The 144,179-nt window shown below is 43.3% G+C and overlaps 1 protein-coding gene across 2 annotated transcripts; it reads left to right on the forward strand.

Moving 5' to 3' along the window:
* Positions 1-44,978: 44,978 nt before the first annotated feature.
* On the forward strand, positions 44,979-115,516 carry Rnf152 (ring finger protein 152). 2 transcript variants are annotated; one of them, XM_071602695.1, is made up of 3 exons: positions 44,979-45,248; positions 50,755-50,850; positions 107,254-115,516. In XM_071602695.1, the coding sequence occupies exon 3, from the start codon at positions 107,385-107,387 to the stop codon at positions 107,994-107,996; it is 612 nt and encodes a 203-aa protein (XP_071458796.1). In that variant the 5' UTR covers positions 44,979-45,248; positions 50,755-50,850; positions 107,254-107,384; the 3' UTR covers positions 107,997-115,516. The 2 variants fall into 2 exon arrangements, with proteins under 2 accessions (XP_071458796.1, XP_071458795.1); XM_071602694.1 differs by lacking the exon at positions 50,755-50,850.
* The last annotated feature ends 28,663 nt before the right edge of the window (positions 115,517-144,179 follow it).

The raw sequence follows: 144,179 nt of genomic DNA on the forward strand, positions 1-144,179 counted from the left end.
ACATGATTAGGTATCCCTGCAAGTTTAGCGCATGCACCCCTCATGGCTTAAACCAATCAGTTCAAATGTATCCACCACTTGAACTAACCAATCACCCTTACCCAACTTGTTCCTGCCAGTGAATGTGCTAATCAATGTTAAGTTATTGTTAAGAATTATTGTTTGGGGCTGGGGATGTGGCTCAAGCGGTAGCGCGCTTGCCTGGCATGCATGCGGCCCGGGTTCGATCCTCAGCACCACATACAAAGATGTTGTGTCCGCCGAAAACTAAAAAATAAATATTAAAAAAATTCTCCCTCTCTCTCTCTCTCTCTCTCTCTCTCTTAAAAAAAAAAAAGAATTATTGTTTGATTTTCCTGAAATGATTTGCTGTGTAATGTTGTGACGCATAGAGTATCCCCCAAAAACCTATAAATCCTCTCTGAACTAAGGCTCAGGTCTCACTCCTCAGGACCGCTGTGAGTCCAGGTTCAAGCCTGCAATAAAGACTCTTGTGTGATTGCATCAGATTCGGCTCCTGGAGGTCTATTGGGGTCCCACGAATCTGGCATTACAAGGCCTGGGTGTTGGTGTACTGTTTAAACTCCCCAGATGATTATGCAGCAGTGTGGAGAGCCTACTGTTATCGAAAGCTCAGTCCTTGTCCCTGATGCCAATCCAGTAATAAGGACACGGTTTTGAGAAAAGGGAAAAAAAAGGTTTATTGAGAAAAACACAAGAGACTCCTATCCCAGAGGCTGTGATTCTGCCCATCAGCAGGAACAGGGAGCCTTTAAAGAAGAGACTCAAAAGCTACATTCCACGTGTTCAGTCTGGAGTTGTAATTCACTTGCTAATTTGGGAGATAGTCATTTCTGAGATCTTCTAGTACATCCCGGAAGTCTGATTTACTCTGTTCCTGTGGTGGGTGTGTGCTCAAGGACAGATAACTCTGCCTAGGATGGGGAAGAAAAAGGTAACCCTGTTTCCCCTGAGATTAGGGAGGGGGAGAAATTAGGGAGGAGCAGGGAGAGAGGAAGAAAAGTGGCAGAGAGGCCAGGGCTATAGTCAAAGCATAAAGTGGACCAAAGTTAAACTACCACCTCGGGTTTTCAGAGGCTGCTCCAATCCACCAACTAGTCTAGCTAAGCTTCTGAGTTGCAGTGCATGCTCTGTAAACTGCATGAGCATGTTTTCCGAATCCTGCTGGAGAAACAGGAAACCAAGCCAGTGCTCCAGTTTGTAAAGCTCAAGTGGGGCCCCCTGAGGGCAGTAGACAGATTCTTTCCCTAGGGGCTGTGGAAACTGTTGGCCACACATTTCTAAACTAGGAAGTACTTTTTCTTTTTGGTAGCACTGGGGATTGAACCCAGGGGCATTCTACCCCTGTGCTACAGCCTCAGACCTTTTTTAATTTTGAGAGAAGGTCTTGCTGAGTTGTCCAGGGTGACCTCTAACTTGCAATACTCCTGCCTCAGCTTCCCAAGTCCCTGGGATTGATTATGGGTATGTGCCACTGCACCCAACATGAGGTAATGACTTTTTAAAATCCGCTATTCATTGTTTTTGTAGCTTTGAAATGGATTTCTACCATTCTGTGGAAGCTTCATATTTGCTCACTAAGATCCACAGGCATATTCCGATTATGCACTCTGACCGGGTTTAGTATGATGTCTTCCTCCTGGAATGAGCCTTGGGAAAGTCTGAGAGCAGTGCTTCTCACAGCACGTACAAAGCATAGATGTCCATTGAAAAAGGAAATCTGCATTTAGCTAACCCTGAGGGATATTGCATACTGCCCTTCTCCCAGTGATTCAGGATACACATTAACATTTTAAAGGTTCTAAGAAATCCTACACTAATTAAATCAGCAGTTGGCAGGAATTCCCTTTTTCTGCCCCCCCTTTCCTCCTCCTCTCTCTTTTTATTCTTCCTTTCAGGTAATAGCCACTATCATCCTGCAGAATTAGTGCTCCGTGGAATACCTTTCGAGCAATGCTATATTAAAGGATTTTATCTTCAATTTTTTTTTTGGGATGGGGGAGTAGGGAAATAAGTCTCCAATTAACTGAGAGAATAAATGAAAAAATGCTTCATGCTACAGCATTTTTGAAGCTTCTAAGCTTGATTTAGGAGGTATGGCCGGGTAGAGGCAGGAGATGGGTCCTTTCACATTCTTCGCCATCTCTGTATTGGTCCACGTTCCATGATACTGTGATATCTACGCCCTTTTCTGCCTTTGGACCATGAGATGCTGAGGGGCATGAGCGTTTGGCACATGGTAGACAGTGGACATGCAATGAATGTTTGCTGGATGAATGAAAAAACAAACCATGTTTCTGCTGTAGTGGGTTGTTATAGCAGTACCCCTCCACCATCCTAGATTTCTATGTCCTGCTACTGAACGTATGTCACTCATTCTAACAGATTTTCGTATACCAAGAGGCCTGATTGACAACAAAAGAATTATTCTTTGCTGATGATAAGTCATAAACTTAGTTCCCACTAGAGAATCTGAGGAGAGGCTAGGCAGGCCTCTGTGCTCTCTGTCCCAGTTGCCTTTCATTTGGATCCCAAGAAAGCTGGCTGATTACAAATTAGATATATCCCTGAACAGGGCCTGATGGTACTTCTTTCTATATCATATCTTGTCAGCTTAGAATATTTCTGAAACATGTCTCTCCTAATTTTATAGGATGCTGTACTAACATTTCAACAGCATAACGTTTTCAGTGTATTACTGAAATTACTTTCATCTCCTACTTTGTTTGGGTGACAAATGGTTCGCAAGATTTTAAATCTCATGAAACAGTAATGTTAGGATGGCAGCAATCTTATGCAAAATTCATAAGTATTGTCTGGAAAGAAACTAGCCAGTAGCAATGAGGACCTAAAGAAATGCTGTCACGAGTATTGTCATCCTGCAGGTGATTATTACAAAATCAACATCTTGATGCTTTTGACACTTGCCCCAATCATTAGTTGCTCTGAGTTAATGAGTCACTATGCATTCACTGAGGGTTCCATGAAAACCAAAGCCATGCACAAGAGCGTAACAGTGTCTACTTGATGCTTTGAATATAACCCTTGCTGCTCTGTCACTGCAACTGATTTTTAAAATGGACATGTTTCTTTCTCTTCCTCTCTCTCTGCCTCTCCCTAATCTCTCCCCTCCCTAATCTCAGGGGAAACAGGATTATCTTTCTTCCCCATTTTAGGCAAATTTATCTGTCCTTGAGTACACACCCACCACAGGAAGAAAGTAACCCAGACTTTGGGGATAGTACCAGAAGATGTCAGAAATGACTATTTCCCAAATTAGCAAGTGAATTCACAACTCCAACAGAGAACATGTGGAATGTAGCCTTTGAGTCACCACTTAAAAAACCCCTGTTCTCCAGGATGGGCCAAATCACAGCCTTTGGGACTGGAGTCTCCTGTGTTTCCCCTTTGCTAGCAAAGCAATAAACCTTCTTTTTCCTTTTTCTCAAACTGTGATATTTTATTTTATTCATTCATTCTCTCAGTTAATCGGATTGGCATCGTTATTGGTTTGGCATCGGGGACAAGGACTGAGCTTTCAGCAACAAGAGGATAAAATAACAGGCAAAATAGTTCTTGCCCTTGGAGAGTTTCCAATCTAGTTAGAAGACTCCATATAAATAGAAGCAATAAATATACAGAAAAGCATCTTTGCTACATGGTTGAGGCTAAATGATACATTTGTGCTTCTGGCCTGTAAACTGGGAGATGGGTTAATTGGGGAAGATGGAAAAGATAAGGCATTTAAAAATTATTTTTATTAAATTTTTTTTCAACCCCTAGCCTCTTGGGAAGAGCTTGACTTGGGCAGCCACCATTTTAAAACATATCTTCCCTCTTAGAGCAGGAGTCACCTCAAGGTCACTCTGATTCAGCCTGTTCTAGACTCCACCAATACTCCATCATCAGGCAAAGAAACCCCAGACACTCCATCAACATACAAAGAAAATCTTATCTGGGACTGAAATCCTGAAAAAAACCTAGTTCCTTATGAAGATACCATAAGGACCCTTCCCTAACAACCCTCTAGCAATGGCCTATATGACCTATATCTACCCTAGGCTGTAAGCAGAGGGTCTCAGTCTCCGCCAGGACCCCTTCCACCTGTGTGTGTGACTGTGAGCCACCTGTCCTTTCTATGTCCTTCATTTCCTTCTTTCCTTACACCTCAGTGTATGAGCTCCATCTCCAGCCCTCAAAAGATAAGTTCTAAAAGATGAATTGTGGCACTTATGGTAAGAGAAATAAATCTAAGGGGATAGGAATCAAACACACGAAGGAATAATAGATCTATTAAGTAAATTACTTACAATAGCACTTAGATATCAAGATTTTCTTTAAGTGTTATTTTTTTTAAAATTTGCCACGTACCTTTGCTTTTGAGGCGGGAATATAAGAGATGGGTGTTTAGGGTCTTAAGAATGTGATACCCAGTGCTGTCATTGTTGATGTCCAAAGGGGAATGAAAAACACCTAGCTGGAAGGATTAAAATAATTTAAGATCAAAGGTTCTATCCTATGAGCTAAGAGGGAGGATAAAAACCCTGGGCCCCCAGGCAGCCATAGGCAGCCCAAACCTGCATTTCTTTCTCAAACTCACACGGGAAGTAAATATTTTTCTTCAGGCCCAGGATTTAATGCACCAGAACTAGGAGGCAGTTTAAAGTCTATAACAAGGAAATTGAATGAGAGAACCCCTAACCCTTTCAGGACGTTGATGGCTTTCTAAATTCAGTCTGAAGGTGAAACTCTTAAAGGAGAGAGCAGTGCTTGCTCTGCCCTGTGGCGGTTGAGATGTCTACAGTCCTTGCGTCTGGGAGGGAGTTTGATGTCTGAGTGAACAAAATCTTGGCAAACACCAAGAGGTGAGCCTGGCATGAGGCATGGAGGGGTGGTAAGAAAGGAAGAAACAGGAGAGAGGAAGAAAAAAGTCTTCCTACCTACATTTTTTTTTGAGGGGGTGAGGGAATATGCAATATTATTTATGACTTAAGACATTCTACTTGCATCCTGATGTCCTCACTGAAGGGAAAGCGAAGAACAAGAGACAGGTAAGCAAGAAACGAAAGACGGAGACCAGGCAGAGATACACACCAGAGACACACAGGAGAGTTTATCTGTCAGAGCTGACACATAAAGGCCGGCTCTCTATGGGACAGAGGCCAAACAGGCTTGAGTTCTGGGACTTTTATGGGGGAGGCTCAGGAATGGGGGGGAGGTCCTAATTGTGGGTGATTAAGGGATGGGTTGGTATGAGGGAGTGGTGAGCCTTTCTCAGAAAGGCCCTTGGGTGGGGAAAGTTTCACTTTTTCCTTAAAATGGCAGCTATTACTTAAGATGGCCTTTCAGATGGTAAGCAAGGACCTTATACTCACCATTCCATTCCATGAAGAAGCCCCAGGGGTAAATCCAAGAAGGACTTGTAAACTATGAGTGCAAGCCAGAGAGGCTAAAACAAAGGCTATGCAGTTCTCAGTTAAAAAAAAAAATGTTGGAATCAGAGCTAGAGTAAAATAAAGGAAAGGGGGAGGGAAGGATAGGATAACATGACCAATCAAGCCCAGCATAGTGATGCACGTCTGTAATCCCAACAGCTCAGGAGGGTGAGGCAGGAGGTTGTGAGTTCAAAGCCAGCCCGGCAACTTAGCAGGACGGTGTCGCTAAATAAAATATAAAAAAGGGCTGGGGATGTGACCCAGTGGTCAAGCGCCTCTGGGTTCAATCACTGGCACCAAAAACAAAAAGAACCAAACAAATATAAATTAATAGTGGAGCAAAAGGAAGCCAAGTAGAGTGGAGGAGGGTGGGGAAGGACAGGAGGGAAGAGGGGAGGAAAGCAGAAGTTGATTTCCATGCACTATGAGTTTATCAGGATGAACCCAGCCACTCTGCATAACTATTAAGCTCCAATAAAAAAAAATGTTGGAATCAGAATAAGAAAAGAATCATTGGCTGCTGCTGGATCATTGTCTGGAGGAGATTGGAGAGAGCAGATTATTGAGAGTCTGTCTTTTTTTTTTTTTCCTTTGAGGGTGATCCCAAAAGTCACTGAAAACAGGACAGAGTGATACTTAAGAATTCCAAGCCTCTTCTTAGTGTCCAGCCTACTAAGTCCTTCATCAAGGCTAAGGTTAATTCAGATCTTGGGACCACCTTAATCCTTCCCCAGAGTTCTCTTTGAACAGCCTCAACGCTGGCCCATCTTCCTCCTTTGAAGGGTTAGTCTGAGGATTAAAGGGGATAATATTTCTAAAGCACTTCATGCCATTCCTGGCTGTAAAAGAGAAAGAGGAAGCACTGTGGGTTTTTGCAGGCTGTGAAGAAGGGAGGCCTGATGAAGAAGGGGCGGGAATGGGGTGGGGGTCCAGCCAAGACATGGCACTTGGAGTTCAACATGCAGCTAAAAGTGGAGAGATTGTTTCATGTGGTTCATAAGCTAAAAATGAAAGTTTGTCTTTCACCAAATGCTACTAAATGGAAAAGAGAAAGCTATGAAAGTGTCTTCACAGGACGTCCCAGCATGCTCAAGGTGACAGGTTTCACAAGTGCGCATACCTTCTGGTGTACTTTCTGTAGGGCACCACAGGGTGTATAAATGGGAACCCAGGGTCTGGGTTGTAGCTCAGAGCTAGAATTCTTGCCCAGAATGTGTGACTCCCTGAGTTTGATTCCCAGAACTGCAAACTGTTGTTGGGAAGAGATGGAGTGGGGTGAAGATTAAACATGGAGACTCACAGGAAGAGGTGGTGCTAAACTTGCAATTGCTTCTGGCTGGTGCCTTCTGGGGATCCAGGGATGCAGTTCTCTCAGTGGATAAGCCCAGAGGAACAGCCTCCAGATCTCTTTTGACTTTGTGGGGCAATGGGCTTGGATTCTTGCTCCTCCATTAAGCAAATTATTTAGTCATTCGGAGATCACTTACCTTTTCTCAGAAATCTGGAGCGATTAACCTGTCCTACAAAAGAGTTTTTCTAATTTTGTTTTCACTTTTTATTATGAAAAATTTCAAACATTTCAAAGTGAACCAGAAGAGTATATTTAATGAACCCCCAAGTATTCAGGACCCTGCTTAACACCAACTACCTTAAGCAGACTTTTTTTTTTCTATTTTGTCCATCATCCTCCATACCACACTATTGTAAATCACAGGCATAGTGTCATTTAATCCATTAGTAGTTCAGCATGAATTCTAAAAGGTCTTTTTTTTTAACACTATTGCCATAATAGTTTTATTACTATCACACTAAAAATTTTGATCAGTAATTCCATGATGTCAGGTAACAGCCATGCAGTCAGTGTTCAAATTTCCCCAAAGGCTTCATAATATTTCTAACAGTTGATTCAAATTAGGAGTAAAATAAAGTCCATACTTTGCAAGTGATTGATTATTTCTTGGGGCTTTTTTAGCCATAAACTTTCTCCCTCCTTCTCATTTTATCTACTTGCTACTTCTTTTCTTTTATTGAGGTAAATTCCCTTGACATGTATAATTTTTCTTGTACTGTTGCCCACATCAAGGTGTTTTAAAATACAGGTTTTATTATTATTCAGGTGTGGGGAGGCCAACAGGTTAGGAGACCTCTGCCTCTAAACACTGCCCCTCATAGTTCCCAGGAGGAAGGGGTCCTGCCACACCACTCGCGCCACTCTGGGGTGGTCAGGGAGCTACAGGGAAGCACAGGGTCAATCAGGAGGCAGAGAGAGCATGAGGAACTGTTGTGGTTTCCAAGGGAAAGGCCGGGCAGAGTAAGCAAGTGTAGGATGGGCTACTTGGAATAATTTCACTGGACTATGTGTCCCTAGTGGTTGATACCTGACCCTGGGTGGTTAAGGTAGGAAAAGCGAAGTATTTATCACTGAGCTACATTCTCATCTCTGCTGTATTTCCTATAAATTGGGGATAAAATATTGATTGAATTCAAATTCTATTTTCTGTGACCTCCATCACAAAGAACATAATATCACATCTTTTTTCTTGTTATGCTAGCAGCCATTGTGAACAATGAATAGATTCATCATTGACATGGGGAATCATAAAAGAGTGACACTCTGTCCTTCCTTGTTTATTTATTAGCCCCATAATTTTTTTTTTTCTGTAAAGAGAAATGTCTCCTTAACTAATATTTGTTAACCCAGAGAGGTTGTCTGTGCAGGAAAGCTAGGTTAAATGCTTGACGCTTCTTTTATTCACTTTTCTCAAAAAAAATGAAGTGTTGATATGTGTCTTCTGTGAAAGTAAACAGTGAGTTTGTTCCATCGGTTTAAACATATTTAGTTTGTTTCAATCAATAACAGTTATTATTCTTGTCAAAGCTGAGATTGTCCCATTTTTTGGCCATTGGGAACTCTTCAGTTTGGCTCTTGTCTCATTTAGCTACAACACTGATGGTGACTGGTAGCCTGTGTTTGGGGATGAGGAGGGTTCCAGGCTTATGTCAAATGTTTCCCACCCAAACCTGGAATCAGCCATGTCTCCAAGTGGTCCTGGGTCCTGTTCCTTTTAATGGAAGACGTGTTTGGCCCATAGGCACATCATTACGGAAGCTCACTGCCTCCATATTGGTCATTGTTTCCAGGTCTTCTCAACGGATGGAGCAAGAAATACCTGCACGAAGGATAGGTTAACATGACTCTTGCCTCTTAGGTCTCTTTCCAGCACAGGTTTCCCTTGTCAGTTTTTCTGCTTGGCTCAGGCATACTTTTTGAATTTGGTTGTTGAGTTCAGACTGACACTTCCAACTCAGATTCTCAAATGCTCAGGTGTTTTTCTTAGCTTTGTCAGTAATACCTTTGCATCACTTTTTTTTTTTTTTCCATGCAGTGCTGGGGATGGAACCCAGGGCCTTTCACATGCTCGGCAAGCACTCTACTGCTGAGACACATTCCTAGCCCTGCATCATGTTTTTTTAAAATGCTGAAAATTTTGGTTCCCAGCTCAATCAACATGTTTATTCATTTGCTTTGTCTCAAAATATACAGACAACAATCCTGGAATAATAATTGCAACACTACTGCCAACAGGATGGTAGCTGAAAACAGTTTAATTTTTAATCGGTCTTTTGTCCTTGGGTTCTACTTCACGAAAGGCTGTTCATTTAAATTTTGTGTTTAGGACTCACCAACGTAATCCCTCTCTGTGAGCCACTTTGCCAGCTTGATTCTCCACTAACTAGCTCAATCATTGGCTTTATTTTGCTTTAGATTTTTAAGGATTATTTGTTTTTTTAAAACTTGTTATATCATCAAGGTGTGTTCAGAGAAATCTCCTTTCTATCTCAGTCTTCTCCCCCTGTCCTCCACTCTCATTATCTTATGGGTTTTTCTCTAAACCCCTGCCCCCCACTTTTAGTGTGAGCAGATCTTCATCCCCCCACTTCTAAGATAAAGATAAAATTAAAAAATAAAATAAAAAATAAAAAGTGCTTTCTCTACAATTACTGTATCCTAAAGAACAACTAACTTGCAGAAATATTTAAAATATAAAATACAAGTCCACAGTATTTAAAAATCATTCCTAAATCCTTAGAAATTTGGAAATCCAGAAGTTTATTTTAAGTTTCAGAGAAATCATTCAGGAAAAAAAAAAAAAAAAAAAGATCGGATCCTAACACATATCCGGCTCCAAGAATTTCAGATAAGGCATTCTGAACCCATGGTACAAAAATCATTTATCAGCAAGTTAGTCACCTTCTTTCTTCCCAATACTTTCTTTTAGCATTTAAAAAAAAGGATTCTGACTAGACTATACTGCTCAGCCTCCCATGTTAGCATATCCAGGTAAATAATATGATCCTCATAATCTGATTTGGATGAGAATGAGAAATCCATGGGTTTTTCTTGTTCAAACAATGTCTTGTGTGGGGTCCCAAGACTTGGTCCTAGGAGCAAAGATTTCCAGTTTCAGCCTTATTCATTTGAAAACTTAAAATAATTATGAAGCAGATACATTTTAAAGAAAAATCTGGAGGCTAAGGTTTTAGCTCAGAGGTAGAGTGCTTGCCTAGCACATGTGAGGCACTGGGTTTGAGCCTCAGCACCGCATAAAAATAAATAAATAAAATAAAGGTATTGTGTTCATACACAACTAAAAATATCTAAAAAATAAAAAGAAGTTTAAAGGAAAACCCATGTTTTCACAGAAACCTCAGACTTTGTTGACTTTTTCTGTGTTTTAGTGTCATAGAATTTCAGATGGAAAGACCCTCCTCGGTTGTTGCTGGTAAGCATCTTCCAGAAAATCTGGACTCACTATGACTTGAATAAGAATCCTAACTTTCCCTGTTGCTTTTATGAGGAAGCCTTACACTTATGGTGCTCATAGCAGGCAGGTATGAACTATAATTATAATACTTCTTACTCTATTGCCAAGTATTTTTCAGAATCATTACATCATAAGTTTTATTGAAGAGGTAGCTTAGGCCAAACTTTTTCACAATTAAGAAAACGGAGTCTTTTTGGTCTGAGAGATTGTACACTGTTCTAATAATTGCTGCTTCTCCTTGTGGCAGGATTATGTGTCCTTGTCCCTTTGACAGAGCCATTGAACATCATTTGGACAACAGACTGTGGGTGGAGATGACATGGACCACTTATGGGAAGAGGTTTGAAGAGCCAGTCTCTTGTTTTTCTAAGTGCTCTTGTCCCTCTGCTATAGACTGGGCAGATCTTTCCTTGGCCTGGGTCTGAGAGTGAGGCCCATGTGGTGCAGAGCCAGGGTTTCCCTGCAGGGGATGTATGATGGGAGTGAGACATAAGTCACGGAGGTTTGGGGGTTGCTTGTTACCTTAGCACAACCTGATTTACTGACTGATACCCTTGTAGGGTCATGTACTGAGTTAGTCACCTTTTGATACTATGACCAAACTACCTGACAAGAATAACTCAGAGGAGGAAGTTTGTGCTCATGGTTCCGAAGGCTCAGTTGTGTTCGGCTGACCCCATTGCTGTGGGCGCAAGGTGGGGTAAAACATGATGGGGGAAACAGTGGCAGAGGGAAGCTTCATGTCAGCAGGGAAGCCAAGGGTGGCAGAGGTGAGGTGGGGGGGATGACAGTTGTAGTCCAAGGCCATGTCCTGCATGACTGACTTCCTCCAGCCACACCCCACCTGCCTTCTGTGACCACCTAATAGTACATTCAAAATTATTCATCTATCAAATGGATTAATCCACTAATGAGGTTCCAGCTCTCATAATCCAGTCTTTTCGCCTCTGAACATCACTACATGGCCTAACACATGAGCTCTCTGGAGACATTTTTAGATCTAAACCATAACATGTAGCCAACCAGTGTCCAGATGAGTCCCCCAAGTTTTTACTGAGAGTACTTAACCATTTGGGTTTCCTATTGCTCACTTTCCTTGCCCATTCTATTTTTTTTAAATAACTAAAGACACCTAATTAATATTCATGAAGTTCTTTGAGATCCTATGGCAAATATTAAATACCTTTAGGTACAGCGAGTTGAAGTATTATAAATATTCTCACCGTCAAACAGGGAGTGGAAAGAGAGTGACTGAGAGGTTTGTAATCTAGGAAGTAGAAGAAAGATGAAAATGAGACAAGAGGTACATCATGATGGATGAATTTGTTGCATATTTTAATTTTCCTTGCTCTGATCAGGCAGGGAGGACTTTTGAAAGAAAGGTGTTTTCATCAATCTTTTTCATTTTTTTTAACCAAAATAAGAAAATGGGAAAGATCCATTTAAAAAAAAAAAGAAAAGAAAAAAAGAAAAGAAAACAAAAACAAAAATCCAAACCACTCCCAGGATGGATGGAATTTTCACAAGTTTAGACTGGGCACAGCATCGTTTTGTTCTTTTTTTTTTTTTCCGGGTGTTAGAGGAGTACCAGGGATTGAACTCAGGGGCACTCAACCACAGAGCCACATCTCCAGCCCTATTTTGTATTTTATTTAGAGACAGGGTCTCACTGAGTTGCTTAGCACCTTGTTTTTTTGCTGAGGCTGGCTTTGAACTCGTGATCCTCCTATCTCAGCCTCCTTAGCTGCTGGGATTACGGTGTGTGCCACCATATTTTTGTTATTTAAATGCTTATTTGAATAAATTTCAGTTTAAAGGTTGAAGGACACCCTTCCCCTCTTTCTTCTTCTTTTTCTTTCATTGTCTTAAAAGAAAACTGCTAAGGCCAAGCTACCATGCCATACCCAAGTCCATATAAGAGAGTCTTACAGAGGCCTTCGAAGTATAGGAGTGACAAAACTTGGCCTCACTGCTGAATTCTGTATCTTCATGAACTACATAGCAGTGAGGGTCCAGCCTGTTTATTCTAATATCTGTGAATCTTGGGGGAAATCAATTAAGCAGAGGAAATGATATGATAATTGGGAATTCTGCTTAATGTCCTCTGTTATCAAAGAGATCTTGAGTCAATGTGTCACATACCAGGAACATTTTGCTTCTACTTTGTATTAATAAATTGCCTCAGTTAAAAAAAAATGTTGTATATATGTACCAGGATAAAATAAACATTTATTGAGTGCCTACTGTGTGCCAGACTTTCTAATACTCATTGCCAAACTAAGCAGTTTGGAATAACTTCACATTTGGCATAAGATTCCAAATCATCTTGGACCCAACTCATAATTACACAATAAGGAAAGAGATTGGAATAAACTCTTGAAAAGCATCAATTTGGCTTGGCTTTAAAGGTCTGAATTAAAAGTGTGAATTGAGAAGGCAAGAAAAACCCAAGAAGTAGCATCCAAATGAAAGAGGATCAAAGTGGGCACGAGGTGGGGGCTTCTGGACTTTTGGAAACCTTTAGATGATTTATCCACTTTGGGGCAGCTGAGAGACCAGCATCAGAGATGCAAATCCACCGGCTGAATTCACTGACTCACCCTGAGAATTTTTATTACCAGGTAAAACATGCATTTCTTTTGAAGGATGATTACAGTACAGTGACTATGAGTCACATTCTAAATGATGTGGAAGCTCCCAATAATGCAGAAAAAAATTTTTTTTAAGAACATGGAACATGTATATTTCCACTCACCACCAGCATCCCTCTTCATTCTCTAGTTCTGACATAACTTTAGGGAGTAATATCCTCGATTCTCTCCTAGTGTTGATATGAATTTGGTTCTTTCGTCACCTATAATTTGAGGACAGGAAAGTATGCTCTCCCATCAGCTTTTTCTCAGCTCGTAGATGTTTGAACAAGTATGAGAGAAATAAGTTCTGGCAAGCAATAACTTGCAACTGCAGCTGTTTCTATTGTTTGGGGATAAAAGAAAACATCCTAAATTCAGTCCACCCCAGGGAGAAGCCTATTGGCTGCTGTCAAGGGAGGCAGGATCAAGGAGCAAACACCAGCTCTGCCCAGCCTCATCTGCTTTTTTCCTTCCCCACAATGGGATGGGGCTGTTTCTGGCAATGATTTTGCTCCCAAGGCACTGGAGACAGGAGGGCATTTTGGGCTAGAGCCAAAGCAGGTAGGTCTCACACATTATTATTACAGGATCATTCGGGGAAGGGGCTAGGAAAGGAAAGATGAGAGAGAGAGAGAGAGAGAGAGAGAGAGAGAGAGAGAGAGAGAGGGAGAACGCAAGCGCGCTTTAATAGGAACAGGTTCTGGTCACATACCTATAAGCAGGCTTAGATGGTTTGCATATTGCTGAGATTTGGAGTGGGATAAGATCAGTCAAAACTCATGCGATTCAAGAAGTGGTAATGGAAAGTTCTTGATAAATGATTTAGAATTCCATTAAGGCCAAGAGGAAACAGTTTGGGGACCAAAAAAAAAAAAAAAAAAACGAATCACAAGAAAAAATTCTGCCACTTTCAGGTAAAAAGATGTCAATTTGTGATGATCTCACAACCCCCCTGGCCCCGTGCACCAATGCATGCATTCTTCCTGTATTAGTTATTGGTTACAATGAGGCAAATTACCACACAATGCAGCAGCTTTGTAACAATAAAAACAAAAGCAAAAACAACGCAACAAAATAAACATCTGCTATTTGACACAGGTTCTGAGGGCTGGGATCCAGAAGTGGCTTGGCTGGTGGTCCTGGATCCAGGTGTCCGAGGAAGTTGAGGTTTGCCCTTAGGCCAGCCAGGGCCACTGTCATCTGGGGCTTGACTGGGCAGGAGGATGTGCTTTAAGCTCACTTACTCGCATTGCTGCTCTGAGCTAGCTTCCCCTGTTCTTCTGGTCTTCCTGTGGGCACCTCCTCAGGCTGCTGGAGGGTCTCAGAGAGCGGCAGCCAGCTTTCCTAAAAGAGGCTGATCCACATGGTTACTTCTGTCAAAGTACAACCCACACTCAAGGGAGGGAAATTAGTCTGTGCCTTCTGGTGGTAGGAGGAGCAAAGAATTCATGGTCATACTTTTAAATGACTGCAGTAACGACTACAGGAAAACTACTCTGTCACTTTGTGGCAAAAGCTATTTTTGGTTATTTAACATGAACGATTGTTCATTTACTGTCCCTAATTTAACCTGAGGCCATCTCTCTTTGCTTATATAACAGCAAAGCCAGACCTCCTTGCAGGCAAGAGGGAACAAGAAAAGAGTGAGTGTGAGTGTGTCTGGCATTTAAAAGAAATTGCATTGGGCATGTTGGAGCACATTGTAATCCCAGGTACTTGGGAAGCTGAGGCAGGAGGATCGAAAGTTTCAAGGCCAGCCTGTGCAACATGGCGAGACCCTGTATCAAAATAAAAATAAAAAGGGCTGGGATGTAGCTTAGTGGTAGAGTGCTTGCCTAGCATGCACTGGCTTGTCCCTTGCTTTGATCCCCAGTATTGCAAAAAAGAAAGCAATTGGCATTTCCCAGTGGACTTACCTAAGCATGGCCCCACAGACCTGCTACATCAGAGCCATAGCACACCCACTCTGTGTGCCTAGATGTCCCTGAGTGCTGTTGTGGCTGACCCTGATTGTTCTCTTATACCCTTGATCAATGATAGCACCTATTCTGTGTTTCCATGTACTTTCTGGGACCAGAAAACTGGAAAGAAGGCTTGGCTACTACACAAGAAGTGTTACGTTCAGAGCTAAACAAAAATAAATAAATTAATTAAAGTATTTGAAAAAGGCACAATTATCTGATAAATAAGGATGGATGAGACCTGTGGTTGAGCTGTATGCAGAACCTTCAAAATAAGTCCAGGGCAGTTGGGCGTGGAAATATGCTGCCCACAGCCCTCAGACCTCACTATTATCCTGTAGGTGGCCCATTTCCAGTTGTCGGCTTCTGCATCTCTTTGTTTGAGGGCTCTGTCTAGAAGCTGAACCTGACCTGCCATTGCATATCATGTTCTTCATGGAAACCCTCAACTAACAGCTAACTAACTAATGGGAGTAGGTAAATTCCCAGCTCCCTCCTCTCTGGGGAGATAACTCAGAGGCACCATGCTCTACCCCAGCTTCTCAGAGTTCCCAGAAGAACTGTGCTCCAGTTGCTTCTGGTAATGGCTGACAACACACTTCATTTCCTTCAGTTCTCTGCTCCCATATAGTGCTTCCTTGAACCACTTCTCAAATAAACTGCTGTATCTGAACAGATCCTTGAGACAGGCTTTGCTTCTTAGGGAACCAAAATTAGGACAGTGGACGACATGACATCTGTCTTCAGCGTTAGGCTATATGCCTTGTAGAAGAATTATTTGATTTATTGTTCAAAGGGGAGACTTTGAGCCATCATATAATTGTTATTAGGGGCTGGGTTTTAGTTTAGGATAAGGAAGATTTCTGTAAAACTCTAGATGCCTAGAAGTGGAATGTGCTGCCTTGGGAGGTAATAAATTCAACGTTTTGCAGGGCAGGGTTTGTACCAAATATGTGTGATTGATATGTAGCTTAAACTAAATGACCTCCAATGACAGAGGTGGGTCCTTGAAGTTCCTAGCAATCCATTTGCATGATCAGACATTTCTATAATTTGCAGATTTGCAATTGATTAAGGCCGCTGCCTATTTTCACTCCAACTTCATTTTATTCTGCAAATCTTTTGAAAACAATTTATCAGATTCTGGAGTTTGTGGGTGACACCTGTGTAGTGCTGCTGGAAATGAATGCAACCTTGTGTGACATTGCATGTTTTTATGCATCCAGACACATGGGATTGATTTTAGCACATCTGACACATCTTGTCCTGACAGCACAATGGTTCCAGGTGAAACATCAGGCAAAAGTGCCACCCATGCAACACAATAGCGGGAACAAACAAATAATGTGGGCAAAAATAAGCTCCAGGGACAAACTTGTACACTGAGAGTAATTTGCTTACAAGACTATGTTGCTGTAGACATCTGATAATAATTATAAAAGTATAATTTGCTTTTTTTGGGTTTTTAAATTGTAGATTAATTTTAGATTTTTTTTCATGATTCTGAACTGATCAAATGTTTAAATGATAGGAAGGAAGTGTCTTAGTGAAAAACCAAAGCTTAAATGAAAAGGAAATGGTTGTAGTATTTCTCATCTTTAAAAAATTTATATAGACTGTTTAGGATTCTCATTAGAAATACATATTCATTTTTGCATCTAATTTTGCATTTATAATTTGCACTTATAATGTATCTTCTTTGTTTCTCTTAGTTAAAGGGACTCTCATACAGGCATCACCATCTCTCTGAGATTCTTTTCAATTCAGAGATTCTAAGTCACAGATTTCTTTTTCTTCTAAAGATCTGCATAGTAACTATGTTCTTTACGTATCGCATGAAGAATAATTTGTAAGTCAGGTGTAGTGGTGCAGCAATTTGGGAGTTCGAGGAAGGAGGATTGCAAGTTGGAGGCCAGTCAGGGTAATATAGTAAGAACCTGTCTCAAATTTAAAAATAAAATAAAAAGGGCCTGGGGATGTAGCTCAGTGGTAGAGCACCCTGAGTCCCTGAGTTCAATCACCTGTAATGAAAAAAAAAAAAAAAAAAAAAAAAGGCCCAAACAAAAAAATTCCACAGCCACCCTTATTTATTTACACATTGTCTGTGGCTGGTTACCTTCATGTTACAACTGCAGAGTTGGTATGACAGACCCAATGGCCTGTAAAGCCTCAAATATTTACTCTCTGGCCTTCTGTAGAAAAAGTTTGCCAACCCCTAGTCAGGAGGAAATCTTTAGGCTTGGCAGGTCTCTGTGGGAGTTTGTAACAAGGTTATGTAAAGGGAGAAAATCCTTTTTCTATTGAAAAAAAAAAAAAAGCAGAAATCTTAATTCCATGTGGAACTCAATGAGACTTCTTTTGCTCTCGTTAGAGGAATTTAAACAGTTTTAAACATTTGGTAGTGAAAGCTGTGACTCTTTGCTGTATCCAGGTCAGGCTGTGAGCCGTGACTAGGGCAGTGAGGCTTTCATGACTGCAGTTAGGATGGCAAAGGCAGACCCTCAGCAGCCAGGCCCAGGCCTAACCTGCAGGCTGACGCCCTCCAGCCAGGCCACCTTACGCTGCTCCTCTCCTAGCTGTGGGTTCAGAACACCTGAGCTCAGCTCCCCTACCCATCTTTCCAGCATCAGCATCCAACGCTCCCTCTCCTAGCTGGTGCACGTGTGCACATCTGTGCTCTCCACAGGCACACCCACACACGTGCTGGGCTTGGGCTGCACTAATCTCCGAGCTGTCTCCTGTATCTTTGCCTCACTTGTTCCAGAGATCTGGTTGTGGAGAACCATAAACCAGATTAGTTTTCTCTTCCCTTGGAGCATGTTTGGGAAATGTGCCCCTTTATTTCAGGCTCCTATTTCTGAACTTTTGTTCTCCATGCCTTTGGATGGGTAAGATAAAATCCAAAGGGTCCAATTAGTGGGCCACTGGTACTTGGGCCTGCTGAACTATGTTTTTAATACTTCAAGGAAAATCCTAAATTCACTGAAGAGCTAGAGTCTACAACTATAGGGAAGTTTCCTACTCTTTTTCAAAATATGTTTTTATTAGTGCATTATAGTTTATAAATAGAGTTGATTTTTTTAGATTGTATGTTTTTATATTTAAAATATTTTGTATGGGGTCCCTTTTGACATAACCATACATGCATGCAACACAGTTTGCTCCATTCCAGTCCCCAGTACTCCTTTGCTCCCTCCCTCTTTTCGTTCCTCTACACATCTTCTATTTATTTATTTTAATTGGTGCTTTATAGACATACATGCAGGTGGAATTCACTGTGATATATTCATATATTCACATAGCTTAGTTTGGTCATTTTCATTTCACAGTTCCTCCCTTTTCCTGACCTTCCTCCCTCCCCCTTGACCTTTTTCCCCCTACTCCATTGATGTCCCTTCTATTTTCATGATACCCCCCCACTTTTTTTCCTACTCTTTTTTTTAAAACCAAGACCTAAATAAAGCTTTCTTTCTTTCTTAAGTCATCATCAACCACAACTACATTGTAACCTTTGTCAAAGTAATGTTAGCATTTCATTCTTTGAGTGGCTACTGAAGCCCCTGAGAGTGGCTGACATGTGAAGGCAGCCACTGTGCTCATTGTAAAAAAGAATGAATGAGCTGGACTTGGTGGTGCATGCACATAATCCCAGCTATTCAAGAAGCTGAGGCAGAAGGATTGCACGTTCAAGGCCAGCCTGATAAAATTAGTGGGACCCTGTTTCAAAATAAAAATTTTTAAAAAGGTCTTGGGCCATAGCTTAGTGGTAGAGTGCTTTCCTAGCATGAGCAAGGCCATGGATTTACCCCTCCCCCCCAACTACTGCAAAATAAACAAATAGAATAAAACAAAATAAAATAAAGAATGGCATTATGGCCGTGGAGGAGCACATGGTAGAAAGGTGAGCTGTTGTTTGGATGGCTACGTGACATTTTGTGGCATATTAGATGACACTGCCATGTGTGGCTATTTCTTTTAGATAATTTGTTGGCAGTCATTGCATTCCTGTCTTCCAGCATGGAGCTGCCATGTTGCTCGACTCTCCAGTGCACAGGCCAACCCACCATGGGAGCCAGCCTGAGCCGGTGCTCAGAGCATGGGTTTTAAGGACACATTCTCAGATTTGATTCCCAACTTCAGCATTTACTATTTTATTGTCTCTGCAAAAGTTCCTTAAAGCACTTCCAAACCTCCATTTCCTCATCCTTACCATGGGGAGAAGTACCCCGCATTGTAGGTTCAGGAGCAGTAGATGAGCTTAGGTGTGACCCTTCGTAAAATGACAGGGGCTGAATAAGGATGCTTTTTATGGTAGGTTCCTGTGGTTATCTCTGAATCTTCATTGGGGATTTACATCACTGTAAACTACTTTAGAATGGAATGGCTTTTGATGCTGTTAGGTCTGAATGTCACTGTATTAGTTTCCCAGGGATGATGTAATAAAGGATCACAACTTGGGTGACTTAACAGAAATTATTCTCTCACAATCCCGGAAGCTGAGAAGTCCAAAATCAAGGTGTTGACAGAGCCACACTCCCTCTGAAGGCCCTGGAGAAGGGTCCTTCCCTGCCTCTTCTGGTTTCTGGTGATCACCAGCAGTCTTGGCTGGCAGGGACACCATTCCTATCTCTACTTCTGTCATCACATGGCCTTCTTTGCTCTGTGTGTCTCTGTCCAAATTCCCTTCTTCTTATAAGCACATCAGTCACTGGATTAGAGCCCGCCCTCTACTGCATGACCTCATCTTAACTTGACTACATCTGCAAAGGCACTATTTCCAAATAAAGTCACATTCTCAGGCACATAGAGTTGGAACTGGAACATATCTTTCTGGGACACATAATTCAATTCACAAGGGTGACCATGAACATAGTTTGGGGTGCTGACAGGGAGAAGGTTTTCTCCAGCAACCTGACCTAGACAAGTGTTCAAGCATCTTTTGTCCTTTTCTTTTCACCTGCAAAATGAGGAGATTGGGTAAGGTGCTTGCTCAGATCGTTTAGCCTCATTGGGCAGTTTTATATCTCAAATTCCAGATTCATGGAGCCCGAATTCATGGGGTTTTCCTGCAGTTGAGCCTGACATAACTAAGGAGGTCCTCATCTTGGCCTTTGGCGATGGGATTGATCAGAGCTCACTTGCTGAGCTACCTGCTCTGTATCCCAGGGACAGCTTCCCGGCAGCAGCCTTCATGTGCTGGGCCCCCTTTCTCACATCAAAATTTATTCCCTATTTCTTTCATTCCTAAGCTACTGACATTAAAATTGATTTCTGTCTTTACAAAACCTGCTTCTCTTTGAGTAGATTGCTTTCGGATCCAGTTTCATTTCAATCTCTGTTTTTGAATACTGTTAAATACTAGGATAAAACACACAGCATTTTTTTTTTCTTTTTTCCCCCCAAATAGGAACGCCCACACAGGGCCTCTGGATGTGTTTGCATTCCTCTCAGGTCTTCAGAGGCCCAACTCTTCCAGTGGGACCCCAGATGTCCTTGTGGTTCATTGGCTAAAAATGGACCTAGAGATTTATATCTCATATGAGCTTAGAAAAAGGAGAAAATACTTTAGTCTGGCAAATACTCCATAAAGTAAAATATTTGTTTTATACTTATAAAGTAATTGAACACATTTTATAGCCTGGTAGAACCCCTAGGCTCTCCCTAGAGCTTTGTTGTTAAATAACTTTTAAATCCCAAAGCTACTGGAGTCTTAGAAGTTGTAGTTTTTATTATGAATGATGTCATTACCTAGGAAATAACCACCTGAATCCCATTCTTTGTAAGGATTGTATTGAATACACCACAAAAGTGTAGATTCTTCTGTATATATGCATTGAACAATCTAAACTTGTCAAATTGGTTTTGCATATTTTGAAAAATAACCAAATCAAATGACATTGCTGTATAAATACTTCTAATATCTGTACTCTGAGAACTATATTTTGCCTTTCTACTAAATTTTGCAAGTGTGACTTAATATGATAATTGTCAAAATAGAAATCCAGATTTTTTATGGAGTATAATAAAGTGCTTTGGTATTCTGTAATGAATAAAACTCATAACTGCTTAATTTCTTGATTTGTTAGGAAAGGGTTTAAAAAGGTAAAATTCAGTATGGTTCTTATTAATTTAACACTGACTATGAATTAGTAGCATGTGAATTAAAGAGATTTAAATTTGTGACTTTATTTTTTAAAAATTTGCTTAAGTATATTCATTTTTTCCTCCTCTGGTTACATCCAAGGTGTCTCAGATATCACTCTAAAGATCTTTATTTCCAGGACATAATTTTTCCCCCAGTACTGGGGATTGTACTCAGGGTCACACTGTAGCTGAGCTATATCCCCAATTCTTTTTATTTTTTATTTTGAGACAGGGTCTTGCTAAATTGTGAAGGCTGGCCTGGAACTTGTTATCCTTCTGTCTCAGCCTCCCGAGTAGCTTGGGACTCTGTGTGTGTACCTCTGACACAGGGGCATAAGTTTTGAAGACAAGCTAGTTCTGACATCACCTCTGATGAGGTTATTTTAATCCCAGGTGAGTGGCTTGCTCCACAGCAATCTGCTTCCTCACAGCAGCTGGAAAGTGGAACAGTGTGAGTAAAGAACTTGAACCTTGGACATAGACTCAAGTTCAAATGCTATTTCCACAGCGTGTTAGCATGTCCTGGCCCTTCCTTCATTTCCCCAGCCTCAGGTTCCTCATCTGTAAAATGAGCCCAACTTCACAGGTGAGTTAATGGGATTGAATGAAATAAAGCAGGGGCAGTGCATTTTAAGGCACTGTAGAAATGTTAGTGGGATTAGCTAGTTGCAGGCCTTACTCTCTTACCCCAAGCAGTGTCTGGCATTCATAATGAGCTTATAGGAAACATTTGTGGAACAAAATTGAAATCACCATTTTATGTGCTGGTGGTTTGTGGAGGTGGAAAAGAAATGGACTTCATTTTGTTCTGTGGAATAGTTGATTTGGATGACATGATTTCCGAGAGCTTTTAGGTTTATTTCTAGATGAACCTACATGGTATAATAAAGTGTATTTGGTCTTGGCCCCTGGTTATTGGGACAGAGCTCCTAAAACTCTCAGAATTTACCTAACGAGGTGACTTTTGATCAGTCCCTAAAGAGCTTCAGAATGTAGGCCCAGTGACCAGAGGTTCAAGCCTTGATTAGAAAGTTGAACCTCTCAGTTCCATCCTGGGACCTCCAAGGACGGGAGAGAGGCTAGAGATTGAGTTCAATCACCAATCGACAATGATTTAATCAATCATACCTACATAATGAAACTTTTAAAATCTCCAAGCAATGAAGGGTATGGTGGCACACACCTGTAATCCTAGCTAGTCAGGGGACCAAGTCAAAAGAATAGCAAGTTTGAGGCTAGAGTGGGCAACTTAGTAATACTCTGACTCAAAATAAAAAGAGCCGAGGATGTAATTTGGTGGTAGAGCATTTATCTAGCATGCATGTGGCCCTGGGTTCAGTCTACCCTATTGCCAAGGAGAAAAATCCACAAACAGCAAGAATTGAAAATGATTCCAAGTCAGCGAATTCATCTGCATGCTGAGCTGGTAGTGCACCCCAAGACCACAGGGACAGAGGCTTCTGTGCTCCAGACCCTTTCAGACCTCACCCTGGATACTTCTTCATCTGGCTGTTTATTTGTACCCTTTGTAATAAGCTATAATTGTAAGCATAGCCTTTTCCTGAGTTCTGGGCATCCTTATACCAATCATCAAACCCAAAAGGGGGTCCATGTGGGAATCCCCCCAAATTTGTTGCTAGGGTGGAGAGAAGGGTGAGTAGCTTGGGCACCTCCTTTGCCACTGATATCTGAAGGGAGGCAGTCATTCAGTGCTGAACCCTTCAACCTGTGAAGGCTGATGGAGTTCTGTGCAGTTAATGTCACAATTAAATTGAATTGTTGGATACCCAGTTGGTGTTGGAGAATTAGAGAATCTGAGAGCCTATTGTTCTTTTATTTTGTGTGTGTGTGTGTGTGTCTGTGTGTGTGTGTGTGTGTGTGTGGTACTGGGACTGAACTCAGAAGTGCTCTACATCACCAGCCCTTTTTATTTTTGAGACAGGGTCTCACTAAATTGGCAAGGCTGGCCTTGAACTTGTGATCCTCCTGTTTTAGCCTCCTGAGTCACTGGAATTACAGGCATGCACCACTGTGCCAGGTTATTGTGTTTGTTTCTGATAAGTTTTGCAACTGAACATATTAAGGCTGGTGCCAGGGGGTAGTGGTGTTTCTTACCAGGGTCTCTACAGTGTGTGTGCATATAGACGAGGTGGGGGTGGGGTGAGCTGTCCTTCTCTGAATTGCTGTTATCAGGTGGGCATTTCAGGGAGAGACTTTGGTGGCCCGAGTGAGCAACTATCGGCCAAGAGTCATCAAAATAAGGAGGTTGATTACCACACCTAGGGCATCCTTGAACTGCCAAAGGGAAGCTGTGTGTGAGACACTTCCCATGACCACAGTCATGTCCTGCTTCAAGTACAGATCCTCAGACGTGTTGAAAACACCGTCCAATCCAGACTGAAAATATACCCCCCCAACACCAGATTTTTTCATTCACTGCACATCTTTTTTTTGAAGTAGGTAAGAAAGCCTATAAACAACACATAAGTAATATAGTTCATCTTTGTTATAATATCGTTAGGATTAATCTTCCAATGAACTTCCAAGTCCTCAAAAATCATCATCTACTCCTGAGCTTCCTATTTTCAATTTTGAAATGTTCTCTCACCGACCGTTTCCTTCATGTGCAGAACCTATGAAGCAAAATTAATTTCCCTACCTCTTTCAGGGGTGTCTGCTCAGCCCTGTTAAGTTGGAAGCTAGAGCACACATGTTAGAACGCTCCATGAGAACTAAAAATGTTTTCCAGCTCGCAAATTGCTTTTTGTTTATTTAATTGTGTCTTTCACGGACTATATATTCAGCATTTGCCTCTGGGGTCTTTTCTACATTAACAATTCAAAAGCCACTGACCTATAATCATATTAAAATTCCCATTTTACCTCCAGTTCACCCATAATAGAACCCTCTTACATGACTTGAGCAGAAGCCTGGTGACTTGATAATCTTGTATCTACAAATATTAGAGCATCAGGGTGTCACCAGGGATTGTAAAATCAAATTGTGGGCCATATTGTTATTGAAAATGCTGTCATTATCATAAAATGACAAGACATTCTAAGTGTCATTGTGGATCTAGCCATCACCTGATTGCCTGATCGGTTGGTTTTCCTTCCGTCAGGGCTGCTGAGCCTTCCAAAAGGTAAGAAGGAAAACAGCTCTTAGAGATGCTGCTTCCAGGATCCTGCAGGAGGTGAATGGATGGCGAGTGCCTCAGTGATTGAATCAAGAGCCCTTTCCACAGTGACCTGAGAGGAGGGGAATGCCTTCCTTCAGCAGCCTGTCCTGTCAAAAGTAGGCTAAGCTTGGGACACGTGAGGTGTTGGCTGAAATTTGCTTCTCCATGTAAACTTTGTCCTTATTAATCTTTGAGGTTAGCCTCTTGGCTCGTTTCCAAGTGGAAAACTGAACATGTTTGTTTAAGACAATAATGACGCTGACTGTCTGCCAGGCTTTGATTATCCAAACAAGTTCTAATGTCCTGTTAATGACAGTGTGATCTAAATTTCATTATTCAGTGTTATTAAGAGTTGTTCTATGAGGGGGAAAAAAAAAAAGGGAGACAAGTTTAAAGCTGAAGTTACACAGGGCCATTTGGTCACTCTCTATGTGGCTTTTTAGACTTTTCAACAATAATTGGTCTTGATTTTTGTACAATTATTTAGATTACCATGTGATTAAGCCAATTTAGTCATTATGACTGCTGACGGGCTGGACTATGTGGCTGTATATTTGTTTTGGCCGTGTTAGGACAAATGAGGCTGTGTTTTCAGGATGCATAGCTAGCTTATTAAGTGGAATGATCTCAGTGGACACAAACAGGACATGGGGTTATTTATTTTTCCCTTTGTGGCTTTGGATCTCTGTTCCTGACCCAAGATAGCACCTGGGCAGGTCTCATTACTTGTGAATGGCTTTCACTTCTGAGGACTCTTAACTTTCAGGAGTTCAAATGTCTCCTCTAGTCCCGATCAGAACTGGTCTCCCATGCCATCCGGAAGGTCTTCCTTCCCACCAGCTCATTAAACGTTTTTGACAGATATATATCTCACCACCCAGGTATACTCCCATGTAGAAACTGTACTTCTCATGATCAGAAAGCTCTTCAGAGACAAACTTTATTCCTGGAAGTTCTTTAGTTGACTAGGCGAGAAAGACTATGGAGCCGGGTGTGGTGGCCCACACCTGTGATCTCAGAGGCTCGGGAGGCTGAAGCAAGAGGATCATGGGTTCAAAGCCAGCCTCAGCAACAGGGAGGTGCTAAGCAACTCAGTGAGACCCTGTCTCTAAATAAAATACAAAATAGGGCTGGGGATGTGGCTCAGTGGTTGAGTGCCCCTGAGTTCAATCCCCAGTACAAAAAAAAAAAATAAGACTATGGAAGGTAAGTGGGAAAGAGCAGCCCATAGTGCGCTTCTAGCCTGCTGGTTTTCACTCCAGGGGTAGGGGTCTGTGTGTCTGCCTCGTGCACATGGTGAGATGACCCTGGTGTCCACAGGTGGTTCCCATTTGCCAGAGACAGAATCAGGGCCATCTCTCTCCCCTCCATACCCCAACTTATGAGAGTGTGGTCTCTGTAATGTGGAGAGGAGTCCTGAGCTCTGTGCTGTCTCTGTTTAATTTGTTTATATTTTCATTTAACTACTCTGATGAGAACATTAAATCAATGTGGATGATTTTTGAAAAATGTAATCTAGAAAATTCAATTATTTCGTGTCTGGAAGGGTTTTGAAGATTAAAGTGCTGTGTAAAATGGGTAAGTATTTAGCATTAAAATTAAATACACACTTTCTCCATGCAATTAAATTGTCAAGAGTTTGTATAACTCCTCAAAACACATTTTGTGTTATTTTTTGTTTCATCTTCTCCTAATTCCTCTAGGCAGAATTAGAAACTGCTGTCTTCTGTTACTCTTATAGCTTTTCCCTCATACTTTTCTTGTAGCTAGATTCAATTTGATTTGACTAAGTTTCAAATAACATTTATAAAATGTCACTGTGTACTAGGTACTGTGCTAGGCTCTGAGGAACACAAGGTCCAATAGTACCTTCTCTCAACCTTCTGGAATCTGCACACGTGGATCCTCTAGTGCACATTAACTTCACTCCAGTTAGTTCCTGGGAGGAACAGCATTCCAAGAGGCCAGTGGGGAGGGAATGCCTGTCATTGTCCCAGGGATTGAGGAGTACAAAGCACAATGACTATGGTTATGCTGAATTACAGCAAAATGGCGTCCTTCCCTTTTTGTAAGGTTTCAAATATTAGGAAAAAAAAAAATTCAAATCTTTGAGAAAGTGTCCTTCTTCCAAGGAAGAGGCACAGCAGAAAACTGCGGTAGCAAAATTTTCCTTTCAGCAGCTCTGCCCTTGAACTTGGTGAGCACAGCTCTGCCAGTTGGAGCCATCTCTTAGGTGTTCCTGCTGCCCAAGTTTCCAACGAGGGTGCCCGGTGAGCAGACTTCCCGTCAAGCAGTTCTCTTCACTTGCTAAGAACTCTGACTTGTTGACTAACGAGCTGATCCTGAGTATTAAACAGGTGGTATTCAGGGGCAGAAGCTAAGAGACAGCACTTATGATTATACTGTCATTGCAAAAGAATTAGAGAATCAAGATTTTGACCGGTAACTTTGGGAGTGTTAGCAGAGATTTTTAATGGGAAGGGTATGAAACAAACTAAAATAAGTGTCCCCATTCCCCAAATATATCTATCAAGGTGAAGATATGAAAAGATGAGATAATAAAAACCATTTGTCTTAATGTTAAAAATGTAGCATAGTGGGCTGGGGTTGTGGCTCAGTGGTAGAGCACTTGCCTGTATGTGTAAGGCGCTGGGTTTGATTCTCAGCACCACATATAAATAAATAAAATAAAGGTCCATCAATAACTAATAAAATATTTTTAAAAAGAACGTAGGATAGGGATCAGCCATGTTAGACATGTCTATTACCAAAACTTTGGATTCTGAAGAGAATGAGAAAAGCATCTCCATGTTTACTTATCTATAAATACATTTCATAACCTATTAAAATCTCCTCCCAAACAGGAACACTTTTTAAGCCATTTTGGTGAGGCAGCAAGTTTGATAGAAAATGGGATTAACTGTGTGTAAAAGATCAATGGAAAAAAAATGATGAAAGAGAGACAAAAGAAAGTGAAGGAAAAGAATCCAAAATGAAGAGAGTACTTTCCATTTTCTTTTCTTACATACTCTAGAACAAATTATAGAGGATGTGAATTTTCATTCATTGGAAATTTTTTTTTTAAAAAAATCTATCTGCAGAAAACTTGTTCTGGAACCTTCTTTCAGGAAATAATTCTTTGAAATTTTTTTAGTTCACTGTTATTGCTCTAGTACACTTTCCTGGTTTTGATTTCAAGTTGGAAATTTTTATCTCCCAGAAAAGGGCCAGATTATGAGGCTTACTAGCAGTGAGTTGAATATGGTGTAAGAGCTGTGTAAGCAAGTCTGTCACCCTACTTGATGACCCTCCGTAACAGTTGTCCTGTACTTTGCCTCTTCTAAAGTTGTGTTACGGTTACTTCTGTTGTTTTTCTGCATGTAAGTTTTCAGACATAACCTACTTATTTTTTGCTTGATTATAAAGTTTTGCATTTTCTTGCCAATCCTTAATCTTATTTGGGGGATTTTTTTACCTCAATTTTCTTCTTTCTCTTTATTGTAGTTATTTTAGGAATTTTTATAACTTCTAGAGTCAAATGATTGTTTTTCTTTTTCCAATCTTTCTTGAATTACCATGAAAACTTTTCAAACTTTGAATTGGTACTGGGTTCAATTTTGGCCAAATTCTTAAGTTTTAATATGTGAAGTTCTAATTTCTGCTTTTTAAAAAAATACTTCCTTTGATTTTGTGATGCCATAGAAGGATATCTATGATACATTCATATACATGTAAATACATGTGTGTCTCCTTCTCTTTCTCTCTCTATACATTATATGTATGAATTTGTCAGAGAGATATATTATCTTTCCATATATACCATCCATCCATGTACACATATTTATACAAGCCCATTAGAATTAACTTGTCAGATAGTCTTAGGCTTTGTTCTGAACTCTTGCCTTCTCAATATACAAACATTTAGGTCTCCACAGGCCTCCAAGGCTCTTCTCTCATTGCTGGTTCTTCTCTGAGGTGGTCCTGGTTCTCACCTTCCCTGCACAGGTCAATATTCAGAAGTGACAGTTACATTGACAAGCTCTAGCACCCACTCCTCACTCCCTCCTTATTTTCTTAAAATTTGAACCTTTAAACCTCCATGGAGCTCCATTCTGAGGTGGTGGCAGAGGTATATTCAGATGAGGTCCAAGGTCTGCAGGGGTTGCTCTGGGGTTGGGTTGCAAAGCTCCCAGCAAGGTTCTTGGACTTCCCTGGGGGAAGACAGCTTCACCACAAGGCTATTGCAGATGAGTGGAGAGAAAAGGCAGAGTAATGGGCCTGACAGCAGCAGCTCCATCCCTCCTTTTTCTTCTCAGGCCCTTTGATCAAGAGGATAAGAGTGTGGAGGGCAAAGGGCGCCCTAACAGGTCTGAGCATCTCTGGCCTGGAGAGTAAAGAGCAAGACCTATGCCCGTGAGGCTGGGAGGTGGAGGCTGTCCTCAAAGCTGCCCCAAACTTCTGTCTCTCAAGCTGGACTGGTTGGATTCCAGAGAAGGATATCAAGAGGTTCAGCTAACAACGTGCGCTTGTCTTGCACTCAGAGTATGTGTGTGTGGCAGGGTGAGCCATTTCCTTGGGAGAGGGTCCTAGTTCCTCTCCATCTACTCTGGGCCCCCTACTATGACAAACGATTTTTTAAGATTACTGGGGATCAAACTCAGGGCCTCATACATGCTAAACAAGTGCTCTACCACTACTGGGCTCTTTTTTCTTTTGAGATAGGGTCTCTCTAAGTTCCCCAGGCTGGCTTCAAACTTGCAATCCTCCTGCCTCAGCCTCCAGAGTAGCTGGGATCACAAGAGTTTGCCACCACGAACAGCTCAGGTGATTCTTTTTTTTCTTTTCTTTTCTTTCTTTCTTTCTTTTTTTGGTACCAGGGATTGAACTCAGAGGTACTTGGTCACTGAGCTATATCCCTATCCCCAGCCCTATTTTGTATTTTCTTTACAGACAGGTTCTCACTGAGTTGCTTAGTGCCTCGCTGTTGCTAAAGCTGGCTTTGAACTTCATATTCTCCTGCCTCAGCCTCATGAGCCTCTGGGATTACAGGTGTGCACCACCACACCCTGCTTCAGGTGATTCTTATCTAGTGCTGTAGATAATATTTTTCTTTGTGCTATCTCTACCCTCATGTGACTCAAAATATATTAAACTACTAGATGTAATCCAAAGAGCTTTCTAATTAGCACATACAGTGTCTCTCTATGTAACATTTATTTATCCTACCTTCCTGAAGCAGAGATGGGTTATTATAAAATATTGTTGCTAAAGTGGGCTTTCCCTCTGTAAAATGCACCCCAAACCCTGACCTTCCCTCTGGGTCCAAGGCTCTTCCCTCCCTGGGCTTCTTGCCCTTCTTTCTCACCTTCTGTGGGGCAGCCTTCATTCTTGCCATGCATGCCTGACTTTTCTTGGACTTTAAATCACATGACAATGTATTTGCACTGGATTCTTTTTCCCTGACATGACCTTGAAGCTTGTCTACATCTAATCTGATAAACTTCTCAATCTGCCTGCCCAAGCTCCATTGGCCTCTTTTTTTTTTTTTAAACCATGAAAACATTTTTTAATTTTTTTAAAATAAATAAATAAACCATGAAAACAAAATGTTTCACGTGTTTTTTTTTAATTTTTTTAAAATTTTTTATTGTTGGTTGTTCAAAACATTACATAGTTCTTGACATATCATATTTCACACTTTGATTCAAGTGGGTTATGAACTCCCATTTTTACCCCATATACAGATTGCAGAATCACATCAGTTACACATCCATTGATTTACATATTGCCATACTAGTGTCTGTTGTGTTCTGCTGCCTTTCCTATCCTTTACTATCCCCCCTCCCCTCTTCTCTCTCTACCCCCTCTACTGTCATTCATTTCTCCCCCTTGTATTTTTTTCCCTTTCCCCTCACTTCCTCTTGTATGTACTTTTGTATAACCCTGAGGGTCTCCTTCCATTTCCATGCAATTTCCCTTCTCTCTCCCTCTCCCTCCCACCTCTCATCTGTGTTTAATGTTAATCTTCTTCTCCTGCTCTTCGTCCCTACTCTGTTCTTAGTTACTCTCCTTATATCAAAGAAGACATTTGGCATTTGTTTTTTAGGGATTGGCTAGCTTCACTTAGCATAGTCTGCTCTAATGCCATCCATTTCCCTGCAAATTCTATGATTTTGTCATTTTTTAATCCATTGTGTATAAATGCCACATTTTTTTTTATCCATTCGTCTATTGAAGGGCATCTAGGTTGGTTCCACAGTCTTGCTATTGTGAATTGAGCTGCTATGAACATCGATGTAGCAGTGTCCCTGTAGCATGCTCTTGTTTGCAGATGCTTCTGGTATACTCACACGGGGGCTCAATTGTCTGCATCCAAGTTAACAAACAACATATAAACTCACCTTTTTAAGGTCAAACTCTGTGTTATATGATTTTAGAAAGAATATGTGTTGGGTGTGTAAATTGTCCACATCTAACAAAACATTTTACATCTGAACCTATTTATTTATACTTAATGGAAGACAAGACAAAACATGATTTAAGCATCTTGATTTGAGAACAACTGTGGATTTTGGTAGTTCTGTTAAATTCCAACATCATAATCATCAAATATGCATCAAAAGATAGTTATTCCAATTTTTGAATTTGTTGTCATTGGTTATATATGACAGTAGAATGCATTTTGACATTGTACACAAATGGACACAACATTGTACACAACTTTTTATTCCTCTGGCTGTACATGGTGCAGGGTCATTCCAGTAGTGTAATCATACATGTGCAGAGGGTAGTAATGTCTGTCTCATTCTACTGTCCTTCCTATCCCCACAGCCCCACCCCTCCCCTCACTCCCCTCTACACAAAAGTTTTCATTTTTCCTTATCCCCCTGCCCCACTATGGATCAGCAACTGCTTATCAGAGAAAAATTCAGCTTTTGGTTTTTTGGGATAGGCTTATTTTACTTAGCATGATATTCTCTAGTTCCATCCATTTACCTGCAAAAACCATAATTTCATTCTTCTTTAAGGCTGAGTTGTATTCCATTGTGTATATGTGCCACATTTTCTTTATGCATTCACCTGTTGAAAGGCATCTAGGTTGATTCCATAGTTTAGTTATTGTGAATTAAGCTGCTATAAACATTGATGTGGTTGCATTACTATAGTATGCTGATTTTAAGTCCTTTGGGTATAAACTGAAGAGTGGGATAGCTGGGTCAAATGGTGGTTCCATTCCAAGTTTTCTGAGGAATCTCCATACTGCTTTCCAGAGTGGTTGCCCCAATTTGCAGTCCCACCATCAATGTATGAGTGTGCCTTTCCCCCCACATCCTCACCAACACTTATTGTTGCTTGTGTTCTTGATAATTGCCATTCTAACTAGAGTGAGATGAAATCTTAGAGTAGTTTTGATTTGCATTTCTGTCATTGCTAGAGATGATGAACATTATTTCATATGTTTGTTGATCAATTGTATATCTTCTTCTGTGAAGTGTTCAGTTCCTTAGCTCATTTGTTGATTGGGTTAATTGTTATTGGGTTAATTAAGTTTTTTGAGTTCTTTATATATCCTGGAGATTATAAAAGTTATAAAGGTTATAAAGATTATCTGAGGTGTATGTGGTAAAGATTTTTTCCCATTCTGTAGGCTTTCTCATCACATTATGGATTGTTTCCTTTGCTGAAAAGAAGCTTTGTAGTTGGAATCCATCCCATTTATTGATTCTTGATTTTACTTCTTATACTTTAGGAGTCTTGATAAGGAAGTCAGCTCCTAAGCCAACATGATGAATATTTGGGCCTACTTTTTCTTCTATTAGGCGTGGGGTCTCTGTTCCAGTGTCTACATCTTTGATCCACTATGAGCTGATTTTTGTGCAGGGTGAGAGATATAGGTTTAATTTCATTTTGCTGCATATGGATTTCCAGTTTTCCCAGCACCATTTGTTGAAGAGGCCATCTTTTTTTCAGTGTATGTTTTTGGCACTTTTGTCTAGTAGGAGATAACTATTTGTGTGGGTTTGTCTCTGTGTCTTCTATTTTGTGCCATTGGTCTACATGTCTATTTTGGTACCAATACCATGATGTTTTTGTTGCTATTGCTCTGTAGTATACTTTAAAATAAAAAATAAAAGTAACTAAATCCTGAGGAACTGTGACTTTGGAGAATGCCAGAACTCAGGGAAGTCACTAAAATGGGTTTCCTCTTCATTTGTACTTCCTTCCACAATGGGTTTCAGTCACTCTGTATTGTGGTCAAGATGGTCACTGGCATGTCCAGTGAGATGGCTCCCTCAATATGTCTGTGATCTCAGAACAAGAGAGAATTCTTTTCTGTTGACTCTATGCAAAGTCTCCTAGGAATAGTGCACAATGGCCATTCTTGAGTCAATTACTATGGCCAGAGAGACACAGCAACCCGGGCATATGTTCTATTTAGTGGACTCTTCTTCATAGCCAGGCACTATGTCACTGGAGGCTGAAGCAAGAGGATCACAAGGTTGAGGCCAGCCTGGATGACTTAGTGAGATTCTGTCTCAAAATAAAAAGGGTTGAAGATGTAGCTCAGTGATAGAGTGCTTGCGAGTATGCTTGTGGCCCTGGGTTTGATCCCCAGTACCACAAAAATAATAATAGAAAAAATAACAACAAACCACTTGCTGTGAGCTTTACAACCTAACCCCAGCACAACCGCTACCCCCCGCCCCAGCCACTTCATCTCCCAAGTTCATCTTCTCTTTCATCCTCTCTTAACTGACCACCTTAAATCTCAAAGATAGCCCTGGACCATAGACTCACCCAGGTGGGTTTTATCATGGGTCACTAATGATTGCAGCTGTGGGGATCCAAGAGGGAAACCATCCCACGGAAACTTTCCAAGGACAGAATTTAGTGCCACTGAATGGAAGTCCATGGGGCAATCAGAGAAAGCATTGCCCACGTCTGCCTTTAGAGTTGCTCATCTCCCAGCCCCGACCAGAGAGTACCCGTTTATGAACACATATACACACCGGTTCCACATGTGAGTTGAGTGTTTTTGACCACACCAAGTGCAGCAAATTTCCTTTAATTTCAATCCTGAATGCAGCTGTTGCCAGGTGCCACATATATCCATTCTGGACTGGTAAAATGAGATTATAGAGAAGATTAGGCCCTCAGGCTAAAGACTTGCTCCTCTGCAAGTCTCAGCAATTCTGCCTGCCATCGTATTTGCCTTCAGGACCCGCCTTAGGGCCAGGCTGTGCTGCACCCAGAGATGCTCAACTGGAGTGCAAGTTGGAATCCCCTGCTTAGCTTTTAAAAAGTTCCTTGTCAGGGCCTCACCCTGAACAATTAACTGAGACTAGCTGAGGGTGGAGCCTAGACATCCCATTGTTTAAAGGCTCATCCAACAGCCAGGGTAGAGAAGAAGCTCCTGGTGCTGACCTGACCTGGCTGTGCCCTTGGACTACTCTCACCTGGGAAATCATTCTCACTTTCTGAGAATCAATTTGCAATCCTATAGCTGTGCTACTTCCCAAGCAGGATTACTGAAGGAGCAAATGGAAAGAAAGAGGTGCTTGTATTGTGATTATCACGTCTTCCTGCTATCAGCCCAATTCTAGTCCTAGTCACCTTTGTGGGGACAGGGGCAGGGGCTGGGGATGGCTTTTCAGCTGTGCTGTTGCCTTCAGTGTCTCAGCTTTCCAAATCATCCTCCACAACAGGGCCCATCAGCTTTTAAAAAATCACCCTTTTGTTCAAAACCTGCCTTCTTTTTCATTTCTACAAATAAGTCCATACCTCAAATCAAAACCTGAATACTTTTCTAACCTTACTTTCTATTTTCTCTGTACAGTTCCTCTCTTTGTTTTCTGTTGCTCTAACAAAGTACCCGAGACTCTATAAAGAAAAGAACTTTATTTGGGCTCACAGTCCTGGAGGCTGGAAAGTCCAAGATTAGGCAGCCACATCTGATGAGGCCATGTGCTGCTTCAACTCCTGGCTGTGAATGAATTAACTCCTGAATGAATTAACTTAGTCTTCTGAGCAGGGCATTAATTCCTCTAACTGACTTCATCCCCTCTTCAGGGCCCTGTTAACCAACACTGTTACACTGTGGACCAAATTTCAACATGGATTCTGGAGGGAACAAATCATATCCAAACCATAGCAGCCAGATGCATCCAACTGCCACCCAGCTAGCCAACAAATGTTTTGAGTTATTATATGATCATCATGCTAGAGCTGAGGGGGAAAGCAAAGATGAACCTGAGCCATGGACCCAGAAACTGTCTACCTAGACGTTCATGGAAATGATTAGTTTTAGTTCAATATAGTCCCTGAAGTCACCTCTAATTTCTCCATCACTCTGCCTCTGTACTCATTAATACAAAGATGTGCACAATGCACCTTGGTCTTCCAGTATTCTTGAACTTGAATAGATGAAATGCCATTGCTAAATGGTAGAACATAAAACTTAAAAATAGCTTCTTCATGAGGCAAAGGAAACATCAGGTGGGGAAGCGAAGTTGGAGCTGGGACTGAGTCTACTGCACCAGAAAGAATGTCAGACTGTCCATCTGCCTGCTAGAAACTGCCCACCAATGTGACTTGAGGATTTCCAGAAAACATGGTGAGAAGAAAGGAATGGTCAGGTAGGAGATGCACATTACCTGTGGGCTAAGGAGAGAGCACAGTGTCCCTGAGAGAGACCAGAAGGAAATGCCTCTCCTGGATCTTCATAATTGAGACATACTAAGAAGTTCTTTAGGGACATTATTAGCAACATACACTGTGGACTCAACAACAAGCGTCACAAGTCCAGTTCTTTTGATGTTCCCACCAGGGGCAACACATGATTCAGCAAAATGGATGAGCACAGACTTGCACAAGGGAGGGGCTCTGGACATAAGAGCAAGTGCCTGAATGGGAGAATGAACAAATAAGAGGGTGGATGGGTAACGAGAATCCGACCAGGTGTCCAGCTCTGATGGTCTTACTTAATTACTTAATTCAGGGATAGATTTTAGAATACTTTGAAGAATGGATGAACTCCATATTATTTAGAGAATCCTCCAAAAGAATGCTGTTTCTGTTTGTGTATCAAAGGACACTGTCAGCAGAGTAAAAAGTCACACCGTAGGATGGGGGAAAATATTTGCAAATCTCATATCTGATTAGATGAAAATCCAGAATGTACAAAGAACAGCTAAAACTAGTAAGAACAAAAACCAATAGCAAACAACTCACTTCAGAAAGGGAAAAAAAGCTGGGTGTGGTAGCACACACCTGAAACCCCCAGTGGTTTGGGAGGCTGAGGCAGGAGAATCGTGACTTCAAAGCCAGCCTCAGGAAAAGTGAGGTGCTAAGCGACTCAGTGAGACCCTGTCTCTAAACAAAACACAAAATAGGGCTGGGGATGTGGCTCAGTGGTCGAGTGCCCCTGAGTTCAATTCCCAGTACCAAAAACCAAAAACCAAACAACAACAATAAAAACAGAAATGGGAAAAGTCCTTAAACAGATATTTCCCCAAAGAAAATATACAAGTGGCCAATTAGCACATGAAGAGAAGCTTAACTTCACCAATTATTAGAGAAAAGCAAATTGAAACCACAGTGAGATACCACTTCATACTCATTGGGATGGCTAAGAAAAAAATCAAAACAAAAAAAACAAAAACAAAAACAAAAACGAAACATAACAAACATAGGTCAGGATGTGGAGAAATTGGAATTTGTACAGTGGGAGTAGGAACATAGAATAATATGGTTGCTACAGAAAACAGTGTGGCAGTTCCTCAAAAATTTAAAAATAGAATTCCCATATGATCCTAATCCACTTCTGGGTATATACCCAAAAGAAATGGAAGCAGGGACTTGAACAGAAACTTGTACGTGCATGTTTAAAGCAGCATTATTCATAATAGCCCAAAGATGGAAAGGATCCAAATGTCTGTCAACAGGTGCATGCATTAAAGTAGTCTATCAACAGGATATTACTCAACCTTAAAAGGAAAGAAATTCTATCACATGCTGCAACATAGATGACCCTAAAAACACTAGGCTAAATGAGTAAGATACAGAAAGACAAGAATTGTCTGATTCTACTTATTTGAGGTCCTTACACAAGGCAAATTCCCAGGGACAGGAAGTAAAAGGTGGTTGCCCAGAGTTGGGGAGAAAGGGCTGGAGTTATTATTTACTAGGTGCAGTTTTAGTATGGGAGGATGAGAAGTCCTGAAGATAGATACTGGTAATAATTGCACAATGATGTGGTGGATGTATTTATTGCAAGTTGAACTCTATGCTTAAAAATGGTCAAAATGGTAAATTTTATGTACATTTCACCCAAACTTAAAAAATGAAACAACAAAATGCTGTTTCTCTCTGTGGAGCCTTTGAAAGTCTATATAGCAGTAAATTTGAGGTTATTGGTTTCTAGTAACCTGGTATCCCCAAACATCTCTTACTGTAGAAAAACAAAGCATAACTGTAGAAAGGCCATATTGAGATTATTTCAACTGCAAATAGCAGAAAAGCCGCACAAAATGGCTTAAAAAATAGGAGATTTATCATCACACAAAGTGGGAAACAGGAGGGAAAGCACTTTCAGGATTGGTCCACGTGGGCAGAGTGATGTCATCAGCGCTGGTTCTTCTCCCTCCTTGCTGTTAGCGCTCATGGAGACCCCCCTCATTATTGCAAGATAGTTTCCACCATCCTGACGTCACATGTGGATGAGGGAAAAGCCAGTAGCAGGAAGGGAGCTGCTGCTGTGTGCATCTGCTTTTGATGTGAAAACCCCTTTTCTCGAAACCTTCCGGCCAACTCCCTCCCATTGTCCAGAACTGGGTCACATTTTCATACCTACCAACCAGTGGTGAGAGAAATGGTACTACCAGGAGTGACTGCAGGACTAGTGGGATGGTCCAGGGCATTTGGGATGGTGTGGGTGTGGGAACAAAAGAACGGATTTGCCACAGGGAAGAAGAGCAAAATAGAGGACCAGTAGATCAGAGTCAAGCCTTGAATACTATTGAAAGTATGATGTCTTGGGCAACTTACATAAATAATCTTTGAGCCTGAGCCTCAATTTCTATAACTGGGAATGGAGGGTAACAATACCTCCCTGAATTAGGTGGCTAGGAGGATCAAATGAGGTGATATTTACAAAACACTTAGCATAGTGATTTATACATATTACCCTATTGAACAGAATCTCATTACTGACAGACACAATAAATGCTTCACAAATGGTAGTTATCATTATTGTTTTTCTTCCCCAAAATGTGGGAATGCACCATTGGTTGGTTATCTTCTTAGCTTACCCGTTCTTGTAGGTAAATTCACAATAAGTGAACAGCCCTGAGATGATGAACCACCATGGGTCGTGGAATCCAAGTTGGAGTGAACAAGAGTCCCAGGAGGTATTAGTTTGCTCCCATAACAGAGCACCTCAGACTGGGTGTTTGAACAACAAGTTCATTGTCTCACAGTTTTGGAGGTTAGAAGCCTGACACCAAGGTGTTGGGAGGGTTGCTCCCTCTGAGGGCCGTGAAGGAAGGCCTTATTCCAGGTCTTTCTCTCTGACTTATCCATGGTTGTCTGTTCCCTGTGTCTTCCCATCATCTCCCCTTTGTACTTATTTGTGTCCAAATTTCCCCTTCTGTATTAACACTAGTCATTTTGGATTAGGGTCTACTCTAATTTTAACTCTGTAAAGACCCTAACTCCCCAATACAGCCACATTCTGAGGTTACTGGGGGTTAGGCTTTGTACATGTGAATTTTGGGGGGACACCAGAGTGAGAATTCTCATGCCAATCATAAGTCTTTATCCTTCCCATGCCAACTTCCCTCCGCACCCTCTTTATTTTAAATGGATTTGGAAATAACATCAAATCCCACTCTGGCTAATCTGGAGTAACAGGGTTATAACAGATTTGTTACAATTTAAAGATAATTAATTTGTTATAACTTAAAGGTAATTCTGGGAAGGGTTGTAGGGAGCGTGCCCCTGAATGAGGCAAGAAGAAAGGCCTGACTGGTCATTTCAGATGAACACTTATTAAGCCCGGACTGTGTGCAGAGCATGAGCGCTTCATTCTGCATGTTCTTGTGGAGTGAATAAACTCCAGTTCCAGCCCTTAGGGATCTAGATGTGCTAACTGCTAACTGCTATGTAAGGCAGAACGCAGTGTAAACTACAAGATCAACCAGTGGCTCATAAGTGTGCAGAGAAGGTGAAAATGAATCTAGGTGGGAAAAGCTGAGTGAGTTTTTTGATGGAGAGATCAGTTGAGAAACCCTTGGAAACTTTGAGAGTACCGGATCTTTGAGGCTTGACAATTATAAATTCAGGTTATGTAGCTGCGTAAGGAAAGGTACAAAGAAACTTTGAGGATAAGGAAGAGCAGAGTCACTTGACATCTTTGGGGAGATTTGGGCCCTGCCATGAGCTACGGTGTCTAGTTTAGAAGTCATGTGCTGACTTTCAGCTAAACTAGGAATGACATGCAAGAGACTGAGCTGCATTTGGGGCCAAACCAAGTGGATTTCCCAGGGGCTATGGTCTACGGGAGCAGCATAGCCATTAAGGGGAAGAAAAATGGCTGTGGACAGACTGGGGAAAGTCCACATTCACCATTTACTGGTCACAACCCAAGAAAAGTGCTTAAATTCATAGGCATCAGTCTCCTCATCTGTAAGGTGGGGATGATCATATTGCTTCTAGGGTTCATGCAAGCACATATGGAAGTTCTGCAGGTAATGGTTAGCTACACAGTCTGGTATAAACGTCCACCAATAAAAGAGGAATCACTGTAGTTTATGGATTTTGCACATGGTTGATACACTGAAGTTCCCTTGTGTTGTGGCAGAATAATTTGTGTCCTTAAAAACAATCAAATATTTAGACACACTGAACAGATGCAGACTTTAAAGAATTACAGAGTCAGGGGCTGGGGATGTGGCTCAAGCGGTAGCGCGCTCGCCTGGCATGCGTGTGGCCCAGGTTCGATCCTCAGCACCACATACAAACAAAGATGTTGTGTCTGCAGAGAACTAAAAAATAAATATTAAAAAAAATTCTCGCTCCCTCTCTCACTCTCTCTTTAAAAAAAAAAAAAAGAATTACAGAGTCAGGGAAAGGTTGAGAGCCTAATGAGGGGTTTACACTCCATCCTTTCTCCCAGCACACTCCACCCACTGGGAAGGAGAGAAGGAAAGTCACTGCAGCAAGAAAAGGGAGAGCATGTGGAGAACGCGCTGTCAGGCGCTGCCTTGCCCCCACCTCTACAAGGGCCTGACCTCTAGGCCTGGTCCAGAGGTTGCCCCTTCTCTTCCTGACCACTAGGGGATGCGCTGTCTAGATCCCGTCCCTGTCCCTGGTGCAACAGATGGTTGCCTTGAGTTTGAAATAATGAGGGCAGGTTGTAGCTGAGGACAGAGACAACTGGGAGAAGAAGCTGGGTGAAACCAGGTCCGAACCCAGAGCAGGTACTGGTGCAGGCCAGGGAGGGAGTACAGAAAACCAAGACCTGCAGAGACTGCAGCCAGGGACAAGGTCACCCCAGGCAAGGGATTAGACCCTCCTGTTGCTTTTGCTCCCTTTCTCCTGTCCAGCAGGACCATTCCGCTTTCTGGCAGGTGCAGTAGCAGGTTTAACGGACAGATGAGGGGAGGAACCGTGTGGACGCCAGCAACCTGATGGCTGATGGGAAGTACGGCAGTAGGAAACCAATGGATGAATAGAAAGTGGGGTACACCTGCAAAGAAGGAGACCAGGACAGATGGCGGAGGTGGAAAATGAGACGGTGACAGGGGAGCTATACATTCCAACCCCTCCCAACCACAGTGGAGCTCACGTGGTCACTCCCACCCAATAGGCAGTGAGAACATTGTTGACACTGCTTGTACAAGGGAAGGGACTGAGTTTATGATGGTTCCTCTGCCCTATCTTGTTGGAGTCTGTAAACAAGTCAAAATAACACCTGGCATTTTGCCAGGGGAATGTTAAAGTTCGTAAACAAGTCTGGATGGTGCCTGGCAAAATGCCAGAGGGAGTGGTTTGAAAAGTAACAAAAGCGAGCCATTAAGTGTGGAGATTTCTTATTGGTTCAGTGCTGTATCGAGTTTATGCTAATTAGATAAGCTGTGTGGAATGTATAAATACTGCTCCTGTCCTGCAATAAACGGCTCCTACTCCTGCTGTATCAACGTACACAAGTTGTTCGTCACCCCCCGGTTATTTTGCTGCAGCCGGACTGCAGCACTATCTCCTGCACAGACACCAGAAATTTACTGGCAAAAATGAGAATCATATTGAGACCCAGACAGTATGAACATAATAAGAACATAGCTGATGCTTGCTGCTGTGGAGGGGCCCAGAGGACTTGGACATCACAGTCTAAACTGACATTCAGCCAGGACACCACAAAGGCCATACTGATTGATTATGGTCTGCATCCAAAATGATGGGTGGATCTTTGATTGTGGTCATATCATTCTGGCCAGCTGCTTTGGAAGTTAAGGGCTGGGGATGCAACTCAGTGGTAAGGCACTTGGTTAGCATGCACAAGGCCCTGGGATCAATCCCCAGTATTACAGAAAAGAGAAAAAAAAAAAAAAAATGAGGCAAAAGAATAGAGATGCTTTGTTCCATGGACCAGTACTTTTAGAAAAGCAATCCTGGATATAGTTTCTATCAAAATCCTTTGGGGTTTCCAAAATACTTCAGTATTTTGTTCCAGATGAGATTTAGCTGTCCTTAGATAGCACTGGGTTCTTAATAGGTAAGAGACAATATGTCAGATATAGTACTTCTCTCCCTCAGAACATCTTACCAGAATAATGAGTCTATTGGGACTGGTTGATGCAGAGCCCCAAAATAAAAACCAGTTTTGAAATGTGTACTATCTTTAGCACTAATTATTAGTAAATTATCTTAGACTATATGCTTTAAAGCTTCTTTAGCCTTCTTTCATTTTAAGGTTGTTGATATCACATTAGTGAAAAGTAAATTTGTAGATTAATTTGGTTTAAAAATCTATTAGGAAGGTTTAAATATCTATTATCAAATGTGTGTGATTAAAGATACCTCTTTGTCTTTTCATTGACAGTCTGCACAGCTGTCTAAACACTTTAATCTTTTTAAACAACTTTATTGATGTATAATGTACATACCATAAAAGCCACTTGTTTAAATGTAGAATTCATTGATTTTTAGTATATTCACTGGGTTGTGCAACTATTGCCATAATGCAGGGTTTTTATTTTTGGGGGGTGGGAGGCACCAGAGATTGAACTCAGGGTCACAAAACCACTGAGCCACATCCCCAGCCCTATTTTGTATTTAATTTAGAGGCAGGATCTCACTGAATTTCTTAGCACCTCGCTAAACTGCTGAGGCTGACTTTGAACTTGTGATCCTCCTGCCTAATCCTCCCAAACTGCTGGGATTATAGGCTTGTGCCACTGTGCCCGGCCCATAATTCAGTTTTGAGGTGTAAAACTGAATTATTTCAACATGTAAAATTCAAACCTGTTGAACAGAAAACTTACCCTCAATTTGGGGCTGGATCTGGATCTTTCAGGGTATGGAGCACTAAACAGGGTTTGCTTCTTTCCTTGTTCCTCTCCCTCTTTCTTCTTGCCTCCCCTCCCCTTTTTCTCCTTAGTATGTTAGATGCTGAGGATACAAGTCAAAAGATGACCCCTGTCCTCAAAGACCAGGAAGACAGTCACAAAAGCTATGGAAGAAATCATCACATTCTTTTGCGAAGATGTCATCCTGATAGAAGAGCTGCCCTGGGTATTATAGGATCACATTTATCTTTGCCCCACCCCAGGTTCTCAGAGATTTAAGAGCTCAGTTCAATAAACGTTTATTGGGCATCAGTGCTCCATGCTGTGGGTACAAAGATGAATAAGAACTCACCTGCCTGATATAAGCAGCTTTGCTTCAATCTCAGGTGACTCGGCATACATCAATTATGGGTCTCACTGACCTTATGACCCAGTTTTAGTATCCCGACCTTTGCCCCTGGCCAAATGCAGACCTCTTCTGGTACCCTCTCTGGTAATGAAATAGTCTTTCACTGTTTCCTGGCACTGTGTACCTCCTCCATTCCTTCAGTTCTCAGCTCCAAAGGCGGCTTGTTCAGTGACCCTCTCTGGCCACCTATTTAAAATTCCCCTCAACACACACTTCTTCACCTCTTTCCATGCTTTATTTTTATTTTTTGACTATTGGTTTTTAGTTGTAGATGAACACATACAGTATATTTAATTTTATGTGGCACTGAGGATTGAACCCAGGCAAATGCTTTACCACTGAGCTATAGCCCCAGCCCCATGCTTTATTTTTATTCCTTACCTTTTTCACTTTCCAACATACAATTTATTTTAATTATTTATGTTGTGGGTTGTCTGCTTCTTCATTAGAACATGCATTCTGTGAGTGCAGGGATTTGGGTGTTTGCCTCTCTGTCTTAGTCCTCCTGATACATGGTCAATACTCAATGAATATCTGTTGTATGAATAAATGACTTGAGATCCTCCGGCCTAATCCTACTGACTGGAGCCCCCTCCTCATAACCCTGGTTTTCCCAGACCTGGGATGGTGCCTTGATTCTGTCCCCCACATGTAGGTAGTGCCTGGGTCTGGAGGGTGATGGCAGAGTCTCCAGCCACACTGCTTGCCAGCCTGCAGCCCCGAACACTACCTGGTTCTAGCTGCCTAGTTCCTGGAACTTTCTCACAGAGGAATCTGTTGTGACATGTTCTTGCCTGTTCCTTCCCTGACTCAAGCTGTTGCTGCCTGCCCAGTGCTGGCCTCAAAGGAGTCTTAAGAACCGGCCCATCCCAGTTTGCCCCAGTTAATTAACCTTCTCTGTGTGACAACTTTACAAGACTGGACAGAAGGCAGAACACCCATGATGCTCTGTGAATTAAAATACTAGTCAGTAGAAATGCATTAGAGTGGAGGCTTTTATTCCACACAAAATGAATTCTTAACATCCCCTCCCCCAAAGAATTGTCTTTTCATTTGTGGCAGAAAAAAAAGGGTTGAAACATTTGGGAATGATTACTGAACCCTGAAATTAGTTTCTTAAAAGTAATCTTGAAAGTCACTTTTATTTTGCTGGTAAAATATTGGGGTGTTATAATTCACCTTCCTTATCCTGAGCTCCTGGCCAGCAATTGAGCTGTCAATACCCTCATTAACTTCTCATTAAAAATAAAATTTTTTTCTGCCCTAAAGTTGAAGCTTAAAATAAATCTCTGAAAACTTACCTTAGGCTTCTAAGATGTGCATACAGCTTTCACACCTCTGTGGTATACAGGAGAGGTGATAACTTGGGGGAACAAAGGCACAAGGATCAGTCAGGGGACCATATAGGAGGCAGTGCTTTAATTGGGATCTCAGACTGATACATTTCCAGTTATATCTCTCTCTCTCCAGGTGACCAGTTTTCTGTATGTGCTTACTAACAGTATTTGGAAACACCATCAACAGGTTGTATTTGTGGTACAAGACAAGAAAGGCTGCTGAGAACATTATAACATTATATTTTGGTAGATCACACATAGCCCCCAAGAGTTCATAGGGTTTTATTATCATGGCAAAAGAGAGCTGGTGAGATACTTAAGGGAGGGAACATGGGACTTAGGACTTCAAGACAGTTCCAGTTCAGGCAGCTGGAGGAGAGGCTGCCTGCTCTGCTCTACAGCACAGGGGAGGGATCATTAAACCCAACCCCGGAGCTGGAGGCCCAGCAAGGTTGGCAGGCTAAACTTTGACAAGAGGCAAGAGTTTTAGGTTTTCATTCTGCAAGGAAATCCTTTAAAAGGGCACACAAAGGGGCATGAAAACCATCATTTACCGGAGACCTTCCTCCTCCATTCCCCTGTTTTAGTTAGCTGAGGAAGCAGGAGACCTTGTCTAGATTTTTCTTGGGGGTAGAAGACATTCTACACTTGTCCCCCAGGCTTTTGCTTGTTGTGTCTTTATTGTACTGGGACTCGAGTCCAGGGCCTTGAGCATGCTAGACAAGCACTCTACCACTGAGCTATACTCCCAACCCAGAAGTTAGATTTTTTAAGATGGGGAATAGAGTGGGCCCAGAGTTGGGTTTTAAGGTCAAGATCAGGGTGGGATGGGGTTGCTCCCAGGCCCTAGTGGTTCCCGTTTGCACAACCCCCTAAGACTTGCACCTTCTTGCTTCCCTATTCTCTGTACCCCAGCTACCCGCGGGGTCCAGACGTGAGGTGACCAATCGGATGCATCCTCCCCTCCTCGAAAGCAGGATCGGCCCTGACAAGACTACGTGAACTTTTAGGGGTAGCCAAAAACTAGCTGCGGTAACACGGATCCTGGGCGGTTTCTGCAAACGCGACGGTCTAAGCTGCTTCCTCCCACAGTCGGTGGGGAGCCCCAGCCTGGGCCCTCCCGGCAGCCGCGGGGCCCCCACTTTGACTCGCCCTCGCTGCCCACCGCGCTAGGCCTCCTTTCACACCTGATTTAAGCTCCCGCGCGGGGAAAAGGCAACGTCCAGGTGCTGGTCGGGGGTGGGCACTTGGGGACCAGGTGCGGAGGGCGCGTGAGGGAGCGGGCACCTCTCATCCCGGGGAGGTTCGGAGAATCCAGACCGACAGACTGAGGTCCGGGACAGGCGGATGGGTGGGGTGGGGGAGGAGGTGGAGCCGCCGGGGAGGGGCGGTGCCGCGGGAGCCGAGCCCAGCCTCCCGCCCCCACCCCCTTCGGTGTCTTAGTGTCGGCGGTGACACAAAAAGCTCCCGCTCGGTGCCGAGCGCCTGGCGGCGGTGTCCGACCGGGGACGCGGAGGGCGGCCGGGCAGGTGGGGCGCCGCCCGAAGGGCCGGGCGGAGAGCTGGGCTGCAGGCGCCGCCGCCGCGCTGCCCGCGCCGCCCCGCAGCCCGCCGCGGGAGGAGCGGGCGGCCGCCGGCCAGCGGCGTGCGTCTGGCTGAGCGGGGCGGGCGCGCCGGGACCACCCAGCGATGCTGCCGCCGCCGGTGTAGCGAGCGCCCGAGCGCGCTGCGGAGAAAGGTCAGTGAGTTTCGGTTTGTTTCTGTGCCCAGGACACCTCCCGGCTCGGGCGCGGAGGGAGAGGGGCGCGAAGGAATGTCTGCGCCCCCACGGCGGCTGCAGGGAGGCGCGAAAGGGCAGCTGCCGCCTGGTGTGTTGGGGGTGGGTACCCTTTGGACAGTGAATGGGGTGGCCGGCCCGCTGGAGCCCTGGGGAAGGGAGCGCGGGGTCCGGCGGGTTCGGGGGCGGTGGTCCCGGGAGTTGCGTTTCTCCCCAGAGCTGGCGGAGTTGGGCGCGCGGCTGGGGCGGGAGAGCGGCGCTGGCGGCGGCTCCGCGGAGTCCTCGGATGCCCCCTGGAGCTCCGGTCCCAGGGAGCTCGCCTCGTGCTTGCGCCGCGCGCCCTCGCTGAGCCCCCAGCCCGCACACGCCCCGCTGGTCCCCTCCCAGTCCCCTAGCCGTGCGCTTTCCCCACCTCTAGAAGTTGCCCGGGGGCCCCTCCTGGGAAAAAAGGGTGCAGCGGCTGGCCAGACGTTGGGGGTCTTTTGTGCGGACTACAGACGCCTGGGGCGCTTGCTCCTGGAAGGACAGCGGCAGGACAAAGCAGGATGGACTCGAGGGGTGCTGCTGGAGCAGCGGCGGTCCCCGATCCCGCTTATGGTGGGGGTAGAGAGGGGGGAGCGCTGCACGGGTTTGGAAGGAGTAGAGAAATCAGCAAAACAGAGTGACAGGGACTTGATGAGGTGGCGGACAGGGGCAAACCAAAGAAGGATGCTTGCGAATGCAGCGCTGGTGTGTCTGGGCGGGTGACCAGGCGTCCCGCATTCCCATATGACCGGGTGTACCTAGTGTATGTTGCTCGCCTATCTTTGCCCCCAGATGGTATTCTCCACCTCTCGGATTCCTCTCTTTCTGAGGGATTACTGTCGCTATTATAGGCTGTACCACAGGAGAACTTGGGGGCGGGGGAGACTGCGGAGGAGGGGGTGGTTATTTATCCTAGAGAGACAATTAGGATCTGTTACACCCCCTCCTCTCCCCGCCAGTCCTCCACTCCTCCGCCGCTTTCTCCCAGGACACCCAGTCCGAGACACCGCTGGCTGGGGAGGGTGCCTGGATTTCTTTCTGTGCTGCGCGTATCTAACCCTTACTGCATGTATTTCACTGCAGGCTGAACAAAGCTCAGTCTCAATTGTGCTTTCTGCTTGTCAGCCTCTTGCCTCCCAAATGCGTACCATTTTCACTTGATGTCATCACGCAGAAGGGGGTGAAAGGGACTCGGTGACAGATTCAGGTAACCCCCAGTAATTTGGGTAGCCGCCTGGGTGTCTCTGGGTCATTTGGGCCCACGGTGCTGACACAGGGCTGCTTGGTGGTTTCTGCATCAGCATCTCTGTGTGAAGGCGTGGGGGCTGCAGAAACCTTTGCTTCAGAGGAATAAATTGGAAATGACTTCCTACCTTCCTTTTGAAAAATTCATTGGGGGAAAGGATGCTTTGGGGGTTGTATATTCCACCTGGTTGATGGGAATTTTGATACTGTCAGTACATAGGCAGTGGTATCTGCATGTGGGGGTTGGATAGAAGATAGTGTTCTTATCTATGGTAATTTATTTTTACTTCAGTTTATAGGTGGGTATCTTTGATTGGAAAGGTGCCATGGTAAGGCTGATATTGTTAAGACCAATTGTAAATTTGACCACTGCTCAATTAGGGCATTGGCCAAATGCAGTGACCTTCTTATGAAATAATGCCTTTTCCCCATCCCTTCATTGTAAGAGTATTTGCAAAATCAAGACAGCCAGTTGGCAGTAAGTTGCTGGGAGGTGTAGTGAGGGTTGTTGGGGGACCAGAAAGAACAGAAAAAATGGAGCTTTAGTGAAGTTTCCATTTATATAGCCATGAACCATTAGACTCTCATTCTGCATTTTATCTTTAGGTTTTTGGTTCTTTTCCAAAAACTGGCCTGTTCCTGTTCTTTTCTTTCCAAGGATAGTTCTGTTTTGGTGTCAACTTAACCAGATTTGGGGTTATCTTGATAAAGTGCAATGAAATGTAACCTTCAGACTTATCGGGCACCTTGGCATTGGCATTCTCTCCGAGAGGGCAGAGCTCTGCGCATCCCACACAAGTAGCAGGGAATAAGAATGTTCATGGAAATGCATCCAGGGTTTTCTCATAGAAAGACAGATTGCTGAGGGCCAAAGGCTACTGGAGTGCCTTTTTGCAGTGTAGCAGCAGCAGAACAGCAAATTCCCTTTACCCGCCCTCCCTCAATCCCTTGAAAAATAAAGTTTAACACTTGACAGATTTATCATTCACCTCCAAGGTAGTTTGGTTTTGAAAGGTGACTTTATAAACAGAGTGACACTAGCATTTATCCTCCCCCTCAAAGCACTCGAGAATCACTAGGAGAAGCAGATGAGTTACCCAGTCCCAGCTGAAACAAAGGCCAATGCTTTGGAAAGATGAGATTAGTAATATGGTGCTAGGATAGAGGTAATTTGACAAGTGATTTTTTTATGTCAGCAATAATGCACGGTGTGTACTGTGTTGCTGCAAGAATAAAACCCACATGATGGGATAACAGGGAATGTAATAATGCAGTAGAAACAAGGGTGTGGTTTCTTTTTAAATAGAAAAAATAAATACCTCATACACAAAATTCCACATGGGAAAACAGCTGCCTGCACATGTAAATGCTTGTCTAAGAACAAAGATAGCCACAGTGCAATGTTAGGTTTCATTGTAGTTTTAAATGATGTACAGTGATAAATCATAATAAAGTGTTGTATTGATGCTTAATTTTTTTTTTAAAGAAGGAGGCTCCCCACCCCCAGACGTCTGCTGTGGTGTGTTTAGGTGTAGGTTGGAGGAGCACAGGAAATATTGGCTAAACCTTTGGCTCCTGTGCCTTTCTGTAATATGAATCTACTCATTCACCAGGTGTTTATTGGGCGTCTGATAGATAATGGGCTCTGTGAGAGGTGCCAAAGGATGGGGGTGAGGGGCAGAGGCACGAAAACGAATCACCTTCGGGAGCTTGGAGGAAGATGGAGACATGGAACTGGATAGTGATTAGGTTCTGGGGAAGCTAGAGGGGTGAATAGAGTGGAACTGGACTTCTGAGAAGGAGACTGTGCTCCACTGGCCTCTATGTCATTCCCTCTTACTGGGGAACTCTTCTCCCTAGATGGCTGAGACTGTAGTCAGAAGTGTCCTTTTCTTCAGGGTCTTCGGACTTTTCAGCTGAATCCCACAGGAACGGCCAGGCTCCACCATGGTTGGGAGGCCATTGTGTTCTCTTTTTCCCTCAGAGGGGCCTGAACCTGTCTATGCTGTGGGCACCCTCCCCATTTTGAGATGTGATACCATCTCTGCTGTACTTACATTTTGAAACATATTCTGCTTTTCTGTATTATCAGATTTTTAGAAAACGGATTGGGGGTTCCTCTTATTGTTTTTTGAACAGTGATGTGTGAGCAGGAGAGGTCAGTTAAGCTGCAGTAACACCTCCATATCTCAGCACTAAACACAGTTTCTGCCTTTCCCATTCTGTTTCCAGTGTGGTTGGCAGGTGGGTCCTGCTCACTGTAGTCACTCAAGGACCAAACTGCTGAAGGCTAAGGGTGCTTGGGCTTGGGCAGTCACTGCAGCCCTGGGAAGGAGATGCAGCAGGGTGTCACTCTGGCGGTTATGTGATCCCACCCAGAAGTGAGTGGCACTGCTCCAGCCCAACACCTGTTATAGGACCACACTGAACCACGGTTCAATATTTCTTGCTTGGAAAAGAGGAGAATCGGATACAGGTGAGCAGTGCTAGTGACTTTCATAGTGATCTGGCCCCAAAGAGGCTCTAAAATGTATTCCACAGGGCCCAGTTTAGTGCTTGGAGGCATTGGGTGTTCTACAAGCAATACGTTCACATGGTATATATTAACATGATTGTTAGTAATCTCTTCTCTTTTTGCCTTTGAAGTAGTAGGCCACTAGGTATTTCCAAGGCAGATGCTGGTAGGTTGTATGCCTAGTGTTATATAATAGAGAAGTGTCATGTACAGACTTTCTTTCCCTTACCATCTGCTTCTCATCTAAGACTTCCTGACTTTCTTTGGAACAGCCCAAGGTAGGAAAAAAGTATCAAGCCTGGAGTCTCCCAGGAGGTGGCCTCCACAGCAAAGACCACAGGGCAACAGATGAGACTAGAGGGGGCTGGGTTGGGTTTAGGGTAACCGTGGGTCATCTTGTTAGTTTGATATTTAGAAGACAATTTGAACAAGAGGCTTTTTCTAGTTATAGGACCAATAGAACACCTAGAGAGTTCTGGGTCATTTATGGATTTGTCTGACACCACGTTGGCTATGAGGGTGGTAAATTTTAAAGACTTCCTTCCTGCACTCCCCTAGAAAGAGTCAGGTGCTGTGGAAGTAGGCATTTCCTTCTTCCAGTAGTGGGTCAGGCATCTGGCAGCTCGTAGAGAGAGAGAATGCTTTGGGAGAGCTGGTCACTTAAATATCTTTGTTCACGTTGAATGAGTGCATGCATAGGTTAGAATATTTAAGATTTCTTAAGTTCTTTAAGCAGGTGCCTGGAATTGAACAGGATAATATTGCTTCTGGCTCAGTAATCACCTCGGTAAAGTCATTTTTATAGGTAACTCTCTAACTAGAAGTAACACGGTAAACTGACCAAGTTGGCCTCTAAGTCCCAGTGATGGAGGGGACAGCAGTATTAATTGAAGGATGCAGAGGCCACCCTCTGGTCCAGCTTCGTTTGTGTGATAAGATATTGCACTCAAGGGGCTTCTGAGTTGGAAGATGAACAGCTGGGAGAAACAGGCAAGACCGTCCAAGGACCACTGCAGAGTGCTGGGGCTGGACTCAGGGTGAGCACAGACTAAGGCAGGAGGAAAAGGAGGCCCCAGGGACTGCTCTTGAAGTATACTTGGGAAGCTCCAAAATTCACTTCTATATTTTGTGTGGCCTCTGAGTCTCTACCTCAATGTCAAGCTGAAGCTGTCTGTTCAGGTAGAGGGCACTTGTGGCATTGAACGTGGTCCCTGGTGCTGCCTGCCGCAACATTGCAGCAACTGAAAAAGAGGAAGGATTGGTTTTTCTGCTCCTTCCCCCTGTGGCTTTGCCTGTTACACCCTGTGTATCCCAGCAGTCTGTCTCCTTAATGGAAATCACAGTTTGGATAAAATAAGTCCTTGTTATATGTTCAGAGTTTCTCTGTTTCTGGTTGACTCACTGTCATTGCAGGATCTAAAGAGAGGCCTCAGAGGTGTGCCAGCCTACCATCTCTCTTGGATGAGTCTCAAGGCCATGATTTTTGGACCTAGACTTCGTGTGGATGTTGAAGCCCCAGCAGTGTCTTTTTTTCTGGAGTGGTGGGGGCTGTTTGTGACCCACTGAGAATGGAAGGGATGAATTGGAAAAGAGAGCTTACTTACCACTGATGTGTTGGTTCCTGCAAAAATAAAACTCTGTGCAAATATTCTGGGCGATAAAACCTACTGTAACATCACACAGGTTTCCTGGGGATCGGACCTTTGTGCGGAGAAGGAGTCAGTCCAATGAAGATGGGCCACTGGTGGGAGCAAAGGAGTCACAAAGTAGAATCTCCAGGTGCTGTTTTCTGTGATTCTGTTTCTACTCCTCCTTCCCATCTCATTCTCACCTACCAGGGAAATGTAACTTTGCTGGCCCAGTTTCCATGTCAGATAATGATACTGACCTGACTTTTCACCCAGGTTCAACAAGAATTGATGAGATTTTCCTAAGAGCTTTTATAGACCTCTAAAAAAGGGGAGCTTTGTTGTTAATGTCGCTGTTTTTCTTGTTAACAGATTCACTGTCCATCCTTTATCGGTTTCCACGTCCCCTTGATTTCCATCTCCACTGCCACATCCAAGCTAAGAACCTTACTTCTTCCTGGGCCATTACAGTGGGCATCCACACCCCCGACTTTCCCACCCCCATTGCCACTCTTAGACCAGGAGTCTGTTTAAATGGTCATTCCCTCCCTGGATAACCTTTCGTGCCTCCTGGATTTGATTAAACTTCTTTCCAGTCTTGACTTTTTCTCTGCCTGACTTTAAAACTCCACATTAGCTGGGATGGTTAATTCACTGTAAGCCCCAAATGCTTTGCATAACCCCTGTCTTAGTTCTAGCGCCTTCTGTGACCTAAAATGTCATCTTTCCTCTTCTCCTTCTATCCTGTTGTTAAAGACTCAATCCAGCTTTTAACTCTTCTCAAACAATTAATTAACTTGAATGCTTAGCCCTTAGCAATCCTTTATTACTCTCTGACAAAATTGCTTCCATTTAATTTCACTCAACATTCGTTCAGTTCATTCATTCATACTCATTCATTCATTCTACAAAGAACACTTGTCATGGAATAGATTGTCTTATAAAATTCCCTAAGGTTGTAGTGTCTTTCTGTTTAATTGCAAAGAAAAGAAACTAATTCAAGCTAGTTCACATAAAGGGAGGTGTCTTGAAAAGACATCCTGGGACACTTTTGTCATCAAGTCACACATCCCAGGAGTCTCAGTGCCTGGGAGCCTTTCAGCCATTGCTCCTCTGGTACCTTCCTTGCTGGGGGAGAGGGTGAGGCGTACAGCAGTCCTTCAGGCAGGAACACACGTTGCAGTCGAGACCTGGAGGATCTCAGTTCCCTCCTGAGCTCCTTCAAGATGACAACTGGATGAAGTTTGACTCTGTTTTGTATTTGCTACCATGTTTATGCACAGGAGGGGCTCAATAAATAATCATTGATGAGTCTTTGACAGCACAGAAAACGATTTTGACCTACTGTGACAAAGGGATGATAGACACTTTAGGCCTATTTCTTTCTTTCTTTCTTTATTTGTAGAATCAGTCCTGGGTTCAATTCCCAGGACTCTTTTATTTTTATTTTGAGAAAGGGTTTCCCTAAGTTTCCCAGGCTGGCCTTGAACTTGCAGTCCTCCTGCTTAGCCTCCCTAGTAGCTAGGATTACAGATGTGCATCACTGGGCCTGGCTGGTCTAAAGTCTTAAGGAAAGTTAAGAAGAGAGAAACTTACTTTTAAGAGCTTCCTCTGCTCACATTAACAATGATTAAATCTTGAATCGAATTTGAGTTCCCAGGCTTCAGCGTACACACAATGGTTGGAAGAAGAAGGTTCTCATTGAAGGTCATTCTAACAAACAAGTTGTTGCTGATAGTCTGTTTTTCAACTTCTGTTGAAAAAAGAAAGAAAAAGAAAAATCCTCAATCCTCCAATCTTCCTTGGTTACATTTTGCAGATTAGAATTTGCATCCCCACCAGGTCACCCCACAGTCTAACAGAGCAGACTGCTGTGGTGACACTTGATATGACCAGGTGACGGCTAAAACTACCACATCTCCCCTTGGGATTACTCTATGGGCATCGATATTTTTGTGAGACATATTTATTTACCTCTTGATTTTGAAATACTCATTCATATGATACTCTTATTTTACGCTCAAAACATTTGATCATTATGGACAGTGTTATTATGAAAGAGGGAAATATGTCTAGCTGCTTGGAGAAAACAGCTAGGAATACATTAATGCTAAAAACATTCCCAGTTTGAAGGATAGTGAATAGAGCTGAGATAAACGTCTCAAAAACTGTCTTTGGCATGATGTTCTTTTGCAGTTATGTCGCTCTGGGGTAGATTTGCAAATTGCTTCCTTGCAGGCTACTAATATGAGATTAAAAGTGCCAGAGAGCTTGTGAATAAATCTTCATACTTTGGAGAATTTGCCTCTTTGTTTCATGAAGCAAAGGATTACTGTCACTTTAGGTGAGTAGTGGATAATTCAACCATGGAGGTAGAGTCAGCCTTAACTGGGGTGAATACCCCTCCATCTAATCCTGCTCCATGATACTGATACTCCAGGAACCTAAAGTGGGGAGCCTTCTGTTCACCTATGGTGGTAGGTAAAATAACATTTGAAAAACTGAGCGTCGATGAATAAGCCACACATTTGTTATAGCAGTCCACTTTATGCTTTGAATATATCCTTTGCTGTTCTGAAACAGACATGCTTTTTTTCTCCTTCCTGACACCCCCCCCCCCCCCCAAGCCCCAGTTTTCTCCCTGATCTTCTCCATCCTAATCTTTCCTTCCTAATCTCAGGAAGACTCCTCTGAATTACCTCTTACAAAACCTCCTGTTGCCCTTGATGGGCAGAACCCCAGCCTTTGGGACAGAAGTTCTCTGTGTTTCTCCTTTGCTAGCAAAGCAATAAAACCTTTCACTTTTTCTCAGAACCTTGTCTTCATTATTGGATTGGCATTGGGGTCGAGGAGGACTGAGCTTTTCATAACACACTGTGTAAACAGTTGCATTTGAATATCAAGTGCCAGGCATAATCACAATCCCCTTGCTATAGCTTAATGTATGTATGTAAATTAATTTTTTTTTTTTGGTAATGGCAAAGCTAAAATGGGAGAGAACAAAAGAAATGTATCTGATACTTTTCTCTCAAGTTTTGATTTCTTTACCTTATAGTCTTACTTGGTCCTGTCAGTTGAGTGGTTAAAAACATGAAATTTTAAAAAATGAGATAGCTTTGGGTTTAAATCTCAGCTCTGCCATATGATTTTTAAGTAAATAGGGTCTGACCGAGCCTCGGTTTCTTCATCTACAAAATGAGGGAGAATCGACCTCAATGAGTTCATTGTGAGAATAAAAAATAATTTATATCTGTGTTTAGTGAATGACCCCACGCATCCTAAGCACGAGGAAAATTGCAGCTACCAGTAACTGTGTGAAGTTCTGGAAATATCTGGATGAATAGGCCTGATCTAACCTGAAGAATCCTTTAAGCTAGCCAAGGAGGTGACCACATCTAAATAATTATAGCTTTCAGTGTTTATATGGGGATTTATTTTGTATGTCATTGTTATTGAAGCCTTTTCATTGGAAAATCTCTGTGAAGCTTTGCTTAAATGGCTGGAGTTTAAAATGATAGTCCTTTCAAGAGGAAGCGGGAAGAAGCCTGAGGCAAAAGTCTGAGATTTGGAGAAAGCCTGGAGGCAGCTTGAGCTGGTCTCAAGGAAACTGACTCCTTTCTCTTATGGCGGGACTCTTCCCTGGCCAAGTGAAGGACATCCTGTAGTAGACTCCCCCTTTCCAAGGGTCTGTTTTTGTGGGAGTAGGGTAAGCCCCAAATTTACTTATGACCAAGGGGATACTTAGTCATGGAACTTTCCATTTTATAGTTTGTATGTCTATCTGTCTGTCTATCTATCTGTCTGTCTGTCTGTCTATCTATCTATCTATCTATCTATCCATCCCAGGGATTGAACTTGGGGAGGCTTACCCACTGAGCCACATTCCCAGCCCTTTTTTATTTTTTGTTTTGAGACAGACTCTCACTAATTTGCTGAGGCTGACTTTGAACTTGGGATCCGTCTGCCTCAGCCTCCTGAGCTGCTGGGATTACAGGCCTGCAGCACCACGCCCCGTGGGACTTGATGTTTTAAAACCAGAACAGCTCCAGGAAGGGTGGCTGAGTTGGCCCACCTCACCTAGGGATCCTGTCTTGTTCTGAATTCATTGCTTGGCATGGTAAACAGGTGGACATTTAATACCTTCAGAGATAAAGACCTCCTAAGCGAGGGCAGGAGAGAACAGGGTTAGGATAAAACAATCCTTTTGTTTATGAGTCCACATTTTTGGAATGGGACCTTTCTTAAGACAACAACTAGCCTATACACTAAGTGTGCAGTAGGAATGTACAGGGGATGAGATGCTTTAGTGGGTCCCGTTAAGCAGCAGTAAGTCGCTTGCTTGGCAGAGCTGTTGTGCAGGGCTTGGCATGCAGTAGGTACTCAAAGAGGACTTGTTGGAATCAATTCATTCTTCAAAAGTAACTTGGAGGCTGCACAGGGAAGTGGGAGGGGCCTCTGAGACCCGCATTCCAGTCCAGGCTGGGTTGCTGGTCACTGTCTGGTTTGGACAAGTTTGGGCCTTAGTCTCTCAGGGACCTGGCATAGCTGATTTGAAGACATGTCTAGATACACTCTGGATTTCCTCTTGCACTGGTATCTGGAGTGTGTTTGTGGATGAACTTGTGCTCTTTTCTTTTTCTCCTTGGTGGAACCACACAGTGCTGGCAGACAAATGGCTTTGTCTTTTGTTCACAGCTAGGATGCTTCTGAAACCTGCTCATGCTGTCAGCATGATGGTAGTGTGGGCTGGCCTGGGGGCACTGTGTGCACAGTACCTAGTGCTTTCTTCCCAGAGATTCTAGAGGAATTTCCTGCTGAGTCTTTTAGACCAAGTGGGAGTAAGGAGGGAACCAGACCTGGCTCCATATTATTTTTTTTATTTTTTAGAAAGAGAGAGAGAGAGAGAATTTTTTAATATTTATTTTTTAGTTATTGGCGTACACAACATCTTTGTTTGTATGTGTTGTGAGGATCTAAACCGGGCCACACGCATGCCAGGCGAGCGCGCTACCGCTTGAGCCACATCCCCAGCCCCCTGGCTCCACATTATAGCAGGGAGGTGTCTGCGGAGGGGGATTGATGGAAACCGTTCAGGCAGGCCCTCAGAGGAGCCACAGATTTTTTAGTATTTAGCTGATGCCTCCAATGATAACCCTTTGCATTCTTTTCCTCCTTGGGAAGTGAAACCGTTTATCCAGGGCTGTTGCGTTGTTGCAGGCAAACCCTGCAGCAAATTGCCAGCAACTGCAATTCATTTGTTGGTTGCCAGTTCTGTAACTCATGCACACAGCCATGGAGATAATTGTGAGACGTTTATGTCATCCCTCTCTCATGTGATCATTGGGCACACCGAGACACTGTGTTCAGTATGTTGCTGACCAGCCAGATTTCATCACAGTCTATAACTTTACCTATGAAAAAGGTAAATAGCTTGTCTGTGGAAGAGGAACCTTTTAGGTAAACAATGCATTTAGTAAATTGCTTTTATTTCTAAACACAACATTGTTCAATAAGTTCAAAGAGTTAGCATTTCTCTGTAGTCAGTAGTTTCCTTTTCTTTCCAACAGTGGAGTCAGATCTATTAAAATAATGGTCCATACACCTTTGGGTTTATTAAAAACATAATAAATAAGGGTTTTGAGAACTTGTATCTCAAAGCAGTCACACTACCCTATGAGATACTTTTTAATTTATGAGGAAGAATGTCTTCATGAAGAAGGAAAAAAGAAGCTGGATGTGGTGGTGCATTCCTGTAATCCCAGTGACTTGGGAGGCTGAGACAGGAGGGTTGCAAGTGTGAGGCCAGCCTCTGCAACTTAGTGAGACTCTATCTCAAAATAAAATAAAACCCTTGGGGTGTAGCTCAGTGGTAGAATGTTTGCCTTGCATGTGCAAAGGCCCTGGGTTCAATTCCCAGTATTGGGGGGAAAAAAATCAAAAACAAAGGAAAAAAGAATCTGTCAGTTTTTCACAGCCTATTTCACCTGATTTGTGGAGCCTGTCCAAAAGGATGTGGCTATCCACAGACAGTTTGGATTCCTTGTAAATTAGGAGGACAGTGATGATCAATTTTGCAGTGTAAACCTGATTCAGCCTCGTTCTAGTTATCTCTTTCATTTGATTCTGTCTTTGACTCTTTCCAAGGACAGTACCCTCAGATCCTGCCACCCCTCTTAGTAAAGGTGAATGTGATTTCACTTAGGCCCAAATCCTGCCTGACCTGGATGTCCCACCTCGTCGTGCTGGGAAGCAGTTGGGAGCAGCTCACTGGCCTGAGTTCCTGAGTCTGCGTCCCTCATTTTATTGCTCCCTCGAGATTCTGACTTGTAAAGAAACAAATTTCTTCCTTTTATGAGGCCTTTTAGTGCCAGGTGACTGGTGTTGTTCGATATAATCTATAGCACTTAATAGCTAAAGACACTTTGTTTTCCCAAAGCTGATCACCGTGGAAACAAGGAACCTAGAGACAGTGATTGGAGGGAGGAAGAGTGGGGGAAGGGAAGGAGGGTGAAGAGTTGTATAGGAGTGTGGTATTTTTAAAGTTCACTTTTAGCTTTAAAATTAGGAATGACTGCTGTTACGTGGTGATGCTGGCTTCATAAATAGAAGCATCTCGCTCAGAGCAAATTGAGGTTGCTCATTAATATGTTCTAGAATGACATGGAAGGTCATCAGATAATCTCCTTCCCATATCATGTTGGATCCTACAATAGTCTGAGAGAAATTTTGGGAAGGGGATAAGGAGATAACTGTGGTGCCAATGTAAGAGACAGTGTTTATCACATGCTTCAGGGTCTTGAGCACATCAGCTGGAAGTGCAGAATGTGGAAAGACCAGGGGACTTAGCCCAGGTGAAGCTGCGGGTTTAAGCTGATAGTGAAACTTTAAAAAGTTTAGGCGGGATCTGACATGTTGGCCTGTCTTTGGGGAAAAAGGTGGATGGTTTTGGTCACTCATCTTCCTGAATCTGGTTGATACTGACTTGGAGCAGCATGGTTTGAAAGCATTGGTGTGCTTTTGGGTGGTTTGCAGAGATTCAGCTATTCCCTGTGCTTTGCCCTGGGCCCACCGACTTAGGCCTCTGTGAAGTCTGGTGGCCGTGGACTGTTCTGGAAAGGCCACTTGACTGGAAGCCCGTGTATGTCATGTTAGAGATTCCGTCAGATGTGGGAGCTATGACTTCTATGAACACCCTGCTAAAAGACTATTTGAACAAGATAGCATCTTTACAACTCTCCTCCTTTAGTGATTGTGTTTCTCCTGTAGTAGAAAGTAGAATAAATCCTGTCCTTGCACATCCCCGTTCCTTTGTTCATGCAGTTCCCTCTCCCTGGAACACCGGCTCTCCCTGCGCTTCCAGTGTGCAGGTGGGGGGCTGTGGTCTGAGCCTCCTCCAAGGCTTCAGTCGCCTCTCACCGGCCTCTGGGGCCTCCCTGCTCCCACAGGCAGAATTATTTTCCTTCCATTTGCTCTTTTTGGTCCCACTCCCCCTGCGTGTGGTAATTCTGCATATGATTGTTTCCTCTGCTTCACTGTGAGTTCTCTGACTGTTGGGATCTCAGCTTGTTAAGAGTTTGGATGAAGGAAGGAAGGAACAAACAGAAGAATGAGTAACTGTTGACCTGGGATTGATGACCTGTATGTTAGTAGGAGGTGACGGTAGAGCTGGGCATGAACATGTATATAACGTAGCAGAGACTGGCTGGATGCTCACCCAAATCTCAGCATGTTAACATCGGGGCCGGGTGATTCTTTGTTGTGGGAAGACTGTCCTGTGCCCTGTGGGATATTGAGTCGCATTCTGGACTCCACCCACTAGATTCCTCTTGCCCCATTTGGACAATCAGAGATGTCTCCAGACATTGCCAAATGTCACTTAGGAGGTGAAATCACCCCCATTGATAGGTGCCGAGCCAGACCCCTTTCTGCATCTGGGTGGGGCCGTCTGACCTATTCTCACCCATGGGATGTGTGTGGAACAAGAGCAGTTTAGAGTGGATGGCTTTTCATGCTTGTTCTCCTTCAGATCTGCTGTCCAGCTGTGTATGGGTGGGGAATCTGGGGGATCTCCTAAGACACAACATGGATGAGGCCTGGGACCCTGGGTGACCACGTGGAGCAGAACCTCTTTTATCAAGCTGCATTGGAATGCAGTGTGAGGAAGAGATAAACCATTCTTGTATTAGGCCATTGAACCTTCGGAGTGTTCATGTTAGCAGCCAGTCTACCCTGCCTAACTTTGACTGACACTTGGGATAAAATGACGATGCTAGTCAGCTTTTCATTGCTGTGGCCCAAGCACCTGATGTGAACAACTTAAAAAGGAAAGATTTATTTTGGCTCCTGGTGTCAGAGGTCTCAGTCCATAGACAGTTGGCTCCATTGCAGAACATGGAAGAGGAAGAGTGTGGCAAGGGAATGCCCCTCAGTTCATAGCAAGCAAGAAAGGAGAGAGAGAGAGAGAGAGAGAGAGAGAGAGAGAGAGAGAGCGAGCGCATGTGTATAAACCGTGCAAAAGAGAGTAAGGGGCCAGGGACAAGAGGGACACTTCCAGGGCATGCCCCAGTGACCTGCTTCCTCCAACTAGGCACTACCTCTTAGTTCCCACGGCGTCCCCATAGTCCCTTCAACCATGGTAGATGAATCCTTTGAGATCTGAGCCCTCATGATGCAGTTGCTTCCAAGGCCCCACTTCCAAAACTCACTGCACTGGGAACCAAGCCTTCAGCACATGCACCTTTGGGGAAGATTCCAGATCTGAGTCAGAACAGAGCCCTAGATGAAGCAGCCATGCTAGTATTTCAGATATAAGGAAAGCTAGGGATTCCAGCCATGAAAGGACAAAGAACAGATTGTTCTTGTATAGCATCCATGTTTTTACTGTATTTCTTATAATTTCCATATTGTATAAAAATTAAGACAAAAATGATAAAATGTGAATTTGTTACTCCTAACACTAATAATTTTGACATGTGAATAACAAGCGCCTATGAGCTTTTAATATTTTTAATAAAAAGCAGTAAAACATACGAGCCGTTTTTATTTTACTGTGTATAGGAGTGAGTGGCCCAAGATCAAGTGGAGATATTTGTGGCCATGTATGTTTGATACATTTTAACATTTTTCTGGGAAAATAACAGATGTTGATACCCTGCAGCCACAGCTGTTTCCTACACCATTAATAAATAAATCACTGTAGGATGCCATGGTCTTTGAAACAGACTCTTACATGCTTAGTCCAGCGGAATGCTGTGGATTAGTGTCCTTTAAAAAGACTGAACAGAAAAGCTTGCTTATCAGACTAAATTCAGTGTACAGTTCTAAATTTCTTTTGCAACAAATAGTTGTATTTGTGGTGTGTCTATGCAGAGCCACTGACCAAAATGCATAAATCAAATGGTTTCCTTTGGTGCCCATCTGGATGATGACAGCAGAGCTATTTGTGGGGGACAATGGCTGTTTGTGGATGACCCCTCCCAAGGCTGAATGCTGTGCATTGGGCTCCCTGGTCTCCTGGGCCTGCTCTGTTCACAGGGCATTTAGCGCATTGTGCACAGGGCCACCCAGTGCATTTCACGGTGCATTTCAGTCCAAAGCCCTGCCAGGAAAAAGAATGAGTATGGCTCTACAATGATAAGATGGTAATGTCACAGGTAAAACCCTGCTAGGCATCTCACCTACCACATATTTCATTCTAGAGGTATTTTCCCCCAGTATAAAACATTTTCATGATGTTACAAATAAGAATAGCTAAAACTTAGGACACCAGTTATATGTAAGGCCCAAAGTGCCTTTTGGATATGGTGTCTTTAGTGGTACCGGTTGATTGAGGACTATATCATCAAGAAATTCTTCTTTGTGTATCCTGACTACATCTTGGTAGCTGAAGCTTGTATCTGTGCAGTCAGAAGTCCAACATCTCAGTTCAGTTATCACCAGTGGTTTAGTTTTATGTGTCTACTGTGCCAGACAAATTGATTTGGTGGGGAGGAGGGTGGCTGAGAATGGAGCCTAGGGCCCCAAGTACACTAAGCAGGCGTTACCACTGAGCTGCACCCCAGCTCAGCTATCTTGATTAAAACTTCTAGTCACTTAAGGTGCTGCTAAAATGTGGCAGCAAGCAAGCTGCAGCACTGGAGCAAAGATCTGTGCACTTGGGCCTTTGGTTTCATTTAAGATGTTAGGGTATGGGGCTGGGGTTGAGCGCTTGCCTAGCACATGTGAGGCGCTGGGTTCCATCTTCAGCACCACATAAAAATAAATAAATAAAATAAAGATGTGATAAACTAAAAAACTAAAAAAACTAAAAAAAAAAAAAAAGATGTTAGGTATGTTTCAGGAACTGAAGTAATGCTCAACCCAAAATGAGTGTAACAGTAGCAGAAATATGAAATCAGTTTTAAAAAAAAAAAAATTCTAAAATTGAATTAGACAAAATTCACTTTGTGTGGTTTGAGGAATGATCATGAGTGTACAGAATGAAACTCCGCTCATCAGAGTAGATATGGGAAATACTCAGGGGGAGGCAGGAACTTTAATTTTCCTTTTGTGAGGTTTGTTTACTAATAAAATCTCAGCAGCACCAGCTTCATAAAACTCTCAGCAGTGAGCACCAGTTAGGATCTGCCATCCAGGACTCAGCCTGTTCCATTTTCTTAGAAAACAAGGCCCCTTTCCTTGAGTCATTGAGAGAGATGTTTTATTCCCCCAGATGATACATTAGGGTGGACTGATGTTCAGAGCTGACTTTTGAATAATCAGAGTTCACTATGCTGAAGAAAAAGAAGCCAGGGGTAACAGTAGTCCCAACCAGGTTTTTAAGTATGGAGACAGCAAAATTTGGAGTCAAATATTAAATATCTTTAGTATTTGTGCTTTTGTAAGTTAAAAAAAAAATGCTAACAGGGACTTGGTTACAACTAAAACCCAGAGCATTTTGTGAAGCTTTACTCGGTAAGTTACCCAGTTTATTTCTCACAATAATTTAGAAGTTTTTTTTTTTTTTTTTTGAGTACTGGGGATTAAATTCAGACCTGACCACTGAGCCACATCCCAGCCCTATTTTGTATTTATGTATTTATTAAGCAACTTACTGAGTTGCTTAGTGCTTTGCTTTTGCTGAGGCTGGCTTTGAACTTAGAGTCAAGCCTCCCTAGCCTCTGGGATTACAGGTGTGCACTTACCATACCTGGCTAGGAGTTGGTTGTTTTTATCCTTGTTTTTTGGGGTGAGCAGATAGAACACAGTGAAGTTCAGTAGCTTGCTCAAGGTTGATCTGATAGCTGTCAAAACTAGGATGGAAACCTAGATTGGACCAGTAGTAGCAAGGACATGTAGTCCACTACCATACAGGGATCTCCCAAACTCTGCAGTAGTAGTCATAGAAAAGTACCAATAAGAAGAAGTTGCTATCAGAAACAAAATAAGTTAACGGGAATCTTTAGTAAGTATATGTTCACTATAAATGAGAACGTAGTATTAAAAAGGACATACTAAACATTTTGGACTCTTAATTCCAGCCACTCTTTGCTATAATAATAATAGAGTTGTAATTAATTATCTTACTGTGATAATTTTGTTTCTAGACCAGAAATTCATCTGGAAATTATAATGTAACAAATAACTGCCCAAGGGCAGGGGATGTAGCTCAGTGGTAGAGCCCTTGCCTAGCATGCACAAAGCCCTGGGTTCAGTCCCCAGAACTGCAGAAACAAAACTCAACAAAAGGTTATGAAAATCGGGATGGTGGTCATTATACCAATGACATAATTGTGGAAGTAGAGAATAATGAGGTTATTCTGAGGGGAGCCTGCTTCTGTAGACTGTCGTGCTTTTCACATGCAGAGCACACCAGCTGGGAAAGAGGCCTTATTATGGATTAGTGATACATCAGGGCAGTGGGTGGGGTTTCAGGAATATTTTGGAGATTAAAAATTGGACAACCAGGGTTTATTCAGAATTTTTAGCTGTTATCAAGGTCACCTGCAATATTTTTGGCTCAGAGGGTGAGTTTTCCATCCCTAACCGTTGTTCTGGGGAATTTCTGTGGGACAAGGAGTGACTTCAGCTATCAGCTTTGCTGCCCTTCTTGAGGTCTGCCTCACAAGGCGCTTCACTTTTTGCAGTAGGGAACTTACTGCCTCCCAAGTACATCGTTCCCATTTTATGGTTGGGAAAACCTGCAGCTAGGAGAGGTCCCTTGGCAGACCAAGGCCTGTGCAGCTTTGAGATGGGCCCTGAGTCATGTGGGCCCACCGGCCTGCAGGGAACCTGTGATTTTACCATCAGAGAGTCATTCATCTCTTGGTTGGTGGGAACAGCATGGAGTTTGGTCTCCTGATGAGCTGCGGGTGAATGCCTTTCCTGCTGCTTATCAGCAAGTGACTGTTGCTGAGCCTCTGCTCCCCATTTAGGATGAGGCCCGTGATGCGAATGTTGGGAGGTCCTGGCAAAGGTGAGTGCCCGTACTTGCAGGTGCCCAGTGCTGTTTTGAGTGTCATTCTCCTGAATTCTAGGAACAGTAGTCTAAGGTAGGAAGTGGAGGCAGCTCTCCCCCACCCCCAAAATGAAATGATGGGTCTGAGGTCACAAGATGGTGTGTGGACAATTCTGTGGAAATTATCATTTCCCTTCTTGTTTTTTTTTTTTTTTTTTTTTTTTTGCCCACAAGTCCTGTGCTGAAATGACAGGGTCTGTGGGAAGGGTAACACACTCACCTCCATAAGGTTGCAATTATTTCAATAGGTATTGATCAAAAAGTAGCTGATTATGTGAATCATATGTTGAAAGGCTCCTCTGGAAGAGGGTGCGGGGTCTTAGGAGAATGGCGCCCAGGATGGGGGTGTGGGTTCTGATGGAGGGAGCAGACGGGAACATTATCTCTGCAGAGAGGCTGTGCCAGGACTTGGGGTTGGGGGCTGAGGGGAAAGGAGGGGATGGGCCTTGGAAGGAGGCAGGGAACTGAGAGAAGGTGGGGCATTGATTTCCCCCCAAGCTTTTTGCCTAGGACTGGAACTGGCCCCTTCCTTGGGCTTCACTTTTTTTCTTGGACCCAAAGAAGTGAGATCTACAAACCACGGTAGGAAAACAGAACTTGGTACTTTTTCTTTCTTGGTTTACCTTAAAAGAACTCTTGTGCTTCTCTCCATGTCTTAAAACGGGAGAGAGAGAGAGAAAAAAAATGTCTTGAAGCTAAACCAAAATGGGTGGAATTTGGGCCAAGATGCAAACACTGTAGTGGGCTTTGAGTCACTGAATTGGCAGGGATTTGGAGTCTTTTCTGTAGGGACAGACAGCAGGGGGGTGAGGTGACAGGCGTAGTCCCCCCTTTCTTCCTGGGGTGGAAGAGTTTTAAAAAAGCCACGTGGGAGATGAAGATGGGAAGTGCTTCAGACAAGAAGATTTACCCAGATGCGGTGCTTGTGGCAACTTACAATAATAAATCCCACCCCCAGAAGCTGTGGCTCCTGCAGACTGTTTCTCTTTGGAGAGGGCAGGCCACCCCGCAGCTGCCCTGGAATTTGACTACCCAAGACTTCCTGCTGTTCCCTCTGTGCCCCACCCACTCTGCAGCTTCTTTATAATCCTGAAAGCAGGGGATTAGTGATAAATGTGGGTACAGTAAAATAATATTTCCATATTTCCAAATTATTTCTTTGCAAAGAGGGCGAGGTTTGGAAGAAATGGGAATACCTTTGTAGGAATAACAACATACTTGGTGAGTTGGTGGACTCGCCCATCTTTTCCTCCATGGATTGATTTCAGGGTGAACGAGGCTAATGTATAAGCCTTTATCAGAAAATACAAATGCTTCTAGTAAATTTTAATGACACTGTTAGTCCAAAGGACATCTGCCTATGAATGTTCTCATTTTGTCTTTGTGTCGTTCTTGTGCCAAGTTCATGGAAACATGGAAGAGAGGTAGTTGGTGGTTAAGTGGCTGAGGTCATGACTGAGGTCATGAAGATGACCTGTTGCCTGGTGTGAGCGTGTGTGCACACATGTTAATAAACATGTGCGTGAGTGTGTGTGCATGCATGTGTAAGCGTGTACGTGCCTGGCTGTTCTTCTCATGAGAGTCCTTGGTGCCAAACTCTGCCACACCCTTTAGTGAAGTGTAAGCATGAAGTAGACCTAAGCAAACAGGAAGAACAGACTAGTTTGCGTGACTTTGTCAAGTGAGTCTCTGAATGATCACCCTCATGCTGTCTCACAATTAGTTCCCTCCAGTGACAGAGTCTGGTCAGGGTGAGGTGACAAGTGTCTCTGTGGGCCACACTGGATAGGAAGTTGGAATCATTTTTCTGTTTCCCAAAGGATGACTCTTTACCTGAGACCAATGAGTTCCCTGAAAGTATGCCTGGAAGACGGTCCATTATACCTTCTGGTGATCGTTGAGATAGTTGAGACTAGGCCTGACTTTTAGCTAGTCCTTCTTAAGAAGAAATGGTGAACTTAGAAGATTCATAGAACACACAAGATTCCCCACAGGATGTTGGAAGGCTGCAAATACCTTTCCTGAGAACCTGAAATGCTTACGGAAAACCTGCCTTCATACAGTGAATGTGTTTTAGTTATTCTGTTTAATCATTAACAAGGGAACCCTGAGAACCTCAAGTGTAGGCGATTTGTTATCAATTCTGTTTTCCGGCACATGTGAAGTTTGTGGATTGTTGATCCACTTCTTGAAGCTGCCTTTGTCATGACTGTTCTTGACTTTCCTACCCAGTCCTCTCTGCTCTCCATCTTTGTTGCACATAACGACAAAATACTAATTTGTGCTTTTCCTTCATTTACTCCACGACTTTGAAGTTCCTTCTGGAGCCCATACGTGATCTAGTGGCCTCTGGTGGCCTTGCCAGATGCCCTGTGCAGTGAGTGCCCTACAGGGCCAGCTGAAGGGCAGTTGGGTGCACCTACCTGTCTTCTCTCTAAGCTGATACTGAGCAGGAGTATCTGCCCTAGAGACTTTGAGAAAACTGGAGGAAGGAAATATAGGAGAACATTTCAAAACTGTTTTCCCTGGGAGAAACGCTCTGGCTCAACACAGGTGTATGTCATGCCGTAAGCCCACAGCAACCCTCTCGGGCCAGCCTCGGCAATCTGTGGCTCATTCTGCATGTGGGTGCTGGCCCAAGGAGTGACAGAAAACCCGGCTGCGTATGTGACCCGGAGTCGCCTTGGACAGTGTTGGTAAAGAGGATCTGGTGTCTACATCGCCCCTAGGAGACTCAATAAGTTCTAAAGAGGTGAGAAAAGTTGATTTACGATGTTTGTTATAGCTAGCATATTAGTTTAAGGTTCAGTTGACGTAATAGGGGAGCTGTATTTTTATGTGCTTTGTGTATTTTTATAGTGCAAAGGGGTTCTTTGTAGAATTAGTGTGCACCCGGACATTTGTGGCCATCATATGAGATTTAGGAGCAGTGTTTTACATTTTAAGTGATTACAGTAAATTCAGTTGTCTTTGTTCTTCCTGCTGCATTGCTGGTGATATCTGGGTTTCCTGGATGCTAAGCTCATTCATGGTCAGAAAAGTGTCCCTGATTATTGAGGCTGAGGCTATGGAGACTCCAGCCTGGTTGTGGTTCACCCTTGCAGCTATCACTGCATGGACGGTGGGCACTGTCTCCTTAAAATGAAAAAAAAAAATCCCGAATTTTTTTCAAATGTCTCTTTGCTCTCTCTCCCCCTTCTCTTCCCTTCTGGGGAACAATAAAAACCAGTCTAGTTGAAGATGCAGTTTGTTGTCTCTTTGCTTTTGTAATGCATTGGTAACTCTTGAGTTCCCACCCTGAGGATTTTCAGAACAGGCTTGCTGCCCAAGCCCAGTAGCCAGCAAGCATCTACACATTACCTCTCGCTTGGTTGATGCTTGATGGGGGAAAAATATCTGGCAGAGCCTTTTGGAAGTCCACATAAACACCTTTCCATTTCCCACCCCTATTCACAAGGGACCTGAGTTCATTTTGGGACGAGTCCCTAAGTCTGCTTTTTTTTTTTGCTTCAAGTTTCACTGATTTGCCAAAATGCATTCTTAGTGCCGAGGAGTGGACCATCTCACTGTGCCCTGATCAGCAGTGAGGATGGAGGGCAGCTGGTGGAAAAGCCAGAGCTGCTGCCTCGGAGAAGGCCCAGCCCCTGTTTCACGGCAGACATCAGCAGGGAGTAGTGAGTGGTTGATGACAGGATGCATGGGGCACTTGAGGAGCACACGGAAGGAGCACACTCACAGGGGCTAGCGAGGACCTGGCAAGTGGGGAAAGCAGAAGGCACAGCATTTGCTGATGGTTTGGGAAGGGGGGGGCGCTGAGGGAAGATGCAGCTGGAAATAACAGTCATCAAAGGACCCACAGACCCTGTGGGGCTGGGCTGGGGTGGGTCTGGGCCTTGCTGGTGGTATTAAGGAATCACTAAAACATTTGAAGCTGAAGTATGGCATTGTCAGAGTTGAAAGCACGACCCTGCTGTGCAGGGGTTTGTTCTGTACCTTGGTCGAGGGTTTTGACCTTCTTTGCTGCTGGTCCCTGGTCCATAATGTGGACATGATGAGGGTGCCCTCCTGGAGTTGTCTGGAGGATAAAGGAGCCAGCTGTGGTATGCAAAGCACCTGGCAGAGTGGCACTCCTGAGAGCCGCCTCCCCACCCCGCCCTGCCCCCAGTGGCTTATTAGAGGCGTAGACCGAATGGTTGGAGTCTGGAGATCTTGGAAACAGGGAACCTGGTTTGCAGGGCTTTTGTGAGGACCTGGGTAGCAGTGCCCAGTGAGGTGGGGTCCTGAGTTCTGTGGGAGGAGGGGGTTGGTGTAAGGAACACTCCTCTAGTCCAGTGTGTGAACCCAGGTGGTGGCAGGACCCGACCTGAGAAATTTTAGAACTGCATAACCAGGGCTTGGAGAAATTTAGGACGCATTCTACTGTTTTTTTGGAAACATGGTTACTTTAGTGCCCATCCATCAAACAGAGATACATAATTGAACCCCAGCTGGCTAGCCTTCCTTGAAAATTAAGAGAACATTACCATTTTCCTAGAGTTTTTCAAAGGTTTTATGTAGGTTTCTTTGGGGGTTGGCACAGATATCACAGCAATATTTGCCTACACCGTTGAGCTGTACGTGCAAACTCTAACGTCGAGAAAACTCTTTTCTGTGGCACGAAGTGTCAGTACATTATGAGTCTCTTTGCAGCAATAGAGACTAAGCACTAAATTCCACAACGGAATGGAGGCTGCTAGCAGGGGATTATCTAGGACTTGGGTTTAGGCAGTTTGCAAAACAATTCAGCAAAGTATCTAAAGGCAGTGGGGGGAAATAGTATTGCTTTTTTGTGCTGCCAACCAGGTTTGTCACATGGATTAGTAATTTAGATAGGAGCAGCCATGAATCACTGCTTAGAGTTTCACATTTAATTTTATCCTGGAAGCAATTTCCTTTCAAATTCTTGAGCTGTTGTTATCATTAATGAATTAAACATTACGAAACCCAGAGAACTACTAATTCATTTTGAAATAAGTAGACATTTAAATCTGAAAAAGAAACCTTAAATTTTTTCAGTGGTGTTTAATATTTTCAAGCTGACAAAATGTGGGATGGCATTTTGTAGACGGAGTTTCCCAGAATAGTTAATGGTAGATATGGGGTACATGTGCTAGAAACTTGGCTGCAGGGTTTAGGGTATGGTTTTGTGACCTAATAAGATGGATATTTGGTTTTCATCCCCTAGTACCTGGCACGGAGCTCCTAAAACCCTGCCATTTCCTGAGGAGCATCTTTTGCTATTCATAATAAACTCCTTTTGTCTGTACCTGAGCTTATACCATGAGGTGACTTTTTCCCCTATATATATTTTTTAATTTTAATTTTAATTTTTTTTAGTCATACATGACAGCAGAATGCATTTTAACATATAATACATACATGGAATGTACATACATCAATCATATTGTCTATTCTATTCTGCTTTTCCCCTATATTTTTTCATTGACACTTTATATACACAGTGGCAGGATTTGTTGTCACATGTTTGTACGTGAACATGATATAACAATGTAATGGGGTGAACATTGTTCCCCAGCATTTCCCCGTTCCCTCCTCTGGGAGGTGGCAGTTGGTGGACTCTGAGACAGCTTCAGAACGGGGCTGGTCACCAAAGGAATCAACTGTGTTATTAGAGCTTTGGGACTTTGTATTCTACCCTGGGGACCTCCTGGGAGGGAAGAGGAGTGTAAGACTGAGTCAGTCACAAATGGCCAATGGTTTAATCCTCCATTCTTTATAATATGGCCTCCATAAAACCCTGACTGTTGGGGTTTGGGAGCTCCTGGGTAGTGAACATGTGCAGGGTGGCATTCAGAAAGGGCACAGGGACTGTGAGTCCCTCTCTTCCATACCTAGCCCTGTGTGTCTCTTCTCCTCGGCTCTTCTGGGTGTGTCCTTTGTAATAAATTGGTAATAGTAAGTACACCGTTCCTGAGCTTTGTGAGCCATTATTTAGCAAATTTGGAACCCAAGCAAGGGGTGTTGGGAACCACAGTTTGCAGCTAGTCAGAAGTATGGGGGGGCCTGGGACCTGTGGTGGCCTCTGAAATGAGGGCGGTTTTGTGGGTCTGAGCCCCTAACCTGTGAAATCCACACCAAGTGTGGATAGTCAGTGTCACATTTGAATTGAATCTTTGAATACCCGGTTGTCGTCCAGGATTGATGCATTGGTTGTGACGAAGCCTACACATTTGGTGTCAAGGGTTCTGAGGGGCAGGAAGAAGGAAGTCAGGTTCTCTTGGCAATTAGTGACTGGGTGTTCTTCAGACAGAGAAAGATTAAAATATATGGAAAAGGCAGCTGATTAGAGCAAGTTCTCCACCCAGGTTTCTAATCACCTGTGCTTCTCAGTTTAATCCTGTGGTCTTGCCCTCTCCTGGGACACTGCCAATTGTTCTTTGGCTCTGTCTTCTTTAAAACCCCGTATCAGCTGGGTGTGGTGGCACACTCCTGTAATCCCAGCTCTACTGGAAGCTGAGGCAGGAGGATCACAAATTGGGGGCCAACCTAGGAACTTAGTGAGACCCTGTCTCAAAAAGGGCTAGAAGTGTAGCTTAATGGAAGACTGACTTGCATAGAATGCATGAGGCCTTCCCAGTACTGCAGTAAATAAATAAATAAATAAGCTGGGGGTGGGGAGTTCAGTAACCCAGCACCTGCCCAGCATGCATAAGGCCCCGTATTCAACCCCCAGTGTCACAACACAAAATAAGGCCTTATTCTAGTTGCTTTGGGGGAAGACTCACCCCGTCCTCAGATTTCCTTGGTGCACACTGTTTGGTGCTTCACCCTATCAAACACTTTCTTGGTCCAGCTTCAGAAAAACATGACCTGTGCAGTGTGGGGGTTACGGATGGGCCACAAGGTAGCACAGGATCCCCTCAAGATTAAGGAGAGCACAAAATGAGAGAGAATGTAAAATCCAGAGTCTGATTACATTTTAAGCCTGGAAAATGTGCTCAAGTTTTTTTCTCCTAAAATAATTCCACATAAAAAGGTTGGTAGGAGAAGGGTAGATGATATCTACAACAGCAAGGTTATCTGAAGACTGAAAAAAAAAAATCAAGGCTTCTAGAACTTCTTTTTAAACATGACTCTTTTTTTTTTTTGAGAGAGAATTTTAATATTTATTTTTAAGTTTTCGGCAGACACAACATCTTTGTTTGTATGTGGTGCTGAGGATCGAACCCGGGCTGCACGCATGCCAGGCGAGCGCGCTACTGCTTGAGCCACATCCCCAGCCCCTAAACATGACATTTAAGGCTATTTCTTAGCCACCATCCCCCTCCCACTAAAAAAAAAAAAAAAAAAAAAAAAAAAGCCTCTTGCTCCTGCTTCGTCCGCTGACCTTCTCAGGATGGGCACCTGCTCTGTGGCCAGGCCCTGATCCACCCAAGTCTGCTTCCTGAGTGTAAAATGGGGATAGTTTTCACCCCTTCCCTGCTGCACATATTGTCCTGAAGATTAAATGGACCCACTGCCCGCATTCCCAGGAGCTCAGGAGACAGAGCAAAGAGGGGAGGCAGGAGGGAGAAGCCTCCGTTCCTAGACCCACCCTTCCCCTGCCCCTTCCCTGTTTAGGACCTGAGTTAGATAGAATGAGCAGCCTCTTGGGGAAGGAAGGGTCTTTGGAAGGGTTCAGGCCTGGCCTTCTTTTTCCACATCTACCAACCAGGTGGCTGCTGCTGTAAAGACCGTGCTAAGTGTAAGGTGTTTTCTTTTCCTCTTGGGAGCTGCTTCCAAATCAGGTTTTTTAAATTTTTTAATTTTTTTTTTATTCCTCAGATGTTTGTTTCCCACTTACCTCAGTTTCCTAGGGCTGCATTAACCAAGTATCACAAACTAGGTGGCTTCAAACGTCAGAAACTTATTTATTCTCTCTTATTCTGGGGCTGGAAGTCTACAGCCAGGGTTTCTCAGGGCCTGGGCCCCCCTGAAGCCCCAAGGGGAGAACCCACTTGCCTCCCTAGCTTCTTGCATGGTCAGCAGTCCTTGGTGTCCCTGCTCAGAGGTGCACTGCTCTGCTCTGTGGTCCCAGGGCTGCCTCCCTGTGTGTGTTTCTGTTTTTAAGGACACCCATCATGCTGGATGAGGGGATGATCTCATCTTAACTAATTATATCTGCAGCAACCCTGTTTCCAAATAAAGCCACATTCTGAAACACTGGAGGTTAGGATTTCAACCTGTCATTTTGGGGGATGCACATGGCCCCCCCCGCCCCCATAGTTTGATACCCATTCACACCGCAGTTCATTCTGCAAGCAGCACATGCCTCACTGGACAGGACTCTGCCCAGCCTCTCCCCAGAACTCTGAGCTGTGCAGTTGTCTCTAATGCACGTGCTGCGAAGCCCCTGGGAACAGGTGTGCGGAAGCCATGCAGCACTCCTGAAGCAGCTTAGAGCGGGATTTGCTAAACATTCCTTGCATGCTCCGTTGCCTATTTCACTTAAGTCAACTAAGCCTGAAACCAAGGAGCATAGATGGTACCGGTGGGAAGTACAGAAGGCCTTCCCATTTTATTTGCCACAATTGGTTTTATCAGAAGTACTGAGGTGGGAATTTGAGCGGATGCATCCACTGTCCTGTTCTGCAAGGTGGAAGGAATGTGTGGTGGCTTCTGAGTGGTGGTGATGACTGGTAAGAAGTGGAGGGAGCCGCCAGCACTTGTCCGTAGGAGGTTGTGGCTGCAGGACATGGATGGGCCTGTGGGTTTACAGTGCCTCCTCCGCAACCGACTTCGCCCAGTGAATGAGAACGAGGAGTTTCCCAGATGTGATTCACCCAGTAGGAGCGAAGCCAGGAGACCCTGAGTTCTGTCCTAGTTTTTCCCCAGTGTTGCCAACTGAACTGAACACACATTTCTTATTAAAACGGGATCCGGGTTTTCTCATCTCAGGGAAATTTGCTGCATCATGATGTCTGTAGGGCAGCGAACAGGCTGCTGCGTGCGGGTGGCTGGAGGGCTCCAAGTGAGCACCAGGGGAGCATGAGGACAGCTTCACTCTGGTCGTCCCTGTGGGATTGGGGCGTTTAGGGTGGAACAGAGGGACTTAATAAAGAGCAAAGTCTGCGATGCAGGAAGTGCCCTGAGGAACTGCTGGTCTTGTTCCCATGGCCAAGGAAGGAGTGCTGTAGGCTTGCCTGGTAGGGGCCCCGGGTGGAAGGCAGCCTCTGGTCCTGAGGGCGTGGGTGGCCTTTGAATACCAGGTTGCTACCGGAAGTCCAGGGAGATGCCACGGGGAATATTTCCAAAGGTGGCTGGCTCTTAAGGACAGATTCCTTGTCCTAGTATTAAGGGCTATACATGGCTCAGGGGCAGCAAGGACTAATGAGCTTCAGACCTAGAGTTCTGAGGATTCAAGAAAGGACTCAGGTGCAGAGGAGCCCTGGGCAGGAGGTTATAGCTGAGCCAGCAGTTGGTGGGGACCTGGAGGAATCCCCGAGGGCTCTCTCTACAGAACTACTTAGAAGTCTCTGCTGGATTAGGGCTGGTTCTGGACATAGGTGCATGTGGCTGGAGAGGGGCTTCCGATTGTGTTTCTGGCTGACAGACACTTGCCCCCCCAGTCTCTGGCAGGGGTGGTCGCTTCATTCATTTCAATACGTTCAGCAGCAGAGAAGTTCCACAAATGAAGCCAAATGTTTTGCTTTCCCACTACTTCTGCACTGACTAGAGCCGTTCTTTGCTGCTGCCGCTTTTGTTTTAATTGTCTGGTTCTTTATAATCACAGAGCAAATGTGTCATTTTTGAAAATACTCTTGAATGTAGATGTTTATGCACTTCCATGACAAGTTTACTTTAAATGACTATTGATTCACTAGGCTCAGGCTGAGAGGTGTTCTGTGACAGATGATCATCCAAAATCACAATGAACAAAGGCCTTCAGTCGGACTTCTGGTGGTTGGCCAAACCTGGAAGACACGGATGCAGTGTGGGGTTATTTGCTACTTTTGTGCCCCTAATGACCAGAACACGGCTATGAAACAGAAGGGCTGGTCATTTAAAAGAAGTACCAGTAGAAACATTACAGCAATAACAACAGACTGTGGGGCACATTCTCTTGCCTATTATATAGAAAATGCTGTTTTTGTGACTATTGAAAATTTACTTCATTTTTTAGGATTCAAGCCAGACTGTTCTGAGGACCTAAGTATTGAAAATCAAGTCCCAGGCAAAATATTTGACAACTTTTAATATAAATTTTGTTGTTGTTGTTTTAGTTTCACCATGAAAATTAAGTCATGTGTATTCAGTGTGTGGTTGTCTTGGAGCGGGTATTGATATAAGCGATTTGGTGACCTGAGTTTTTGTCGTGACTTGACTTTGGACAAATAATTTAATTTTTGTGAGTTTTTTGGTTTTATCAGCTACAGAATAGAAGCATTTCTACCTTTTGTCAGTAGAAATGATGACAGTATTTAAAAGCTGGAGTATTTCATGAGTGATAAGTAGGAATTATCAGCACAAAGGTAAAAAGTCAGATTCTGCTTTATGCCAGTTCTCCTGCATCTATTTTAATTCTGTTCACTCCAGAGTTTTGACTGGTTTCTCCTTGTTTTACTACTTAATTAATTTAAAATGTTGTCCTGAGTAATGGCACTGTATCTACATGAGGATTGCTGGGAGGAAGGAGTGTGCATACGGATGTTTGTAAATAATGCCTCCGTGACACTATTGTGATAATTATGGCTATTTGAAGATGGGTTTTATAGCAAGTCCTCAATTTTCCTGTCACTTTTTTTCCTGGGCGCTTCCACTTAAGCAAGCACATTTGTCACATGGAGCCAGCCATTCAGGGAACTAAATCCCAAGAGGAGTCAGCAGCTCTGTGACTCCACTTTTTGAATTCTGTGGCCAACACTGCAGATCCTCAAGGGTGCAAAGATTGCTCTGCACTCTTGGTCCTTATGTGGAACCAGTAAGGACAGCAGGAGGAAGATGTCACAAACCCACCAAATGTTCCAAGGAATGGCCATCCCTGGATCCGAGTGGCCTGGCAGGCTTCTTGGACTGTTGGCAACAGAAGCAGTGTAGCCAGGACACTTGTGCCCCCACCTCCATCCCCTCCCAGTCTGTCCTTGGGAGCCTCTGCACATGGGAGGTAGCCCGCATGGAGAGTCCTCTCCCACAGACAAGTCCCCACAGGGGCGGGAAGTAAACCCTTGGGGTCCCCAGGCTCTGCAGCTCTTCCAGGGGAGAGGCCCTGCTGTGCATGTCACTCTACTCTTATCCAGTTCATCTGTGTTCTCCAGCATTTAGTTTATTTCTTCTTCTTTTTCTTAATCATAGATCTATGCAGGCTTATTTTTAAAATTCAAATTGATTAGTGAAGAATTTGTTTCCAAATACTTTTACACCTATGCAAATCTCACAATAACATTTCTTCGCCAAAGTCACGCAAATTCAGCATTTAGTTTTTAAGAGTCTTGAATATTGTCTTCACCATCGTCACTTTACACACTGACTCAATTAGAATCTAATTTCAGACAGAAATCGGTGAATTTTGTTAATGCATCTTTTGGAAGCGTTTAGAGTCAGGATTGAAAAAGACCTTGGAAGGTCATGGTGTCCAGTCCTCTCACCTTATGGGTGTGAACCTTGGCACCCAGACAAGTGGAGTTGCTGGTCCAAGGTTGCACAGTGAGTTACAGCCAGAGCCAAGACTAGAACCCAGGGCTACTTCAGTACCTGCATGTGGGAGAACGTTGAGGGGGTCATATGAGTATTTAGTAGGTGTTCCTTTTTTTTTTTGTTAAGAGAGGTTATTTTTAAGGCTATGATATTGATGAAATAATGAATTTCAAGGGCTAGAAGAACATGCTAATTTTATTACCTCTTTATGAGTGACTCTTGCTAAGCCAGAATTCTTGACGATGCTACCCTCATGGAAAAGCTTTGCAAAATGCATTGGTGTACTTTTCTGAGTTGGTAAGCATGCTGTCTCTTTCTTAGAGGTCAAGGAGTCCCTCTGCCCCTTGGAATCATCCCCCACACTGGTCATAGTTGCTTAGGAAGGTGGCAACAGAGCATGGATCGTCATGAATGAACACACAATGCACGCCAGCATCCCCCTCCTCTCCACCACCGTTAGCCTATTTAAAATATGATATTCTGGTTCGTATTCTTCCCCATGACCTTTAAGAGGCCCTGTTGGCTGTTATTTAACAGTTTTTGAGAAAGAGTCTATCGTCCAGGAAAATTGTGCATCTTGCTCTTGTGCCAGTTGCCTTCTGATGTGGCACTGATTTCCCACCCCAACACACACACACACACACACACACGCTGTTTTCACGTCAGATTGAACACGGACATAGAAGATAATCTTGGCACGGAGATTGTTTGGCTTGTTTACTTTCTCCCATTGTTAAAGTGGCTGTGATTCAGCACTGGCTGCTGTTCACCCTGATGTGCTAGTGAAAAGAGAGAAATGAAATCCCAAGTTATCAGTAGAAGCCTTGCCACCATGTAGGATGTCCTTTATGTAGAAGACTGTATTCACTGCCTCCTGATTACCCCACTAAAATAGTACCCCATTCTGGATGACTGAGACTCTAAATGCCACCCCCGCCCCTCTTTAGTTCTCTCAGTTGAGAGATATAAACACACCATGAAAGATCACCAAGGGGATGGCTCCCGATGTCATTCTGTACAGTGTGTTGAATATGGAGGATGTGAATCTGACCTCGTATAAATTTTTCCTTGAGACTTTTGCTGTGGACGTGTGTGTCTTAGCGAGTTCAGATCATTTCCCATTCTCAGAGGCAAGAACTCACTCTTTTCCCTGTGCACTTTTTGCAAGACAGATCTCAGATGACCATGAATCAGTGTGTGGGGTGACATTCTGTCCCCATGGGCTAACTGGATCTGAGGGACCACAGGGAAGGCTTTGCTGCCCCAGGGTGCACCTGTGGCATGTTTGGGCCGCGGAGGAGATAATGATTGAATCAGACTGAAAACACTTCTTGTTCACAGTATGGTAGAAACTTGGAAGAGAAGGACATCACACAAATATCACCTTATTAGGGGGTGGTAACAGTGGCGGAAAGCAAGTGGGGCTTGGAGCTAAGAGATGAAATTCAACTATGTCCCTGTCCTAGGCCTGGGACGTGGGCATGTCATGCAACCCTGAGCCAGAACTTCTTCAATTAGTAAATGGACCTCTAGGACGAGGGAATGGCCATAGCAACAGTGGTGGTGATGTTTGCCTTTCTCTCTGATATGATGAAAAATGCCCCAGAAGAAGTTCTTGTCCTAATTCATGGCTTCTGGAAATACCTTAGTTTACATGGCAAAAGGGCTTTGCCAGGATGATTAGGCTAAGTATCTAAAAAATGATGAGTTTAACCTGGGGTCTCAGGTGGGCCAGTGCAATCACAAGGGTCTTTGTAAGAGGGAGGTGGGAGAGGAAGAGTTAGTAGGAGAGTGATAGAAGCAAGGGATCAAAGGAACACGGGGAAGAGCCCGCCAGCCAAGGAGTGTAGGAGATCACCTTACTGAAAATAGATAAAGGGACACCATGATCCTCTCTTCAGACCCTCTGGGAGGAACCAGCTCTGCCTACACATTGACTTTAGCTTGGAGAGACTGATTTCAGACATCCAGCCTTCAGACCTGTAAGGTAATAAATTCATGTTAAGTGGCTAAATTTGTTTCGATTCATTACAGAAGCAGCGTGAATGAATGCATTTACCTATTCCACAGTTCTTGCAGTGGTTCAGAGTGACACTGACTCATCTATATTTATGAGTAACCAAGTGTTATATAGATACTATCACTTTTAAAATGGAGATTTTCTGTTCATCTCGATTTCCAGGTGAAGGTAGTTAAGTCAGGGAGACTAGGAAAATAAGAAGGACTTCTCAGTTATGCAGTGAACAGATTGTGTCTAAAAATTTTAATCCTGTGTTATTGAGGAAGTCTTAATTGTGAGGTTATTCATGGTCTTTTAGCGCCTGTGCAACAGTCTTTGGGGAGCAAGCAGTTGTGCCTGACTTTCTGTGCCCTTGGGCCGCAACCTTGCATGCCCAGTAACATCACCTGGTGAGCTCTCAAAAGCCCTGATGTCCAGACTGCACCCCGGACAATTAAATCAGAGGCTCTGGAAGTGAAGCATAGCACGAGGGTTTTAAAGCCTCCAGGTGATTGCAATATGCAGCTGAGGCTAAGCCCACTTCGAGGGGCTGTTGCCACTGAGAGAGGGTATAACTCAGGTCTGCCTGGAGTCTGAGATCTAGATGTTCTTTTGAGCTTTGGGGAAAATGTTCAGCTGAGGACTCTGTCTCATCTTTCAGTGATATACACAGATCAGTTTATGGGCTATGAAGTCATTCCGGCAAGGAATGCAAAAGCATTAGTTACCCAGCACTCCCGAGCCTGTTTGGCAAACCCGTCCGTCAGTGTGCGGGGATGGCAGACACCATGTTAATCAGCCAAGCTTTCTCCTTTTGTGCCCAGAGGTTTTTAAAAAGCACCAGTGAGGGACAGAAAAGGAAGGCGGGAGCTTTCTCCTCAAGTGGGTGAGTCCCTTGAGGATTGATAAATATTGCTTTTACTTATGTCCCGTGTCCTGTTGTCTCCAGTTTGGAGGAGAAAATAATAATTTTGAATCTCCTCCTTTGGAACCGCTGTTTCCGGAAGCCGTGGCCTTTGCAAGTTGCCGTTGCTGCCCTCCTTGGTTCCTGGGTGTTTTGACTCTGATGTGACGTGCAGCTGAAGCCAGCTCTGGGCTGCCTGTCACCGAGAACACCCTGGCCTTTGACAACAGGTGACATTATCTGCCTTCTGCATGTCACAGAGAGGATATTAGAGATAAAATTGTTTTTATAAATCACAAGGTGCTGGGCCAAGGCTGCTGTTGCCATTTCAATGGGACTCCTAGGCCGTGGCTGGAGAGACCACTGCATGTAGGATAAGCTTATCGTAGTCATGTGATGATGGATGGGGGCCTTAGGGTCTAGGGTTCTAAGGTGGTGACTGGGTAAAGACAATAGCTCTGGTACCATGTGACTTCTTACTGTTCATCTAACCAGTTGGGTTTAATTTTCTCATCTGCAAATGGAAAAGTTAATTCTTGGCTTTTAAAAAAATTATACCGGGTGAATTTGAGTGTGGGATAGTCTGGATGATGTTGTCTCCATTTAAATCTTGGCTCTGAAACTTACTCCGAGGGATACTCGGGTAGTTTCCTCATCTGTAAAGTGGGTGAATGAGATAGGCTCCAGAGCCCAGGCAACTCGGCCAACTCTTCCACTCTCTCTGGAAGCTGGGGTGGCTCAGCTGGGGCGTCTGCTTCCCTTTTCCTTCTTCCCCCTCATCAACATTTGTGGGATCCCTGTACCTGGTGGGGACTGTGCCACAGATACAGTGTTTGTGCAGGGTAGATGCTCTGGTCACTTTGGTGGCTGAAAGTTTGATTTAAAATCTTGATAGGAAAAGGCGAGAGGAAGGAGGGATGGGGAGACTAAAGCCTGTGTGTCCCTGATAGGTCAGAAACATAAGGCCTCTGTTGGTTGGTTTGCACCAACCAGAGTCAGATCATGAACAATTTCTTAGAATTGTGGATATCGAGCCAGGCATGAAGGCCACGCCTGTAATCCCAGCTACTGAGGAGGCAGAGGAAGGAGGATTATGAATTCAGGAACATCCTGGGCAACAGACCTCATTTCAAAACCAGGAAAAAAAAAAGTGAACATCAGTAGATAGTATTGGGACCAGGCAGAAATAGGTGTTTTTTTTTTTTTTTTTTCTCCTTTTCTCTTTGTGATGGTGGGGATTGAACTACCCTATCAACTGAGCTGTATCTCCAGCCCTTTTTATTTGGAGTCAAGGTCTTGCTAAGTTGGCCTGAAACTTGGGGTCCTTTTGCTTCAGCCTCCTGAGTAGTGGGGATTATAGGTGTGTGCCACCAGGTCCAGCCAGAGAAAGGTGTGGGGCATGTTGCTGATACCACAGGTGGTGCCCTGGCCATAGCTCTCTGATTTGATTGGCAGCATGGTCAATCATTATCAAAGCAAACAGGGTGATTGGCGTTTCTGTATACCTGGTGCTGTGCTGGCTACCAGGGCGGGCATCCCCACCTAGAGACGGGGCTTCCTGGGATCTGGGGACCTCATGGCTCAAAGGTGAGGTACTGTCAGTGCAAATGCTGGTGGGAGCCTTGATTAGCCTTCATCAGGTCCCTGAGGTCAAAGAAGCCTTTTGGGTAAACCATAAAGTTGTATAGAGTATTTTTTAACCTCAGTGTCTTTAGGTCGCATTCACAAGCAGGTTTACTTTGCTGTCACCTTTTTCTAGAAAATGGTGCAAACTGACATTCTCTTTTCCCCAAGATTCTCTTGGTACCCATTCCTCATGCTCTGATCAAGTGCAGATAGCTCAAGTCTGCCTTTTGGGACTTGGGTTTTATTAGTGATTAGAGCTGTTCTCAACATTTCATGGTGATCATAATAGCCATTTGAGTTATTTTTAACTCAAAATTTTAAGACAGGGGAAGAATTATTTTAAGGGTATAGATAATTCTATAAAATGCTCAAAAGAAGTTTTGTTCTTTCATCAGTTTCACTTAGAGGCACTTAGGAAAGATGATGAGGATTCTAGTGATGAGGACAGTATTCTGTGCTCCGGTGGCTGTTCTGCACCAGACAGTGTGCTGTGGGCTTTGCGTGTATTTTCTCATTTCATCTCCCCACGACTGTATGAAGTAGTGTGTTTTTTAGTTTTCATATTTTACAGGTGAGAGGCATGAAGCCACAACAAGGTTAGATAACTTGCCCAGGTTTAAGCTGCTCCTCAGTGGAAGATCCTCCATTTGATTCCAGAGGAGTCTGACTCACACTTTTAACACTGCTGTGTTATCGCCTCAAGCAAAATCCAGTTAGAAAGTTAGGAGGAAAGGGCCTCTAAGGGGAAGGGTGTGTCATCTAAGGCCCCTCTATATCTGTGGGAGGCTTGGATGCAGAGGCACACTCAGACACCTCAGTGATGGGGACGCTGAGTGCTGAGAACGTGAGCATTGTCTCAGGCCTCTGAGTACCTGTTAGGTCTTAATCCAGAAGCCAGGTGCTCCTCGAACTCATTGGACAACGATCCTTTTCACACCATTGCTTTCTTCCAGATTAATTGATGGAGGAGAGATCCATTTTGTTTCTGATCATCTGAAATTGAGGTTTTAGGGTTTCCAATTTGGGATAAATTCTAAAACTTCCTTCTACACATTTCGGAAAACTGCAAACTTTGATGTCAGGTAGGTGGTCACTTTGGGGAGGTTACTTCAGTTCAGCAATTCATACCTCCTTGTGTGTGTCTGTTGGGAGGAATGGGTGCCAGTAGCATTGATAGCCTGATCCCTGTAACTGCTCACTTAGGACACATTTGACATAACTTTAGAAAAGGAATCCAAGTTCTTAAAATTGTCATCAAGGGTCCAGGAAATTCCTCAGGGTCAACTTCAAGGTAGCAAAAATGGAGATTTTTCTAAGAAGAAAACTCTGGCCATACCAAATAGAATTAGAACTCAGTTTTTATGGGCTGGGTATCAGAGCTCATTTTTTTTTTTGGACAATAGTCTCAATACAGTCGATTCTCCATGTCCTCAGGCTCTACATCCACCGTTCAATAACCTCGGACTGAGAAAATCCTAGAAAAAAAATTGTATCTGTACTGAGCATGTGCAGACTTTTTTCTTGTCTTTATTTCCTGAACAGTACAGTATAGTGGCATGTTTACAGCGATTTAGATTTTAGAAGTAATACAGAGATGATCTAAAGTATATAGGAAGATATGTGTGGGTTACATACAAATATTATGACATTTTATACAAGGGACTTGAGCATCCTTGGATTTTGGTGTCCAGAAGACAGTCCCTCTCAGATGCCAAGGGATGGCTACTTAGGTTATGAGATGTGGAGTGGGGCAGCCCTCTGGCTTGAGGTTGGCTTTGATTTCTGGTAGGAGATTGGAGGACAAGGAGGAGAGGTCACAGACATCTTCCCCACCTCCCATTCCCTCTCTGCCTCTGCCCAGTTCCCATTTCTTTATTAGCTCCTGCTGAGAGGCCCTCATCCGTGGCCACCAGCTTTTACTTACTCTGGAGACAGTACCCATCTTGCCCCCTCAGGCCAGTGGGTGGTAATTGTTGCCAATCCCTGGTTCCTTGGTAGGACCCTTAACCTCAGTGTAGACCCACCTACAGTTCTCTCTGTGCCCCTCTTTGCATACTCCTAGGAGGGTGACTGTCTAGTCTGGGTCACATGCAGTCTAGGTCGTTGTGTATGGAAAGCAAATGCATGCTGCTTACTCTTCTGTTACCAGTTTTATTTGGGGAAGATGATGGTAGCCAAAAGGGTATTATTATTATTATTATTATTTTCTCTGGTGGTGCTGGGGATTGAACCCAGGGCCTTGTGCTTACCATGAAGCTCTATAACCCTCCCCCTTTTTTCTTTGATATTTTGATATGTACAGTTGGAACTTCTCTCCTAGTATATGGAATTATTCAGACATGTGATGTAATCACTAATATTTAGAAAGATTGTGGAAGCTCTGATGTCTCTTGCAAAAATGTTGAGCAACCTAGAAAATTTTTAACTGAACTGTTGGACACAGAGACAGACAGGACAGATTTCATAAGAACTCGCTTTTCCTGACACCTCACTGGGTTCCAGTTGGCTGATGCAAGAGAGGCAGGTTTTTGTCTGTGCATTACAGTTGTGTATAATAGTGGGGATTTTGACACACAAAGACAGTTTTTAATTCTAGTATCTGCTGGTTCTGGAGATGTTGGGGATGCAGCACGGAACCAAACCTTAGGGCTGATGTTCTGGAGACAACAGCATGAGATGCGGAGATGACATAGAGTGTTAGAAGATGGTATGTGTCTGGAGAAGAATAATCAAGGAAGGGGGGAGGGAATGCTGAGACACTGCCATTTGTAAAGAGATCACAGGGTGCCCCCAAAAGAAAGTGCCATTTGAGCGCAGAAAGACCCATTAATATCTGAGAGAAGAGAGTCCAGGCAGAGAGAAATTTGAGTAGGAAGACCAGGTCTGGGGAGCTGGCCAGCAAGGGAGGCAAGTCAGGGAGGTGGAGCTGTGGGGCCGGATGGACCAGGTGGTATTTGCTTCCTGTGAGGTGAGTGGCCCCTGCAGGGCTGGAGGGAGGGACTGACTTTGGTTGTGGCATCCCCACTCTGGTGACTGTACAGGCAGGAAGCTGTAGGGAGACCCAGGGATGAAGAGGGAGGCCAACCAAGATGCTGCCATATTCCCTGTGAGAGGAGGAGCTGTGACCTGGACCAGATGGGGGCGATGGAGTAGAGAAATGGTGGGTTCTAGATATATTTAAGGTGGAGCGGTGGGGTAAGTTGAATGTGAGGTGTGAGAGAGGAGTCTCTGATGGGATCCTGAGGGTCTGGCCTGAGCCACTGGAAGGATGGGGTTGCAGGGAAGGAGTGTGGAAAGGGCAGCTGGGGGGAGTCCAGGAGTCTATGTGGGCTTGAGACGTCCATGAGAAACCCTGGTGTTGATTTCCAACGTGAGACTGGGGTCAGTGTTCGAATGTCAGTTTTCCAGTTAAACATCACATCACCTGTGGCGCTTCTCCCCCTGAGATGTGCTTTAAGAAAAAGAAATGTTTACACCATGACATGGTAGTGATTTGAGAGGTAGCCTCAGGGCAGAATATGCAATGCTTATATTTTCCACTGATTCAAAACCATCTCTGCATAATTAATAGATTCCAAGACACTTAGAGGGATTTTTACTGAACTGGGAGAGGCTTTTGCCACTTTTACCAGCTCTGAACCTTTTTCAGAGCAAAGCCTGAGTGTTCCAGCATTATGCAAAGGGGATTTCAAGTTGGCTACAAAAGCAGACCCCCCCTACAAATGGAAATAGCACGTGTATCAAAGTCCTAATTTATCTCTGTTAAAGCCTTGATGCCCTTTTATAGATATATTTTTTCATTTATATAATTACTAATTTATTTTTTTTTGCTGGGGATGGAACTCAGGGCCTCTCCCATGTTAGGCTGTGCTCTCCCAGTGAGCTACATCCCAGCCCCTTTGAAATGTTAGTTCAGTAGCTCTTATGTTTTTCTCTCCAGTGATTTCTTTCTTTTTTTTTTTTTTTTAATTTCTGAAAGTCTAGTTTTCTTCTTGGCCATATCACAGTTGCTCCTAGTAGTTAAGTTAGACTGTAAGTACAGGAAAAGAAAACCAGTGTTTTCTGAGCAGCTAGTGTATCTGGTATATACACTTCTAGGCTGTCAATTACCCTGTCTATTTAATCTTCAAAACAATATTTTGAGATAAGGAGATTATCCCTGAAACTGGTACTCTGTGAGGTTAAATGATTACATAAGACTGTGTAGCTAATTGGTGAGAGAGTTGAGATTTAAATCCAGACTAGTGGAATTTCAGGGTCCAGAGCCTTGATCCTGGGCAGGCAAAGTTCTCTTTAGGCTGTTTAGTGCTTCTAGATGCTGGTTCACTGCCTGACTTTCTTGCTGTTAGAGGAGAGGAGGGTGATGTTAATACTTCCCTGCCGGATCCTTCTCTTGCGATGACTGTGAGTTTTCCAGAATGTACGGAGCTGCCCTTGTGGGCCAGGTATTTGCACAGCATTGAGGTGGGCAGCAGCAGTGCTCACGGGGTTTTTGCTCCGGCCAACATTCCTTAAGGAATTACACGCTGTGGAGCAGAAAGGAAGGTAAGGTGCCTGGTGAGGCTGCGCCTCTGTCGCCACTTTCCCCCATCTCAGCCGTTCAGCCAAACAGTTGTCCAGGCCCTAGAGGTGGAGAAGGATGCTCTCTGTGGCAAGAGCAGAGGCCCTAGGCAGCAAAGAGACTGGACTAGGGGAGGTCGCACAGGCCAGCTGGTAGAGGGAGGCTCAGGGGCCTGTTCCTCCATAGTAAGTGACTATTCTGTCTTTGACTTTCTATTTCGTGTTGTCATAGCAGATATTCCAGATAGTTTAATGGGACTATTTAAAAAACCAAAAAAACAAACAGAAAACAATAACAACAACAAAAAGGAAAAAGGCAAGAACAAGAGAAAGCGTAGGTGGATTGAGAATTTAAAAATGTGTCTTATCCCTTTGAATGACTTTAACAAAATACCATAGACCAGATGACTTATAAACTGTGCGAACTTATTTCTCATGGTTTCGGAGGCTGGAAGACCAGGATCAGGGCAGATTTGTTGTCTGATTCACGGATGGCACCTTCTACCTGCACCCTCATGGGGTGGCAGGAGCTTATTTTTATAAAGACACAAATCCCAGCCACAAGGAACCCTGCTCTCAGGGTGCATTCAAAGTACCTCTTAACACCTTGCCATTGGTGATTGGGTTGCACTAACAGAGACTAGCAGTGTGCACTGGCCGAGCTTACAAATGGGCTTATATTCAGGTTCCCCAAATGAAAGTGGTTACTGAGAGGAGGTGCTAATTAAAATTGCTGTCATCCTGGCCCTTCCTTGAAGAGTGGGACTGTGAGAGCAGTTGCAGCCTTGTTTTGACAGAAGAATGACTTCACATAAACCCAAATGTGTCTCAAGGTACCAGTGTATCTGCACATTTAAAATGAAGTCGTGTAAGAACTTTCAAAATCTGCTTTGAAAGAAGCAACTTTTTTTTTTTTTTTTTGGATACTGAGGATTGAACTCAGGGGTGCTTAACCACTGAGCCACATCCCCAGCTATTTTAAAATATTTTATTTAGAGACAGGCTCTGCCTGAGTTGCTAAGTGCCTCACTAAGTTGCTGAGGCTGGCTTTAAACTTGGATCCTCCTGCTTCAGCCTCCTGAGCTATACTTTAAATTTCAGCCTCTCATGAGAAAAGAGATTAATATTAATGTTCTCTGGCACAGAAGCTCCCAGGTGACCAAGTCAGTAAGAGTGGTGGCCCTGGATGCCCACATGACATGGGCTGGTGTGCGGTCTATGAGAGTCCTGGTGAGCAGAGCTGACTTCATTGTTCAGTGAGATTTTATCTGAGATCCTTTGCATTTCTTTTATACAGCATATTCCATAGTGTTGTCTCTACAAGTGAATTAGAAAATCATCTTCACCCAGCTTCCTGACTAGTATGTGAATCACCAATGCTATTGGTCCTTGCTTGTGTCTACTTCTGGCCCTTAGGAGCAACAGAGGGAATACAATGAATGAACTCGTCTCCTTGTTATTTGCCCTACATAAATTGTTAATCATTAGGCTGAGTAGGTGAGTGGGTGCCTCTTTTTTTGCAAGGCTATTGTGAATATCTAAAGGTCATTGGAGCCTTTAAAAACTGGGCTAAAATGCATTTTGTGCATTCCCTGGAGAAATCAAGTTTCATCGCCCTTTTTGGAGATGACACTTTTAAGTACATAAGACCTATAGCTTTGCGTTATTGTTACTATTATTCCCCCAGAATCCCCAGTGTTACTGAGTGGGCACAAGATGAATAATCCCTTGGCCTGTTTGTGAAAACTTACCTTTTAGATTAAAAATCCTACTGTGAATATCCTACATTTCCAGATACTTTATTATGCACAAACAGTACCCACCCCCCTCCCCCCCAAAAAAACCACCAGAGCCCGTGAAGCTTTTTCTATCAGATCAAATAAATGGCTGGTTTCCTCTTGCCATGTGAAAGATGGTGATGAGTTGTCACTTTGTCCATTTCCCAGCATTCACTTGCTCATAACTCCTTTCAGGTTAGTTGCACAAGATTTTGTAGAAGTTAGCTGATGATTTGACTTTGACTTTCACCCAAATTATGAGCCTCATTTGTACTTTGCAGAGTTTTGAACTTTGTGCCTTTTGGATACCTAGGTCCTTACTATTGGGCTCCCCTCTTTATTATTTATTATTACCTGCTTTTATTTATTGTGGTAAAATGCACATAAGTTATCAAGTTAGCCACTTTTAAGTGTATAGTTCTTTGGTGTTAAATGTACTCATCATGCAAAACCATCATTGCCACCTAGCCCCAGCACTCTTGTCTTGCAGAACTTGAACTCTGTGCCTGCTAACACTCTGTTATCCCCATCTCCCCTCCGCCTCTGGCAACCACCATTCTGCCTTCTGTGTGTGTGTGCGTGTGTGTGTGTGTGTGTGTGTGTGTGTGTGTGTTACTGAGGATCAAAGTCTCATGAGCATGCTAGGCAAATATTCTACCTCTGAGCTACATCCCCAGCCTGTGAGTTTGGCTAGATAACTACCTCATGTCAGTGTATTGTACAAATAAAAATTTTGTCCTTTTGTGACTGGCTTATTAGAGTAATGACCTCGAGATTCATGCATGTTGTGACACATATCAGGGTTTGCTTCCTTTTTAAGGCTGGGTACTTCATTGTAGAGACAGACCACATTTTGCTTATCCATTCATCTGTCTGTGATGTTTTTCCCCACATTTTGGCTATTACAAATAATACTGCCACAGACATAGGTGTTTCAGTGTCTCTTCAAGATCCTGCTTTTGATTCTTCTGGTATCAGAAGAGGAACGGCTGGATCGCCGGGGAATTGTATTTCTAACCTGTCAAACTGCTGTGCTGCTTCCCACAGCGGCTGCTTCTATAGGTTTTCAAACAGCCCCAACAATCCCGACGGAAGGATGTGGATATGGAATTAGGTGAGGCTTGAGTTGGGAAACCTGTAAAGACAGCTAGACACACACCGTTGACTTGAGTCATTTCCAGTGAGAGCTGGCTTTCCTGTAGAGTGTGCACAACTTGAAAAGAACATAGTTTTCCAGTCGCCCAGCAAACCCACATGGAGCCGTCTAACATCCTTCCCGTGGAGGAGGCTTGCCTGGCACCCGGCCAGGTCTGAGCTTGAAAATGCAGGACCATCCGGAGGAAAACCGTGTGAGCCCTTCACCCTGCATCGGCCAAGGTCAAGGGGGTAGCCACCCCATCACAAAGCAGAAAGAGATTGGGCGAAGCGCACCCAGGAAGGTGCCTGGTGGCCAAGCTTCTGACCTTTCACCGTGAAGGAAGAAAGAGGCCAGAGAGAGAGCGCCTCGTGTGGGCCCTGATTCTGGTAAAAACAAGTCTCCAGGGAAACAAGGCCCTTGTAACGACTGGCTTGAGTGTGACGGCTTCCCAGGCTTGCTCAAGCAGTGACAGCAGCCTCCAGAAGAGAAATGGGCCCCTGGGAACATGAAAGAATGTTCTGCTTTTTCGTCTGGTTTGCGGTCAGCTGTCAATTAATAGAACTGTGCTATGAGTTAGAAAACGAGGCCACAAAGGGTCTTTCAGGAAATGTTTATAATGTGGAATTATTCTAACCCTCATTGTGTTGGCCAGAAAATGGAACAATGGCTTGTTCATAACAAATTGTTCAGTAGGAAAAAATGTAATAAGTGGATTTTCTGGCTAAGAAAATAGCAAAGCGAGTATGATAAACTTGTGGTAAAAATAAATGTGAACCTTTAAAAACACAATTGAGTTTAGTTTTATGACTTGCTATTGTATTCCTTTTGCTAGATTTATTTTTATTTTGCTCTGCTGGGAATCAAACCCAAGGCCTCACACATGCTAGGCAAATGTTCCACCGCTGAGCTACCCGACTGCTCCTTGTGCTAGCTTTAAAGTGGTAACTGTTAGTATATTATTACTGTAGCCTGAGATCTTCCAAACCTCCCATCCTGTTTTTATAAAGTTTTATTGGGATACAAATGTGTCCATTTGCTGATACATTATCTATAGCTGCTTTCCACTATAGTGGCAGAGTTGAATCGTAGGAACGGACTGGTCCACAAACCCTAAAATATTACCACCTGTGCCTATATGGAAACTTGTATCGAGAGTCACTGGCCCATCAAGGTGTGGGGAACACTGGCTGGGCCACTTCTTCATGTAGGGCTGCATGAACAGGCTTCAGTGACTGGTCTCCAGGAAATCGTTGACACACTTCTGTCTATACATAAATGTTTACTTTTTTGATATGTTTCCATCCCCTTGGAGGAAGAGGGGCTGTATTCTTTATCACTTTCTCAGCATGGTTTGTAACTCCAGACAGTTTTAAATCACTAGGCTAGAACAGGGGGTCTTTGGTCAGAACAGATTCCTGTTCGAAAGGATGGTCACAAAGATCTCACTGCTTGACACCAGAAATAGACCTGGCACATGTTCATTTATTTATTATCCCTAAATAAAACATACAGATTTGCAGCACAGTACAGCAGTGGAATATGTCATTTTGTAACCATTATTAATGGATAAGGGACCGTTTCATGGATATTGGTTTCTTGGGCCTTAATAGCTAGTGTCATATCACATTGCAGGTCTGAAGATATTTATTACATGCCTCTCCCACTTTGGAAAAATGAAAGTTCTAATGTCCAAGATTTTAGGCCTCTGTAGTGACTTTTTTTGGGTATCCATTAGAAATCACTGCTAGTTAGCCTGACAGTGTTATTAAACATCCATCATGCATGGAACCCTGTAGAAATTTCTACAAAGCAGAAGATAGAATCTGCAATGGGCTGAGCCTGACTTTGGATCACCCTTCCCAGGAGTGGCTGTTTCATGTACCCTGTGGTTTTTCTGTCCCCATACCAATCTTATAGTAGATAGAACCAAAAGATTCCTGTGTGCAGACAGCAACTTCTGGAGATGGCAAGTTGGGCAGAGCAGTCAAGGGAGGAAGAACAGTGGTGCTTTGAGAAAACTGCTTTCAGAGATAGAAAAGGGAAAGAAGCTCATAATGCAGGACTAACTGAGGAGAATGGACCTTGGAATCAAAGTGACACACACACACACACACACACACACACACACACACCCCATCTGTGCCTCTACCTACAAAGGTGTATGTCACTTTGCTGCACTATGGGTTAGAGATAGTAGAAAGTTGTTGCTGTTAAAAATGTGAATCCTTTTTGGTGCTGCCTTCAATGGGAGGAGTCTCCTCTGGAACAAGCAGGTCCCAGGGGTGCTATCCCTGCACTATGCTGGTTCTGGGAGTTGGGGATGAAGATTTACAAGAGGAAGGACTAACCCTCAGGATGCCTGGTACCCAAAATTGACTCTGAAAGTCCACCTATGAAGTCACAAATTAGAAGCAAACACACAGTTAGATGGAATTTGGAGCTTTCAGATCAGAGCTTGAGTCTGGAAGAGGAAGAGGGCCTCTGAGAGATAGGATACCACTTTCCCTATCCCCTGTTCTATGGTCACAGGTCCTTGAGGTCCTGGGTTTTGAAGACAAGCAGAGCAGTGTTCTAGGGGATTTTACTGATGTTTAGGCTTGCCTGCTTCATGAGAGCAAATCTTTGGACATTGTCTTAATCTGCTTGGGCTGCTATAACAAAATGGCAGAGACTAGATGGCTTATAAACAAAAATTTATTTCTCACGGTTCTGGAGGCTGGGAACTCTATTAACAAAGCACTGACAGATTCAGTGTCTGGTGGAGGCCTGTTACCTGGTTTGTAGATACCACCTGCTCATTGTCACATGGGGGATGTGATTTTTTTTAAAAAAAAATATTTAAAATAATAATCCCCTGGGATTTTTAAAAAAATATTATTATTAAAGTACTGATCCCATTCATGAGGGCTAGTCCCCATTCCTGAGGGCTGATCCCTAATGATATAATCACCTCCCAAAGGCCTCCTCTCCTAATGCCGTCACTTTGGATGAGATTTCAACATGTGAATTTGGGGTGGATACAAGCACTCTGACCACAGTAGACGTTCCAGAGGAGCTCAGGGGTTACATGTATTTCCTAGCCATATTCCCTGCAGGCCTAGGAGCCGTGAGACTCAATGGCTTTGAGTACTTTTATTACCCAGATCTTGCTATTCAAATGACATTTTTCATTAAAAAGAGCCAGGACTCCTTGGAGAAATAGCTGGTTCTGGGCCTGGGAAAGGCTGAAGCACAAGATGAGCCTGAAATCTTTGTTCTTTGTGCCATAAGGTAAGAAAGTGCTCAAAGAAGGACAAGGACAGACGTGTCAGAGGGGCACAGGGGCCAGCTTGCACAGGTGTTTCTTCTGGGCAAACGTGGCTCTCTCTTTGCATCAAAGCAAATAATAAGCCGTAATAGGTTGGAACTCACTGAAGAATGTGACATTGTGAGTCCATGCCACTAGAAATAAATAAGAAAGAAATAAGAAGGCTCTACTTATAAACAAATGCCAGCTATTAAATGTAGAAGAAAAGATACTTTAAAAAAAAACATTTAAAAAAATTTTGTTATATATGACAGCAGAATGCATTACAATTCATATTACATATATAGAGCACAGTTTTTTATATCTATGGTTGTACACAAAGTAGAGTCACACCATTTGTGTCTTCATACACATACTAGGGTAATGATGTCCATCTTATTCCACCATCTTTCCTACCCCCACGCCCCCTCCCTTCCCTTTCTCCCCTTTGCCCTATCTAGAGTTCATCTAATCCTTCCCCCCATCACCACATTATGAATCAGCATCCTTAAATCAGAGGAAATGTTAGGCATTTTTTTTTTGATTGGCTTACTTCACTTATATAAAAAATCATTTTTCTATCACCCGTAGTTATAATAATTCAGGGAAGAAGTTTGACAGTATTAAAAGGAGTGGATGAAAATTTGAGCAATAGGATATTTATGTTTACACAGCTTAGGGTGTTACTCCACAAAATACTCATTGAATACAAAGATGGGGAGAAATCAGGGAGATACTTGTGTCATATTTAATGTAATGTAGCCATTTGCTGGAGTGGGCAGTGGGGGGGCGACTACAGCATCACTTCTGTAATCCCCACCAAACAAAATGTAACTCAAATCTGTTCATGGACGAACTCAAATTGAGAGATACTCTATGAAATAACTGGTCATTTTGAACTGTCAAGGTTATGAGAGTCAAGGATTTGAAGAAGCTATATAAAATGTGACAGGTAAATGCACCACGGACTATTATTAACCCATGCATGATTGGAAGGACCACTGTTGAAATTTGGATGGGGACTGTGGTAGTATGCCAAGGTTGATTTCCTGATCTTAATGGTTGGATTACAGTTATGTAGAAATACTTAGAGCTTACAAGGGAGAATGAGACCTTGGGTCTGCAGCTTACTAACAAATGGTTCTGGCAAAGGTGGGGCTGAGTTGTTTATTTTGCAACAAAGTGATATCGATGGGTAGTCATTATGCTTCTTGAAGTAGAAGATGATGGCAGAGTTCATCTGGGATTGCAGGAGTGTAAGGAAGATGTGAGTAATTGTCAGTCCCTGATATCCTTAGCAGAGATGCAGTTTCCAGTAGACCAGGATGAGAGAACAGAGAGGAAGTGGTCACTTCACGGTGAAGGAGCCTCAGTCCACCAAAGGAGGGAGTGAGTGGGAGTCAAGAAGTTCAAGTTGCTGGGCTAAGACTTGATAGGTCAGAATGTGGAGGCAAATACTGGGTCTTGAGTGGGCTTTGTACTGCAAATGTGTGTCCATCTGTGTGAGCTGCACTTTGGGGACTCTCCAGTGCCATCGTGGTAAATGGCAGCTCTTTTGTCTCTTCCTAGTCATGAATTTTAGTTTCATCTGGGGACACGCTATGGCTATCTGTGGATATGTTGGGCAGGGGAGGGCAGGGGCTTTGGAAGGATTTCCACACCATATGAGCATTCTAGAGGGAGGCTGCTTTAAACTCTACTGAGGTCTATTTCATTTCATCTCAATTTTCTGAGATTGGTTTCAGCTAATGCCCATGAAAACTCTGACTGACCCCAAGTATAGGTCCAAAATGTGAAAATGAATTACTTCTCTTTGGTTATGGTTTGGTTTGGTCTTCAGTTATGAGACTGATCCTTAAAGTCTTTAGCTGTTGCTGTTGGGGTCCCTTGAACATGCCAATGCAAATGAAAATCCCCAAGAGGAGCCTGAAGTTGAATTATAGGACCATTTGTGTTTCCAATCAACTTAATTCACTAAGGACATGCATGCCTAGCACGTGCTTAGATACTGCGGCTCACAAAGGTAGAGAACATGTGTTTCCTGCTCCAGAGGAAACAATCTGGGCATGGGAGACACATGAATGAACCAGTCTTTAGGACACAGCTTGGAATCATTTTAATAGGGGGGCCAACAAAGGGCTGAGGAAATGGTGTGTGTGAGCAGGTGCGGGGTCTCTAACTGTGCAGAGTGGGAGGGAAGCCTTTGGGACAAACAGAGTATGTGTTTCTTCAAGGAAAGGGAACAAAGGTAAGCAGCCAGCCCCAGAGGGGACACTGGAGTCAGGGACAGGCGTGGGAGTTGGTAACTCTCAGAGCCAGGTCCCCAAGGACCTTGTGTGTCTATCCCTCAAAGTCTGGAGGACAGAGTGCATTTGGATGTCATAGACCAGGACCCCTGCTAGGCACCATGCTTGTGCAAAATAGAAAATGAATCACGAAGCACTGAGTCAGGGACCTTCGTGTTTGTGGGTCCTCACACGTTGCCGAAAGGGCTGTAGGATTTTCTGGAAGCTGGAGAAACTTGCTAATCCTGAATGGAGGCTTTCTCCCACCTAGAATCTTGGAAATAGGGAATAACTGAGCAGGTGGAATGGAGATCTGTATGAAGACGTATTATGTGGAGATGCAGATGAGTCTGTAGTACATTTGTTCAACTTTGAAAAACTTCAAATCTCTAGAATAAAGTAGAAAGACAGACACAATTTTCACATATTTGTCTGTTTGCAAATGTCATGACCCTTCACCTTAGAATACCTTTAGCCTGTGTCCTGAGAACAGGGACATTCCTCTGCATGAACACAACACTACTATCACATCAAGAAATTCACCCTGGATGAGTGTGATACAGTGGTTCCAATTTAAATTCAATACAACTGTGTTCTGTGTCACTTTCCCTCATTTTAATATATTTTTTTATTCCTTCCTGCCACAGTGAGAAAACCTTATTCCCTGACAACATCAATATAAAACTGCTTGTTTTAGCATATAACATATATAAAATTAATTTAGAAGTACTGTAGTAGCATTGGTACCAATACCAACAACAAAGCAAGCAAAATTCAAGTTGCTTTGCAGTTTTTATTGTTATTTAAGAAAACTGTATCTCCTGAAGGGTGTGCAGAGTTCTTAGGTTAAGAATTACTTGAATGTGGTTCTTAGTCAAATTGAGGTCAGTGACTTGTTTCTACTTGTGTTTCATTTTAGAGTTTTATTTTCTTCATCCTTTTCGACTTATTATTTTCTGATATGTAAAACATTTATGTGGCTCTAAAGCCATAATTGCATGACAGGTGTACTGAGAGCTAATTCCTTCCCTTCCTCTGCATGCCCATGTACCCCATATTGTGGTCACAGTGTTTTTGTCTCTTTATCTGCTTATTATAATCCAGCTTCAGGAATAGATGACATTTTGGAAATGCATAGTCTCTTTGGCCCTGAGCTCTGGAAATGTTTCCCATCAGCAAAAGAGAAACAGACAAGGCGGACAGCCCTCAGGGTCAGTTATGTTAGCTCTAGAACCACTTCCTCAGGAAACTGTGGTGTGTGTGTGTGTGTGTGTGTGTGTGTGTGTGTGTTCGTGTTCCTGTGTGTGTTCAGACCAAGAAACAGGAGATGTGACAATTAGAATGACCATTGGAAGGACGAAGTTCTTGATGATGCTGGAATTGGGTTTGTAGCCTGGCAGTGGGACACTGAATCCCCTTGGATTTGAATTTCTTTGTGGCTGTGCTGTCTCCTCCCACCTCCTCATGTAGGTTAAATTTGACCTTGTTTCAAGTTACTCCATAACTTGAGAGCATTGGAGATTATTTTTGAAATACACTCGCTGTCTCAATAAACCAATTTAAGCTGATTCTTGTGACCTACATAAGCTAATGGTTTAGGAGAAATAGGTTCCTACTTAAATCTGTATTTGTTGTCTTACTCCTATTATTGCAAACAGTTCTATGAAAGCTGTCAGAAGATGTGTAATGTAAGGAGATAATTCTTTGTTGGTAAAAGTCAGTGAGTTTTAGTAGAAGCCAAAGAATTAGGAACCACAGGAAGCCTAAAGCACAGTGGTTTCATGGGTGCTTCCCATGTCTCCTGCTCTGTCAAGTGTCTGAATTAGGCAGATGTGGGTTTACCATGCTTTCCTGGGCTCTCATAAGATGACCATATACTGGCAAGGCTTACAGCAGTGCCTCCTTGGGGACGAGAGGTCATGATGTGCTGAGTGGCAAAATGTATCATCACCAATAATAACTTGGTGATTGAAAACACATGCTTTTTGTCTGGCAAGGTCTACTGGAGGTGGGTTCTAAATAGAGTGGCTTCTAAAATTCCATCAGTTTTATTTGCTAGCCTACAAAAACTCTATTTTAATTATTTTCTATTTAGAAGATACATGATGATTAAGTCAGGCTGTCTTATAAACCCAAAGGCAGAATCTGGGTAATTTAAAAAATATATGTTAAAAAATATATATTAAAATGTAAGATACATTTTGCAACTATTCTGAGAAAGGTAAATCATGGAATTTTTTTTTTTTTCATAAAATGAAAGTTGAAGTGCTACAGTAAGTTTTTGGTATATTAAATAGGATTAATTTGAAAGAATGTGCCTGGCAATTTGGGAAATAACTCTGTGTTACTGAATTGGAGAGCAGTATTTACCAAATAAGATCAGTTAACGGGTATGGTGACACACACCTGTAATCCCAGCTATTTAAGAGGCTGAGGCAGGAGAATTGCAGGTCCAAGGGTAGCTTGGGCAACTTTGTGAGACCCTGTTCAAACTTGGAAAAATTTAAAAAAGGACTGGGGATGTAGCTCAATGATATAGATTGCCTAGCATGTTCTTGACCCTGGGCTCAATCCCCAGTACTGAAAAACAACAGTAAATCAAACACAAAGAAGACTTATCAGTTGCTTTAACTAAAACTACTAGCTTAGCACAAATAAATATTCTGTAGTATAAAAACCTATTTTATATTTTAGTTAAATAGTACGTACATACTTGTGTATTTAGGAAATATCTCCATATTTGGAATAATAACATGGAATTTTCTACTTGTACAAATCCAAAATTATCTTTACACTCCTGAATAATTGAAAAACATTAGATTAGCAGAGTTGTAAAGTTCAAGATTAATGTACCAATATCAGTTATATTTTTATGTACTTAGACTAAATATTCCAAAAATGAAATCAGTAAAGCATTTCATTCACTGTAGCATAAAAGAGAATAACTTACTTGTACAAGATTTATACACTGAAAACCACAAAATAGTGAATGAAATTTTAAAAGACCCAAGTAAATGGAAAAAGTTCTCTGTGCTCATAAATTGGAATATAGAATATTGCTAAGATGGCACTAACAGCGGGTGGGGGATTCTTGCTACACTGACTTAGCCGAGTTCTTTATTAAGAGTGGCTGTTACAAGGAACTACACAGGTGGACTGAGGAGAAAATTCAAAAACCTGCCTAAGGTTTGGCCAAGCAAAGAATCCTTCCCCATTCCACCTTCACTCTTCTCTATTTCTACCCAGTTTCCAACCCTCTTGATTGTTCTTCTCCCTTCCTCCATCTCCGTTCCTTTATTCCAGCCTTACCCAGCTCTCCCCTTCCTTCTCCCTTCTGCCAGAGGAGTTTTAGAAAAATAATATACAATTAAATATTACTGAGTTGTCAAAAAGGAGGGAAGTTTCAATATATGTTCCAACATGAGCAGACCCTAAGGACATGCATGCTTCATGAAATAAGTCACACAAGTATTTGAAAGAAATTAAAGGACAAATAGCATATAATTTTACTTTTATGAGGTATCTAGAATTCTCAGTTCATAGGAACAAAGACAAAGATTAGCAAGGGTGGAGGGCAGTGAAAAGGGGGGGTTAATGTTGAATGACTACAAGGTTGTCATTTGTCTGTTTGGGTTGAAAAAAATTCTGGAAATAGTGATGAGGATTGCACATTGAGTTTGCTTAATGCCACTGAATTGTACACTTCAAACTGATGATGATGATGATCTCTCCTCTGAAGTCTTCATAAGCCCTATTGCTCATGGAATGAAATCCAAACTCTGAAGTAGGAGGTTGGGGTAGGGGGTTATCTGTTCTCCCCCATTCCTGAGATTCCCACTTCTCCCCCCAAATGAGAACTTAGGCCTCTGGCCCCGTCTCCTGCGGCCTCTCCCTTTCTCAGCCTCCCTTCATGGGGTGGGAACGAGGAGGCATTCCTCCTGCTCTCTCTTGTCCTCTGCCTGTTCTCCTGTCTCTCAATCTCTCTGCCCTCCTTTGGGTCTTGTTTTGCTCTCTGCTCCTGATGGCATCTAGTGACCTCACCCATCCCAGCCTGCAGGGAAGGCTGCTGTATCCTTGGGACCAGAATGGGAAGGACAAGTGCCCTTTTGGCCCTGGGGCTGGCCCTGTTGTCCAGTCCTGCTTTTAAGCAGTGTGGCCAGGGTCAGACCTTGACCCTGTCTCTTCCTGTGTCTGCTTCTGCAGGGGCTGTGCTGAGTTGACTGTTTAGGGCTGCTCCGCCCTGCTGTGCAGACCAACTTCCTCATGCCCCCTCATCTGATAGTGATATTTCCAAGCAGAGCTAAACAGGTGCCTGGTGCTGTCCCTGGGCTTCCCCCATGTTGACTCAGGGCAGTCTTAGCCACCCTTGAGGTGGGCGCTGTCATTCCTATCACCCTTTTAAAGAGCCATGCGAGTCACTCACGGGAGGTCACAGGCTCTGCACTGCCTCACCTTGGGCTCTGCCTTTTCCTCTGCGGAGTCTCTTTGGAGCTAACCAGCAGCTTGTTCCATGGAAAGCCTTTCTTGGTTTCCCCAATCACACCTCGTTCACCTGCCACTCCTGCCTGAAGCCCAGTCACTCTGTGCTGTGGTTGTCCCTGTGTCTGGCCTGGTTGCCCGTATTCTCAACTGGACTTAGCAAGGCAGGGCCCCATCTTTTCCTCTTTATATCCCCTAGACCTAGAAGGATATACATATTTGAATGAATTTATTAATCCTATTGTAGTATAAGCTATAAGTTATTTGTTACTGAAGGTTTTCTCTGGGAAACATGAATGTGAACTTGATTGTTTCCCAAAACATGGTGCTAGGACACCTAAGAAGTACACAAGAATATTACCATTTCCCCCTAAGCCAATCCTATGGGTTGGTTTTAAATATAAAAAATGCAAAGATGGAACAGAGCAGTGTCCAGAAAGGGCGGGGGGGCAGGGCAGGAAGGATGGATGGACTAGCCAGGGCCCAGGGAAAGTTTTGGGATGGTGGAAAATCTTGACTGCAGGGTTACCCAGGTGAGTACATTTGTCAAAACTCTATACTTAAAATATGTGTTTTATTGTTGATCAACTTTGTCAGGGTTGACTTAAATTTCATTTATGAAAGCAAAAAGAGAAAATCTTTTGGATTTATTGTCAGGAAAGATGAATTAATGGTGGATGGCATTTGTTTGCACCACTGTTCAATATCTAGTTTTGAGGTTTGTACTTTTTTCTTTCCTTCTTACTTTGCCTAAATGGAAAATCAACCCTCATTGAGTTACTGCAGCTGGAAGTAAGAAAAAGCAGAAGTAATGAGCGAACTGACAGCTGACTCCCCGAGGTGCTTAATTTTAGTACCGATGCCTTTAGGAATTCTTTGCAACTTCAGTGTGAGTCTTAACTCGTGCGATGAATCACCGATATTGAGGGTAGGTAAGGAGATTGCAGCAATAAACACTCTCCACTCAAAGAAAATAATCTTAAGAATGGCTTTTGAATAGGCTTATTTAAAGAGATATCTGTAAAACCTACCAGGTGTTTAATTTGTCATTCTTTTCGACTGTTTAATATAGAATGTTCTTTGGTTAACAGGAAGGAACACACACACACACACAAATAATTAATGGGTGAAAGTAAATGAGTCTCAACAATTAAGGGGGTGGTTTTTACTTTTTGTGTGGGGGAGGAGTGTTTTGTTTTGTTTTATTTTTGAAGTAATGGGGATTGAATCCAGGGCCTTGCATATACTCTGCCATTGAGCTACATCCATAGCCTATTATTATTATTATTATTTTTTATTTTATCTTGAGACAGGGTCTCACTAAATTGCCCACAGTGGGCTCCAACTTGCAACCATCCTGCCTCAGCCTCCTGAGTCACTGGGATCACAGGCATGGGCACTGCACCTGGCTGTTTTTTAGTTGAACTGAGACTTTCCCTCCCTGCATCTCCTTCTACCTTAGGGTACCTCAAATGAGTGGAGCTCTACTTGTCATAAATCAGACATGTTCTTTAGCACTTTGAAGGAGTACTCAATGTGTTGGGGAGTTTTACACATTGTCCCACTGGGTTATTCTGTGGTAGTCAGCTTTTTGTTGTTATGACAAAATATCTGAGAAATTCAACTTAGAGGAGGAGAGATTGACTTTGCTCATGGTTTCAGTCTATAGTCACTTGACCCCTTTGCTGTGTGCCTGTGGTGAGGCAGAACACCATGGTGGAGGGGGTGGGACACAGCAAAGCTACTTCCTTCATGAGGGCAGGGAAATTACAAGAAAGAGCAGGAAAGGACTGGGGACAAGATATAGTCCCCAAGAGCATGTCCCCAAGGTCCTACTTCCTCCAACTTGTTCCACCTCCTATAGTTTCCATCACTTCCCAATAATCCATTTAGCTGTGAATTCCTCAGTGGATTAACCCCCCTGAGGTCAGTCCTCATAATCCAATTGCTTCCCCAAGTCCCCACCTCTGAACATGGCTATATTGGCAAATGAAGCCTTTAACACATGAGCTTTCAGGGACAGTCCATGTCATGGAGTTCTCCAGAGATGCAGATACAGATACATGAGAGGTAAGTTATTAGGGAGTTGGCTCTTGAGATTATAGTTACTGAGATGGTAAAGGTGGACCCACATAAAATACTGCTGTGTAGAGCTGAGATGAACCTGGACGAATCTAGATTTGTTCAGCTACATTATGGTTGCAGAGTACCAAAACTGCAAAGGGACCAGGAATTGTGTCCACATGTGGAGGAATTTGTCATGTCTTTGTGAAATTCTATCACATGGGGAGTTGCCTTTTAATCTGAAGCTATCTATTATTCCCCATTTTGTTCAAGTAATAAATTTGCATTTCTAAATATGAAGTTTGCAATTGTGTCTGTTTTCTCACTAATGGTATTAGTTTTTGCTGTTGGTGGGTGTGGTGGTTAATTTTAGGTGTCAACTTGACTGGGTTAAGGAATATATAGAAATTTGGTAAGCATTATTTTAGGTGTGTCTCTGAGGGCATTTCCAGAGGAGGATAGCAGGAGTCTGTAGAGTAGAAGGGCAGCCTGCCCTCAGTGAAGTGGGCATCATCCTTTCGGCCAGTAGCCCAGATAGAACACAGGCAGGTGAATTGTTCCCACCCCCTCCCACTCTCCAGCTCTGGAACACACTCTTCTCCAGCCTAACTCATCAGAAGTCCAGGCTCCCTGGCCTTTGGACCGTAGGACTTACATCACCAACAACCTGGGTTCTCAGGCCCTAGGACTTACATTGAGCCATGCTACCAGCATCCCAGGGTCTCTAGCCTGCAGGTGGCCTATTGTGGGACTTCTCAGCCACCAGAATGACATGAACCAATTCCCTAATAACTTCCCTCTCATATATCTGTCCACATATCCTATTGGTACTATCTCTGGAAGACTCAATACAGTGGGACAGGAGAATGATGGTCATTGTTAATGTTTTTTGCTCATAATGTTGCATCTGTAAGCTTTGTTATCTCCAAAATAGAATGCAAAATAATTATGAGAATACTCTGGGTTTTGTAGTTTGACATGAAACTCAGGTAACTATTGTTAGAATGAATTGATTTGGGGGTAGATATGTCCAGAGTAATATACTGAATCTAAGCAACAGGGGAAGGATGAGTGGGAAATGATATAGATCTAGGACCTGTTTTTGTAAATATAGTTCTATTGGAATTGCAGGAGGAAAGAAAAAAAGTTCTTATACAGTCTTAGGTTTAGTTTCCGGGGCTTGTGAATTAAAGTGATTAAAAAAAAATTATTCAAGAAAATGTTTATTTAGGCATGCAACATGTGCTCAGTCATGAGAAACTCAAAGGGTTGTCTGGAACAGGGGAATTAAATACCTAGTTTAGTAGGGAAAAGGAAAGAGAGAGAAAAGGCTTCTATGGGAGGACAATTAGATATATTTAGGAAAGACAGATGGGTTTCTAGGTGTACAAATGAGAGATAAGCGTGTGTGTGATAATGTGTGATGTGCTGTCTTCTTCCTGGGCATGAAACTCCCCCAGAGGGATTTATAGCGTGTTTACCCTTGATCTGTCTGTCTCCTGGGGATAGACTTGCCCTGCAGTGGGAATTTATGGCAGCCTGATTTCTCAGAAGTTTCAGCTGTTAGTCAGACAAGGGAAACTCCAACAAGGCTTCTTTCCACATCTATTGACTCTCAAGTGCCTTCAGCTTAATCTTCACCCCAGCTCTGAGTTCTGAGCGACTCTGCAGAACACAGCCAGCCCTTCTGGTCCCTGGACATCACCTGTGACTTGCTTTCTCATTTTGGCACAGTTGAGTATGCAGGCTCCTTGGCTTACAGTGGATTATGTCCCAATAAACCCACCATAAGATGAAAACACCTTTCACACACCTAACCTTCTGAACATTGGAACTTAGAGCACAGCATGCTAGCATATCGATTGTTCCCTCAATACAATGAGGAAATCGTTTTAAAAAAAAAATTGACATAAGGTTTCCATTTTTTCTGGAATTTATAGTTGGATAAAAAACCAGGAGTTGGGAATGCACATGGGTGGCTTCCTTTATACAAGTATAAATTTACATACAGGAAGTTTGTGGCCTTTGGAGGTCCCTTATCCTCTCATGAAGAGTAGGGGCCACCAAGGTGGGCAGCAGAGAGAGGCTTGCCCCAGGAGGTCTTGCAGCCCTTGTCATGGACTTAACCTCCGTCGATGGCTTAACGTGCATCCTGGGACTTGGGCTGTCCTCACACCTTGCCTTGACATGTACCCCAAACTCCTGCATCCTTGGGTCCGTGGGCTCGGAGCAGCCTTGCAGCCTGGAGTGATGCTGATCAGATCAGCAGTGATGCTGACCAAATAGAGGAAATGCCAGTGTCCTTCCCTCCAACTTGGCTCTCCAGTGGCTCTGGAGTAGAAAGAAACAGTGGGCCAGCTTGTGGCCCTTGGGGTCCAGGGTCCTTTCTGGCTCTGACAGGCAGTGACAGTTCTTTGCTTAGTGGTTCTGGCCAGTCCCTTTATGTGACCATTGTATACACATGAAGGAGAGTCTCTTGTCAGGGCTTTGCCTACCCTTCCTTCTTTCCTGTGGATCTTTTGATAGAATTCTTCCTTTCAGGATGTATGTCCAGGCTGATTGAGGGCAGGAACTCTGGTTTGCCACAGCATCCCCAGTGTCTTGACTAATGCTTGGCACATGGTGGGTTCCCAGTAAATATTTGTGTCCCTACCTCTACGCGTTTTACCTTAGTAGGTGTCCGACCATTGACCATCGACCATTGACCATCAACCATCAGTAAGACTTGTGGTTTTTGTTTGTTTTCCATCTTTTTGGCTTTACGGGTACCAGTGTGCCTGACTTGTCTGTCACTCCAACTCCACTCAGGATTCTAGCAGTCAGGGTGTTGGCTATTTTTCATTTGCTCTGTCTGCGGCATCTTTTATCACTCCCTCTCTCCGGGGAGCCTCTGATCCTCTGACAGTCTTTTACAGCTCTTCCTTACTTCATGACCATCAGCAACTTTTTCTTGGCCATTGCTGGATGACAGAGCAAGTGAAGGTAAAGCAGTGTGACTGGTGGCTGCCAGAGTGACCTTGGCCTCCTGCATGAGCCCAGTGCCACTGAGTATCTTTGGAAGGGAAAGTGGGACCACCCACATCTGGTAACAAGTTTGGGTGATAGGGCCATCTTGCTTGATCCAGGAAGGGCATTGATTAGACATGACATCGCTTTTACTGTTTCTGAAAATTGAAGCTGTGACTGTTTCTGTGAGTTAGCTCTAGCTAGATGTATTCATTAAACCAAAGACATAAAGGAGGAAGTTTCTAATGCAAACTGGCTCCCATTTAAATAGTTTAGATGTGCAATCTCCAGCTCATTTGTAGACACACATGCTTGCAAGATCATTAATAGAAAATATTGTAAATTATCCATCAGGTGTAAGAAGCATAGAACAAGCAACCGAGCAGTGCTGTCATGCAGTTGGAAACCTGGCAGTGTGTCATGTGGTATTTTTACTAGAAGGTACTTTATGGGAGACCATCTAGTCCAGACTCAGTTTGCTTATGGTAACCTGTCTATTTGAGAGTTATTCTTATCTCCTGTTTCTAATAATATTGGTTGTTCAACAAACAAACCAGGTGGTTATCATCACTTATTGCAATACTGAAATATAGCTAAAATTCCTAAAACTGTCTCAATTCCAATATACTTTGATTTTCAATATGCAACATCAAACTATGGATGTGTCAAATGTATTCATCTTTTGCTAACTTTAGTGAAATATGCCTAAAGCTGAATAAGGAACTTCTCTCTGGTGACTGTGGCTGCTTGGTAGGTAGGTTTCTCAGTGACAGATTTGGCAAGCACCATGGTGTGCCCTTTGGCACAATGCCCTTGGCTCTGTGACACCTACAGGCAGGGATGGTCACCAGGCTGGGCCAGGTCTTTGGTTGTGTGCTGAGTCCCTAAAGTGACCTTGTCATTGTAGCTGGTCTCTTGCTTTCTTCCTGTTCAACCACTTACTTTCTTCCTGTTCAACAGTTTACTCTCTGTCCCACCTGCCTGCTCTACTACCAAGGCCAGGCAACTTCCTCAATTGTTAACATCCAAGACATTTAAATGACTCTTTTCACTTTCCATATTTTTGGCTTCATCAAATACAGCAATCCAGAATGCTCACAGGAGGAAACAGTACAAAGACTGGAGCTTGGGTCAGTGGGATTCTCGGTTGTGATTTGTCGGCATCCAGGCACCCACTGCCTGGCTCCATTAAAGCAAGGACAGTGGTTGCACCAAGTTTGCAATGCACAGACGTGACAGTTGTGTCCAGAAGGACTGCTCTCGCTACCAGAGAACCAGAAGTCGGTGACACACCTGTCACCAAGCCATCTTCATTCTTGCCACTTATTGGAGTTTTGGTGAGATCCAGTGTAACTCAGTGGTCTTACCAGCTGACATACCAGATGAAATGGAATTATAGTTGTTTTGTTTAATGTCACTTCAAATAGTTATATTTTCTTTAAGAATTAAGCAGTGGCCTGTATCAACAAGTCACCCTATTTCAATAGAAAAAGAAAAGCAAGTGCTGAGTTTAATCTCTTAATTTTGAACACAATCATTAAGTTTAAGGTTCTTGCATAGACCATCTGATGGAACCACCCAACGTCACCAGATGGAATCGATATCAGATCATGCTACGGCTCCACGAGTAGGCTCCTAATTAATCCCATGGTTAAGGAATGTAGGAAGATTCTTAAGAATACAAGCAGAATAAGCCTATTTGGATTGTTTATTTCATCACCTTTTTATCTGCAGGCTCCTATGTCTGCACTTCTGAAAGCAACTGGTACCATAAAAATTCATTGTTGGAGACCTTTGCTATTTTACCACCCACTAAATTCACAGAAGCACTTTACCACACCCACACTTTATAAAGATGCATATAGTTTTATAGATCAGAAAAAGAAATTTCATTTTATAAAAACATGTTGATGTTGTAAAGTGGCCAAAGCACCAAATATCCACGATCCCAAAACAATGGCAGCACACACACCCTTCAGCTCACCCACTGGCTGTGTAATGGATAATATTTGTGTAACTAAATAGTGTTTTATGAAGATATGTTTGGAAATAAGTTCTACCTTGTAAGCTGTAACTTTTTTTTTTTTTTTAATGCCCTTCCTTAGCCACTGTTCCTCATTTTTTGGGACTATTTTTCCCTTTGATCTTTCCTTTAGGTTCTTTTGAAAAATAAATCGAAGTGACATTTAAAACTTGTTCCAATATTTTGGCCTATACATCTACATTCTATCAAAGTACTCTTTCCTTTTAAAATTTAATGAGTATTTTATTTGAGTATCCCATTTTGCTCTTGGGGAAAAGCGACACCAAACACGGGTTCCTAAGGCAGTCTCCAGGATGGGCTTATGTCTAAACACTTGACAAAGAACTCTGGATTTCTTCCCCGGCCTCAGTGGCCTTGTTTCCTCTCCCCTCCTTCAGTTGTTGACTTGCGTCTTTCGAGGCTGTGATGAAAGAGGAGAAAGAGTGATTCATCATTTCCTTCGGGCCATAGCCTCATAAATTTTCTTCTCTTTACCTAACTAATCATCATCACTACTAATTATGCTCCAGAAAATAAACTGGAATGCAGTTCAGGCTGCTTAATATAGAACACATCAGTGTATAAATCAGAGGCTGCTGTCAAAGTGGCTTTATGTGGCCGAACATCGAAAATAGGAACTGTGTTTCCCATTCTGCTTTTGTGTTCAGCCTGCACCATAAGGCCTAGAACATACTGGGATAGAGTTGGAAATTGGGTAGTAGAATCTAATTTTAAATGAGCTTAACACAAATTAAGTGAACATTACTTTGAGGGTAAATTCATGAATAAAATCACACATTGGTTTTGTTGAAGAACGATGGTACGGCAGGTCTTGGAGCAGAGCCAAGAGGAGCACTTGCCTTCCTCCTCTGAGCTGTTCAAAATGGCAGCTCTTACATGGCCAGGAATCGCCTCTGGGCAAAGCACACAGCCCACTGTGCAAATGGTAGGTGAAGTCACTTGACCTTCAGCCGTGACTCCATCATCCCTGGTTGGCCAGTGAGGAAGTAGGTTCGGATAAGTGGGGTGACTTGCGTTGGTGCCAGAGTTAGGATGTGCCAGAGACCAAAGCCACTCCAGTTTTGTTGTTTCTTCCTCCATAGTTCAAAGTGGTCAATTCTTCTCCACATACGCATTTCCCATCTCATCTGTGATGTTATGGCCGGATCCCCATCGGTAGACTTTAACACTAAGGAGAGATAAGAGCAAGATTAACAACATTTTAGTGGGTATAAAGTTAGAGGTATCCTACCCACACATTGGGATCTCTACTTCCATTTGCATTTCTTACTGCAGCCATCCTACACATCCTGCTTCCTAAGCTCTCTGTGCAGATTTCCTCTTGCACCTATGGCTAGAGGTCACCCTGCTGGACTGCCCAGACCAGACCAGGCCATTCGGCTTCAAGCACCTTCTCTTGCCTCCTCTGCCCCTCTTTGCCTCAGTTCCTCTATTTTAAAAGATTTAAAAAAGTGTTCCTTGATTCTGCTCCCTCCTTGCATGATCTGATTCTTTCAGTGACACCATGATCCTGTCAAGACTGTACCTCGACTTCTTTCCCCTGTGACCTTAATAGCAGTGCACTGCCTGACCCCTCCTAGGCCTCTTCTCACTTTCTACCTCCTCATCCTATTAACCTCTAACACAGAGTAGCCTGCTACCAGGTCTTCCCAATCTGCCTTGAATGGATTGTTCTCCTATTCTTTATCTTTCTGGTGTTTTCCCATTGCCCACTATAAACTCCCAAATCTTTGGCCTGGCCTTTGAGTCTGGCTATGGTCTCCAGTCTATGGGGAGAGGTATAGACATACCTGATTAGCTCATTCACCTTTCCCTGTGGGGTCTGCTATTTGGCTGGGTCTAGGGAAGAGTATACATAGGCTCTCTGAGAACTTTCTTTCAAAGGCATCTGTCAAAGATGGAAGAGCTAAAGCTATAAAACTCTTAGAGAACATCTGTAAGTGATTCTCAGATTAGAAAATATCCCCTAGCCAATGTCACACCTAGAAAAGAGAAATAATTTTATAATTGCTGACATTCTTTTCTTTGCTCATGCTGATTTCTTAACCTGAAAATAGCCTGTCTTTGATTTTACATGTCTGACTCTTATCTATAACCAGGTTTTTCACTGAGACATCCCTGATTCCTCCAATTCCTCCAGCTCTTTTGTAGCACCATGTTGTTTTGTTTTGGGCAGTACTGGGGATTGAATCCAAGGGTGTTCTATCACTGAGCTACATTCCATACATTCCAACCCTTTTTATTTTATATTGTGAGACAAGGTCTTGAAAAGTTGCCCAGGCTGGCCTCGAACTTGCAATTCTCCAGCCTCAACTTCCCAAATAGCTGGATAGTATTGCTTTTAGGGGCTAGGGGTGTAGCCAAATAGTAGATCACTGGCTTAGCATGCATAAGGCCCTAAATTTGACCCTCAGCACTGCTTTAAAAAGAAAAAGGAAAAAAAAAAAAAGCATTGGCTTTTAATCATGTTTCTTGGTGCAGGCCTAAACACCTACATTAGAAGATTTGATTGGAAAATATTAGTGCTATTTTGGAATTAGAGTGCCTTTGTGACCCCCACTGCCTTCAGGGTCACTGCTGCCCTAGTTCTGTTGTTTTGTGTTTTGTTCTCTTTTTGTGTCTTAAAACCAATTGATCTTATCTCTGGAAAAGATGAAAAGGTGCATTTTTGTGCTTCAGCCCTTGGCGTCGTTTTAATTACCTGCCCGAAAGAAACAGTCCTCCCTAGGTAAGCTAGCTAGGTTGGCAGAGCACCTAGATTTGTGAAGTTACCTGAAACTGGCAGTTAATACTTACAGCAGGGTAAGTAGAGGCAGAAAAAAGAAGGTTGGAGGATCTAAACAAAGAAGTTTACTTCTAGAAAATGCTACCAACACACCAGAAGCTAGAGTTTCTCCGGTGTCATTTAGAATGACCCACGCTCTGCTGAGATGCGCAAAATGGAAAAACAGATTCCTCCTTTGTGAAATAAGAGTGCATAGTCTACACCTGTCCAAGGTGCATTTCTTTGGGAATGGGTGTGTTTGTTGTGACGTGCTGCCTGAGAACATTCCATCACCTTCCACTGAGCACTATAGGAATCCTATGGTCTCACCTGTGGGGACATTTTATGCTTTTGACCCAGGATCAAGACCTCAGGGCTGTGGTGTAAATCTTCTAACTCTATGGACAAGTTATTGAATGAATTAATTCGTTTGCGTTGTTTATCTCCCTCAGAAATGAACACGCCCATGAATGCTAGATGCCTGTGAGCTCCCTCAGCGGCACTGGAAAGGCAGAGTGGAGGCCTCCGAGTACCGGCTCCTTGCCCTTGGTCTTGGCGCTGCCCCTGCTGCTCACGGTCCACCATGGAGACGCTGTCCCAGGATTCGCTGCTGGAATGTCAGATCTGCTTCAACTACTACAGCCCCCGGCGGAGGCCCAAGCTGCTGGATTGCAAACACACCTGCTGTTCGGTGTGCCTCCAGCAGATGAGGACGAGCCAGAAGGACGTGAGGTGCCCCTGGTGCCGCGGCATCACCAAGCTGCCCCCTGGCTTCTCCGTGTCGCAGCTGCCCGATGACCCCGAGGTCCTGGCCGTCATTGCCATTCCGCACACCTCCGAGCACACCCCGGTCTTCATCAAACTTCCTAGCAATGGGTGCTACATGCTGCCCTTGCCCATCTCCAAGGAGCGCACACTGCTGCCCGGAGACATGGGCTGCCGCCTGCTCCCCGGGAGCCAGCAGAAGTCCGTCACGGTGGTGACCATCCCTGCGGAACAGCAGCCGCTGCAAGGCGGGGCTCCGCAGGAGGCAGTGGCCGAGGAGCCGGACAGGCGGGGCGTGGTGAAAAGCTCCACCTGGTCGGGCGTGTGCACTGTCATCCTGGTGGCCTGTGTCTTGGTCTTCCTCCTGGGCATCGTGCTCCACAACATGTCTTGCATTTCTAAGCGCTTCACTGTGATATCCTGTGGCTGAGGCGGGGTGCAGGGAAGGCTCTTGTGGGTGTCAACTTAGGGGTTGAGTAGGTGTTGGTGACGGGATCCCAGCGAGAAGATGGGGGGCGACACTGACCATTTGGTGCTGAGCGCTGGCCTCTGGGTTGCCACTTGATTCACCTGAAGACAGATGCCAAGGGAGGAAGGTGAGGTCTCTACAAGATGCCAGGTGAATTGTTCTGAGTGTGGATGGCAACGGCTTTGAAGATGATTGCATGCATCCTCATAATCATGAACTAAATGGGCTGTGATTTATGAGTTTTCAAGATCATGTTATGAGATAGACATACTCTACTTAGACCTTAAACCGTACATGTGCATACCATGTGATCTCTAAATGCGGTAGATGAAAATAAAGATGCTGTGTATACAAGTAGAATTAAATCTTGAATCCATGTAAAAAAATTCAGTGAAGACATACACTGCAGGCTTCTTTGCTCTTTTTTTTTTTTTTTAATGGAACCCAGTCTTCATCTAGTTGCTAAGATTTTTTTATATATATATATACATTTTGAATGGAACCCCAAATCAAAATAAGTGAAATGGATAGTCGTTTTTGTTTTTGGAGAAAATATTTGAACAAGTGTCTCCAGTGTGTTGTGTTTTGTCATGTACCTTCATTTTTCTTCACTTGTGATTAGAGCTTGCTACATGTTTATTAAGCTGAAAGCCCGCCAGGGAAGCAATAAACCAAGAAATAATGAGAAATGCCTAATCCCGCAGGAAACCTGTATGCCAGTTTTTCTCAAGCCATCTCACAAAATAAGAATTTAAAATGTAAATATTGTGTATTTGTGTGTATATGTGTGTGTGTGTGTGATTTGATTTACCTCAGGTTTTTGAGTCTTTTCAGAAGAACCCCAGGATTAAGACCTCGTGGGCATGAAGAAGTCAAGTATCTGAAACGGTGGGCACCTCGATCCTCCCAATGAGACGTCCCCTACGCGACACCCCAATACTCACCCCTCTGCTCTGTGTTTAAGTCCTGTATTTTTTAAGGCACAAATGGAGAGTAACAAAAGTTTGACTTTTCTCCTAGTTCTGGAGTATTATAAAAGCCACACTTGTTGTTAGCAATGGCAAAACTGATGGGCATTTCAAAAGGCAGTCCACAATTATTTTTTTGAAAGATGCTGTTCCTTGAGCATTAGACCTTTTTGAATTCCAGTTTCCTCTTGTTGGTGTAAGCAAGAAAATCTTCTGTGTTTCAAAATATGTTTTTTATTGAGAGAAATGGCAAGGTAGACTTACAATTCACATTCCTAATGTAAGTGTTCTTAAATGTGTAATGGTTTATAGATGTTCATAAAGAAAGAACTGCTGGATTAAACAATAAATTCTCATCTCTGGGTTTGTGTGCATGTAGAAATAGCTGTAAATGTTATAGTTCTCTTGTAATTCCTTTTATGGAATTCAGGAAGCAAGTGGTGGTATGTGTCAAGAACTCCACTCAAATATATGTTTTTAGGTATAAATGACTCCCGGAAAATGGTGGGAAGGGTAGGGGTGGGGAGAAATAGGGACAGAAAAGCAATGACTGGTTCCAAAAAGGAAGGCTAGAAAGAAGCCCTGTAAGATCAAGACAACTTTATTTATTTATATGCTAACTATTATCTTCAAGCAGCACAAAATATGCATTCTAAAGTGATGGAGTTCATGTGAAATAAAACAAGAATTAATAACTAGAATACAAAGCTAACACCTAATTGGCATGAGAATTCAATATAAAAATAGGAACTCTGGTCTTTTCAGATCTTTCAAATTTGTCGTAAGACCTTTAGAAAATGTGTTTGAAAGCTCAAACTAGAAATTAGGTTAAAATGCCATTTTATTGTACAAGCTATTGGGCATTATACAACAAATAATCTAGGATTTATTTTGTATTAATAATTTAGGTATCATATTAGCTGAATACTATCCTCTATTACATAACATAAAATGCTGTTGGGTTAGTGTCAATTTCTCAAACTCCCAGGCTGCTGTAATGCATGTCTGACCTAATTTCTATTTCTCTTGGAGGAAAAAAAAATGACAGAAATGTTGCATTTAAAATGATGCATTTAAAATGGACTTTACCTTTGTAATTTTAAGCCATGTCATATTCAAATTAATTTTTTGAGCGATATCTGCATACATTTATGTACAGTATGAAATGACTGACCTGTAGTGTAGTATGTGATAGAGTTCTACTTGTTTAGTAGGTTATATATAGACACTAATGTGTGTGGTGATAGTGTCCTGTGTTTCTTAGTGCAAAGCTGTAAAGTAAAAATGTCCACAGAACTTTTACTTACAAACAATCCTGTGCTAGAACTGCAATTAAGCAGTGCAAAATTAATTAGCTCTCTGGTAGATTCTTGACCTTAAAACTTAACAATAATCACCCAAATCGGAATTTTTTGTGTGTAAATCTTACTGATGTAGGTAGAACATTATTTAAATTGTTTAAATGGATTCTGCTTGCAGGTTGCACACCTCCTTATTAGGATGTGCTTTTGAGTGTGTGTGTGTGTGTGTGTGCGCGCGCGCTCTTGGGCTCATGAGTGGGGGTCAGGGAGGAGAAGAGGCAAAGAGATTTCTTAGCCTGCTAGATAGAATTTTTCCAGGCTTAATGATGTTTTGATGTTATCTGGCAAGCCATTACTCTGGTCTCTTCTGAAATTTACCCACAACACTAATAACTTATACATCCCTTGTGACAAAAGCCCAGCGACACAGAGGCCGGAATTCATAGTTGCATACCAGTGAAATGGCACAACTGGAAAGCCCAGGAAGAGCTGAAAACAGCCTCCGATGGTTTCGTGTTGTAGATGAGCCCAGGGCGGCTCAGAGAGGAGTGTGGAGACTCGTAATTCTGCAGCAAAGGGGGATGAGAACTGTGCATTGCTGTCCCTCTTGCTTCTTTCTAGATCCATCGCCGTGTCTATCTGGCTGAGCTTCTAGTCGGGGTTGATGGAGACCCTTTATTATCTCAACTACTGCTTTAAAAGTGTTGTTTTATAGTTTCTTCATTTTAGTTAGCTACCTCTCTGGAAAATAAAAAAAGTTTAGGGTTAGGGAAGAGGATAGACATTTAAAAGAAACTATCTGACCATATTATCTGAGTTTTAAAAATTGCAAAACATTGGTCCACCCCCATGTGTAAAGAACAATGAGTGTTGTGTAAATAGTAAACTATAAGCAGCATGTGTTTTCATCTTTATTAATGATCTTGACATAAGCAAGAGAATGCTTTAATATGTTTAGTAGAGCTAAGTATGCCACCAAAAAACATTGTCTTTGAAAAAATTTTGTATAATGACTTGGGGCACAAATTTTGATGAAAAGGCAAATTGGTTCTGAGTTCCAATCACATTTTTTGATCAGAAGGCTCTAAGGTATTTTCTTTTAAAATGTAAGTTTAATATTGTGCGTGGCTTACAGAGTGGCCCCTTGGAGTTTCAGCTGTGCACTGGTGTAGCCCTTACAGTTTTCTAGATCAGTGCCATTCTGTGGAACATTCTGGAATGATGGAAATGTTCCATAATGGGTGTTGTCCAGTAAAATAGCCACTGTCCACAATGACTGACAATTCAAATGCGGATAATATGACTAAAGAACATATCTTTAAATTTTATTTAATTTTAAACAATTTAAAATAGAGCCCCATGTGACTAGTGGCTACCATATTGGCTCATGGCATCAAGGTGTTTCTAACAGACCAGAGAGAATTTGTGGGCTAGTAACAAGCATTTGGCACAAAAAAAAAAAAAAATCCTTTCTGGGCTTAAGAAGTGTGTGATCCCAAGTATAACAGTGAGAACTCATTGGTTGCCCTTTGGAGTTATTAGATATTTTGGACCAAGGAATCATCAGTGAAGCTTAAAGAGTGTTTTATTAAGCCCCTTTTCTGGGACCATTAGCTGCATGTGAATCTATTGTCCAAAAATAGTAGTTAGACAGTAGCTGTAAAACGTTTGACTTGCAAGCTGTGCATGATCTGTCCTGTGAAATTGTGTTTAGGGTCTTGTGGCCAAAGAGTAAATGTTACAGGAAAAAATAAGCCTAATGAAATCCTTCTTCACTTTCAGTATCTTACCCACACTTCATTGCTGCGTTCGTCAGGTGTGAGATCTAAGAGCAAGCGTGTTTTTGGTGTTCAGAATGGTTTTGTTGCCCTTGAAGTCTGCCAGCTTGTCATTGTATTTGGTATGGCATATGTAGGCATCATTTGTCAAATGCCAGACGAAAACGCAGGTACTATTTTTAGAGTGGGATTTGGCAGTGTTTTAGTGTCTCTTGTTTTAGCTATCACTAAAAGAATTTAAGATTTGAAGCTTTGCACAAAGTCACTTTTTAAAAATCTATTTTAGGGTAAAAAAACAAAACATTGCCCAATAGAATTTAAAGACTGGAAGATTATTAAAGCTACTAGAATTGATTTTTTTTTTCTTTTTTCTTTGTGGTCCTGGGGATTGAACCCAGGATCAGGCCCTGCACCACTGAGCTACATCCCTAACCCTAGAATTGCTTTTAAAGTGAGTCAAAGGAAACAGAAAATTCAGTTTGAGATATATTTTCATATAAAGATCAGACTTTTACTGGTAGCATGCTATTATTCTGGTCCAGATTTTGATTTGAAGAGTTTCCACTCCTTTATTTGAAAATCTGTGCCATAGCCAGACACTGTGGTGCTTGCCTATAATTCCAGCTACCTGGGAGGCTAAGGCAGATGATTGCAAATTCAAGGCCACCCTGAACAACTTAGGGAGGCTCCATCTCAAAGATGAAAAGAGCTGGGGCGTGGCTCAGTGCCAGAATACTCCTGGGTTCAATTTCCAGTATCACCAAAAATTAAAAAAGAAAAAGAAAATCTGTTAAAATTGGTTAGTTGGATTTTCATTGTGTCCAAAATGTAATGCAAGTCAAATGCATTTGCTTTAATGTAGGAAAAAAAATATATTTTTTTTTAATTCTAGAACTTGCCAGTGGGCAAGACTTTTTTTTTTTTTTCAGCTCTAGAATTTTGTTTTTAAATTTTTGTCAAAATGTAAGTTATTCTCTATACTTTTAAGTTGGGAGCCCAAAGGTCATTGTTGGGTGAGGAATGACACACAAAAGACTGTGATTTCCATCTTTCCTTTAGAGAAATGATGCTGCTAACTAGGCAGCATTTTGTTCCCACACAGAAGTGTCAGCCAATCTATCTGTCATCCTTGACCTCAGTGGAGAAGCCATTCCTTGACATTTCCACCATTCTCAGTAAAACAACACCCAGAAGGTAATCCTTACCAAACCAGAAATTCCAAAGAATGAGGTCACCAAATTAATTCCTGACTCTTTTGAAAGTACTCTGTTTTAAGAGCAATGATGATCCGTTGCTGGATTTTGCTACACATACACACACAAATACACAGTTTAGCTGTGATTGGAGATAAAGTAAACCACTGTTAGTCATATTTCCCAATTCGTGAATTATACAGTATTGAATTTAGATGTTAATTTCTTAACAATTGCTATCAGCTGCACTCATGTCAAACCAATTACCTTTGGGAGTAAGCTCTTCAGACTTCTCAGAATATTTGAAAAGTTGGGTTCTACTACATTTATTTTGTTGGAAAGCCATTGGTCACTGATGGACATAAGCAAGTGGGGCATTTTAATTTCTGTCTCTTAGAGAGCTTACGTTTTGGCTCTGCTTGAGGGGTCAGGACGGCGCACCATTGCTCCTGAACTTCTACAGTGTGGCTCCCATTTCTGCACAAGTTTCCTTGCTCTGTCTGGCCAATGATCTTTTGATTTTTCTGGAGTCAACTGCCTGGGATATCCCACTGTGTAAATCTTACTTATGATGTAGTGGTGCTTGAAAACACATGTTCACTGAATTTTATTCTAATCTAAGGGTTTTGATACCATTCATATTATGATACTTTTAGGGACAATCAATAATTATAGCCAAGTACCGAGGGGCTTCCTGAGATCTCCCATGGTATACCTGTTCTTTGTTTTTGCAGGAATTTTTTTCTTTTTATCTGTCCCTGTTCTTCCAAACCACTGTTCTGAATTCATCACCATGAGATGTGGGGCAAGGAGTCCATGGGAAAGTCTATAATCTCCCTGAGGTGTGTGTTATTGGGTTAATCTAACAAGAGGGATGTTTAGTTTTCAATTTGACTTTTACTTTTTGAGAATCCAGAAGGAGGTGATTGGGTATGGTAGAGAGAGAGCATGGGATGTAAAAAGGGAGAGATGTGACAAATGCCCCCTACAGGAGAAGTTGATATATCTCTAAGTAGTGAGGGGACAGTTGCTGTTATCTTACACTGTGCTGGATTGGCTGGGAGAGAACCCAACTATTAAGTGGACCCTCCTTGGGCTAGGTAGAGAAGGCCTTGGGTCTGTATCAAGGGATAGGTAGATATGCTCAGCGAGGGAGAAAATACTTCACAAAGGAGGGAAAATCTGTAATACAGATAACTGCAAAACAAGAAATGGGCACTGAAGGTCAGTCGTGGCAGAGACCAGCTTAGGACAACTGGGATAACTTGGTTAAGCACAAGCTGCCATTATAGCGTGGACTCCGAATTCAGTTTTTTTCCCCCCCTATCTTTTTGTCTCTCTGTCTCTGCGGTTCTCTTTAGTTGAAGATGAACCCATGCTCAGCTGATGAGAGGCTCCAGGGAGGCCCCATTTTTCCTGCCATCCTCTACAATACTCTCAGGTTGGGTGATCAGTACTCTGGACAGTACAGATCTGCTCTAGACTTGGTGGCTGATTCAATGCAAACTCAAATCTTCTGAACTGTGGAAGGCATTGCTGAGTCTGTGGCTCTCTCCTGACCTGAGTATCTTACTTCCGAGAGTAACTTAACCTCCTTGAGAATCTTACTACTGTTGGGAAAGTTGGTTGAAGACTGTTTTGGTTTCTGTTCTGGTGGTTGTCATTTATTATGTTTATTCCTTCTGCCACTTGTCCGTGTTTGTCTCACTTGACAGTCACAGGTGTGGAAGCTGGTTTCGGTCTCGGTGGTCACACTGCTGCCCAGGGTACCTTCCCTTCTGAGAGCTCTGCTGGTGGGTTCCCTGGGCCCCTGGGTAACAAATGGCTAGATTAATGCTGCCCGGAGGCTGTTAACCAGTCCTTGACATGTTTTATTTACAATTATGTGGATTATTTATTTTAGGAGCTTTTCTTTTAAGGGGCCAAATTGCTCTACAGATAAATGAGCTGCTGGGCCACGTAGAAAATATTGTCCAAATGTTGCCAAATATTGACTTCGTAAAGGGGATATCAAGCTGCTGTTTATAAATCTGAATGTCTTAAAAGCATTCTTGCTTGCTCTCTCTGTTATAGATGGTGTCTTAGCCAGTCCTGAGTTTTTCCAATGAATCCAATTTTAATATATGGTATTTTTGTATGCCAAACTGGTGTCTTGTCCTTTGTATATGTGGTAATGTTGATTTTATGACTACTGTTAAAACACATTTGCTATGATTAAAATTCAAAATGATTTCAAATAGACTCACTCATTGTTTTTCCCCTATCTTTTTGTCTCTCTGTCTCTGCGGCTCTCTTCCTCCTCTCCCCATCTCCCCCTCCCCAACACACACACACACACACACACACACACACACGAGTTGGCTGGGGTTTTTATCATCAATTGCTTGAAGAATTTTAATTTTAATAAAATTTTAATTTTAATAAATGTGGGTAATAGAGCAACAAGGGGCTCCTGAGCTAAGGATTTCAAGTGGAGGTGACTTCCTCCCAGAAGCTTAAGAGTTTGTAATGAATAAAAAAAATAAATTTAAAAAAAGCTTGTTTTGGCAGCCCGGGGTCTGGTTCCTGGTGGCCCCCCCTTCATCTTCCACTGTTGAGAAATGACACAGCATGCCTCGGCCCCAGGTGGACCTCCCATTGGGCTATGTATAAGACAACTTCATGCATCTCTTAGCTCTGAGTCTAGAAAGATCCTTCCTTAAATGTTTTCATCAATAGGACAGAGGGTGTTTGGGGAGCTCTTTTTTAGTATTGGGGAAAGAACCCAAGGTGCTTTGTTATTGAGCCACATCCTAGCCTTTGGTGTGTGTGTGTGGGGTACTGGGATTGAACTCAGGGGCACTTGACCACTGAGCCACATCCCCAGCCCTATTTTATATGTTATTTAGAGACAGGGTCTCACTGAGTTGCTTAGCACCTTGATTTTGCTGAGCTTTGAACTCAAAATCCTCCTGTCTCGGCCTCCTGAGCTGCTGGCCCAGCCTTTTCTTATTTTGAGGCAGAGCCTGGCTAATTTGCTTAGGGCCTTGTTAGGTTGCTGAGGCTGACTTGAGCCCTCCAGTCTCAGCCTCCTGAGTTGTTGGGATTATCCACCTGTACTACTGTGCTGGTCTGGGAGCTCTGGTAAAAAGCATCTTGTCAGAGCTGGGGTATGGCTCAGTGGTGGAGCCTGCTGTGTGTGAGACCCTGGGTTTCATCCCATCAGCGCCAAAAAAGATAAAAAAAAATTTAAATAACTGATCACAATAACAAATTTCAATTCAGTTGAACAGGTCACCTCATCCTCATTAAGGTGTTATCAATGATCTGATATTCCTGGGTACTGGTATAAATATGCTCTGGCTCTGACTGGAAAATTTTTGAATAGTCCCCATCATTTTAAAACTGAGGTGTCCCTGTGATTCAGCACCCACTTCTTGTACTAAAAAAGCAAACTTTGTATTAGGAATTCTAGATTTTGAAACTGTGAAATTTATTTTGCATATTCCTGGTCAACCATCATGGGACAGGGTGGGCAAGGGTAACCCTCTTGCATCTACTGCTCCCATTTGAACTTTTCTCTCGGCCAAAGACATCAACCTGAAGAAGGCAGAGGCTGTTTAGGGCAGGTAAATGCCTGGATCAGCTCCCCGAACTAGGAACAGATGGTGCGTCTGGTCTCATCTAGAGCTTGCTGGTAGTTGATGAGGACAGGATGAAGGCCTAGGGGTCACGGGGAGCCCCGCAGGTGCATCCTGCCTGGAGATGCCCACATTGGCAACCTCTTCAAATGACACTACTGGGTGGCACAGATTTCTGCATCTAGATGTCGGGTTGGAAGGCAGGGGAGCGCCAGCTCTAGAACCCTAACATCCAGGCCCCGCCCTGCAGAGGAGGAGCACCTGGCAGCCGTGAAAGGTCGGGCAGGGGAACAGGGGGTAGAGAGTGTCACCAGGTCCTGCAGTCACTGCGAGCCACCCTCGCCCTCCATTCATACATGTCACACGCTCCAAGTACTAGGACAGGTTTCCTGACACAAAAGCCTGTCTGTCTGCCAACGCATTCTTCAGGCTTCGTTCCAGCGATTGTTCTTGGCTGTGTGACGTTAGGCTGGGCGAGTGGCTGATGGGAGAAAAGGGACCAGTTATGGAATTAAGGCTGAGCCTCTGCTTTTCTTTTTATAGGTTCGAAACTTTAGCACAATTCTATTTGACCCAGAAAATGATACAGCTATAATTGGATTAGACCTCTCTCACTCCCCCAGAAAACTGCTTGCTCCCCGTATCCCCGTCTTTCCTCACTCCATTCTGCTGAGCACGGGATCATTTGTTTTGATTACCTTTATTTGAAGCAATGAATATAGAGATGTGTTATTGTGTGTGCACATGCGTGTGTGTACATATCCGTTTATGTACACACACGTGCATTTCACAGGCTCTTGGCATAGATTTTTAAGTTTAAAAGGGTAAAGATCTTCAGAGAGAGAGAGAGAGAGAGAACAGAGTAAGGAAAGCACTCTGATTTGGCTCCAAAGAGAGGATTGTTGAAATGGAATCATGAAGAAAATTAGAAGGAAACACCCTTTGATCCTTTTGTTCTTCACCCTGAGTCCCCCACTCATCACCGGCGCTAGGAATGCAGAGTGTATCTTGTTCAAGATGGCAATGGTCCCTCCCCATGCAGGGGACATAAAGTACTAACTTACCCCCCTTCACAAGGTTCAAGGCTGTGACTCCTGTAATAAAAGGTGGATTAATGAGAAGAACACAGCAAAGTTCTGTAATACTAGTTTTAGGGGACACAGCAGAAATGAAGACCCTGGGCTGGGTGTCATTCAGCAGTGGAGCATGTGCCAAGCCCTGGGTCCCTTCCCAGGGTTGGAGGGGGGTGTGAACGAGAGCCCAAGGACCCAAGGAAAACCTCGGGTGCTGACAGGTAGTCGTGCACAAGTGTGATTGTAGGAGAGAAGGGAAAGCACTGGTGGTAACAGGAAAACACAGCACGTTCTGTTTAGATCCCTCCTGGAGACCTGTGTGGTAGGTATAGGCTGGGACCCTGTCACAGAAGGCTCTTCAGAACGCAGGGCGAAGGTGAGCGTGACCTTCCAGGTTTTTTTTTTTTTTTTTTTTTTTTTAAAGAGAGAGGGAGAGGGAGAGAGAGAGAGGGAGAGAGAGAGGATTTTTTTTTTTTTTAATAACATCTTTGTTTGTATGTGGTGCTGAGGATCGAACCCGGGCCGCACGCATGCCAGGCGAGCGCGCTACCCCTTGAGCCACATCCCCAGCCCCAACCTTCCAGGTTTTATGGCCCACTTCATGGAAGAGGACAAGGGGACTGTTTCCATGGCTGGCTGCAGGAGAGTGGGTGGGAGAAGAGCAAGACACCCTCCTGCTCCTGCCGTTTCCTCAGCTTCCCTCGGTTCCAGAACACTCAGTATGCCACGGGGTCACCTTTGGAGCACTATGTTCTGAGCGATTCATGGAGGCCTTAGAGTCTGGCGGGAAATGCAGGCATCGGTGACAATAAACAGATTTTCATCCCTGCCTGCACAGAGCTGAATGCATGCACAGGGAAGAGGCCCACTCCCCTGATTCGGGTAAGGAGTATAATCAGAAAAGAATTTCTGGAGGAAGTGGCTTCTAGGATAAGACCTGAAGGGTGAGTTGGGGTTAGGACTGTTTCTGGAAACATGTTCAAGAGGGAAAATGAAGAAGGCATGTGCTGTCTGCTTCTCCTGTTAGGCTTCCCGTCATCCATACTTTGTCTTGTGTAAATGATGCACCATTGAAGTTTCACCATTGCTCGGAGTCCCCAAAAGTACCTGTCACCCTGGTCTGAATGTTTGCTTCTGCCCCCAATTTACATTTTGATTAGATCTTGGATTCATGCCCTTATACAATGGGCCCCGCAAGCTGCCTCACCCTCTTCCACTATGTTGGGATGCTACTGAGAAGGTGCCATCTGTGAACCAGAACAGGGCCCTCGGCCAGAGACTGAATCTCCCAGCACCTTGATCTTAAACTTCTCAGCATCCAGAACTGAGAGAAATAAATGTTTTGTTTATAAGCCACCTAGTTTGTGGTATTTTGTTATAGTAGCCCAAACAGACTGAGGCATCCATAAAAAAAAAACAAAAAAACATTTTACTAAAGCGCAGCCATGGGGGCTATTTCACAGGGAGATACTATATCATAAGGCATAACTGCCTGTGTAACCGGCTCTACAACGGACATTTTGCCTTATATAACATGATCTTATGTCTTTCTGACCATGTCCTGAACAGAAGAAAAGAATGTGTGGAAACTTGTGCTCTTAGTTTCTGAATAAAACAGACTCAGAGTCCAATATTGCTGACATGGGCTACAGATAAATCTTGAAGGTACAGCACTTTCCAAGCTGTTTTGAGGTAACATATTATATAAAAAAGTGTTTTGTGGTTAAATAAACTGGGGAAATACTGGGTTGAACAGTTTTTTAAATTATAGAATTTTGCAGAGTCTTTAATTTTGTATATTAACTAGTGTTCTCTAGAGAAAACAGTGGGCAGGTGTGTGAGGAGAGAGAGGGAGAAAACGGGGGTGGGGGGGTAAGATTTTAAGGAATTGTTTATGAAATTGTGGAGGTGTAAGTCCCAAATCGCCATAAGTCAGCAAGCTGGAGACTCAAGGAAAAGATGACGTTGCAGGTGGAGTTCAAATTCTTCTAGTCTCCTGGAAGACTTCTCTTCCTTAAGGGAGATCAGTCTGTCTTCTTCTTAAGGCTTTCGACTAGTTAGATGAGACTCACCCACACTACCAAATGTGATTTTCTTCACTCAAATTCTACTGATTTAAATGTTAATTACATTTAGAAAATATCTTTACAGCATTTCAGACCAGTATTTAACCAAATTATCATATAAAATTAACCATCATGGGGGACTAAAGATGTAGCTGTGTGGTAGAATGTTGTCTAATATGTGCAAGGCCCTGAGTTTGATCCCCAGCACTGAACATCAAACAAACAAACAAACAAACAGACAAAAAATTACAATATACTAAAGGCCTAGCAAATCTCTAGAAAGGGAAAATAATAAACATTGCTTTCTCTCAATTTATTTAAGTAAAAAAATCCACCATTTTCAGAATGTCAATTAACATCTATTAAAACTTAGTTGAGGGAATCTTGATGTTTAATGATGATTATTCAGTTTTACCCCATTTATTTTTGTGCTGAAGCAATCATCAAAGCCTTGCCTCAAACAAAAGAAAACAACAACAATAAAAACACACATTTTCTTTTTTAGGAAGTAGGATTAAACCATTAGCTCATGTTTGCTTTTTTGATTCCAAAACAATATCATGTAAATATAAAATAACCCAATAATGGCATTTGATTTACCTTGATGGTATTTTGTAAGTAATTTGCAAGTTAAAGTCGTGCATTGCACGAATTACCAAAGAAGTGTTGTCACATAAGAAAATTATGGGGGGAATATACATACATCTGCTTTAGCAATAAGGGTATGGATGATTCACACTTGAACACATTGCATGCATATCAGAGTCTAGTTTTGGAAAATTATAGCCTAAAAATTCATAAATATTCATTACTACATATTGTGGGGTTAAAAACAACCCATAACAAACTAAATTGATTATGATGAGCAAAAGCAACAATAATTTGTTATTAAGCAGCAAGAAGAACAGCAATTAAAAAACAGGATCAATTCAAAGCAGGACTACTAATAAGTGTCTTTCCCCAAATGGTGGGAATGTCAACTATTTGCATATGCACTTATGCAGGAGAATTCTTGCAATGTCACTAAAGCTATGAATTAGTAAAATACTGAATTAGAGCCATCTCTATACTCCATAAACATTTTTTTAAAAGCACTAATTTGATTTTAAAAGTGCCAAATTTAGCAAAACATGAAGGCAATTATTAACAGGTTGATCTCATTCAGGCATTTAAGAAAAAGTTTTGGGATTGGTGGGCAGTCCATTAGGCAGAACCTTTAGCCCCCACCTCCACCCCAGTGAGCAGACAGCCATACTTCAGAACCACTGCCCAGAGGATTAGGTGAACAAGACACATACATTTAAAATAAAGCAATTTTCTATTCCTTTCTTTTTTGCTGTAGATGGACACAATGCCTTTATTTGTTTTTATGTGGTGCTGAGAATTGAAGCCAGTGCCTCACACATGCTAGGCCAGTACTCCACCACTGAGCTACAACTCCAGCCCTCTATTTCATTTTAATAGGAATAAATTTCACAGAATGAAATCAATAGTTGTAATATTTACTTTCAAATATGGGCAATATATGGGCAATATAAGGACTATCTATGCTTCTATAAATTCCAATCCATTTTTATACCAGTTTATGAAAACTCTCTCTCACACACACATACACACACACACATTATGGCCTGAAATGTAAATTACTTTGAACCTATCCATTTTTATGTGTTTTAAGGATGTAATCTCTTACAGAGCATTGGTTAAGTACCTTCTTAAATGACAGCCCCACCCCACCATCCAGGGCATACTACCTTTTTTTTTTTTTGAAAAAAATTATTTTTTAGTTTTAGGTGGATACAATATCTTTATTTTTATGTGGTTCTGAAGATCAAACCCAGTGCCTCATGCATGCTAAGCGAGCACTCTACCACTAGCCACAACCCTAGCCTGCATACCTCCTTCTTAACTTTATGTCAGACAACAAGAAATGGTCCCAATTTCATTCCATACCATGCATCCCTCAATCTTGGGAAAGATAAAATTCACTCCAAAGGGAAATGATTGTGCCTTCTGAAGTGTCAGCCCAGATCCACTAGCCTTTTACAGAGAAAGTGGCTGGTGGTTTTGATCTGTATGGAGATGGCTATTAATTTCAGGATGACTTCTATTTACACAAAATGGAAAAATGGTGTTTTGCTTGAAAAAAATGGGACAGACTGAATATATCAATGTTGGAGAGCCACAGAGTTAGTGAATGTAGGGTTAGACAGGGAAGCCTTCCTGCAAGACATGTGGAGCTAGGTGCCACTCTCAGGAGGACCTGTTGTCCTTCCTGCCTGGCATCTGTCCCCAACAGACTGCATTGGACCGCACTTTGTACTCACCATTGCACCCCACAGCCTGCTGCTCAATGAGTCTGAGTTGTCTTGTCTGCTGAGCTCATTCAGGGACTTCAGGCTCCCAGTGCACTGACAGTTTTGGAGTATGAGGCTTGGTTGGGCTCTCTTTGCAGATCTTATCATTTTTTTTTTGCACTTAGAGTCTTGTTTTTGCTGTGGAGAGTAGTTCGCTTTCTCCTTCCTGCCCATCAAACCCATTTTAATAAGCCGTTCCTGTTCAGCTGTCTTCTTGCAATAAAGTCATATCCTTTTCTCAAAATGTTCATACCCAAGGCTGATCAGCCGGGCAACTCTGCCTGTTAATCAGAATTAACTGATGTCAAGATCTGCCGACCCTCTGGCTTTGACCACCTACAGGTGTGCATTTCCCAGAATCCATAGATTTGAACACAGAACCACACTCCATCCTGTTATGTTAGTTATGGTTTGTGTGGGGTGGGGAGGGAGGGAGGAGGCAGGGCCTGGACTAGGGTGAAGCAGGTAAGGTACCCAGGGTGGAAATCTAGAGGGGAGCTCAACCTCTGAGAAGCCAGCTGTCCACACCCTAGTCTCAGCTCTGCCAGGGGGTTCAGGATAGAAGTGTCAGCATGCATGTTGTTCTTCCTGAAGCTGGATCAGAAGTAAGATCAGCTACACCTCATTGGTTTCCCTAATAATTGCCAACACCGTCTTCCAAACTAGTGGTGCTCAGTGAATACCATATATGCCAGAGTATCAAATGACCCAAATTACAAGGTGATCATCGTAAATTCTCAGATCTAAAAGAGGAAAACGTGACTTAGGCCAACTTGAATATATAAACTTGTAGAGACAGATGCCACATGTCCACTTTAAATAGAACTCACCTGTGTGTTTTAAACCTTCTTTACGTGCTTCTTAAGTAAACCAATTGTATCAGATGACCTCTATAAAAAATCTGAAACTAGCAGTTTCCTCCTATTATAGTGGAACCTGATTTATAGGGTTGTTGTGAGGATTAAAAAAGTTAATGCAGATAAAGAATTAAGGTGGGGTATAGCTCAGTGGTAGAGCAAGTGCTTAGCATCTGTGAGGCCCTGGGTTTAATCCCCAGCACCAAATGCAAGGAAGGAAGAAAGCAGGCAGGCAGACAGGCAGGAAGGAAGACTTGGGACAGTGCCTGGTAAGTTGTGAGGTCTCAACAAGGATTGCTACATGACATTGTGTGTGTGTGTGTGTGTGTGTGTGTGTGTGTGTGTGTGTGTGTGGTGATGGTGGTACGCATGAGCACATATTTGTAGTCCCTGTGTCCAACCTGAGTAGAACTTCATTGTTCAAATTTAATGACCCTCACAATAGGAAAGGCAAAAATGATGTGAATTGGGGCTGCTTGCTGCTTTCTTTTTATGTGATTTTTTTTTTTTTTTGTGGTGCTGGGGGTTGAACCCAGGGCCTTGCACATGCCCTCCAGCAGTGCTCTACCACCAACGAGGCACTGCCCAGCCCCTGGGGGGCCGTACTGGGAGGGAAACAGCCTTCCGTTCTCTTTGGGCATATACAGAGTAAACAGTATTTATCCAGTAGCAAACTCACTGACTCCACTTGAAAGGACCTGCTTTCAAATCTCAACGGAGGTTCTGGGGACAGAGGCTGAAGTGAGGCTTCAGAAAAAGGCAGTGGGGAGACAAAGCCTCAAGAACAACAAAGCCAGTTCTCTGTGCAAATATGACTCTCTTTCTTGAATTTTTCATGCCTTTTGAGTGCGTTCCCCCCCCCCTTACTTTCCCTCAAATAAAAAGCCCGTTTCTCATTTCATTACCATCTCCACTTTACTCTTCAAGACTGAGTGACTTTAGAAACGTCTAATTCAACTGGATTTATTTGAGACTCTCAGGAACTAATTTATTTATTCCATTTATTTCTACAGCATGCCCATTACCCAGGGATCCTGGGCACATATAAATGATCTGCTCGGGGCTGGCAAACAAGAGCTGGTGATAGATGGAGAGTAAGCCCAGCCCAAAACCTCAGTCAGAAGGGCTCCTCCCTTCTAGAAGGGCCTGGCCGAGCAGCTTGTGCTGGCGGATTCGAGGGTTGTGACATCTTAGGCTCACAGGCTGCTGGCCTTTTGATTGACACCGACAGCCTGGGACACTCTGCTCAGCCCCAGGGCGAGGATGGAGCTGGGGAGGAACAGCGAGGGGGAGGGAAGGGGAGGGCTGCTGGCCGCTCTGCAGAGGTGTGGGTTCTTTCCCTGGAGGGACATTAGTTTAGTGATTCACAGAGGGGAAAGCTCTGGGGCTGATAATTGGGTGTCCTTGAAAGGTCTCTAGGAGTCTTGACCTGGATTCAAGGAGGAAAAAAGAAAAACTGCTAGTTCCCACGAAGGAGGGAAAACCGAGTGGAGGGGCTTCGGATTCCCCCTGAGGAGGCCACACTGACTTGGAAGGGATAGAAAGGACCAATGCTGTTGTCCCTCTTTCTTTGAAGTCCCTCCTCAGCTAAGCTGGAGGTTTTGGTGGCCTCTCTCTGGGTGGTTCAGGGAACAAATGGTGACTTGGCTTTCTTTAAGGCTGTTCCCTCTGCCAGGTGGGCCCACAGGCTGTTCTTTGTCTTCACCGGTTCCATGGGATGAAGTGGCTGGTTTTTAAGAGCCTCCCTCAACAATATGGCTTTGAATGGGCCTCTCAGCCCAAAGTGCTTTCCAAATGGAAAATATTATTACAGGACTAATCTCTTTACAGCAGTAAAATACAGACCCGGTCTTAAGGACATGGGTGGAATCAGCCAGATTTAACTCTGAATGGAAAATATTTTTTTGGACAAGTAAGCCTGGGAGCAACAAATAAATATGTACTTAGCAAGAGGTGGGAGATGTGACCTTGGCCTTTTAGAAGGCGCTTGTGTTGGGACATGGGAGAGTGGAGGCACCAGACAGAGTCACTGCCTGATAACAGTCTGAGAGAGCGCGCACCTCTGGGCTCCCACGGCTGCAGAGAAGCCTAAAAGCAAATTAAGCCTAAATAGGTCACCAAATGCTTTTTGGTTTTCTCAGTGATGGAGACAGATTGTCATAGCACTGTTAGCCCTTCCATCCGATGCAGACATTTTATCCAGGCTGTGGGAGGAGGCAAAGGCCTGTGGCCAGGTCCCATGAGTCCCCCTTATTCACTGTGTCAGAGTCACGTCTGTGTATAAGTAGACGCACCGCTTACTCAAAAACAAACCAGAAGCCGGGTGACTGGTGAGGCTGAGGCAGGGGAATTGCAAGTTCAAGGTCAACCTGGGTAACTTAAGACTCTGTCTCAAAATTAAAAATTAAAACGGCCAGGGATATAGCTCAGTGGTAGAGCGCCCCTGAGCTCAATCCCCAGTACCACAAAAACTAAATAAATGAATAAGAAAAATAAAGATAAACTAGAAGCAGTCCTGAGTTCTTTCTAGGTTGCCAGGCCACTGTGTCTCCATCGAAAACTCTGAGAATTCTAAAGTCTGCCAAAATGTGGGCTTTCTTTGAAAATTTTCATTCCCATGACTGACGACCCCCCATGTGGAACCCACTCACATTTCCTGGGGCGGCATAAAAAGGGAAGGTGTTTTGAGCTGAATGATAGCAGTTCAAATGGGTGGGGAGTGGGTATACCTGGGCCGGAGTAGGAAGATTGGGGTCAGCATAGGCTTTGCTGACTATATAGCCATGGGGAAAATGAACTCACCTCCCTGAGCCTCAGTTTCTTTATGTGTAAAACAGGGACAATAAAGCCTTCTCTTCCTGACATTGCTACTCAGGGGATCAAGCAAAAGAATGAAGCCTGTGCAATGTTTCAGGAACTGAAATGTATAACATAAGTTAAACGAAATGCTTCAGTTAACGGCCAGTGACATGAACCACCCTAAAGACTGATAAAAGAATCGCTATCTTTATTTCTTTTTTCTATGTTCTATGGCCACTCCCTGGTTTAGATGCTCATCAGAAGGTTTCAGTCACTCTGACTAGTGTCCCTGCCGCCTGCTGTCTCTCTACCACCTGATTTTCACTAAAGCTAGGGTGTTCTTTCAAAAACCACAGATTCTGAGCCTGCCCCTTTCTTGGCTCCTACTTGTCAGTAACACCAGGGATGCTCATGAAACTCCCCCTACCTACCTCTCCAGTCTGTTTTTAGGTGCCAGCAGGGTCAAAGGGTTTTAGTGCCCCAGAGTGCGTTTATCCACACGCCATCTCTCTCTTGCTGTGAGCCTGGTCTGACTGGGAAACTCTCATTCAATTTTTGAAATCCAGCGCAGAGGTCACATGCATACACTAGGAAGCTTTTCTGACCCAATGACAGAAGTCCAGTTGTCCCTCCTCTGTGACACCCAGGTATCTCTTTTTCTTTTCTTTCTTTTTTAATTATTGGAACTTCATAGTTATCCATAGTAGTTGGGTTCATTCTGACAAACTCATACAAGCATGGAGATCAATTTCAGCTCCTGATCCCCTCCTCTGTCCTTCCTCTCCTCTCCTATTCTCTGTCCTCCACTCTACTTGACTTCCTTTCACTCCTGTATCAATTTATGTTTGACTGGTTCTTTTTATCACCCTATCCTTCTCACCCCCTTTCCTTTATTTTACTCTAGCTTCTGCATATGAGAGAAAGCCTTCGACCTTTGAGTTTCTGAGTTTGGCTTATTTCACTCGGCATGACATTCTCCATTCCCATCCATTTGCCAGCAAATGCCCTAATTTCATTCTTTTTTAATGGCTGAGTAGAACTCCAGTTTCTTAAACCACTCATCTATTGATGGGCATCTGGGTCAATTCCATAATTTAGTTATTATGAATTGTGCTGCTAAGAGCATTGAGGTGGCCATATCACTGTAGTATGTCAATTTTAGGTCTTTGGGGGAAAATACCACGGAGTGAGATAGCTGGGTCATATGGTGGTTCCCTCCTTAGTTTTTTGAGGAATCTCCATACTGCTTTCCAGAGTGGTTGTACTAATCTGCAGTCCCACCAATAGTATTCAAGTGTGCCTTTCCCCAAAACCTTGCCAGCATTTATTGTTGTTCGCATCATTGCCGTTCTGACTGGAGTGAGATGAAATCTCAGTTTTGATTTTCATTTCCCTGACTGCTAGATGTTGAACATTTTTTCATAGATCTGTTGGCCATTTGTATTTATTCTTTTGAGAAGTTTCTATTTGGTTCTTTTGCCCATTTGATTTTTGTGTGTGTGTGTGTTAATTTTTTTGAGTTCTTTGTACATTCTGGATATTAACTCCCTATCAGAGAAGTAGCTGGCCAAGATTTTCTCTCATCCTGTAGGCTCTCTCTTCATGCTCTCAATCCTTTTCTTTGCTGTGTAGAAGCCTTTTAGTTTGATGGCATCCCATTTATTGATTCTTGGTTTTATTTCTTGCTTTGGGGGAGTCTTGTTAAGGAAGTCTGTGCCAGGCCTATATGATGGAGTGTTGACCCTATGTTTTCTTCGAGTAGTTGTCAAGTTTCTGGTCTAATTCCTAAGTCTTTGATCCATTTTGATTTGAGTTTTCTGCAGGGTGAGAAGGGTACACAGGTATCTTAAGGACTCCTCTTCCTGTATTTATCACTCGCTTGCCTTCCCTCTATAGCCAGGGACAGGGTCTTATTTACCTGCTTTCTCCCACTGTATCACCTTGCACAGTGCTGGGCCTTTGAACAGGGTAGGCTCAGGGTCCCCAGGTTTGTTAGGATTTCTGGGGCTGCCCTCAGAGGCTCCATGGTTTTCCGCTCCAATTCCCACTTTGTTCTCCCCTCTCCCTCTGTTCCTCTGTTCTTTGCTTTTCTCTTTCCACATCTTTCTGCCCAGGACCCTACTTTGAGCCGTCACTGTGATCCACTGGTGTGAGGGTACTCTGCTCCCAGGCGCCTATGGGTGGGGGCCACTGCGAAGCTCACAGGGCAATGTGCCCAGGTTTGCTGCAGCTCGTTTTCTTACCACTCAGTAAGTTTCTTTTCCACCAATCAGTTCCTCATTATAGTTAATAACAAGGACTTATTTAAATGTATTTGCATATTTAAATAGATAAATAATCCTTTATCATATAACCAGTCCCCAAAATAAGTTACTAAACGTTTTCTGAATAAATGGGTGCCACCCTGTTTGTGTCTGTCCAGGTTACATGTGACATTGGACATTAGCATTCCAAAGGATTATTATTATCCTGGCTCTTCAGATAGGGATGCTAAGCCTCAGCAAGGTTAAAGAACTTTCCTAGAGCCAAAGAGGTAGTTAAGGGTGGAGCAAAGGTTCAAATGTCGACTGTCTGAAAATCATAGATTTGGATAATCAGGATCCTTTTAAGAGAATTGAAGCTTTGATGAAGTATAATTAGGCAGCTTCCATGCTAAAAATATTATCCTTCTTGTATATATTTACAACTAAAATAGAGAACAAGGTAAAAGAAACGTGGGAGAAGGGAACAACAAAATAAGTAGGATACCCACTAAAGCATGGGTGACCTGAGGCGTCACGCTGAATGAAAGAGGCCAGATATGGGACAGATACAGGGCTATTCCACATACATGTCAAGAGTAGGCCATTCTTAGAGATGGACAGTGGAGGTTATCAGGGGTGGGTGGAGGGCACAGGTGTCGCTGTGCAATGGATACCAAGTTTCTGCTTGGAATGATGAAAAGGTTCTGGAAATGGTGTGATGGTAGCCCAACACTATTAATATGCTTCATGCTAATAAATTGTGCACTCAGAAACAGTTGGAATGGAGGTTGTATGTGCATTTCCCACAATAAAAATAGATCCATATATAATTTATGTATCTATATGCACATAGATACATAATTTTAAAAAATATTATGTGCATATGGCTATATATATTTATGTGTATATATACATAAATTATATGTCTTATATAGGTAATCATATATATTACGTGTGTGTGTGTGAGAAAGGAAGTATGGAGGAATGCTTTTTCATTGCAGTGGTTTTGCAGTCCCCCCACCCCACTGCTCTCCCAGCCTCCTCCTGAGCAGCTACAGAGGCCTGAAGTGTGATTGCAGCCTCTGCCATTTGCTCTCAGTAAAGAGTGTGACTCGTCAGGGCCAACCCCTGTTCAGCAGCTCGTCCCAGCATGCCAGAGGCTCAGGACAATTACTGTGGATGGAGTGAGATCATGTGGAGGGGGGACAAAAATCTTCAACTTCCTATTCAAAATTAAGGCATTATGCAAAGTAAGTGCACTGTATCTAATATCACCTTAACCAGGGTTAAGCATATTCTGCAAACAGGACGACCAGAGTCCTTTGAAACGTGAAGGGTTGAGTGCGAGAGGAAAAGAAAGAGCTTCTCTCAGGCGGCCCAGCTCATCATGGATCTGTGTCAGAGCTGCACAGGGGTCGTCCAGTCCCATCTGGACACTGGTTTTACTTGACCTGCAATGATGTTTCTCTCAGTTGACAATTTCTAAAAATCTGGCTGTTTCTTACCATTATCTGGATTTCTAACTTTTTTTGCGGGGCGGGGGGGGATCAAAAAGTCTGTGTTACCAGTGACATTGACCCCTCCTTCCCACCCAGCAGATGGGTGGTGCAGGCACCCCCGTGCTGGGTGTGTGGAGTTAATATTTCTCTCCTGTACTTAGTTTCACTCATTGGTGTTCTCTGCTTGGCCCCAGGGGACACCTGGGTTCCCTGTGTCAGCTGGAAGTCTTACCCTTCCTTTATCTCACCTCCTCAGTACACTCTTCCCTGCTTCCCAATCCCCAGCTCGGCAGCTCTTTATTCCTAGAGCACTGGCTGTGTCTAGACCATTCTTGGTCTGAATCACATATTACATTTTAGAATGTAGTAGGCATGACAGCGCTAAACTTTTCTGAAATGGAAAATTTAATTATTTTCCCCATTCTCTCTTTATTTCTGCCTCACCAGACATAGGCATTAAATAAATCTGTCTTATGACCCCTATCTAGGTTGTGAGACTAAGTGCACAGACCACCTTAAAACACTTGGTTTTCTTAGATCGAGCATGGGTTGGTGTCAATAATGAATCGATATGTTTGGAAGGGTTTTAAGAACAAAGATGACTCATGAATTCCAGGGGTTAGAGCTGAACTAATGCTAACTAGCCAAGAAATGGACTTCATCCCTTGAAAAGTCAATCCATTTATCGTATCTGGTAGTCATGGGTCATGACTTATCCTCTCCTTGTTCAAAGGTCAGAATGTGTGATAAACTCACCTCCTTCCTTGGTCTTGGGGAAGGGGGACTCACGGCTCCTGGACTGGCCTAATGACTTTTGCATGAGAACATTGTCCCTAGAATGGCAAAGGCCATTTGTTTTTTAATGCTCATGATGTAGTAGTCTGAGTGGATTGATGCTGAATTAATGATTATAACTCAATAACTGATATGACTGATAGGAAGAATCATGGTTAGGAGATGAAGAGACTAGACAGTCCAGGTGCTGACATAAAGAGAATGAAATTCATTGTTACTGAGAAGTCACAATCACTTATTGGAAAAACATTCTTGATCTTTAAAGAAAAAATAGAATCAAAGAAAACAGGAAGTTGGATTTCCGTGTCCAGCCTTTGCATAGTTTAGTACTTTCTAGTAAAGACAAATATCAGCAATCCTTTCTTTGCCTGTACCATGTTCATGAACACATGTGTATATTCCAATAGCAACTTCATTTGTGAGGTTCCCTTACTCACAGCTAAACAAGGTACTCTATGAACGAAGCACAGCTGGTGAAGTCTAGTAAATTTCCCTTATATATAAAAATGTGGGACGATCAAGGAAGATGAGAGGGTATTTCGTGATCATTTGAAATAAAGCAGTGAGTACTCAGAGTGATGTCAGACCGACAGGTTAGTTTGCATTGGTAAGTTTGTTTGGACATGTCAAAACTCTGCCTCTCTTCCTTCTGGCTTTTTACACAGCCCTAGGAGAACACTTTGTTTGAGTGGGGATGGCTCAATTATGTTGTAGCCATGAACAGCCCCTAAATTTCACGGCTGAGCACCACCATGTTTATTTCTCATGCTCAAAAGTTGTTCGTGGATGCAGGTGACTTGGTCTAGAACAAATGGCTTCCATGCAGCATCTCAGGATCTAGGCTGAACAGAGGGTCCACTATCTCATTGCCACCTGGAACATGTGGCTTCCTCAATATTAGGGGAAGCTGTGTGAGACACTGACTGTTGAATGGTTTGATTTGGAAGGGGCACAGTTCACTTCCACTCAGGTTCATGGTTAATTGCAAAGAACTGCAGAGCCCTTATCCTCTCCTGTGCCCCAAAGGCAAGCAGACAAAGTTTTGGGCACACACTGGAGGTAGCCACTGCACATGTCCACTCATAGTCTGAGTTACTTCAATGAATACTTATAACAAAAATTATCTGGTAAATATTCCAGTTTTTTTTAATAAACTAAAGAATATTTTTGTTCTCTATAAACTTAACTTTGAGCAGTAGGCAATGAGTATCATTCTTATCTAGAGATTGCAATGGTTTGAATGTGTCCCCCTAAATTCATATTGCAACTTGATCACCAGTGCAAGAGTGCTAAGAGGTGAGACTTTGGGAGATGGTAAGAAGGAATTAATGGCCCAATAAAAGAGGCTCATGGAGCCTTGGGTACCTCAACTTTCTGCACGTGAGCTGCAGCAACGAGGCACCATCTTGGAAGCAGACAGCAAGTCTTCACCAGATACTGGATCTGCCAATGCCTGGATGTTGTGTTTCCTAGCTTCCAGAACTATGCAAAATCCATTTCTATTAATGGTAAATTACCAAGTTTGTGGTATTTTGTTATAGCAGCATGAATGGTCTAAGACAGAGAAGCAACTCAGGGAAAACAAAAAAAGAGTTCTTTATCCATCCATCCATCCATCCATCCATCCATCCATCCATCCAAGATTTGTTTGTTTTGTTGCTTTGTATTTATTTGTTTGAGATAGGGTCTTGCTAAGTTACTTGGACTGATTTTTTTGGGGGGGAGTGGGTACAGGGATTGAACTCAGTGGCACTCAACCACTGAGCCACATCCCCAGCCCCCAACTCAGGGTCTCACTGAGTTGCTTAGTGCCTTGCTATTTCTGAGTGTGGCTTTGAACTCATGATCCTCCTGTCTTGGCCTCCCGAGTTGCCGGGATTATAGGTGAGCGCCACCTTGCCTGGCTTCCAGGCTGATCTTGAACATGCCATCCTCATGCCTCAGCCTCCCCAGTATCTGGGATCACAGGCCTGCACCACCACACAAATACTGGTTGAGTGCCCATCATGTACAAAGCATTGACCTAAGTGCTGTGATTCAGCAAAAATCAAAACACACAGAAGAGGCTCAGTCCTCTTGAGCATGTATTTAGTGGGGAAGAGAGACAATGAACCAAACAAGTCACAAAACAGTAGGTATACATTGTAACTTCCATCTTAATTATGTGACACAGAAAGTAAGGCCCAGTGAAGAGATTCAGGGTCTTGGGGGGCTGGTTCATTTTCAATAGATGGCTCACAGAAGGCCATGTGGAGTGTGGTTTTGAATAAAAGAGTCCCCCCATTCAGAATGTTTTGGGTGCTAACCACATGGAAGGCAGGCTGGAGGGCGACTGGGTAGGATTATGATATACATTTTGCCCCCAAAGGATTTACAGCGGAGAAAGGAGCTGCCGAGTATTCAAAGGGAATATAATGCAAATTAAATGTGATGTTTTAAAAATAAGAGTTAAGCCAGGCACGGTGATGCATCTTATAACCCCAGGCTGAGGCAGGAGGATCGCAGATTCTCAGCCAAGAAAACAGCACAAGGACTGGGCTATAGCTCAGTGGTAGAGCACTCCTGGGTTCAATCCCCACTACCAGGGTGTTTGGGGAGGACAAGTAATTTGTCTTTGGCTGGAACCGGTGGGTAGGAAAGCTGGGAATAAGCTCAGAAAGATTTGAGGTCAGATCTCAAGAAGGTCTTAAATGTCAGACAAAGGAGTTTGAACTTCGTTGGGGAAAAAAAAAAAAAAAGCAACAGTCACTGTTGAAGCTTTTGAGCAGGGAAGTGGAGTGGAGAAAGGCTGCTGCTTACCATAAATAAACCGGCCAGCTGTGCGAAGGCGGATGGGATCAGAGAGACCAATTAGGGGCCCTGGAAAGGGCAGGATGGAAACCGTGACTTGAGCAGCGGTTTGGGAAGTGCAGTGGAGAGCATCCGTAATGAGCCTGGGAGAAGAGAGTCTGGGAAGAGGGAGGGAGGGATAAAACATAAGTCTAGATAATTCTTTATTTTCTTACAATTTACACTTTGTTTCTGCTTTAACATTTATCTTTGATCCCCAGACAGGAGTCAGATGGGAATTTCACTGCAGACTCTTTTGTGAGGTTCCCTGAATGCCGATGGAACAAAGCTCCTTAAATTATGAGCTAGCTGTAAGGCTTCAAATCTCTCCTCCCAATGAAAATCTCATTAGCCTACCATTTGAAAAGGAGCACATTCAAGTCTGACTTTGTTTGGCTTGTAGGTTTGATCCCTTTAAAGTGATAGTTTTTCAGGAGTGTGGCAGGAAGCCTGAAATTTCAATTAGATTAGCCAGAGGTTTACCTGTTGGAGGGGAGACGGCATTATCTTTCTGTTGCTAGGTGATGGGTCTCCAAAGCAATAGTACAGTCTTAAAGGATCAGAGCTCTCTAAATTCTTTTTCTTTTGAAAACAAACATTCAATTTAAAACTAACCCCAAAGGCCCCGCAGACAACCTGCCTGCCCTGAGTCCACCAAACCCTTTGTTCTCCACATTGGCATGGACAGGTATCCTCCATCCCAACTGCAGGAGGTGGGTAATAATAACTATGGTGGAGACTAATGCTATCAGCCATTTCCACGGCTGTGTTATATCACAGGTCTATAATGCAAGTAAAATCTTACCTCCCTTTAACAGATGATATGATGATAGTTCATTTTAGTGTGTGTGTTTCAATGTGGCTAAGCTATGGCACCCAGTCATTTGGTCAAACAGTACTGGATGTTGCAGTGAAAGTATTCTGTGGATACAATTAACATTTAAATCTGTACAGTTGGAGTAGAGCTGATTGCCCGCCATAGTGTGTGTGGGCCTTATCCAATCAGTTGAAGGCCCTAAAATCAAAGATTGAGGTCTGCCAAAGAAGAAAAAATTCTCAAGATTGCAGCCTAGAAAGCCTGCTTGATTTTCCAGCCTGCTGTCCTGTGTAACTCAGATTCAACACTATCCAATTAGTTCTCTGAATTTCTCAGCTGCAGGATGATTTCTTTCTGATTGGAGACTTACTAGGCTCCACAATTGTGTGAACCAATTCTTTACAATCTCTGTAATGTCTCTCTCTCTTAATTGTTCTGTTTCTCTGGAGAACCCTAATATAGATGGAGAGACTGAGGCCTCATGTGTTCAAGGTCACACAGGTAATGAACAACAGTGGAAGCAGGACTTGAGGGCAGTCTGACCCTGAGGAGCAGGGGGTATGGCTGGGCAGGTGCAGCCACAGGCAACATCCAAAGCACATCTTCAAATGAATCTTATTAAATTGCAAACCCAGAGACATAGATGCTAGAAAAGACTTTTCTCCTGAGTACTCTTTCTCTCTGCTTATTGATGTATGTGAGATGGGGTCTCGCTATGTTGCCCAGGCTGGCCTTGAATTCCTGGGTTCAAGTAGCCCTCAGACCTAGGCTGGGACTCCTGGCATGCACCACTGCTGTGGCTTCTGATTATACCACCTGTCGTTGAGGCAAGAGCTTCCATTGGAATTTGCCCAAGAGGTATAACCAACCTCCCTTAAACAAAGTGGCTAAAAACAACACCATTTTATTGAGCTCACAATTCACCTGATCAGTTGGGAGTTTCTTCTGGAATGGCTCAGCTAAACCCTGTCAGGTGCTTTGTGTGCTACGCAGTCAGCTGGGGGGATGGCTTTACTCACACGACTGGCAGTGGCAAATGGATTGGTGCCCACTGGGGCAGATTCTCTCTGCTCCACGCGGCCTCTCGTGCTCCAGCAAGCTGTCTTCACTTCCTTATGAGGTGGCTGCAGGGTTTAAGAAAATAGAACTTTTTCCCTGAGCCTCCTGCTTGACCTAATCTCTATGAATTCTTCATCTTTGATCCCCTAAAAGTGGTTCTGATGTGGTTCAAGAAAGAACATAGTTTGGATTTGAGTCTGGACAGAGATATCCACAGCAGTATCATGCGTATCTTTCTCTTCCTTTAAAGACACAGTGGCTTGGTCCCCCTGGAGCTTAGGGTGTATGTGAAATCTATAACACTACTTTAAAATAGGAAGGCCCGGCCCCCTGGGGTGGATCCTAGTACAATCTAGGGAAGGCAAGAGGCATGCACCTCCAGATCTCAAAACTGCATGCCGGGCAATGACAGGGCAAGGCGCCATCTTCCTGGGCTGTATTCACTGGGGCAATTAGAGCTGAGCGATTAGGGCCCCAGGACTGAAGTGGGAATTTCTCCTACAAAATGGCAGCTTCTGAAACATCCCCCCACTCCCCGCCATTTTAGTCAGCTTTGCATTGCTGTGACCAAAAAGCCTGACAAGAACAACTTAGAGGAGGAAAAGTTTATTTTGGCTCATGGTTTCAGAGATTGAGTCCACCGCAGGCCAGCCAGCCACATAGCTGTGGGCCTGAGGCGAGGCAGAGCATCATGGTGGAAGGGCATGGGGGAGAAAAGCAGCTCAGGACAGGGCCACAGGAAGTAGAAAGAGTTCTGCTCACCAGGAATAAACATGAACCCCAAAGGCTGGGATGTCCCCACTGACCTACTTCCTCCACTTACATCCTAGCTGCCTACTGTTACCTCCCAGTTAATCCATATCAGTGGGTTAATCCATAGATTAGGTTACACCTCTCATATTCTAACCATTTCACCTCTGAAAACTCTTGCATTGTCCCACACATGAGCTTCTGGGGGACACCTCATATCTATAACTGATAGATATCAGAACCCTTCACTAAATAAAGATACCATTTCTTCCTTCTTTTTTTTTTTTTTAATTTTTTATTGTGGGTTGTTCAAAACATTACAAATTTCTTGACATATCATATTCCACACTTTGATTCAAGTGGGTTATGAACTCCCACCTTCACCCCATACACAGATTGCAGAATCACATCAGTTACACATCCATTTCCCCCTCTACCACCTCCTCCTCCTCCTCCTCCTCCTCCTCCTCCTCCTCTTCCTCTTCCTTTAAGTACTAGGGATTAAATCCAGGGGGACTTTACCACTGTGCCACATTCCTCAACCTTTTTCATCTTTTATTTTGAGACAGGGTCTCATTAAATTGCTTAGGGCTTTACTAAGTTGCTGAGGCTGGCCTCAAACTTGTAATCCTCCTGCCTTAGCCTCCTGAGTCTCTGAGATTACAGGGGTACACCATCACACCTGGCTTTTCCCAGCAATTTTCTAAACCAAGTGTCTATCAACTCAAATAGAGCTAACAGACCCTCAAGCTGTTCACTTTATTAAAGAAACTTTATTTCATTTCTATTTTTTGTGATTACAGTTTATATTTCAATAATCCAACTATTATAACTCACCAATATTAAAGTGCTAATTTTCCTTTTTTTGATGACTCTGGGGTATGTATTATTATAGTATATTTTTACACTAATTATTATGAAAATCACACAACACAGACGTTATAAAACACATACATATAATATAACAAAAAATTACAAAGAAATATCTAAATAACTACTAATCAGGTTGAACATATGTGAATATTACCAACACCCCAAATGACTCCTGTGTGCTTCTTTCTAATCGTACCCATTTTCGCTTTCCAGAAATAAGTACTATTATGACTCTTGTAATCCTAATTTTTTTGCTCATCGTTATTCATTATATATATGAAAGTATCCTTAAACAATACAGATTAGTACTTCTCCCTCTAAATAGTCTATAAATGCTGTGTTCTGTCTTCCTTCTTTTGCTCAATATTATGTCTGAGAAGACTTGCCACAAACCTTTGATGCCACCAACATTCGCCCATTTTGCTTGTTGGGTGGTATAGTCCACTTTACAAGGGCATAGCAATGTACTTAACCTGTTCTTATGTGGATGGACATTCGGGTTGCTCTTATAAAGTACTGATTTTTTTCTAAAGTCAAAATTTATCAATTAAGGGTGTTTCAGAGTGAATTTGGGGGTTTCTTTTGTATCTTTATTTTGGTGTGATGAAAGGCCAGACTGACGTTACTGTTTAGAATTTGCATAATACTTCACATTTCCAAAAGTACCTGACTAATGTTAGACAATTCCAGCAGTAATTTTAAATGAAAGAGTGTATATTCTCATATGCTGCCAGAATATAAGCTCTGCATGTTAGTCAACTTCTTATCACTAGACAAAAACCTCAGATAACCAACTTATAAAGAGAAAAGCTTATTCTGGTTCACAGTCTCAGAGGTGCAGCCTATGGTTGTTTGGCCTTGTCCCTTTGGGTCTGTGGGAAAGCAGCACATCACGGCAGAGGCTCATGGTGGAGCAAAACTACCCACCTCATGACCAAGAAGCAAAAGAGAGAAAGAGGAAGGGCCCAGAGTCCTGGAGTTCCCTTTGAGGACACGCCTCCAATGACCTAAAGACCTCACATGAGGCCCCACCTCTCATAGCTTCTACCACCTCCCAGGGGCACCACTTTGGGGACCAACCCTTTAAACATGGGCCTCTGGACCCACATCCAGACTACAGCCTCCATAAGAGCAGCTGTATCAGCTGGTGCAGACGCACGCCCGTAATCCCAGCAACCCAGAAGCCTGAGGCAGGAGGATCCCAAGTTCAAGGCCAGCCTCCGCAATGTAGCAAGACCCTGTCTCAAAATAAAAAATAAAAAGGGCTGGGGATATAGTTCAGTGGTAAAGTACTCCTGGGTTTAATCCCTAGTACCATTAAGGAAAAAAAAAAGGAGCAGTCATATTGCTAATTTGACCCTGTGTTCATCCACAGTACCCATTATTTGGACCATAGTAGGTGCTCAAGACATATTTTTAAATGAATGATTATGGACCCAAAACGTTCAGTAAGTGTATAGCTCCTTTTTAAGTACTGTAAAACATTTTTTTCACATTTTCTATTCTTTAATCAAATAGATTGCTGCCTTCATTCTGCTTAATTTTCCTTCCAGGATACTTACTAATGTTTAAAATGTTCAAATTACTCCTTTTTAGAAGTACTATGGTAATTTCTCTTAAGCTCGGCAAATCATCAACCATTCCAAAAGAGCTCTAGACTGCTACTGCTTGTGTTATCTCTATTTATATTCCCTTTAATCTGACAAGGAAGAGGACCTTCCAAGACCCAATAACCCATAAGACCGTTCATCATGCGACTGAAGGCACAGGCCACAATGGGGACCACGGTCCTCTTCTTTGGAGTGGATGCCAATCATGTTCTTGAGCATGGGATAGTCATTAAGGAAAGGTACTGAGAAAATCTGAGCCTTTGGATTGTGTTTTAATCAGAAATTATTTTTTAAAAGGCTGTTGGATTCTAGTTGTGTAGGAATTGTCCAACAGTGGCACTAAAACTGAGTAGCCTTGCCTTGACTTTTTGAATCACTACATGTTTAAAAAAAAATCTGTATGGTATTTGAGAATGGGCATATAGGTACTCTCTGTACCCCTTGCTTAATTTTTCTGTAGACTTAAAACTGCTCTAAAGTTTCTTCTTTTTTTGAAAAGAAAAAAAAAAGATGCCCCCCCCTCCCCATCACACATTTCCTACACTAAATCAGATGAATCTGAATTTCTGAGGCTTGGGCCCAGGCATTAGAATTTTTTAATGCTTCCTAGAGGCTTCTAAGGTGCAACCAGTTTTGAGAAGATTGCTTTGAAGGTCCTGCAGGTTCTCTGACTAATGGAAGTAGCCCCTTTGTGGCGAATGGGTAAAGGCGCTTGATTTTGTTTTAAAAAATCTAATAGCTGTTGAGTGGATATTATGTACAGAGGTGATGTGGGTCCAGAATCGTGCTAATGGCTGGAAACAGGGAAGCACTATTAAGCAATGCATTAATCACTCTTGTGCCGCACTGGAGTGATCTAAGAAAGAGCATTGTAGGAATCAGCAAGCTGGCTGCCTGTCTGTGCAAGATAATAGACTTGAATTTAGCAACTAAGAGCACAACAGGTTCAAGGAGACAGGTCCCCTCCCATATGTTTATGGTGAGATAGTCTAGGGGTTGGCTCAGGGTCCTAATTACAGTAATAACCGCGCATCCTTCACAATAAACTGCAGGCAGGACCCTAATTAATGAGCTCAATTCATCTGAAGCAAAGAGTCCACCTACTGTGCATGAGAGACGCATATCCATCAAGCCCGGGTGAGACGTGGGGCCTGCAGAATGTGTTCTATTAATGCCATTTAACATCCTTTATCAGTGCCTACAGAGCACTTTATAAACATTAACTCTCACTGCGCTCATGGGGAAAGTTCTGGTAACATGCTGCCTGCCAAGCAAGCCTGGGCCTTGGCTCAGCCCAGGAGATCCGGCTCCCCAGCCACCAAGCGCTCAGGAGCCTGAGGCTCTGCTCACTGCCTGGGCTGAGGGAGGCCAAGGAAGGACTAAGCCATGGTTAGTAGGGAAAAGGGTGGAAATGGTGTTTCTGGGCTACAGTCCGACCTGAGGTGAGGCTCAGACTTCAGAGTCTGCATTGAGAAATAAGGATGATGTCTTTTCTTCCATTGGAAAGGACTGTTTGAAGATAGGTGCCCTGGCCCTTTTAGGAATTCTGCTGGCTCCGTTCAAGCCCCGAAATGTGGTTTTCCCCTGAAATATTATGTAAAGCCTGTGAGTTAGCCAGACCTGGGTTCAAATTCTAGCTGTTTGGCTTTAGGCTGATGACTCAGCTTCTCTGAGCTGCATTCCCTCCGTAGTCCAAAATGAGTTTTATAGTGCTACCCATCACATAGGACTGTTGTAAAGAATAAGTTAAGGTGGGTCAGGATCCTCATTAGGATTCTGCCTGCACTTTACACACAATGTTAGCTGCTTAGGACAGTGGCAGAAATATGGGTCTCAATATATGTGACTATTCTTAAGGTCCCCCTTTCCCTTGGTCTAAGGTTGGAGTAGGCAGACTTCCAGGAGACCACTGAGGACCCAGGTAAGATGTCATGGCGGCCTCACTGCAGGAAGCAGGTGGTCTGAGAGCTATGTGAGACACAGGGCCTGTGGGCTGCCATCCAATCTGTGTTTCTGTCCCACCCAGGGATACGTCACTGAATTCGTTTCCTGGAGCAGCTGTAACAAAGACGCACAAAGTGGGTGGCTTAGAACAACAGAAATGTATTGTCCCACAGTTCCAGAGGTCCAAAGTGCAAAATCAAGGCTTCCTTTGGGATTCCATGGGAGAGTCTATCCTATGCTTCTCTCCTAGCTTCTGGTAGCTTCTGGCAGTCCTTTGTGCTCCTTGGCTCACATAGACAGATGTATCAGATCACTCTTGCCTCTGTCTTCACCCGGCTTTCTTCCCCGTGTGAGAGTCTCTGGGTTCAATTTTCTCTTTTTATAAGGACATCCATCGCTGGTTAGACCTTCTTGCCATCAGCATGGCCTCATCTTACCTCCATGATATCTGCAAAGACCCTCTTTTCAATTAAGATCTCATTTACAGCCTTGTAAGGAGAGGAGGAGACGCGAGGGATGCTTGTGCACAGAGGAAGGGCCTCGTGAAGACACAGTGAGGAGGCACCCACCAGACAGCCTAGGAGACAGGCCTCTGGAGAAACCAAGCTGCCAGCTCCTTGGTCTTGGCCTCAGGCCTCCAGGACTGTGAGAAAATTAATTTCTCTTATTTATTCCTCCCAGTCTGTGGTATTTTGTTTTATTATTATCCTAATAATGCAGGATTGTAAAAGCCAACTGTGTGAGGACTTTCATTTGAGAATGTTCAAGAGATTTCAAGGAATAAACATTAAAAGGATTTTTCCATAAACTTGGAATGGAACCACCATTTGACCCAGCTATCCCACTCCCCGGTCTATACTCAAAGGACTTAAAATCAGCACACTATAGGGACACAGCCACATCAATGTTTATAGCAGCTCTTTTCACAATAGCTAAACTGTGGAAGCAACCTAGATGCCCTTCAATAGATGAATGGAGGGCTGAGCGGTGGCTCAGTGGCAGAGCGCTTGCCTAGCATGTGTGAGGCCCTGGGTTCGATTCTCAGCACCACATAAAAATAAAATTTAAAAAAAAAAAAAAAGAGATCCATCGACAACTAAAAAAATTTTTTTTAAAAATAGATGAATGGATAAAAAAAACTGTGATATATATATATACAATGGAACATTACTTCGCACTAAAAGAGAATAAAAAAGCCAATCCCCAAAAAAATAAAGGCCAAATGTTCTCTCCAATAAGTGGGTGCTGATACATAACGGGGGGAGCACATGGGAAAAATGGAGGAACTTTGGGCAAAGGGAGGAAGGGAGTAAGTATGGAGGCAGGAAAGATGGTGGAATGAGATGGACATTATTACCCTGGTACATGTGTGACTCACATATGGTGCGACGCTACATCATGTACAATCAGAGAAATGAAAAGTTGTGCTGCAGTTGTGTACAATGAATCAAAATGCATTCTGCTGTCATATGTAGTTAATTAAAATAAATAAATAAATCTTTTTTAAAAAAGAATTTTTCCTTCCTGGAATTTAAAAAAAAAAATCACATTCACCGGACCCAAAGGTTAGGACTTGGATATCTTTTGTGGGGACATAGTTCAACCTACAATACTCTTTAATAAGTTTCAGTCACGACATAAAAGATAATTCAATAGGCAAGCTCTCTATCACTGAGCTACATCCCCATCCCTTTTTTTGTTTGTTTTTGAGACAGGGTTCCTCTGGGTGGCCTAGGCTGCTGCCTGCCCTCAGGCTTGGCAATCTTCCTGCCTCAGCCTCCTGAGTCCCTGAGATGATTGGCATGTGCCACTAAGCCCAGCACCAGTGGTGTTTTGCTTTCATGGAATTTATTGCCGTCACTCCCTAGGCGGCTTCTCCACCCCAAGTAGGCAGGAAAGGCTGGTCTTTGCAGGTAGGGTGAAGCAGTCCTCCTTGGGAGGCTCTGGGTAAGCCAAGCATTTGAACACCAAAGGGGCGCTGAGAGTCTGGACCAGCCTCCAACAGGCACTCACCCATTGAGCAGCCTCACAGATAAGTCCAGCTGACCGCTCCCTCGCTATTTTGTCAGGGGTTTGGGGCTTTAAAACTGATGCTTTATCACCCAACAGCAGATGTTGTTCCTGGGGCTTCTAGAGGCAACTTATCACATCCACCAATGTTAATACACGCTTTAACAACAAATACAACTGAAGTGCTTCAAAAGCAGGCTTCCAAGAACATACCCAATACCAGCGATACTACATCACCCCCAAATATTTCTTTATTATCAATGAATGTCAACTCATTTCAATACTTAAGTCCTTTTTCCTAATACCCAGATCACACCTCCTTTAAAACACTTTCTTTTACACACTACTAAGCTTATCCTTGGCCTCCCAGATGAACAGATCATCATTAAGTTTCTTCTTAGGGACACTGGCCTATCTGGGGATTTTCTAATGCTCAGGGGAGGTCTAATGGACATGGTTATAATGGGTGGAAAGTGGGCCTAAGAGAGGGAGAAGTGAAAGATGAGATGAGCTTTCTGGTTTGGGTATTGGTTGGTACTTCTGCCATTTCAACGAGTGGCGTGTTGGAGGAGAGCTGCTACGTGTGTGGTGGAGAGGGGCCAAAGTGAATTCACATTCAGGTTGAGGGACACACATGGGGAAATTCCCAAGAAGCCAGTGACTCTGACATTCTGATGTGGAATCGCTCCTTCGATGTTGACTTAGGCCCAAGAGGGGATGTGATCCCTTGGAAGGTGTTCAGAGCGGAAATAAAATTAAAGCCAGGGTGGAGCTGGGGTTGGAGGTGGACACTGGCCGCTCCGCACAGAGGATGAGCAGCCCATGACACAGAGACCTGAGGGCAGGGGACAAGGGCAGGGTGAGACCAAGAGACAGATCCGAAGTCTGGTGTGATGGAAGAGGATGGAGACAGCTAAGAAAGGAGGTGTCGGTGGACAGGATAGCCCGCTGCTCCATTGTCTGGCCAGGTAAGGATTGAAAACATCTGATGGGTTTTAGGGAGTGGCTGGTAGGGCAGACAGGATGCAGGTGTCAAGGTGGTAGTTGAGGGATGAAAAAGTAGATCACACAAAGTATAGAAAATTAGTTGAAGAAAGTTGTCTGGGAAGGGATAAGAGAAAGAGAGGACAGTGGCTGGAGGTGGACAGGGGATTTCTTTCTTCTCAAAAAGGTGAGGTTCAAGGATTTTCAAGTGCAGATGGGCGGAAACTAGGAGGAAAGGAGGGCTCGAAGGTTCAGGGGGAGAGAGAGAAGGACAATAAATAAATGAGTGAAGTCCCTGACAAGGCTGGGGATGGTGGGATCCAGAACCTGGAACTGAGGAGTCACGTCTTATCTTTATACGAAGGTGACTCCGTACCTAGGCCCAGCCTGGCACCATTCCTGCACTTGAGCCCCACATCCTGAGCCACTGGGCTGTTTGCAAAGAGCCTCTCCGCTTCCCTCCTCCCTCCTCTCCTCTGTGCCTCTTTACCTTATTAGCCCCTGCACATCTGCAAGGCTTCTCCGTATCTCCCACCGTGTTAGTCAGCTTCCTGTTTTGGCTCATGGTTTTAGAGGTCATGATCAGCTGGTTCTATTGATTTAGGCCTGAGGAGAGGCAGAGCATGATGATGGACATGGTGAAGAAAAGCTGCCCTTGGCAGCTGGGAAGGAGCAGGGGAGATAAGGGACAAGATATGGTACCCAAAGTCGTGCTCCCA

Source organism: Marmota flaviventris, chromosome 16, assembly GCF_047511675.1.
Source record: "Marmota flaviventris isolate mMarFla1 chromosome 16, mMarFla1.hap1, whole genome shotgun sequence".
In the NCBI taxonomy this organism is placed as follows: domain Eukaryota; kingdom Metazoa; phylum Chordata; class Mammalia; order Rodentia; family Sciuridae; genus Marmota; species Marmota flaviventris.

Coding starts and splice junctions, on each gene's coding strand:
- Rnf152 (XM_071602695.1), top strand. CDS start 107,385: ATGGAGACGCTGTCCCAGGATTCGCTGCTGGAATGTCAGATCTGCTTC.